The sequence below is a fragment of the Harpia harpyja genome, chromosome 22, assembly GCF_026419915.1.
Source record: "Harpia harpyja isolate bHarHar1 chromosome 22, bHarHar1 primary haplotype, whole genome shotgun sequence".
NCBI classification, from domain to species: domain Eukaryota; kingdom Metazoa; phylum Chordata; class Aves; order Accipitriformes; family Accipitridae; genus Harpia; species Harpia harpyja.
The window spans coordinates 17,089,716-17,233,894 of record NC_068961.1 but is presented as its reverse complement, the minus strand read 5'-3'; the positions used below and the strand labels follow the sequence as shown (position 1 = coordinate 17,233,894).

General features: G+C 42.2%; 3 protein-coding genes across 9 annotated transcripts; 2 read left to right on the top strand and 1 right to left on the bottom strand.

Moving 5' to 3' along the window:
• The first annotated feature begins 31,471 nt into the window (after nt 1–31,471).
• Nucleotides 31,472–75,359, top strand: FHL2 (four and a half LIM domains 2). Of its 5 annotated transcripts, none has more exons than XM_052773738.1 (6): nt 31,472–31,757; nt 59,673–59,847; nt 67,644–67,818; nt 70,904–71,073; nt 72,755–72,941; nt 74,482–75,359. In XM_052773738.1, the coding sequence occupies exons 2-6, from the start codon at nt 59,692–59,694 to the stop codon at nt 74,631–74,633; spliced, it is 840 nt and encodes a 279-aa protein (XP_052629698.1). In that variant the 5' UTR covers nt 31,472–31,757; nt 59,673–59,691; the 3' UTR covers nt 74,634–75,359. The 5 variants fall into 5 exon arrangements, with proteins under 5 accessions (XP_052629698.1, XP_052629696.1, XP_052629700.1 ...); XM_052773736.1 differs by having other exon boundaries at nt 31,473–31,757; nt 59,668–59,847; XM_052773740.1 differs by lacking the exon at nt 31,472–31,757 and adding an exon at nt 47,664–47,682 and having other exon boundaries at nt 59,668–59,847.
• C22H2orf49 (chromosome 22 C2orf49 homolog) lies at nt 75,216–89,827 on the bottom strand. Of its 2 annotated transcripts, none has more exons than XM_052773741.1 (4): nt 89,526–89,747; nt 87,620–87,786; nt 81,502–81,874; nt 75,216–78,546 (listed from the first exon to the last, which is right to left on the bottom strand). In XM_052773741.1, the coding sequence occupies exons 1-4, from the start codon at nt 89,661–89,663 to the stop codon at nt 78,490–78,492; spliced, it is 735 nt and encodes a 244-aa protein (XP_052629701.1). In that variant the 5' UTR covers nt 89,664–89,747; the 3' UTR covers nt 75,216–78,489. The 2 variants fall into 2 exon arrangements, with proteins under 2 accessions (XP_052629701.1, XP_052629702.1); XM_052773742.1 differs by lacking the exon at nt 75,216–78,546 and adding an exon at nt 78,562–80,923 and having other exon boundaries at nt 89,526–89,827.
• Nucleotides 89,828–89,908: 81 nt separating this feature from the next.
• On the top strand, nt 89,909–123,705 carry TGFBRAP1 (transforming growth factor beta receptor associated protein 1). Of its 2 annotated transcripts, none has more exons than XM_052773743.1 (12): nt 89,909–90,031; nt 92,865–93,566; nt 99,952–100,146; nt 101,111–101,265; nt 107,018–107,100; nt 109,336–109,677; nt 110,979–111,036; nt 112,388–112,531; nt 113,562–113,708; nt 115,307–115,466; nt 117,666–118,099; nt 118,976–123,705. In XM_052773743.1, exons 2-12 carry the CDS (start codon nt 92,882–92,884, stop codon nt 119,162–119,164), a joined length of 2,592 nt encoding a protein of 863 aa, XP_052629703.1. In that variant the 5' UTR covers nt 89,909–90,031; nt 92,865–92,881; the 3' UTR covers nt 119,165–123,705. The 2 variants fall into 2 exon arrangements, with proteins under 2 accessions (XP_052629703.1, XP_052629704.1); XM_052773744.1 differs by lacking the exon at nt 89,909–90,031 and adding an exon at nt 90,066–90,133.
• Nucleotides 123,706–144,179: the final 20,474 nt, after the last annotated feature.

The window sequence follows — 144,179 nt, the reverse complement described above, 5'->3', positions numbered from 1 at the left end:
CCCCTCTCCCGAACACTATCAGAGAGATAACAGCTCCGACAGCTGATAACCAGCTCCTCTGGGGCAGCTGGGACCGGTCGGGGCACCCAGCGGGGAGACACCCCCCACTCAATTTAGCTGGTCAACCACAGCATGGGTATGAACTTGGCAGAGGTATGACTTGGTCTACCCACCCTCCCTTTTCTCCTCCAGACATCAGCACGCTTGTTTGCCAGCAGCATCTGAGTGACAAAACTAGGTAAAACAGAAAATTATTGAGCAGGTGAGGGCCGAGAAAATCCAAGGATGAGATGGAGAAGCAGGCAAGAAAAGCCAGAGCTGAGCAGCCAGCAGAGAACTGGAAATAAAACCCCATAGGTCTCCTTGGGTTTGTACATATTTTCTACTTTTATATCCATGAAAGTGACTCACAACTCCCTCAGAACCCAGTTTCAGGATGACAAGGCAAAACCTGGCAGACAGCCTTCCCATGCTGCTCCTGCTCTTGCTCAGCACTATTTCTCTCCTCCCACATGGCACTTTTTGTTTAAAACACTAGAGCTCGTTCTGGGGAAAGTTTTGAAATGCCAACACGAAGGCAAAAATAGGAACTTACGTTCCAAATGCTTTTCCTATTTAATTTGGTAGAGCAGATCCTGATAGGTAAGGTTTTCAGGCTTCTGGAGTCTGCAAAACTCTGAAAGACTTTGAAGGGAGAGCAGCTTGTTAGGTACGTTGCTGCAGATGTCTTTCTGTTCTGGTCATACTGTGTAGACAGTGTGTGTGTATCACCCAACAACCAATGAACCCTCTTGGTAATTTCCATATACTTTGTTAGAAGGGTCGTGCTCTCAAATATATATATTTTTTTTTTCTACAAGAGTCATGAATATAAGCAGCTAGCTAGAGAAACAAAACCCTAGAAGCATGTAGGGTTGAGGTGGTCTCCTCATTAGACATCAGAGAATCCACACCAAATGCCCCAAACAAAGGAGGGGTTTCAGGTTGTATTATGCTTTATTTGATAATGCTGAATCTAACACAAAGCCATAAACAACTACTTTTCCATTTTGTATTTGTATAGAGCAGTAGGACCTTGCTCTTGTTTTTAATTGTTAAAAAGTCTCTGCTTCTAGTTGTATCTGGTGTACATGTTGCACGTATTCCGGCGTTTTTTCAGATTTATTATCTTACAGATAAGAAACCTCAACACATCCCTATTTTACTTTGTCTGTATTTTAAATTCTCATCATGGTCTGAAAGGTACTGAGGGTTTTGTCAGACAAATGTAAGGATTTGCTATTTGTCAGCTAAAAATTTGTTACCTCAGCTTCATGAAAGAAATGTTCTGGTTTGTATGAGTTTCTGGTCTCTGTCAGGGCTCCTAGGCACTATGGTAATACAGATAAATAATAACTGCATCTAGTGCCAAGTGGCACAGGTGCAAAAATAGTTTGTACCAGCTGAGTAGAAAACGGATGTTGCCCCCTTGCTTTGCAAGGAAAATTTTATTTTCTGAAAAAAGAACAGAAACCTCTAGGTTATCATTTGTTATTTAAAAAAAAAAACAAAACCAAAACACTACCAAGAACAAATGTATTTCAGAAATGCCTCTGCAGTGACTGTTGAGAGCTGTTTATTAGCTCTCTCACATCCCCGTCCTTTCCGTACACAGCTGGGCAAGCGGTGCCTGTAGCAGACCTTGCAACTCCGCTGCTGAGGAGTTGTGTTCCCCAGGGAAGCGGTGAGGCAGGGCAGGAATCAAGCTGAGGGAGGAGAACCACTGAACCACGGCTTTCCTAAGGTCCTAGGGTCAAGGTTTCAATTAATTGAAATTGTTTTCTCAATAAATTAAACATTCATTTCAGAAAGCAAATATTTAATTGGGGAAAAATAATGTTACATTGGTTTTCACCAAAAATAATTTTGAAGGAAAATTTTGGACTAACCTAATCAATAAGTAGAGTATATCTGTCCTGTAGGGATGGTCTGTGATTCCCAGTATCTGGCCAAAGGAAGCAAGAGTCTACACAACCACAAAATCTAAAACTGAGAAATCTATTGCTGCAAGACTGCATGCTTCTCCCAGTTCTTAGCTGTGGTAAAGGATTATCGTAGCGTGTTTCCGTCAGAAAGTCTGATGTCTTTAAGAGAAGAAGGCCAGCACGTGTTGCATTTTGATGGTGATGCCCATTTATCATTTCATTCAATGATTAAAAAATATTTGATTTTTTCCTTCAAGCTCCAGATCCTGAAGACACGAGACTGAGTAAGAATCTCAGATTTCGTTTTTTAAAACGACACCTTCAGGCCTTGTGATCGATAAAAACAGCCTGTACAAGTAACATCTAACCCTTCCCTTCCCACGCATATCCAACTTTTCCTTACACCACAAGCTCAAGTATCAGGAGGCCATTAACACAAGCCAGAGGCACTGGTTTTAATCTCCCGTTTGTTGAAATCTGCCTCATTGTTTGCCTTTTTCTTAACACTTGGCATTGGCAATGATTGATGCCGCCAACATTTTCCCTGCCAGGAGAGATGTTTCTTTCCCCTCCGGAGCGCCAGTGAAGCCCGCAGACACCTCCTGCTCCGGGGCTGCCTTTCCTCCCTCACCTACGGGGAGAGCAGCTAAGGAGGAGGATGGAAATCTCATGCCCTTTTCAGGAGCAGAGGGGCATTTCCAAGCGGGAAGGAAGGAAAAGCAGCAGTTCACAATTTTCTTGTGGGTCAAGAGCAACGCGGAAGGAGTCAAGGAGCTCCAAACGACCTTCCCCTTCCTTTTCCGCTCCTGCCGAAACGTAACGCGGAAGGTGCTGATAACCGCTCTTCTCCCCTCCGCAGGCACAGCACCATACCTCCACAAACTGCCCCAAGAAATGCTGCTTGGCAGAAAGCTGCAATCAGAGTAATTCGATTGACCTACAGCCTGCTCTAGGTTGATCCAAAAAATGAGGGCTACCAGGACGAGGCCAGCTGGGTTATCTCAGCAGTCTGTACCCAGGCTGTGGGTTCAGACACCTCGCTTACACTGACACAGTGACCTGGGTTAAGCTTAGCTCTATGTGGGGCAGATCTCCACCTGCTTTTTCTCAATTTTTTGCTCTCCCTGAGAGGTGGGGTGACCTGGAGAGGCATTTTGGGCTGGCCATTTGCATCTGCATGTTTGCCAGCTCCTTTTCACCTCCTGAACACCGCAGAGAATCTGGCCTATCATTTTTTGATTATTGTCCCAAGGATAGAAGAGTACCCTCTTCACTTGTCAGCAACCAATAGGTCACAAGTTGGCCGGTTTACCAAACATGAAAACAATTTGCCGACAGCAGGGACTTACACCCTAAAAGGAAAGAACACAATTTTAGCTGGCAGCCTGCTTGCCACCACGAACAAAGGAGAGATATAGGGTATCAGTAGCTGCTTTTAAGTTGTCCCAAGTGCTAACTTGTTTCTGATTTTTAGGCTGTCTGTCTTTTAAGCCTTGTTTGTCTATGGCTAACAACTGCTCAGTGAGCTAATACTTCTTAAGAGCTGCTATCAGTCACCCACACTGCCCGGTCTGGAAAACAGACGTCAAGTTTTTGGTAGCTCGATCTTTATCCCACTGCATTGGTGGGATCCTGCCACTGGTAGCGAAGGGTGGAGGATTAAAGCCAAGTTATTCTGCTGCCCATTGTCAGGCTTCAGCAGTCTTAAATGTGCTGAAAGAGCCTAGATTTATTTCATTTCAAGCGATTGTAGTGCCAGCTGCATCCTATGTGAATATAGAGACAAAAATTCCTATTTATCCCTAATGGTATCTTAGTATATTCTAATTGCGTATTCTTCCTTCCCTTGTATACAGCAGCTACAGAACTCAGAAAGAAATGCCAGCAGTAGATGAAGGGGGTTTGGAAGTTATAGAGAGGTGTGGAGGAGGAAAAAGAAGGCTTAGGACGGACAGGAGGGAACTGCACCCTCTTCCTCCCGCTGCTCGCTGCCGACACTCCCCAGCCTCCCGTCTCTGCAGCCTTTCCCGTGGATCCCCCGCTGCTTTGCGACACTCTACCACTAAAGAAAGAGATGCTTAAGATGGGGAGGGAACTTGTAAGGCACCGAAACGTTGCCTTCAGCTGTGATTCACGCTGGGAAGAGTCCTTGGCCCTCGCATTCGGCCCTATAGCGCATTTTGGCAGAGGAGCAGGGGTGGGGCTTGGCCGCCTGGAGTTCACGGAGTTATAACAGGAACACTTTGGATTCTTATTAAGGCAATGAGCTGAGTGTGGTTATTTAGGGTATTTGTGGGAAGATCCACCAGGCCTGATATGAGGACCTGCAAGTTAGGGAGTTCATTCAGCTGCCGTCACAGAGGTGGCTCGTGGGCTGTGTGATGCCCTGGGGTACCCCAGGCAGCCACAGCAGCACGGGTCACCTCCAGCCCCTGCTCATCCCTCCTGCCCCATGCAGGTGTCTCAGAGACCCCAGGGTATATCCAGTGGCACTAGACAGCTCCCTGTGGGCAACTGCCTGGAGCCCTCAAGGGCTGAGACTAATAGAGTCTCTTTTTCTAGGCATGAATAGGCTGCTCCAGAGGACAATTAAGCGTCTAGGGGAGGTCAGATGAATTGCCTCTAGAGGTTCACGTTTCACTTCTTCGGTCATACCCACAGACCTTAGACTTACAACTTTCTTGCATCTTGTATAAAGACAAATCCCACTTACGCTGCAGCAAAACGTGGTCTGGGCAAAGTAGGTTGCAGTCATTTTTTAGAACTTTCTTCCAGGATCAAGTCACAGATCGAAACTATTTACAAACCTCCATTTATCCTCTTTTTCCATTCACACATGACCTTTCTATTTTTGTACTTTTCTCTCAGGTCCGCTTTTTAACGACCGCCAAAAGGACAGCTACTGATACCATGCACTGTGCCACGGCTGCTTCCCGGCGCACCACGTTTAGCCCCCAGGTGTGATTTCCAGGAGGTGAAGAGAGAGAAAACGTTGGCGCACGCACGAGTGGGCGAGCATACGCTTTATAACAACGCTGAGATGCTGAAAAGCAGTAACTGCAATGTTGATCATATCAAGGCAGCGTTACCAGGAGACACCTCACAGCACGGCAGACACGCGCCGTTTGAGTCTCTTTGCCCTCTGGAAGGTAGTGGGTGTAAAGTTTTACTTCTCTCTCGCGCTCAGACATGAAGGACGAGCAGCCTAACAAGGTCACGTTTGTTAGAGGCATGCATATTTCCATCTGCTCAGGCGGATGGCAAACAAAGTGCCTGGCACAAAGCAAAACACTCTAAAAAGGGATTGTTTAAGAGGGAGTGTCTAGGCAAAGCTAGGAAGATGAGTGGTGGTTAGATACCATAGGTTGAAACAGGCACAGATACATTAAATCAAAGCCTGGTGTATTTATCAAGCAAACCAGCAAAAGCTACTTCTGATTTTCAAAATCCTTACGGCTGTATTGCTTTCCAGGGCACTATTAGCAAAGTGGCAGAGGAGGTGTGTGAGCCCTAGCAGTGGTGTATCCCCAAAGCTGAAAGTTCATTCCTTCATTTCTAATGCAGAATCTGCCCTGCGAAACGGTTCGTGGCTACCGCTGAGCCTTTGCTAGACTTGAGCGAGCACTGTTTCATCTGGTGAGTCTTAGATGAGAGATCCACAAAGGCATAATGCTAGTTTAGGTTGCAGCTTGAATTTCTTTCACGGTGGAAGAAGATAGAAAAAACCTCTCTGTCTTTGAGGTGAGAAGGCAGAGTCTGAGAAAACTCAACTCTGAACATTATTTATGCTAAATCCCTTTGAGATGAAAGCTATAGCTCCACTTGTTTCATATCCTGGACTCAAGGATCTTCAGAGATTGGAGGTTTCAAAACCTAGTGTCTTACAAAATCTGGTATCTTGAATCTACCATGATAATAGAAATGAAGATGTCCATTAGGTTCAATGTTAAAAACATTTTCTTTGCTTAAATATTATTTTGGGTAAACATATTAAACAGCTGGCTGTTTGTACATGCTTAGATAAGGCATGGGGATTGCAAAGGGGTAGAGAAGAGTGGTGTGTCTAAGGAATAAAATTATCCTTTAATATTTTTCTTTTCAGACTTCCAGGAACATTTAGTAATTAGTACGGAAAGGACATGAGAGTAGAGAATAAGGAAGGCATGGATGAAATTTTCCTTTGAGGCATCACTAGGATATGTTTTGTGACGATATGCAGTTAAAGGTAGATCTTATTGCATCCTGTTTTGGTTTTACTCAGGTTTAAGGCAATTGCACTATCCTCTGTTGGCTCCTGAGAAATGCAGCTCTTAATTGAATACACACCATCGTTTTGAATCAGCAGCTATATTTCCTTTCCATAGAATGCTTTCTGCAAACTTTGCAGATTTGGAATTTTCCAAGGATGCCTATATCAAAAATACACACTAAACTCAACTAACGCTTGCCAAGACTGCTGCCCGAACGGCGGACAACAAGAGATGTTGCTGCTTCTGGGGCCAAGATCCCTCTCCTCCCTGCCTGCCTCTGCGCTTGGGGCTGGAGACAAGGGGTGAGGATCAGAGGAACAGGCAGCTGGGCTGGAAGGTGCTCATGCGGGCACGGGCACGTGTCCAGCCTGTTCCCAATGGGTTCCTGCAGCCCAGGGACCGCTGGGAGCCATCACGGGTGCTGCAGGAGGGGTGAGGAGCAGCAGCTGTGGGGGAAGCCCCATGCCGGCCAAAATATGCATTTGGCTTCAGAGCCAAGAAGATTGTCCAGCACCTACTCGAATAATGCACTGTATCATCCTACCAAGGGTTTTCCTGGAAATCCTTTTCAGACTCCCAGATGACTCCCAGACAGCTTTAGTTGCCGTCATTGGTGTAGACTGACAGTAGGCAGGTTGCTAAAAATTGAACAGGGCATAAAATTTCAGCCATGCCAGAAGCGAGATGACATTCTCCAACATTAAGAGCAAATACTGTTTGACACATATAGCCAGAGAAATCAAGAGCTACTTAACTCGCTTTCTGCAGGTGCTAGGGTATGGCTATACAGTAAGAGCAAATTCTTAATGCCTGGGAATGGCTCCTAAAGCCAATGTTTATCTTTTACTTAGGTTAATTAATAGCTAATGACAGACACATGACGGTGGATAACCACTGCGCGCCTTAATCAATGTCAAAGCCTTACACAGCTCCTCCTGGTTTGTTTGGCTCGCTTGAAGAGGACTATCAGCAGCAATTCATCACCTCTGCAGGAGGGCTGATAGGCAGCAGAGAGCATTCTCAGAAACTCGGCTCCTGGGGAGGGACGGCAAAGTTCGGCTCTGCACAAGCAGCGGCGAGGTCAGCAGCAGTAGTCAGGAAGGATTTTCAGGGGCCAAAGTCCCCTGCTGTCATGCCGAGGGAGTCACCGTAAGGTACGGGAGAATAGCCCGGCAGAGCCTGTGTCCAGGATGAACTCAGTGAAACGGGACCACTTCGCTCTCCTTCTCTTTCACATGGAATTGCAGGCACTTTGGGAGGAGGTTCACCATTCTGGATTTCCCTTTAATTTCGTTCACGTTTAACAACCAAAGGTCTTGACTTCTTGACCCTCTGGAGGGCTTCCAAGGACTCAACCACGAGAATAAGTAATAGCCAGCTGTTCGGAGACCATGATGGTAACCAGAAGAATAGGCTGGGCCCAAAGTGGTACGCTTCCCTGGACTGAACTGGTCAGGACATGAAAGGGGATAGCAATCCCCTGATGCCAGAGGTCGGGAATGACAGATCCTGGTCTGCACAAAGCCGTTTCACAGTTTAATGGTAGCCCTCTATATTTGCTGATATATGAAAGCATGAGATATAGAAGGGGTAAATAAGGAGCGTTAGCATCCTTTACCTGGCTAACAGGGAAATTTTTAAGCAAGGATTCATGTTCATTAATAAGTCTCATAATTATTCTTCAGCATAAAATAAATTGATTTCAGGAACTTTTCCATGGTATATGAGACTGTGCTGAAATAATCTATGCTAACTGGAATCCCCTTAAAAGCAATAGCCACATTTATTTTTAAATAAATATTTTTAATTACTGCAGCAGTCAGGAGCTGGCCAGGTCAGTGGCTCGGTTGTGCTGGGTGCTGTGCAAAAACAAAGCAAAAAGGAGCACTCAAAATCTCAGCGCACAGTTAAACACCAGCCTGCTCCATGTTGTAAGCCGGGGATAACCATCCCTCTGTAGTGATCCTGTGGTTTGCATTCATTTAAATAATGTCTCCTGTTATGTGCCTCGGTTAAAATTATGAGGGAAAGACTTTAGAGGAAAGACTCCTGTATTCTTTACCGGAGTGTGTGGTTTCTTCGATCCATACACACCTCCTGACTCTATTCTGAAGAACAAATCAGAGCTTCATTTGAAGGCTTGTCCACCGACTGATTTATTTGTTAACTGAACAAGCACTCTCCCAAACTGTGCTCAAAATAGTATTGCTCCCCATGCACAGATTATTCCCAATACTTTGTTCCCCTTAATCATGAGACTGAACTCTTCTTGTTTCTTGAGTCTCTGAGGCAGATTGCATGCCCTCTTATCAAGAGAAAAAAGGTGAAATAAGAATCAAGTTACAACCCAAATGTAGCAGGAGGCTTCTGTTGAGCTCTCCTGTTTATTTTAGTCATTTGGCCACCTTCCCACACCAGATAATGCTGATCTGAGGTGTAAGCTGTGGGCTCTGTGTGGTGGTAGAGATACGCTGGACAAGAAACTCTTTTGGGGGAAAAGCCCACAGATATGAGTCACGCTCGAAATTCACTGGCCACCTCCGCTAACCTGCCATACTGGTTTTGATTCTGATCTCCTGGGAGTGGATGGTTGCAAGCACAGAGACTTAGCCCGAAACCTTCTGACCATGACAGCTTCCCATGGTGCGAGCAGCTTTCTGTGATGCCACAGATTGGCTTTCTGTGGCCACTCCACCTAGAAGACCCTCTGCCAACCTCCCCACCTTCGGCAGTAATTTCCAATGCCATGTTCCCACTTTACTTGCGCTCCTAGGTTTGCTTGTGGGGAGCACACGCTGAACCAAGCAGGGGAACCAGTTGGGTTATATTATTATTTTTTCAAGAGTATTTTTAGGTGGCTCAGTTCTCAGTACAGACTCAGGCAGAGCTGTATCAGCCCAGCTGAGCCAGCTGTGCTCTGTGTTGCGGTAGTGGGGCTGAGCGTTTTGGGGGCTCGGGCAGGAGGAGAGATGGAGTGGGTTTTGCTGACAGTGGCATGGTCATGGGGAGAGTTATCCGTGGAAACACGCACCACACTGAAAAGATCGGCTAGATTTGCCACTTGTGAATGTTGCTTTGTGAAGGGAAATGAACCTGTGAGTGAGCGATAGAACAGATTTAGGAGACTGGAAAAAGGCAAATTAATTACCTCAGGGAAACCTCCTCAAAGCTTTCATTTGGGGGAAGTCAAGATATACCAAATAGGGATGTCTAGGCTTGCACAAATAAGATATACAAGCCTTTGAGGTAGCAAGCCCTAGCAGTATGCCCTCATGCAAGGGGAAGGTGTGATGCTTGCATGAGCCTGCATCCTTGTACTTGCTTAATCCGGCCAGCTTCTTACACAGAGGCAGGGGAGGCTGTGATGTAGAGTACAGCTTCATCTAGAGCACATCCCTGGAGAAATTAAGCATTGGCAGTCCATCTAACCTTCAGGCTACCTTGTACCTGCACTGCTTATCTCCACGTGAGACATACTGAGCTGACAAATGCCACAATCATATCTTCACTGCATTTTTTTAATGACAGTTTAACCCATCCCTTTTTCCTTATTTAATAATCATGGAAAGTGATTGATCCCTCAGGCACACAGTCACTGGGAGTGCTTAAGGCTTCGTTTTGGGATGCAGAAGGTAGGGCAACTGAGGCAGCTAGAGAGTATGACAGATTACTGTAGACAGACTAGGTTACAGCTGCCACCTTAAGAGGCAGTGCCTGTTGGCCCAAAATAAGACAGATGTAGCCTGACAGGTTAGACTGGGTCTCAGGTAGCTTCCCACAAGCTCTTTCATTTGTCTGTGGTGGTGCAGTTGCTCTATCATCATAATTTACAAATGCCATATGTAACCTGCTATACATCTCGGGTCTCCTCATGCCCTTGCTCCCCATCATGTGCCTGTAGCTATAACTTCAGTTTTAAAGTGCTGAAGAGTTGTAACAGGCATTTCTGTGACACATACATGTGTCTGAAAGCCTGGGCCCCAAAGTTGTTTATTTATAGGCTACTAGACATGCTTGGCTCCTATTTCTGAAACAGGCACTCCCCCACCACATTTGTGACCATCGTGACCCATGCTCAGCTCCCGCAGCTTAGGTTTTCTGCTCTCTTTTGCCACCCCTTATTAGAAGTCCTAAGGTGGTGGAACCAAAAAGAGCTTCTCCAGAAGGGGAGAAACACAAGCAGAGGTTTAGCTCTCGTACAGGAGAGAGATTTGTAAGGGCAGGGACTCAGCCATCAACAGTAGGTAGGTGACCCCAATGCCCCGACTTAAGCCCTGGGAAAGGAGAGGCCTTTGCAGGCAGGAGCAGAGCTGTACAGTGCACAGCAAAGAAGTAGATCAAGGAGAGGCATGCAAGGCAGGCCCTGAGCAGAGGCTTTGGGGTTTTTTTGGATCACTGTTTTGGACTGATGATATGGCCACCATGTCTCCGGCTCAAAAGGGACTGAAAAACAATCCCAAACCAGCTCCAAACCTCCCTCAGGTACTCCAGTATTCTCAAGGAACTTCTGTGAAGTGAAGAAAAAAGCAAAAATAAAATACAGAGAGCTGAAAAAAAGAGCCCACATAATTCTCCGAATACGGGCTGCCTCACAGCTGAAATTCTCCAAGCCAACCCATGTTTCACTAGCAAACAAACAAGTGGAGAACATCGGCCTTTTTGCAAGAGTTTGGGTGAAAATTCTGCTACCTCTTCTCCCTCTGCCTAGCAGACCGGACAGTGTGATCATCCATGTGAACTTCACCCAGACCCGGCAGGGACGGCCCCAGCCGTAATGCCTGTTCCCCACTTGCACGCTGCCATGCCTTGATGGGGTTACAGAGGAGATGGGTGCAGGCAAGAGCCAGGTTTGCAACTTTTCTGTGTGCTTATAAAATGGTCTCACAGCTCCAGGGAGCTAGATATTGCAGGGCTAATGGCTGGTGAAAAATGCAGACTTTTTTCCCAGAATATGAAATCTTGTACAGTAACGTAAAAACACATTTTAAAATCACCTAAGCAAATAGGTGGAAGCGGTTTAATTTCTTTCAAAATAAAATGTACTGAAGGGTGCCAAGATTCCCCAGTAAAAGGCTAAAAACCCCAGCAGAGGCCCGAGGGTTGTTAAATCACCTTTAACCACGACACGTGCCCACGGGTGAGGGGAAGACACGGCGGTGCTGCTGTGACCGAGGAGGCAGGATCGTGCCCTCCCGAGCTGGGCTGAAGAGCTCCTGCTGGGAACATCACCTCGCCGCGGAGAGCTACGTCCCTCCGCTCTGAAAGGAGAAGGGCTGTGGCCAAACGTGAACATCTCAGTGGTACCCCCCAATTGCATCTTTCAGACTATCCCAAACTTGTACCTGAGAGTCCTCGTCAGGCTGAGTATTGATAACTCAAGGAGAGCAAATGTCCGAGCTGTGCTGGGAAGCGGCTTCCAAATTACGAAACCGATTTCCCTGGAACCAACTCTGAGCACGTTCTTAAGACCCCTGGGTCAGGAAAAGATTTAAACGTGTGCGAATGTCCATCCTGTCTGAGACACGCCACGAGCGTGTACGGTTCTCGGAACTGAGCACAGGTTTAGGTCTTTTCCTGGGGCTGTGGGGTCACAGGCTTGAAAACCAGAGTTAGGAGCTGATCCCAGAGGATTGGTGGGGTGGGCATGGATCCAGGTGCCAAGAATATAGTGGGATCCTTGTCCTACAAACCAAAGACATTTCCTCCCACCTCCCTCACCCCTCCGGGCTGACCCCTGGCACCTCTTGCCCACCGTGACAGTGGAAAGATGCAGGCGTAATCTCAGAGAGAGGGTGGAGGAGAAAAAAGACCCGTGACAGCAACGGCCTCCGTGGGGAAATGTCTGTCCCCGCTGCAGTCTGTCCATCTCATAGCTACATTGCTATTTATCAACCCCCCGTCGCATGTGGGTGCATAACGCAAAACCCCAGCTCCAGCTCAAGGGAGACGAGCTGAGGAAGAGGACGGCACGGGGACTCCCGCAGGCGACGCACCTGACTTCCACCCAGACCCGGCTTCGAGATCTGCCCTCCCCAAAGGCAGGGCTTTCTCCTGCCCCAAAGGTCGGGCTCAGGCCCCCCCGGCAGAAGGAGAACCCACGGGGGAGCAGCAGGGCACCTGGCTGGGGCTGGGTGAGCCTCACGTGGGGAAAGAGGCCACCGCGGTCTGCAGGGACAGCGGTGACGCCGATGCAGAAGGAGGGTGTCCTTGCAGGGAGCCGTGCCTGCCGGTCTGGTAAGCTTGTGGCAGTGTTTTTCTGTTAAATCCCGATTAACTCAGCCTGAAAGGCTCAGCTCAGGCAAGCGTGGGATATAGAAGGACTCCTGGAGGCAGCTCAGGTAAACTATATGCTTTACAACCTCTGCTTTTAGTGTCTGTTTTAAGAGTCTGTTAACTTAGCGTATAAATCACATCTTTTAATATAGGAAAGTGAGATAGGTCTGAATTAGAAAATGCCTGGAAATTCCGGTTTTGATTGCTATTCTTCCTCTGTACTTCAAATTAAGAGTGGGCTATTAATGGCAACACGGAAATTCCTGAGTAATGCAGTTTAAGCTGGATGCTTTAAAGCATTTAAACATAAAGGACCAGATTCTCCTTTATACAAAGGCCCTAAAGTGATAGAAAATAATATTTAAATCCTCTTTCAGACCTAAACATTTTCATTAAGAGTAATTTTTATAGTATGTGTCTAATCCAATCTAATCTTGCAAAAGATGGTTTAGTGCTTTTAGTACAAAGTATTTACATGATAACTGATAAAGTGAATACATCATTTTGCCAGCTATTGAAAAATACTTAATAATTCCAGTTGGAGCACTCAGCTGTAAGAGCTGCTTTCCATTTCAGTGAACTTTCTGCTACGGAGAGGAAAGAAATGATTCCTCCACATGGCTGAGCATCAGGTTTCTTTGAGCGTGAAAGCAGGCTTGTAAAGGGTCAGTGTTTATGGTTGCTTGTGTCCAGCAGGAGTGTTTTCTGACGTGTAAATAACCTGCCATCCACTAGCATGCTCTAAGCAGCTCTGCTTTAAAACCTTCTTCTGCAAGCCTGTGTCAGCCCAGCCCAGCCTGTGCATGGATCAGCTTCATTTAAGGAGGTGGTAGTGTAGTTTCTGGGGTGCTGTGTGAAAAACATTCAGTGGCAAAATAAAAAATGGAAAAAGGTATCTGTGGACCACAGGCGGGCTCTCCTGCCCTTCTCCCACTCTGAATTCAGCTCTGAAGACAATCTCTGCTAACTCAGAAGAACACCAGGGGTTGATTTCCAGCAGAAGGTTGACTTGGAGCAACTCTTTTTCTGAACCAGTCCTTACAGCTACTAGCTGGGGTTTTGTCTTGTTTTGTTTTAGCAGTGCTCACTGTTTAACCAAGTGAGGATGTCCTCATACTTTTGGGTAAGCTGAATAGTGCTCTGGGCTCCCCAGGCTGTACCTGGTGCCTGAGGTGACTCACTCAGATGTAGATATTTAAGCTGTAGCATCTACATGCCCTCCCTCCTGTATATGTGTACATCAGACTTTACGTCCCAGGAAATAAAATGACTGCATTGCACAACCAAACATACACCACGAAAAATCCACTTAGGTGCCTGGCAGCTTGGGAATAACCTCAAGCTGAAGCCGCAGACTCCCTCTGTATTTGAAATATTTAGGGCCAACACTGCTTTTACACTCACTCAGCAGAGAGGGGTGGGCAAAGGGCTGCCCTCAGCCCGTCACGTCGCTGACCGTTGCAATGCTTTCCACGTGTGGCAGCCCTGCTGCAGGACCCGGCTTCTCATACAGTCACCCTCTCCCCCTGTTCCCACAGCTCTGCCGCTGCTCTCGTGCCAGATCTAGCAACAAATCTGGACAAAAAAAAAAAAAAAACCAGACAAAATTTTGAAAAAAGCCACTTTATTTCAGCCTAGCTGGGGAGGTAGTTTGTGGATAAGAGTGAACAGCCAAGACCAGGCGGGGCAATAGTTGTCTTAGCCATCTGATAATAGTAAGCTAAAAGGTGCCTGGCAGATGACACATTAAAACTGGCCAGACTGTAATCTGGAGTGAAGGGAGAGGGAGGAGAAAAAGGCCAAAAGAAAAGGCAGGAAGGAGAGGACTTGTACCCATCTGGAGTTTCATCCTGGATGGAGCAGGATGGCTGAGATCCTCTTTCTTGGGCAGCTACATGTGTCCCTGGTCCGTGGCGGCTCTGTGGTAAAACACGACTTACCTGGGGAGCACAAGGAGAAACCCCCAAGTGTCCTGCACTCCAGTCACACCTGCACGACAAGCAGTACTTCTGCCATGTCACTACTCATCTATGAAAAAATAACTGAGAGGATGTTTTGGGGGACAGCTAATGTTACAGTACTTTTCTGAAAGGCAATCTACCCGCGGCAGCATTGCATAGTTGAACACCAGGCTCCCATAAATAATTAGTAATGCAAATCTTCGCCTTGCCTTTTATCTTTGTCACCGTGACTGGAATGCACCCCACTACCATCTGTGATTATAATTCATGCGTCACTAAAACCACAAGGTATGCTTTTTACATGCCTCATGTCCACCCCTCCACCAGCACTGTCCATAAATCTCCTTTTTTTCCTAAGATGCTAGGACCCACTGGCAAAATCTGAAGACTTGCCAAGTGTTTGCTTGAAATATTAATATATTGTTAAAAACCGGAGCTCTTCACGGAAGACATATCTGACATTTCCAAGGAGTGTCTGGTGAGCTAGAGTATCTGGAAAGTATCTGTTGTGAGCGTGATGGAAGAAGTGGTTCAGAATAATCTTTTGCAGCAGGAAGCAGTTTCAGCAAGGACCTTGCTTCACTAAAAAGAGAGATGCTGACAGAAGCTAACCTAAAACAGCTACAATATTTATTACCGTTGTTAGCAGTTTTGATAATAATAGCCATAGCAACAACAACAATAATGACAGCAATAATTAATCAATGCAGGATGGGCTGCTCGCAGAAGGCTCATTGCCCCACAGCCTTACCTGCTTGTTTACTGTGCTGTACAGTGCGGGATCCCTAAAAGTGACTGCATATTAAAGAAAAAAAAACCCAGGTCTGCATATTTTTAAGAACCACTACAAAGTCTGTGTAGGCTATGAAAACATGTACAGTCTAACTAGTGAAATAAGAATTGAAAAAAATAAAACCCCTCAGACAATCCAAACCAAGAGCCTTTCCTTGAGTATACAACAGTGATCCTAAACAAAGCCAGGGACACTGCTTAGGGCAAAGGCTTTTTGTGCCAAAGCACTATGGAGAAACAGACCGTTCCCTAAGGGATCAACACCATTTCCACAGGTATCTATCTCACTTGTCTGGGTACACCTACAGGCTGACAAAATGCTTTTATCCTGAAGATTGTTTAGGCACCCAAAAATTATTTGACATTATGAAATATTTATCTCAGTGTGGTCCTATGCTGCCAGCTTGTTGGGAAATCATAGTACCCCAGCGAGTAGGTTGCAAAATCTTTGCTTAGGAAATTAGTTTTTTTTTTCACCTCTGCCACAATGATGCAGGTGTAGTTAACCCATCCACAAAGAAATCACAATTACTTTGTCTGAAATGGCCAGCATTAACACTGTAGAGAGGAAAAGACAATGATTCTTCTACCCTACGATGCAGAGGTCACAACAGCCCAGACTCTGATAGCAGGGGAGGGAAGATGTAAGGTGACCGAGGACGAGTTCTAGATCAGACTCTCATGTTCTTGTGTGCTGTGGTGTGTGTGTATGAGCAGTTTTCATAATAACTGGTACGAAGAAGAGGAATTTTGACAGCTTTCATGGGAAAAAAAAAAAGTCTCTTCTTGCTTATCTTTGCATTTCTCCACCTGTGGTGCCACCACTGATCACCCTCTCTGAGCACCTACGGCACAGCTGGCCAGATGTGCTTCACTCCTTTGGCCTTTACCACACCATAGGGGTTGGGAGAAGATCCTTAGAAGAGTTTTATTCCAAATCAGTCAGGTATGCTATGGAAATGCACGTAGCAGGGTGTTCGTATTGCCTAACCTAACCCACCCAGGACACGTGCGCCCATACCTGAGCCGCCAGACTTCAGGAGTTTTTATTGATGGATTGAGCTGAAGGCTTGAGCCAGGCATGAGAAAAAAAGGCTGAAACACTTCAGGAGGGCTGCTGAATATCCCACAGGTGCTCTGGGTGTTTAAGAACAAGCTAACATTTTGTCAAGACATCCGTCAGAAATGGTATGTCTGTGGCAGATCTTGCCCAGGGGCAGAGGATTCAGCCCTGCTTTTCTGTGGCTTTGTGGTATTCAGTGAGTCCCATGGTCAGGAGGAGGAAAGCTGGAGGAAGCCCCAGAGACCCCAAATTTCTCAGGAAGTTGTAACAGCTTAGAAAAGAAAGTTAATGAAAAAAACAGCTTTGGAGAAACATGAAGAGTGTCAGAAATTTAAATTTTGAAACTTGCCCGAGGCATCACTTCTGGAAAAATCAAGCTACTACAACAAGTAGTGGCTTGATGTGGGATTTTCCTTACAACTATATGATGTTCATTTTCACTAGAAAATGGTGCTAAGTGAGGAGGGGAGTGTGTGTTTTTTGCTACAAAGTTCAATGCCTTTGTGAAAGAACCCGATAAGAGGCTTTGGCAAACCTTGTCCTGAGCTGTGCCTGGCACAAACTGTACCAAAGAGAGCTTATGTAGCCACCGGTAAATCACCTCCACCTCAGCTATTTGCAAAGTAAGGTCTGGGAAGCAGAGCTGGTCAAACTCATAGTAGTTCGAATGAATCAGAGGGTTTAAAACAGTTCTTGTCATCTGAGCCTCTACCGCTCTGTCTGTCTGCATGTGGGACAATTTTATGGCCAAATCCTCATCTGGCCTCTTTAATAGCCTTGGTACAAGGGCTTGCATCAGTAATCACTCAAGTCTGTAGAAGTTTATCTGCCTGTGGCACCAGCTGATGTCTCGTCTGTTAGGCTGCCAATAAAAATTTGCTACCTAAGGTTGTTTTCATATCAGAGAATAAAATTTAAAGGCTGACAGTTTAAAACACAGATGGCCTGGGCCAAATGGATGGTTTGGTGACTCTTTACAGAAATCACACAAAGTTTTTCAGCCCGACCCGAAGCAGATGGTGCATTATCCAGAGACCTATGGTGTTACCAGGTAAAGTGTCATACAGTTGCAGAGTCACCTCCACAGGGCTCCATGTGAAATTATGCACCCAAGGACCAGGAGAAGGACCACTCCTGTGATGTGCAACCCCATTGCTAATGGAAACTTCATTGCTAGAAGGGAGCAAGGCCCGTCCTCCTTTCTGAGAATTCTGAGAAAAGGTTCAACTACCGTATCGCCAGAGAGACCTGTTTGTGTGCTGGAGAAACAGGGAAAGGGAGAGGACTACTTACAGAGCACTAACATGCGGCACTTGTAGGACGTGTCTGTTTTCACCCTGAGGGTAAGGCAGGACACTCACACTTTTTACCACCCTGCGTTTGGGGCTTGATCCAGAGACCTTGAAAACTTTCCATTAACTTCAGTGGAGTTTGGATCATGCCTGAAAGCTACCCAACAGCCTGGAAGGGGGAAAAGATAAACTGACTTTTTCCCCTGGAAAGATCCAGGAAAATAGTTCAGGCAGAGAGAAGTAGGATATTGTGGTGTTTGGGGTTTTGTTGGGGGTTTTTTTTGTTGTTTGGTTGGGTTTTTCTTCCCCACAGCAGCTCATAATCTAATGCCTGGATTATTTTTAATGTTACATTCTTCTTCTTGTTGTGATTTCTAAGGAGAACAGCCCGCAGGGCCTTTGGCCACAGGGGCCGGCAGGCAGCTGAAACAGAGCAGCAGGAATTCCTGCAGAGAAACGCGGTCCACGACCCAGCTGGCAGCTGGGGCTCCCAAAGAGCTGGGGAAAGCCAGGGGGGGCACTGGGGCAAGATGAGGTTGCAGAACCGCTCTCGGATGTCCTTTCCCCAGAACCGTGCTGGGCAGATGCTGCTGGGGGGGCGCAGAAGGTGACCGGCAGCACCAGATAACGGGGGTGACCCCTGAGCCCATAGATTCGACAGCAGAGCTTACAAACCCATCGCCATCCTTGTGACTATCTCAGGGGCTCGTCAGCAAGCTCCGGGAAAAATAGGGGTTTGATGTGAGCCGTGTTCTTGTTTAGTCTGGGCCTGGTCCAAAGTCAGTCTTAATGCTCTGGTTTGTGTTCTGGCTGAACTAAGCTTTGCATTTCCATTTTTGAGAGATCCCAGAGAGCAGGCTCCTGGTGTGAAAGCCCTATCAGCCAGGCTGCTGATGTGAAACAAAAATCTCACATTTGTTTCCTTTCACATCCTTTTGGTTTAGGAGCACACAGACACATTTAACAGGAACACACACCCTAAAAATAACATCTTCAGAAGAGTTGGAAAATCAAGATTTTTACTTTTTAATGATTACATTAAGCAGCCCTGCTTTACGATCTGGCCTTGGAACTGACATTGCACAACCAATCAGCCTTACAGACAAAAACAGTTTTCACACCTTGCTACTTTTAAGATCAAATGCCTTTTAATGGCTTTTCTAGTAATTAGCTGCCATAACTTCCCAATCTCTTGGCAGATGCTCTTTTTAATGTATGTCAATAAAACCACCAAGCATCATGGACTTTTATTCAAAGTATGTCGATAAGGGATAAGCAAGCATAATGGCACTGCTTTCTCCCCACTAATGGCCACCTACAGCTGCATCCCTCCGAAAATCAGACTTGCCCAGGCAGGAGTTGCCAGGAGGGGCTGGCAACAGGGACACCCCTCAGTAGGGCTGAAGTGGCCAGGAGGACGGAGCAGGCGGCTATCGCTACAGCCCTGTCACAGGTTTCTGTGCTGCTTAAAGCAAAGTCCAAAGCCCAGAGGCATAGCCATCCATCTGGGATACGGGGGATTGATAAACCCGGTGGCTGTTTCAGAGACGGAGAGAGTTGTGCAGCTGCCGTGATGCTCCCTCACAGTTCTCCTCTTTCCCATGGGACAGCTCTTCAGTCTGAGCGGTGTGCCAATAAACATAATGTCAGTAAAGAAAAAAGCCATCTGAGTATAAATAAAAGGGGCCAAAGCCTCCTTAGCTGTGGTCAGTCTCTAAGCATCTCCGTGACCTAGATGTTGCCAACAGTAAGTCCAGCTCTTGCGCTCTCCCTCTTACAAATGGCTTTGCTCAAGCGGTATCAAGGGCTGGCTGGGCTAATACTAATAGTTGATATTAAGGGAATACACACAATCACATTAGGGGGTAACAAGAGATCCAGCACATGCCCTTGGATGCCCATTTTAAAATAAACATTTACAGTCTCAGTTCTGCAGCAGTCCACAATAGGACCAGCTTAATGCTATAATCTCAGGATTTGTCAGCTTGGATCGCACTGAACATTGGCCTTTCTAGTCTTACACTGCAAGCTGCCTCATTATTCCTAGCTAATGCAATTATTTGTGCTCATATTTTCCACACAGTCTCAATACAACACTCAGACATTTCAAACCGATAGTTTAATTAAATTATGGCAACCAAGGTTATTTCAGTTCCAGGAGTATCTGAGGCAGAGACGCTGAGGATAAATGTGGCACTTGTGCTTTCAGGGAAGGGGATAGACTCTGTTCTGTGTGAAGCTGAAGCTTTCAGAGGACTGAATTTCATTAGCATCTGAATCCTCTAGAAATCGTGCTCCTTTCACCCATTTCAAGTTGGACGCTCCAAGATGGAAACCATCAAGATCACTTGCAGAAACTTTCTTACACATGCAAGGAGAGCTGGAGATCCAGCTATTCCTCTGTGCTAAAGAAGCATTTTTACGTGGTTTAGACATCCTCTGTGCAGCCAGGCATGCCAAGACAGCACGGCTCCCTGTGAGAAGCTCTGCTTGGCCTTTACTTTTACTAGCCACCCAAAGAGCAACGTTAAGTTTCTATGTGTTAAGTTATGTGACTAAAGGGCAAGCAGTTGAGACCAGCAAGAATCAATGACGGATGGAGGCAGCCTAGTGACCTGAGCAGTGAAAACCCACTGAACCAGCAACTCCCTACAACCATCAAAGGAGAAGGATGAGACCATTACCAGTGTGAAACACCCCATGATGAGACAGCCATGCATGGGAAAGGGAGATACTGCCTACCAGGATGCAGGACTTGGCATGGTAGGCACAGGATTGTATGAAATTTCTTACAGGACATTTTCAGGAGACTGTGGGAATGTGTGGGTCTGAGTAAGGGATGCTTATGGGAAGGACCAGAGGTGGAAAAATGGAGGCATCAAGATGAATTGGGGGGTAACAAACATGAGGAAATAGAGGAGAAAATGAGATAAAAGGGCCCAGCTGGGTATAGACTTTCTTGACTGAGTCCTGCGCTTCATCCCCACCATCTATCCTGTATTCTCACTAAATCCTATTTCTAACTGGCTTCTGTGAGGGTGCACTCTCTGTCCTGAGTCAGTTTGTGTGAGTGCTACCACACTTCAGACCAGACTAGCAGGATTAGAGAGTACCAGCACCCAGAGGGGGATCACAAACCTCTGGGGCTCATAGGTCCAAGCGCCAGCAGCTGGAAGAGACCTGGAGCTAGGTGCCAACTAGAAGACACGGCGTCTATGACCAGCTCCTGAAGTGACCATACATCGTGTGTATATCCCAGTGGCGGACTTCAATCCTGATCCCCCAGAAAGGGGGAACAGGATGGGGCTGTCCGTGCTGCTCATGTTTGTGTGAGCGCTGGCTGTGCCGATAAAGGCACCGATTCCTCTTTGTGCTGATCCATGTGACCGGTGATGTGCATATTGTGTGTGCGTGTGTGTGTTTACCTATCGGGAATACATGCTCAGCCTCGCTACAGGCTGGACCGCTGAACCTGGAGCTGCAGCAGCCTCACCTACACCCCAAAGCTCACCAGATTCAGCCATCCCTAGCACCACAAACTTGCTGGAGACTCCATGTTGAGGCACTTTCCTAGATTTCCAGAGATAGACTCTGTCCCAAGAAGACTTCCTTTCCAAGCCTCGTTATCAACTTTCAAAATGTCCCGTGCAACTTGGGGAGAAACATCTGGCTACCTCTGGCTTTGTATCTTTTCTAGGAGAATGGTCCAACACCCCCTTCACGTGAATCAGTGCTTCTCTGGGAATGGAATGACGGTGGTTTGCCAGTTATCCTTAAATCACTCCTACCACCAGACAGGCTTGAAGACAAAGTAAGGAATGAATTTATTCAGGAATCCAAAGATCAGCACTACGATCTCCTTATTTAGAGGCAGCTGTGCAGAAATAAAAGAAAACTTACAGCTGCAGATAGATTATTCTAACTGTTCTCTGTTTTATTCAGTTAAAACACTCTCAGCATGCTTATATACCTTTCAGCTGGAAACTTGTCTTTAAGCAAGACCTGGTCCACAGCATGTATTTCATCGAAGGGATGTTGATTCAGGGATATGTATGTCCTTGCAAACCTCTTTTCTCCCCTGGGATGTTTCAGGTCCCCCTCACACCTCTGCCATTCGTGCCATCACCTGCCCTGAGAAGCGTTGGTGCCTGCTGGATAGGTGGGATCTTCTGCCCAGACAGGGAAAAAATATCACCATCCTGGTGCTTACCTTAATGCATGCTGACTGTGAAGGAAAGCTTCTCCTCAAAGGCAGAGCAAGATTCAAGCCTCCTTGCATTAATTCTTTATACACTCAAAACACCAGCTCATATATATGCATAAGCTAACAATCGTAGTAGATATAAACATATAAACAGTGCTAATGCATGTAGTTAATTAGATCTTGGCTGCATCGAGACAAGAATTAATGGTAACCAAATTATTTCAGGCTGACAATGACATGAACATGCTTGGTATGAACAATGCCCCTGCAATACCCCGTGAGGGCGTTTTCTTCCTTTGAAGGTATGGATGTACTGGATGAGAGATTTTTGGAAAACATTAAAACCAAAAGTCATTTATCATACTGCGTATTCTGTTAACACAGTTTTATTTTCCATCTGTTCTCCCAAATCCAGGATCCATGTTAGCCAATGCTTTGCATCAAGCAGTCCCTGTGTTTAGATCTCATGTGTGACACTAGTACCCATCCTTGCTTACAAAGTTTCACAACTGGCCGCTGATGGCAAAAGTCTTTATTTCTTTTGTAAGGGCTGTAGACATACCTGTCGCTGTCACATTAACATCAGGAGGAATGCTCTTGGGTTGTTTGACATTAACCTGATCTCACCCCTGTGAAGAATGATTTTGACCTACAGGTTATTTTGCTTTGCACAAGCACTGCTGGCTGGCCGGTGTTATGCAGGAGGGTTGTCCTTGATAAGATTCTGGCATTCAAATCTACCGAGCTACCATGAAAAAGCTGAGCAATTTGAGCTGCTAGCATGATACCATGTTTGAAAAGGAGCAGAAATGCTCTGTTACTGACAGTCACATTGAGAGATGACACAAACCATTTTCCATCATAGCAGCATAGGTCACACATTTGAAAGGCTCCTCTATTAAGTCCTTTAATGCAACTGGGTCAGAAAGGGGACTTTGGGAGATGTGTTCCTGGGATCCCCTGGGCCTCCTCTACCACACCTTCCTCCTCCTCCTGCCCCGAGCCACGGTGCTGCACTGCAGCACGTGTAATGGAGGTGGTGAAACCCTCTTTTATAGACAGGGAAGCGAGTTTACATCACGTTTGGTGGCACTATGACTGCGGAGGAGCTCCTCCTGGGCTGGCAGCCCTGGAAAGAAGCTGCAGCAGGGGTTGAGGAGTGAGGGGTTTCTCCCCTGGGGGTAATGAGAGGTCTCATGGGAAGGGCCCATCACAGAGGTCAGCTTTGGGTCCTTAATCATTTCAGGTCAGGTCTGGATGTCATAAATCAGGGCAAAGAATAGAGCAGCTGAGCTCGTTACGTGCCCAGGTGAGCTCCTACCAATGCTCTGCCATGGCGCTGCACAAGCCATCCTGGAAACATCTTGCAGCTTTGCAGAGAAGCAGACACCTCTGTGTTGGTTTGGTACCTAGCTGTAGAGTAAATGGAGATTCACGCCTCTTCTGCAGCACTCGGATTTTTCTTTTTTTTTAAGGTATAACCTCCCCTAACCTATTAGATTCTATTAATGAAATTCTTGTGTTTCTATACAATTCAATATTTGTTTTTCTAAAGATTTGATCTCTAGAAGTCCAAGTTGTCTCTGGAGCCCTTCCTGTACACAAGGATAGATCAGGACCAAAGCAGGATCAGAGCCAGAGAGCCCACAGGTCCGGGTTCTGGTGTTGTTTTAGGATTTGTTGTGGTGATGCACAGACTTGAATGCCCTAAAAGCATTTCAGCATGCAAGGCAGAGATAACAACTTCTCTTTCTTTCTACTTGTTGCTCTCCCTTTGTTCTAGACTCTTCAATGCCAGGAGGCATTTTTTTATATACTTTTTTAGTTTTGGCAACTATTGAACCTCTTCAGGCCCATGCTCAATTGCAAACCATGGGCGATGCCCGCAGCTCAGGCAGGGACGCAGAAAAATGCCTTCTTCTCAATAGGCTCTTGCAAAAGAGCTCATTCTTCCTAAAAGATAGAAAGAAGCACTGCTGTCTGCTGAGTGGGAGCCAAGCTTATTGCAATCACAGATCAAAGCGAGGTGTGAACGTCTCATCTCCATCTTGGCAGGGCGCCCTCCGGAACATTTAACGTTTGTGCCCAGAAATTCAATGGCAGATTTGTTTACAGAAGTGTTTTCCAAGAGATGCTCGGGCTACGCTCAGCAGCTGCCCTTATCGCTGGTGCTGGGCATAACCTTGCGTGTCTGGGTGATTTATCGATTTGAACTGCTTTCCACAAGACTCCAGCTTGCGAGGCAGGGCCGTGCTCCGGCACGGCAGAGGAGCCGTAAAACAACAACTGCAGCAGGTGGCTTCAGCTCTCATCTCGGTTTGGCGTGCCCTGCCAAAACGGTGCCAGACGCGCACGCTCGTGCGGGGCTTGACAGGTGAGGAATAGCGCGAGAACATTTGTCAGCTGCAAGCGAAGAGGAATAACGTGCCGTAGGGAGATAGAGTTAAGCGGGGAGATGTGGGGAATGCGGCGAAGGGGGAAAAGTGCAGATGTTCTGAGGAAACACCTGCTAAACCTTGAGGGGAAAGAAGGGGTGGCAAGGATGTTAAGGAGGCAGAGATTGAGAGGATTAGCTTGCGGGTTTCGTGGCTTGAGTGGAGAGGGGAGGTTGGCAGACCGCACTGCTGACACCGCAGGTTCCCCGGGGCAGAAAGGAAACAGGGGGGAGATTTAGCATGCCAGCCGTAAGAAAGAGATGGTGCAGTATGGAAAGAAACGCAAAGAAAATTATGGTAATGCTAAGGTGGTCTAGTATTACATTGGATGATGGTTTTTACGAGGCGTACAGGTGGCAATTAGGAAAAGATCAGCAAATTCTTTAGTCAGGACATGTGCAAAAACAGAATGCAGATTTTGCATGACGAAGACTCTAATCTCACTATCCTTCAGTTATATTGCGTGTAAGCGTATCTTTTTAAAGCATGAAAAAGGCACTGTGTATTTTTTCCCAACAATCTGAAAATCAGAGAGCTCTTTGTGTATTTTGATCAGTGTGTAACTAACAATTTAGCTAGTCTCAGCTGACAAGACACACATAGCAAAGACATGTCGCTTCCTTGTTCAGCATGCCTTGGTTTTGGTTTCTGCGCTCTGACAACTTAATGGCTAAACATGTCTGTCAAGACTTTCAAATTAATGCATGGCCATAGAATTGATTATTTGGTTTTGAATCATTTCTGAAAAATCTGAGCAGCTCTGATGACGACAGAAGTAGCACTGTCGTTTAACTGAGGTACCATAAAGAGCTGTCCTCCTGGTAAATGTCATGTTCTCTGTCAAACTTGGCCATAAAATTAGGGTGCCAGTTTTAATACACATAGCTTTTTTCAGCCACCAGCAAAATCCCTGTGAGCTCTCACAAAAAGGCATCACTGAAACAGATAAAGTATTAATACAATCAGGTGAAGGCTTTTTATGTTATGGATGAGAAAAGAGGCAAATCAGTGACTCATCGAAGAGAGAAAACAAGCGTTTGAGGCTCATCATAGTCACGTACAGGATCGGGGTGAGGGGAACAAGTAGGTGTCAGGTTTGACATTAATTTTGGCACTTGCGTCCAGGCTAATCTAGGCTCTACGGTGAAATTTTTCACATTGTGCTAAATGGCCTAAAAGGTCCATGGTAGCCCCAGGCTGCACTTCTATCAGCAAGGCAACAAACCGCTAGCAAAGATTGAGTTACCAGTTACGCAGCTGATTATGTCTCCAGGGGAAGGATATACACCGTAACACCAACAGCTGCTCTTTATAAACATAACTTTTTAATATTGCTGGGCTTGCTTCAAATTGCACACGATGGCCTTCAGCAGGCTAACCTGAGCCATCAGGCTTACACCCAGGCAATGCCAAAAAGGGGGGGCCACTGTCCTATTCCGCAGTGTGCAGAGATGATACAAGGCTTAAACATTTTATGCAAGATTTTAGATTTATCACCACTGCCAGCTGCATTATCCTAGTTTCTATTTCTGTGCTGTTTTGGGAAATGCCTTTGAAGGTAGTAGAATACCATACTTGTTTTACAACTGAAGTCCTACTTAATATGTCCTAAGAACAGCCTATTGACTGTTAAGTAGTGTGTGCGGACAGGACGATTTTGGGGTGCACCTCTGCTTGAGACCATGTGCCCCCCACCCAGCATGAACCCTGAAGCAGAAGATGTAGGGAAAGGGCTATCACAGCCACTCTTGGGGATTTTTGCTGGGAAATGTGCTCCTGCCAGCAGGATCCTTCTAATGGCTGTGGACGTCTGGGAAATTCTTAGTCTGCTAAGGGTTGGAGTTTTTTTTATGATCTCGGTGTATTTTTCAGATCTTGTTCTCAGCAATGATCTCTCTCATAGTCTCCCCTATAAGTGGGAAACCTGAGCCCCAGGGAGCTTAATTTGATTTTTTTAAAGTGCTTGGCACTTGCAGCTCCTCTGTCCTTCAGTGGGACTTGCATGCACTTGCCAGGTTTGATAATGTGGATGTGAGTGTCATGTCCAAGGTCACACAATGAATTAATGTCAGAGCTGGGATTATTACTGCTTATGGGTGGGCTGGCAATTACACCTATGCCTAAGGCAATCTACGGCTTCTGTTACAAAAGTCTGCTTTAGTCTCTTATGCATGCCAAAATAAAACTGCTTAGGCTGAAATTCCTTATCTATACAAGCACTTTTGTACCTGGGGGCACGCAAAGCAGACTGGGCTCTTGCTTGCTTAATTTTGCTAGTGGCAATTCCTGACTCTTGCTGCTGGGGTCGCAGCGCTGTACTTCTCTCAGATAACAGTTATCTCATAAGAAAATACCTCTTTTCTAAAAGGAGTCCTGAAAGTTTCTTTTGCACATGTACTCATACTCACTGGTGGACTTAGGTACAGTGGGGTAAAGTTATTAATTCAAACAGGCAGGTGAGTGTGCAAATAGGGCACCAAAATTTGGTGTTACTGGGATTGCTTCTCTCATCTGCGTTGAACTCAGGCAACCACTTGGATACCTTTGTCACTGCAACCCACAAACAGTTATATCTCAGCTTGTTGTTAAGTGAAGCCTGCTTAGCTTTATCAGGACTTAGTTTGGTGGATTATGAGGTTAGAATTAGTTTTGGACCGAAGAAGTCTTAGCACGATCCAAAAACAGCAGCTACAGCGGACTGAACGAGTATTTCAGCCAAAATGGGAAAGGGCAGAGGTGGGGCCACGAAACAGCTGCTAAGAGCAGTGGCCTTTTGTGAGCTGTAGCATTTGCTGGGCAGATAAATGAAGTGAAGAAGAAATGATTCCTGCTTTTCCAACCTTATTTGCACTCTGATAATATATCCAGAGCTCCCTCTGGCTAAAGAGGCACCATCCAGTCCTCTCATTACTCAGGGCGTTTGTCAGGGCTGTGTCACTAGATTTGCAAGGTGAACCCTCAGATATAGGGCCATTAAGTAGGGGCAGAAAGGCAGCAGTGCAGCCTGGGGACGGGATTCATCTCCTCCAGTGTGAGTGGGATGGAGAGGGGGAGAAAGGGGAAAGCTCCCTAGGTTTTCCATGCAAAGTTTGGCTTCAGAGGTTTTGGAGAGTTGGGTGTCTGAATTTTTAGACTAAGGCTCATCTGCATCATTTACCCCAACGTGGTATTGTTTGTGCTGGAAAGAATGTTCCTGCCTGTGCTCTGAGCCTCTGCCAGCCCCCAGGCCTGCGGGGTGGAAGCTGCAGAGACTGGGCATGGGATGGACCAAACACCCTGAGCATTTGGGTTCAGAAACAGCTGGAGAAATTCATGGAAAGAAAAGGAAAAAAAAAAAAAAATCCATCAAGGTCATTAAATATAGTTTGCTTCTGTCTCAGAGAGTCCCCAAACCAAAACCTATGGGAATTCAGGAAACTGTTCTGGGGAATATATATTCCCAAGCATGAACTACTGGCCATTGCTGGAGGCAAGAAAATGGGCTAGGCTAACCTACATCTGGCCCAACGCAGGCATTTTTGTGGCACACTACGCACAGCAAGGGCATCTCACGCCGAGCGAGGCGCATTTCTCATACCTTCAGTCACCAGAAGTTAGCTGTCTGGTGTGAGTCACCTCCTCTCCTCCAGGAGACAGTCGTCATCTCTCCTCCTCAGCAGTGGGAGATAGGCACCTCCACCCACCAAAGAAATCACGCAGATAACCGGCTTACACTAGATGCCAGCTTTTGATGGCAAAAAGTAGGTGAGGTGAACTGCTGATGACAGCGCCCATGGAAAACACAGAGGTCACGGGGCTGCGAGCATTTCAGCCTGCGCGTATCTTTGCGGCGATGACATCTTCTTGGGACCTCGGCTCAAAACACGGGGCGGGAGGGGAAGGCAGGTGGAGATGAAGCCCTTGGAAATCACACGTGCTTCGCTGCTTCGTGTGAAGGCACCTCCACCTCGCCTGTGCTCCTGGGCACGGTGGTGGCAGAGAGGACAACCACCCACTGAGAGGGACCTGGGGTTGGGATCCTCCGGGTGCTCCTCCATCCTCAGGGGCCTGGAGGTCACTGGCATCCCTGAGGCTGCCGGTGCCGGAGCCCAAAAGCTGCCTGCCGCGAGGATTTTCACAGGCGTGGGAAGGCCTGAAGATGTGCAATGCTCCTGACACCCCTTGTGCCTCCTGCAAAAGGCTGTGTGCCCGCAGGTTTGCATGGGGGTCAGTGTTTGTACGTGCTTTTCCTCCAGGTGCGGGGCGGCTGGGTTTGGGGTTTTATATGCACGTGTCTTATCTGGAAGGTACCGGTGTGACCTGTGGCTGCAAAGGGCCAGAAGAAGGAGGCAGGCTCATGGACTGCTAGCACAGCCGAATCCCCAGTTCATAACAGCAAAAGCTAATCCCATCTTCCTCACTGCTGGGGCCTGAGTGTAAAGTGTTTGCAAAATATTGACTACCAGCAAAATCTCCACAGGCTCCCTCTTCCCCTTTGGCTCTGCTGCTAAGTCTCTGGCAGTCAATATCATATGTACAGAACCTACCTCTAAATCCCCCAAATTAGATTAAAGGCTCAACAACATCATAACATGGTTTTAGTCCCTGTGCTACCTACCAGGAACACAAATGTCAGGACAGCAAGGTCAGATTCCCATGACTATCTGTCAGCAGAGCTCTTCCTTTAGAAAAGGTAGTACCAGTGCAAGCTGGTGAGATTTTTTGTTTGTTAAAGCTATCCTGAAGATTTACATCCTTCTTGGATGCCCACAGTCTGGCATCTTCTGTGACTTGCAGAGAATGACGGGGTGGATCCTGATCCGTGATAAAACTCCTAACCTTAGTGTAACGAATAGGTAACGGGACCTTGGTCTCGTTTCCACAGGGTGCTGTGCTTAAAACCTGCAGCATTTCCTTTGCGTTCCGAAAGCACAGAAAGCAGCCCTTCTAGCACATGCACCTCCCGTTGCCTTGGAGCAGAGAATTGGCTGAAATTCTTGCTTTGCTTCCTCCCTGTGCCTTAGCCACGGGAGCAGCAGGGCTGGCTCCGGTGCCGCAGACCCATGGCAAAAGGGCCTGCCATGCCCCCGCTGCTTTGGGCCAGAGCAGTTCAGCCCCTCTTTTTAAAGGGCTAAATTCCAATGCTGCTATAAAGCTGAGAAGCCCGGAGATGTCTCTGCTCCCAGGCAACACCCACAGGAATACTTCTCCTCCATCGTTAGCAGCCTGACTTGTCGCTGATGCTTTAGCCTTCTGATGGCATCCTTTTTCAAGGAGCCCTCCTTTCCCCAGTGAGCCTCATCGAAGAGTAAAGCAATACCCCAAATGAAACTGGGACAGTTTAGAGGGACAGCGGGGGGGGCAACCAGCTTTACAGGACATTTGCTTTTTTTCAGCGAGAAAAGCAGTACTGTTTGCATTAACAGATCTGTAATCCACCTTCCCAAGTAGTTAGGGGAGGCCACCTTTACCCCAAGCTGGTCCCCAGTTGCTCAATGTTTACACCAGATCCAAATGTGCTCTGTAATCGGGCTGACACCTGGGGATTAAACATGTCGTTCGTGCCCAGAACATCCTGGGCTGGGGACAACCATCTTTTATCCAGGTTGTTTCTACAACATCACCGGACCTTTGCATCATGCAAACAAAAAAAATGGCTAACATGAAAAGGTTGAGGCTTTCCAGAGCTGTCCAAACATAAGTCCTAACTACCACATTTTTGCTGCTTATACAGCTTTTCATAACTGTTTATTGTTCTGGGAAGTGAGAAAGAGCTGTTTACATGGTAGCTAAAGGAACATGTGGCAAAAGACCGCTAGCTCTAGGATGAACAATATTTTCATCAGGAATCTGTGGGATATTTCTCTTATCTCCCTAACTTAAGTCTCTAGGCCACGCTCCTCATCCACGGTGCTTGGAAGCTGGGCATTTCTGCGTGGACAAAAGGAGATGTGTGAAAGTCATTTGTTCCAAGAGACTTGACTCAGGCTGTCAAATCATGTTGCTTGGCAGGGGCCGAGGACGTGCTGTTACGAGCTTTTTTATGTTAGGATGAACCCTTCAGATGCCAACTTCTCATTGGCTTGGAGTTAAAACCGTAAAACCTGACTGGGCTCCATGTCAAACCATAAATCAGTTTGTCATGTCAGAAAACCTGGCACATGTTTGTGTTAGTATCCAGTCTCCAGGGCTTGACCCATGCTTGCTATCCAAACGAGCTGAGACAAGCTGGGAGGTGACGCTGTCTCCTAAAGACTATTGCTCGACCGGCACTCTGAAGAGAAGAGAGAGATTAAGGGAATGGGGGGTTCTTTAGGACCGTGGAAGTAATAAATAAACCCAGCAAAGAAATCAAATCCCTCAGCAAATACTCCTGCTTCGGTCAGCAGGAGGAACAACTGGCAATCTCAGTTCAACAGCACAGTACTTCTTCAGAGAAGTATGCTGCTGTGTAAAAGAGAGTCATTTGCCTGTACGTGGAGGCTGCCCACTGCTATTTCTTCACCTCCCTGTCATAAAGAGAGATTTTCCTTTTCCTCCTCTTAAAAAAAACACCTTAAAATAGTTCAACTTCATATCAAGGGCTGTGTCTCTGCCGCAGCTTTCTCTGCAGAAGTACATTGAAATGCAGAGCAGGACCCAGCACTGGCAAGGAGGTAGGCAGGTTGTAACCCCCCGCTCTGCGCTGAGCCTTGCTCGGGCACGTTTTCCTCCAAAGCCAGCAAGACACTGCCCACGGGAGCTGCTGGAAAAGCTTTTTTCCACCTCTAATCTCTCGCTCCTTCCATGTACGAGCATCCTCTTCACCCGGCGTCACACCGGGCGGCGAGCTCGCTCCTGAGCTACGGCCCCGCTGCCCACGCGGATTTATTTCGTGACCTCAGGCTAGTCTCTAAAGTCGCCGTGGTTTTTGCTGTGGAATGGGAGGACGGGCACTACCGTTCCCCACACGAGGAGGTGCGGGGGTAAAACAAGGCAGGACACGAGGCACGGGCTCCCCTGCAACAAGGCTGCACACCTGGGATGGACAGACAGGCAGGCGAAGGGCGGCTGGAGTTTGTTAGATCTGCAAAGCAGTCGGCATTTCCTAAGGTGTTTCTGTCAATCCCGGAGCCCTGACAGCTAATCTGATTGAGAAATTAGAGTTGCTCATAGCTCAGCCAAAATACCAAGCCCTGAAATATCGCCCGGCTCCTTGGGGTCCCTCGCAGGACCTCCCTGCAGCAGGTGAGTGTATTTTAAGACCAGGCACTCTCAAACGGAGCAGAGCGAAGGGCCGGGGCTGCTCAGGAGCTCGGCAGCCCTTTCTTCATACCGCTGTAGCTACGAAGCCTTAAAAGGCTGGTAGCGCAGAGGTGCTGCGGTCCTTATCTCCTGCGGATGGCTGGTACTTTGGAGAGACTATATTTATAGCTCATCCGAAGCACAAACGCCTAACAGCCTAATTACTAAACACAGAGTTTGGGCAATTCGATAAAGCAGCGAGTCCCCGTCCTCTCCCGTTCGCAGACTCACGAGCAGAGGCAGCACCGAGCTGCAGCAAGGTAAGGCAGTGCCTTGGTTTGGTTTTCACCGTCCTTTGGGCCTTTTTCTCCTTTTCGCTTTCCCTTTGCAATGATTTCTCAGGGCTCTGGGTAGATATCCTGAGGGGAGCGCTGCTTTCTTAGGGGAAGAGTGGATTTTAAGATGTTTGTTCCCTTCTTGCTGCCAGGGCACATACAGAGCGTGTCTCTTTGTATTTCCAGTCTGCTGTTGGGAACCAGGTGCTAACTAACAGCTGCTCTTTAGTTTCTGCACTAATAATACGCTGTCATGTTTTCATGTTCTCAAGGAACACAACCATGTCTAACTATAGACACTTTCCTGTTTGAATAGCAAACTGAATGACTTCAGCCAGAAAGCTTTTGATTAGGTTGTTTTTTTTTTTTCTCTATCAGCATTTTCTACTTTATGATGAATATTTGGGAAATGAATAGATAGTGAAAAAAAAAGAGGACAGAAGGAACATTTTACTTTTTTCTCCTCTTTCAGACCATTTCCTAATGGCCATGAAAGAAAGAAAGGCAAATTACAGGCGATGCTTGCTGATTTCGTGTTTAAACAATCACTTGTTATGGATTACAGCAGCTGTGTGAAAAGGGAAAAGAAAGTGAAGCACCGAAACATAACTGGGTGTCAAAGCAGGAATTCATCAGAACTAGCCTGTAAAATAGCATTAGCAATAACTGCCAAATGCCAATTATCAGGCTATTGTTACATTAAATTACTTTTAACCTCATCTCATGAGAGCATTAATTTTCAAATGAAGCCAATAAAAGAAGACCTCTTTGGAAAAATAAGATTGTTTGTGCATGTGTGTACATTTGTTTGGATGCATTTACACAGGCATTTTTAATATAAACATTCTTGTAACGAAAGGCTTTTTAATCCAAGGATCACAAAGTATGACACAAAGGTAAGAAATATTAATTTACTTTTAGCCCGAGAACTAAAGCTATTACATTTTTCGCCAGAGTTTGTTTACTATTCCATTATTTAGGAAATTAAATGAAAGAAGACTTTTCTTTTTTTTTTTTTCAAAATGCTGAGCAACCATTGCTCCACGGGCTTTGACAGGATCACAAATCCCTGGCACCCCTGGGGAGCAGGACTCCTTAGACCTAACCCAAAGCCAAGGCTTGTAGGAAAGGTCAACTCACTTCAAAGGGGTTGGGATTGGGCTCAGTCCCTAAGTGAGGTTTTCAGAGGCAAAAGGGTAGGTCTTTAGTTGGTCCAAAGCTGCTGGAGATCCACCGACTTTAGCTGAGAGGTGGGTGTTTACACCAGGTGCTGATCAGGCTGGTGGCCGTGGAGAAGTTGGGTCCTGTCCCCGGGCAGTCTCTCGGGCTCTATCATGGCAACGCGTGCGATATGCCCGGCGATGCTCCCATGGGAGATGCGGCCCTGGGGCCGTGCCCGGGCCATTACACACTCCTGGCCTCTGAAACCAAGTGGCCACATGCAAAACATGTCCTAGGGATGGGATTTTCTCCCAAGCCGTGCCCAGGTAGGAGAGCCCGAGCTGGAATCTGGACAACCGACCAGCGTGGTTGACTGGGTCTCAGTGCCTGGGAGCATCCTGCGGTCCTGTTTGATTTATGAGTACAGCCACGGCCTCTGAGGGTCACCCCATGTGTCCAACCTCACCCACTGCCATGGTGGACGTCCTCAGCTAACATATCTTGTCTGGCTGAGCGCTCCAGGCTTACGCTGGTGGGGGCTCTGCCCATCAGCGTAGATAGCGCTGAGACAGCACGCTTAGGAACAAGCTTGTTCCACCTTACCTGTGAAGAACAGCACATAACTTAAGTGGAAGAAAAAAGGCACGTAAAATGCCAAATTGTCTGCACACACACCTATCTTATCTCAAGGGTTACTGTCCCTGCATGGATGCCTTGGAAGGCTTAAAGTCTTCAGACACCGCAGCCGGCATCTCAGCATGTCTCTCTGCTCTCCAGCAGTAACAGTCCCGCCACTTGACCGTGGTCTGCTCTCTTCAGATCTGCACAGAGCTCCGATCTTCTGCTCCCCAGCACTGGGGAGATGAGTTTGGTAAGTTGGCTGGAGCCCAAAGGTAGCTCGTCCCACCAGAGAGCACAGCATTGACTCCTAGCAGGCCACCAGCGGGAGCTGGCTGCTGCCTTAGCCGGACCCACTGCCCCTTTTGGTCTGTTTTTTCCAAAATCTTGCTATTAAGCTAAACTGATGTGCCTCCGCAGTAAATTGTGCAATAAAGAAATCATGTACAAAACAAATATTTTTTTATAGAGTAGTCTCACTTCTCCCATACTAGAAATTTTCTCATGTCCTCAAATTCTTTGTCTATCATCCAAGCCTCAGGCTAAAACAATAAAAATAACAAAATCGTTCTGGCTGGGCACTTAGTGTTAAAGTATCGCCACTGGTGTATTGACAGTATCCCCTCTTAAAAACAAGAAGCAGAAGCAGCATTCCAATCATGTGCAGCAAAACATTAGGGTTTTTTTAAAAAAATATTTTGGCCAAAGATCTTTGGCTTAAAAAAAATGCAGGAACATACATACTAATGCAGGGATTTTTCACTAGATTTGAATTTAAAAGTGAAATAAAACAAAAAGACCCAAAGCCTGTTCCCCAAATGAACCCATTCTAAAGGCAGTCTTTCCAACAATAATGCTTTATTCTTACCTAGCATTTGAAAATATGATTAATGGATGAATAACTTTACTTTTTCCCTTCCAAACAGCAAGCCATCAGAACAAGGCAGACCTTTGATTGCAGCTGGCAAGAGGCTGGGAGGGGGCAGACTCATTCAAACACTTCTTTAATACAGAAAATGAAAAAGGCCATTTTAAAAGGAAGAAAACCAGAGAAGGAAGGGAATGTGAATACTGACTTGGGGGTGAAATCCTGGCCCCGCTGAAATCAATGGGATTTTTCTTAGAAACATCCACTGATAATTAGCAAAGCTCAGATCTCCTTTTCCTTCTAATTTTAGTAGTGCCAAACTTGTGTAGTTTTGCACCACCAAAGCGCATTTTCACATTTTCCCTTACCAGTTTTCCCTTTTTTGTAGCTGTGTATTGTCTAACCAGAGCACAGGCACCCTGACACAGTTGTTTTTCAGTGAGATGAATTATTACTGGCTGCAGTATTTTATCTTTGGCTTTATATCACAGTGAGTACAGTTTCATGCTGATAAGTCTCAGGCTGTTTCAACAATGTTCGTCATCTAACGTTGATTAGCTTTGAGAAGCATAGGTCATATTACACAGAGTCCTAGTTTTTCTGAAAGCAGTTGGAGCAATTCTGCCTGGTTTTGCTCAGCTCACTCTGACACAAACATGGAAGGAGCACTACCATACACCTTTTAAGGGAATCTATCAACTTCATAAAACTCAAAAAGTTTCTGCTGCAGGTTGATTTACTGGCTACCATTAACACATGCCACCAAGTAGTAAAACTGAAAGAGCTAGAAGAAAAAATATTTTCTCCCAATTTCACTTTATCTTTCCAGCAACATTTTGTGTGAAGCCAGTTGTGCAGGTTCTCTTTTATAATATTTTTTTTTCCTGCTGTCTCTGTGAAACTTCCATACCTCAACAAATGAGAGGAAAACTCTCCTTTAAAAAAGGAAAATAAGCACACTATCAAACCACATTGTCATGGGAGTAGAATGGGCACAGACATGGGAACAGAAATTGTTTCACACACTTCATAAACAAAGCCAGATCAGCATATTCCCCGTCAAGCTTAACGGATTTTCACCAAAGTCTCACTAGAAATTTGCATGCTTTCTGTTGGAGGGAAGTAGGTAACATTGACTAGTGCTCCTTTTTGGTAGTCTGCAGCTAGGGAAGCAAAGCCTGCCAAGCCTAGAGATTACCATACGAAAACAGGAATACCTACAATCCACAGATACCACCACACAGAAGCCCATTATTCTGTCATTTATCCCATTTTTTAAATGCTGAGTATCCTAATTTCCTATGCATGAAGTCCATTGACTGCAACGGTACAGAAGGCAGCAGGACACTCAAGGGCTTAGGACACCGATTATAATACAAAAAGAGAGACGTGCCAACGCTGTATATCATGGCACTCCTGGTACAGAACAATAAAAGAGAGGAAGCTATCAGAATAAACTCTATTTGTTGTAGTTTTCAACTTCTGGGTGTAAGCCCCAGCTCAGGAATTCGCATGAGCACAGGTTAAACACATTGTGTGTTACGTACTCGTATGGCCCGCATTTCATATCATCAAGTATTTCTTCTCTCGACATCCTTTTAGGGGAGAAAAGTAGCACTTTTTCCTAATTCAGAAAGAAGTAAGGGCCAGATCTGAGGGCAGACTCAAGTGCTGAAGTGCAGCGAGGATCAGCAGGCTGTAGGGCTCCAAGAAATAAGTCTTGGAGAGACCCTCCCCTCTCTTCCTTTCATCTGCCTTAAAAATCCTCTCGCCAACACGTGGGATGTTATGTCCAGGTCTGCTCAATTAAGCAAGGGGGGACCATTCTCTGGAGATTCATGAGTTGAACCAAGGCTATCCTGGTGCTGTAGGAACTCTTGAAAGTCTGCTTCAGGTGCAAAGTGGGACCCAGAGCACAGAAGGAGCATGTCCTGTGAATGGAAAGTGCTGCTGGTGGAAACAAGAACCTGTGTAGAAAGTGGAAATATTTTGTTAGGAATTTTTCCTTGCTTGGTGGGACTGTAACAGAGAGCAATAGTCTGCAGAAATGACTTTGCCTCTCAAAACAAAAGGGTGTGAAAGAGTTTATTCAGGAGTGAAGGGTTATGAAAGAGCATAGAAACTTAGGAGGAGGGACAGAACAATGATGGCTTTCTAGACCATCCATTCTCATCTGCAGGGAGAAAATGACACAAACCTATTTGAAAATTTGTAATGGCTATAGTCTTTTCAGCTAACATTATGTGAAAAACTTTCAATCCAATGCACCTTTTTGTGCAAAGTTGAAGGTCTCTGAAAAATTGGAGACTGCAATGGAAATGTTAACAGTCTTTTATAGAAATCCTGAATGGAAAGAAGAGGTTTTGCATGAGATTGGTACTTTCTTGATCTGATGCTATGAGTTAGACATGTATTCCTAATTATTTTTACTGAACTGCTTCTGAAAAGCATCAGCGTGACTGTGGTAACAATGACAATCAACCAGCTAGGACACTGGTTGCCGCTCATTTTAGACTGACCGTTTAAAATAAGAAGAAGAACAGAACTTTTCCTAATAGTGGAAGGTACTTATGTAAGTTTGTTTGTTAGGCAATCAATGGGAAAATATTCAATCATTATAAACAACCTATTATAAAAGACAATTGGAACGTCTTATCAGGATGGAGAAGGTCGTTCATTTGTAAACTGTTTCACCCTCCATCTCATCAAATTCAGCAAGAGTTTTACTCTGAGGCTTCCAAGACTGGCTGCAGAAACATGTCTGAGCTTCGTGGTAATAATATTCACAATTCTTTGTAGACCACAACCTTCAATAAAGCCATGGTGTTATTTGTAATGTCATCTTACTTAAGTCTTGCAGTTCAGTAACTTGCAGATTCATAACCTAAGGAGGATCTAGATTTATTAGCGCAATTAGTGTCTTAGGATACAGTTATTTGTTGCTGTGGAATACTGGTGGCTAAGCAGAGGGTATAATTACATGGCCTCGATTACACAAACATAATATATGATGTGCACCATAAAAAGACATATTGTTCTGCTTAAGATTTGCAGGCAGACACAAGTGAGAAAGACAGTGGTTGTAGATGTTGGCCCCCCAGCACACACTTGAAAAACAACCAGCAAAACTGTCTGTTTCAAGGATCTTGCATCCACGCTCCACCAGGTCTGAAGACCAAGGAACCACAGAACCATAAGCAGCAAAGCATTCAAGAAAGGACTAGAGTGGGCCACAAAGGCTTTCTCCTGAGCCTGAGGAACAAATGGTGCATGAGACAGAGGAACAGACTACGTGAACCAAACCATAGAAATCTCAGGAACAAGTTTTCTAAGGACATCCGTGTGGAAAATAGGTAGACCTGATCTACTGTCATGTTTCTCTGTTAGCTAGTTTTGTCTCAGAAACATTTTGATTTATAACAAGATACTGGTCCTGAGGCCAACTAGCATGGCACAGCTGGTGTCCATACAGTTGTACTGTCTTATCAGGAAAAAACGAGATGGACACATCCACCCTCCTGTTAGGAGCGGTCCTTCGGGCAGGCCAGCCCTTGGGCCATGCCAGAGACCCCTTGGGAGAGCAACGGGGGCTTTGGGCTCAACCAGACCAGGGGCTGCACTTACGGTTGAACAGTGTGGTCCATCCTCTGCTGTGCTTGGGTCAACACAAGCTGCTGCTGTAGATGCAGGCAGGGAAGGCAGCGGGGCCAGAGGAATGGGCAATACGGTCACCCTGAGAAGATCTCCCTGTCGTTGGCACAAGGAGATGGCAGTATGCAAGGAGAGTTTGTTCATCCATCCTTTTCTTCTCAGCAGCCCTTGCTTTGCTTCCAGTGGCAAAATGCGCACGCAGGGGTGGTGTGGGCAGGCCGCCCTCTCCCACCACCATGAGCAGGAGCACCCAGCTTGCGTGCTGGGGATCATTTGGGTCCATGCATGGTCTTCCCTTTGTCCTAGCCATTCCCAGCCCCCTTATCATTGCTTCCTATCGGAGTCTGCCACCCCACCCAGTTGCCTGCTTTTGGTAATGGTTTCCTCATTTGCTGAACGAGAGAGGCTGAGTTAGTAGAGACCTAGCACGTGAAAGGCACGGGCACATCCAGCTCATCGTGCCTGGAACGGGTTAGGGTTCGCTTACACAGGAGGTTGTGCCGGCTGCTGGGACAGGATTTGTGACCAGACTCTCAGCCTGGATTCCTGCCCAAGCACCTAGAGCCGTGCCTCCTTTCTGCATTTTCCCCCTGCCCTTACAAATGAAAATGTCACATAGATATGCAGCTTACTAAAGGAAATAGCAAACAGCTCCACATCCGAGGCATGCTCATGTAGAAAGCCGGCAGGCTCACGTAGAAGCAGCGTGAGCGTGGCTGTAGAAGAACTGTGGGCACCCAAGCAGAGCAGCCTGCCTTCCTCCCAAGTCTTCCTCTGCTCTATCCTGCAAGTGAAGTTTCTGCTGCCTGCCAGTGCTGTGTCTGCTGCTGGACAATCACAGCATGGTTTGGGCTGGAAAGGACCTTAAAGATCATCGAGTTCCAACCCCCCTGCCATGGGCAGGGACACCTTCCAGTAGACCAGGTTGCTCCAAGCCCCATCCAACCTGGCCTTGAACACCGCCAGGGATGGGGCATCCACAGCTTCTCTGGGCAACTTGTTCCAGTGCCTCACCTCCCTCACAGTGAAGAATTTCTTCCTAATATCTAACCTAAATCTACCCTCTTTCAGTTTAAAGCCATTACTCCTTGTCCTATCACTACATGCCCTTGTAAAAAGTCCCTCTCCAGCCTTCTTTAAGTACTGGCAGGCTGCTATAAGGTCTCCCTGGAGCCTTCTCTTCTCCAGGCTGAACAACCCCAACTCTCAGCTTCAGGAGAGGTGCTCCAGCCCTCTGATCATCTTCATGGCCCTCCTCTGGACTCACTCCAACAGCAAGCCAGCCTCTTCTCTGCATTTTTTTCTGGACAACCAAGTGTTAGGAACTCTTCCTTGCAAATGATGGGTCTGGATTCCTGGAAATCCTACTGGATATAAGGAAGAGCCAGCATCACTGTGGACCGGGTGCTCTTTGGGGAGCAGCCAGCCAGGCGGGCAGTGCTCAGTTGTGTAAGAAAGAAAGACATTTGTATTGTAGTAACCCAGCAAGGACTCGCTAGACTTTATGGTTAGCCATTAGAGATAAATGAAAGGACTAGCTCTGCTTCATAATGTGATTTCTGACTCCTCTCTAATGATTCAAAACAATTACTTATCTTCCAGCAGAAGACACATTATCTTCAAGACAAGCCATTGTTACAAGCCTCTATTTCGCTTTACTCACAACATTTGAATTTCATTTGCATTAAGACAGCAACTCCACTAGACAGCCATGTGAATATAAACTTGGCAGGGACAAACACAATCCATATGTCTATCAGGCTGACAATGGATGGTATATTTTTTCAGCTCTATGTGAAGTGTTAGACATGAAATTCACATCAGCAGCTAGAAGATTGCTTTAATCCTATTATTTAAAGGGCCTGAGCACTTACAGAGTTCAAAGTAAGCACAGACCTAAGAGGATCAATAGCAAGGACTCTACTTCAAAGTGCACAATGTAAGCTCATATTTTCAATCATAATATATGTCTGAGCCTACGTCTCAGACCCTCTCAGTTCATATGTAGTATATACAAACAGTGGTTGAGCAGAAAAATAACTGTTGCCATATAGAAGGATCTTTCTGCAAAACAGGACGTCCCCAGTCATATTCAGATTGGAGAGGGCGACTGTTTCTACTTACATCAAAGTATTAGGAGCCTGAAGTAATCTGGGAAGTGATCTGCAGCTGTATGCTTCTTTTGAATTCAAGGCAAGTTGAATGGTTTGGGGAACGATAGGGCCAACACATAAACAGGGTACAAAAGGAGTCCTCAGGGAAGAGATGGCTGTAACAGAAAAAACTAAATCAGATTTTTTTACTCCTGTGTTCACTGTGAGGAACTTGGAGAGCTTCCCACAGCAGAACAGTTCCTTATGGGGATCGTCAGAAGATCTATTTCAAGCTGAAGTGTCAGTAGAAGAGGTATGGAACAAATAAACAAAATGAATAGGAAGAAAATGTTAGAACCAGATGGTGTTCACCCAAGAAATCTAAAGGTTGAATTAACTGATATAATAATAGTGCATGGCCTCTTATTTAAAACAGACTTAGAACTGAGCACCTGAAAGTAGCTAATACAGTGCCAGCCTTTTTAAATGGTTCCAAGAGAAACTGGGGAAATTAGAGCCTGGTAAGTTTGATAAATTTAGTAGAAATTACTATGCAGGGTAGAGAAGATGGATAAATATGATACATTGGGAGAAATTCAATACAGCTCTGTAAAGGGAAATCATGCTCTACAAATCCATCAGGTTCCTGTAAGATGATAAGAAGCATGCAGATACAGGAGATCTTTGGTTGGCAGCATCTGCTTATTTGTACTTTTCCATGTATTCACCAAGGGTCCTCACCAAACACCCTTAAAAACCTGCAAGCAGCCACAGGATAAGAGGGAAGATCTTTGCATGGATTGCATAAAATTGGTTGAAAGACAACAGGCCGTTCTTGCAGTAAAAAGAGATTAATAGGAGATTAATAGCAGAAATTCTACTAAGACTGAGAAACAGAAGGATCTTAGGCAACAGGATGAGTAGACACTGGAAGAGCATCTTAAACTGAATGTAGATAAGCATAAAGCAGTGCACATGGGGAAAAATGTAACTTTAGCTGTAAAGTAATGGTTCTGAGCTGACCACCTGGGTGTGAAATTTGGGGGTTATACAGGTTTACAAAAAAACCCTCCTCAGTGCTCAAAAGCAGCCAAGAAGCGTGTTGAATGTTAAAGTTCTGGCCACTTCATCTGACAAAGTAAGGTGTCATATTGGAAAAAATTTGGAGAAGGATGATAAAAGACAGTACAGGGAGTAACTGTCATACAGAGTGACTAGGTCAGCTGGGTCAGTCCAGCCTAGGAGAAAGATGGCTGAGGGGAGATATGATAAAGATTGACAAAGATATGAGCAGCCTGTAAAGTGTGAATAAAGATCAGTTGCTCATTATCTCTGCAAGTGTAAAATCTAGGAGGCATCAGATGAAGCTAGTGGGTAACACGTTCAAAATGAACACAAGGAGAAGGTTCTTCAACAACATAGAGTAGAGCTACCTGTTGCAGGAAACTGTGAATTTCCCTTCGTGGGATCAGGAGGGAACCGTGCAAGTTCATGGAAGTGATATTCAGTATGGATACTGCCTCCAGGCTGAGAAATCCCAGGTTGAGCCAAAAGTTGTTGGAGGCTGGGAGAGTATTATGAGGAGGTATCATTACAGGCTATTTTCATTTTCTTCCCAAGACACTTCTTAGACCCCAAGAACAGGATAACGAGTTGGAGGAACCCTTCTGCTCAATGATTTTCACATTGCTGTGGCATGATCTGAATACCTACAAATTACAGGTTCTGCCTGACACTAGTCATCATTTACAAGCACTCATGCTAGACTGAAAACTCTAGTCTGAGTGTCTTTTTCTTTCTTTCTGCTGTCTGTGTTGGACTGACAAAACTTACGCTTTTTTGACTTTGGAGGTTGTGGAGTCCTAATGTTAATCCTTAAGGGTAGCTTAGACAGGAACAAGTTATATGTCGTCACTCCTGCCTTGGAAATGAGTTAGGTAAGTTCTTGAGGTGTCCGCCAACTGCTCGATTTTAAAAACCTTTCTTTCCTCAGAAGCTCCCTGGGCCCCTGGCTGGCTGATAAGGGGAAATAGCAGTTACAAACGTTGCTGTTGACTGTTTCTAGAGGGCCGTAAAACATGTCAGGGATGCAGGCAGAAAAAGCATTAAGGGGAGCAGAAGGAAATTATTCACACACAAGTAAGGTTTTGGAGAAGAAGCCATGAGCAGTGGAGGAGGGGAGGGGGAGGATTCTGGAAAGGGGACTTTGCCTAAAAACACTGGAGTGTGCTGGGAACACTGCAGGGAATACTAGGTACGTGAGCTATTTTGTACAGAATTGCGTGTCTCTTGTGCTACCAAAAACACAGAGCGGTTAGTTTTTTTGGAACAATCACAGTGTGCTTGTTTCATGTGTCTAAAACAGGGAACCATAAATCACGATTATACTAAAATGAATAAATCCTAAATTAAGGGGTAGTATTTGCCAGTTCAGAAGACCAGCAATTACTACAAACTCTGTAGTAATTTGACATCCCAGGTTCCACCCGCAGGGGTAGGAAACCCAAAAGCCTCTTCCCATCTGTCATACTCAGGGCCCCACATGGCAATCGAGCTGAATCCAGAGGAAAGGAAAGAAGCAAGAGCTCCTCCGCATAGGTCTCTGCACTATCCTCATTTAGAGTCACTGTTTCTAAAAACCACTCACCTCTTGTCAGAGGTTGTCTCTGGATCCCAAAGCACTTCCAAAGACGTGACACCAGGCTCCCTATCCCTGTTTACAGATGAACAAACTATGGAGCCGAGGGGGTTAGGGAATGCTTAGAGTCCAAAGAGGGGTGAGGATGGCACAGACGAAAAGGTTTCACTTCGGTTTCCTTAAAAGTAGAGGCACCATCTGTTCTCTAGTGGGAGGAAAGAAAGAGAAAGAATGGTTGGGAAAGTAGGGAAGGAGAAGACTATATTCAACAAGAATGGTTGCTTTCCACTCACTTCATTACAACTCGTCATGATTTCTTCTTCACTTGGTCAGCAGCCTGGTGAGGGCTCTCCAGGGTGGCTGGCCCACATGGCACAGACACCTGCTGCTTGGAGAAATGTTTGAGCGGCTTCCTTTATCCCTTGATGGCTTTTATGGCTCCTTTTAATCCATGAGGACCTGGGATGTCTCTTCTGACAATGCTGCTTGCCCAGTGAAGGACCTGCCAGTCCTGTAATGTGGTCCCTCAGATTTCCAAGCTGTTGAAAATTCAACCATCACCAAGAAGGATTTTCCTTAGTGGAGACCAGTTCCTGGCTTGCTCCTTGAAGCTTTCTCTGGTGTGTTCTGTCCCTTCCTTCCTCAAGCACCACTACTCTTCTCCCCTTTGATCCCCTCTATTCATGCCCCACCTTTCATTAGCGTCAAGAGCTGTTTGTCTCCATAGCTGAGAGAGAGGAAAGCAGCAGCAGCGGGGACGTAGCTGTCTTTCTGCCTGGGTCATCCACTGCAAACCATCTCTGCACCTCAACTGTCCATGGAGAAAGGGGCATAGGTGCAATTACATAGACCGTGGCAGACCAAATATTGACCGGTGTCTCACTGCCACATTCCCTTTGAGACATCTTTTTCAGGAGATAGATTTCTCTGAATGAAACTGGGGCTAACTGCATAGAAAAGGAGGTCCTGACTGACTTTAAACACTGAACAAAATCTTTTGTTCAAACTGACCATAAAGGTCTAAACTGCTTTCAGCTCCATCCCAGATCATGTTATCACAGAAACAGCCTTGAATTTGAGTCAGTATCATCTATCTTATCACATGGCTATATATTTATTATCCTTCTGAACATAACTTTTCCTATACAAAACCAGAAGTTCTTCAGTGCTACTAAGCCATGGCACCTTTCTCTAAATGCACTAGAGGAAATTGTTTAAGACTGTATGTGAAAACTATTCAAACACATTAAGAAAGCAAACATGGAAAAATTTTTTTTCCAGATGAGATTGGAGTTTCTAAAACACTAAGCTTTTCACATTGATTTAGACTAAACACCCTCCCAAAAATAAAAGAAGTCTTGCATCAACCCAAAGCAGACAGACTTTCATTTCATGTAAAGTTCCTTATCTGCCTTGGCTGCAGGGGTTTTAATGGATTGTCCAAAAGTATCCATCATTTCTTCATCAGAGTCTATGAAACTCTGATACTTCTTACTTGCTGAGTGTTTCTACTCAAGGGTCTAGTCACCTAAGGGAAGAAAGGAAGACCAGAATGTTGCATAAAGCCTTGTGACTGGGAGATGGAATGGGGAGAGAAAATACACACCAAAAATATCTGTTTACCCTTCGCATATTCCTCATAGGCTTGGGGAAAAACTACATATCTGAGAACATCTTATGAGAATGAAATTTCAGAAAAAAATAATATTACCTGGCTGTTATTTTAGGTTTAATGAACTAAAATGCAATGTCTGCATGAGTCTATACTACTTCCTAAGCAGTAGTGCCAAAAATAGAAGTTCTTCTAAATGCACCCTCTCGTGTTTAATGGAAGCTTGTATTATACAGGTTCCAGCATCAGAAAGGGATTTGCTGAATTCTGATAAAGTAACTTAACAGTTTCCAGGATAAAATAGTGGTGGAAGGAATCAGTCAGTAGCTTAGCCATTTTCAAACCTTAAAGTGTAGCTCTCCACCTCCCCTGCTCTCTTAGAAACATTAAATTTCTCTGTGACTCAAACTGGGGGAAAAGGAAATATTCTACTTCCAGCTGTCTCTTTCCAATATTTTTCTTTGTTCATTCTTTTCAGCCTGCAAAGGAGATAAGTGCTGAAATGGTAGTTATTCTGGCATCAACCCCGTAGCTGAAGTGAGATTTCTAAATGATTAGTAAAATCATTGAGAAGTCCTGCTATGAAAATGATACTTTTTCCATCTTGTTTCCCACATGTGAGGTATGGCCTTCCCCACATTAGAATTAAACCTGTTAAAGCACACAGGCCACTGAAGAACAAGCAATATGTGCTACATAAATGCTACATAGATGAGAAATATATGAGCCATAGGGTATGTTTCTAAATCGCAGGATGGCACTGAATGGTACTTGTACTTTCAACCTTAAATGTAGGCACCCTATTAGAAGCATTGCCCCCTGTTTTCATCACATTGTCTCCTCTGAAGCCTTGAAGATGGCTGATCTGTGCTGGGCTAATCAGAGAACAAATGAAGTTTAAAAAAAAAACAAACACCACCAACAACAAAAAACCAACAAAAAAAACCCCAAACGTGGGTCACTGAAACATTAAATTTGCCAGTGAAAAAAGCCCCTGCTCTTTCCTCCCCATCTCCCTTTCCTTAATTATCATTAAGAAAAATTGGTTTTCTTCCCCTCGGTGGATTTGATGCTGGTGGGAAAGAGAGTGTGGGGGGTTTTGCCAATTACTGATGAATATGTACTTATCAGACAAGAAGTTGAAGTGAGCAGGGGTAGACCCACTGAAGGAGGGTAAGAGGTCAGATGTTGCCCCTGCCATGCCTAGTAGTGTTTGATGGAGTGCATACACCACATCATGGGATGGGCAAGGAGCTCCTCCATCCCTTTCACAGCTCCATGCAGTCTTGATGTGGCTGCTGAGCATCAAGTCCCGGAGTAAGCACACAAATCATTGGGTTTAAAATTGGCAGAGGCTCTTCTGCCTTCGAAGAGTCAGAGATGTTAGATTAAATCAGACAAAACCGATCTTATCTTCCTAAAGTCAACCCATGACCTGCAACAGTTAAACTAAACCATTTCAGCTGGAGCCGGTATATATTTTAACTTGTAATTGTGGAAAACAGTTGTATTGTATTCCAGCAGGTCACATCAAAAAATGTCTGGCAGAGTTGCTGTAGTGGCTGTCAATGGACAGATAGGGAAATTAAAGTATCATGGAAATTGAAAAAATCGAATAACACATTTGGAATATTTAATTTGTTTTAGAAAGGTTTGGAAATAAACTGACTCAAATAGCCCAAATCTAATCACCTTCAGGGCCCATTTTTCTTCTTTACATGCACTTCTAAATCAGAGCTGAGGTAAGAACAGTAACTAAGATGGAAATTAATTATTATTGTTGTCACTGTGCAATAATTTAATCTAAAAGAAAGAAACATCATATTGTTATTCTTGTGCACTAACTAGTCCTTTGTAAATTTGCTAACAACCCACACAAGAGTTTGCCTGTCCTCAGCTCTGTATTTACAAACAGTGAAACTAAAGAACAGAGAGATGCAATGTCTTGTCCAAGGGCATCCAGCAAGCTGGTGATGGGGCTGGAAGCCCAACCAGCAGCTCTCCCAAGACATAGGTGGAGCTCCATGGTAGCTCAAGGGCTCACCGAAAATTGCTCACTGTCAGGTTTAACTCATCTTCCAGTGCCAGTGCAAATGCAAGGGAGGAGGCAGGGACACGTGGCTGGGGAGTGCAGCAGCTTTGATTTAAATAAGCTTTAATTGCCATGGAATCAAACTCCTTAATCCCATACATCCATGGTCAGTCCTCCAGGGCACAATGCCTGTGTTTTGAAAACGCAACTGCACAGGCTGCAGCGACAGACAGCTCGACCCATGGGCATTGCTGGTCACCAAAATAACTCACCTCTGTAAAGGAGGTTTTGCTCCTTATAGAAGAACTAGGAATGGCCCTTTCCCACCATTTTATTCTGTCTGTGCTTTTGTAGGTTTTGAATAGAGCTGAGACTGACATTTCATCCCCATTCCAAATCTGAGTACCATTTGGGTGCACAAGAGGACAGAAAGTACAGGTGAGGGTTCTGGCATAAGTTTGTTTTGCAGGAAAAACCCTTAGCCAACCCATATGCACGCCTGCATCACCGCCTGGTGTCCAATGCAAAAGGACATTGGACTACCGTGCATCATCTGGATGCAAAACAACAGCAACGCTGTCTCGGGCTAATGGGTTTTACATTTTTACCCTACTGCTTTCTCTTAAGGTTGAAAGCATTCAAATTAAAGCACGTCCCTTTGCCAAGCACCAGTCAGTACTGAAGTATTGCCCTGAATCGCCTCCCCACCCTACCCCTCAAATGGCAGAGAGCAGGCATCTCCCACGGTTTTGATTAACACAATGTGTTTCTGCTAGGATCGTTGATAGATGAAATTGGATTTTTTAGCAGAAAAATTAGTTCCTGGTTATAGGAGGATTTATGGTTCCCCCTCTTCTTAACACGTGCCCACTGGCAGGGCTTTCCACTGGGTCTGAGCATGTGCTGAGACAATCTGTTCCTTTGGCTTTCTCTTACACGAGGGGTTTTTTTGTTTGTTTCATTAATTATTTCCCCTGCTTTTCTTCTTTTTCCTCCTCACTATGGGGGAACTTGGAAAGAAAGAAGGGTGGAGAGCAACAAGAATGGGCTCTAAACACTTGTAAAGAAACGCCTGCACACTTGCTCCTCAGAAAAATGTGCACCTCTCCGCGAAGGAGAAGAGAGACAGCTTGTTTCACTCCGCTCTGGGCAAGGCACTAAGTCTCAGCAGGCAAAACAGCCAAAGCGAGTAAAGCCTCATACCAAATTTAACCAAACGCTTTATTCTCTCAGCCAGGTGAGCAGCCTTACAAATGTTTGGGCTGGAGTTGCTGTAAAACCTTTCCTTCTGTAAAGCACGATCCCTCGGACTTAGCAAAGCTACGTTATTAATAAGCGTCAGGGGTTTAGAGAAACAAAGGCTGGAGGAGGGGAGGGGGAGCCTTATTTTAGGAAGGGGGCCAAGAAAGACAAGATGTTTAGGAGGGGGAAGTATCGACACCCTTGGAATAGAAAAAGTGTCGAATGCCAGCTGCAGAGCGCCTAAAAGAATGAGTGTCTCCGATGCTTTTGTCTCCTTATATGGTAAAATGATAGAGAGGGGTTTCACTAGGCTGGGGAAGGCAGCAGCCTCCTTCCACACCACACTGACTGCAGAGCTGGAGTCGGAAGAGCCGCTCTTCGCCGGCAGTAGAAAGCCCCGGCTAGCCGTACAGCTCTCCTCTGCAGGCAGGCCGGTGTGCTCTTTGCACATTCGTTAATGGATGTGACCCCTGTCCCTGGTCCGGGAGGTGACATTAACTGCCCGCTACGGCTCTGTAAGTAAATATCCCTTTTTTTCCCCTCCCTCCCCACTACCCACGGAATAGATCTTTGAAGGCGTCGCTTTAAACAAAGGGTGCGGAGCGGAGGAGAGGGTTCTTTAATGCCCCAGTGGGTTGTCGGGTAAGGATGCGAGGAGAGAGATTGCCGGTCCCCCTTTCTCCTGAGCGCACAGCGAGGGGTGTGAAGAGGAGAAAAAGACAAATTTCTTATCGGAGCAATGACTGCTGCATGTCTATCCGTAAAGTGACACATCAGCGAGCTGATGAGGCGCTGGGTCATTTCATGTGTAACTATTTTTAATGACTGTATTGTGCTGCGTGTGTAATCCACCGGGGAGGTGATAAAAAGTAGAAGCTGGGGTCTTAGATTCCTTACACCTCCGTGCACACTCCTGCTGCCGAGCTCAACAAAGGAGCATTTTTGCACTGTAGCAAGAGCAGATGCACATGAAACAAAGGTAGCTTTTCCTCTTTGTGGGAAAACACTGTGGGCAGATTGTGTGCGGGAAAAATGGGGAGCCATCAGCATCGCGTTTCTTCCTTTTACGTGGAGAAAATAAATTAGAACGCAAATCCCAATTAATAGCTCTGAATTCCTTCTTTTCGTGCTTCTCTCTGCCGACGTGTGTGTGCAGCCACAATAACCCAGGTCCTTAATGTACGCTGTCTAACATGGATTTCTCTGTGTACATAATAAAGGAAATACTAACTTTCATTGTCTGCATTAATGGCTGTTCTAAACTTTCTACTTCCGTAAAGGGATACGGTTTTTATTTAGTTCCCCAGACATCTGCATATTTCAGCTTTGCTGTGTACAGAGACACACACATAGTCACAAGAAAGCAAACCTTATAAAATCTATATACCAGCAGCACTCGGTCGGTCTGTTATTGTTACCCCCTTGACTCCTATCTAGAGCCATATTAACTAAGATTGCTGATTGTTTGATCGACAATGAGATTGCCACAGTCAGTAGCTATAACATTTATTGTTGGCTATACATTTGTACTCTGTCTTAAATAGGAATTGCCCTAGAAGGGACCAACAGAAGGCTGTATGTTGTTAGATACTCACATGCATCTGAATGTGAAGGAATGCTATAACTACGGTTGCCATTTGGTTTCTGCTATGAACCCTATTTTCATCAGTTCATAAATTTATGGGACTCCCTGCTTTCTGGCTAAAATCTTCTGTGCCTTTTATCAGCCAGATGGTAAACTTTGAAAATGACTACTTCAGGCGTTTGGATTGGGAAGGCAGAAAAGTAGTCTCTTTTTTTTTAATTTTATAAAAATCTCTGTCTGTTTTCTGCCCCTGTACATATAACTGGGAAAGGATGCACTCTAAAGGCTGCTCTGTCAAAAGAGCCTGTGTATATTTTTGACCACATTTGGAGAAAATAAAAAAAAAAAGGATATGAGGTACTATATTTATTGAAAACTCAGTTCCTAACACTGCCATAGTGGCACTACTGTATCCAAAAAATCTGACCAGAGCACCACTAATACTACCTTTTACCCTAGCCATAACACAGATAATGATCTTTGGCTTCTGAGGCAAGATGTGGTTGAGGTGAGCGGGGCAGCTGAAAGGACACAAACCGCTATTGCCCAGAAATCGTATTTGTGAAAGTTACCTGGGGTTCCCACCTGACATCTCCACCTGACTAGCAGGCCTGAGGCTGGGAGATGGCCCAGTTCTTGAGGTCTTTTGGGAAAGTTTAGAAGATCCCAAGGTGGCAGAAGTGCTGGGGTAGAATATACTTATTTTTGGTTCTCACCATTCTGCCGAATGTGCTCCCATGGAATCAGCAGTGCTACACATGCAAGCACCAAGTAGTCACTTCCAGGTGGTTGGGATTTATAGCAAAATATTACTACTTTTTGTGAGATCACTGTTGTCACGCAGCAGTGGCTATACTGTGTCAGATATTGTTTGTATATGTAAAGTTGCTGCCACAAAGAGCATGTAATGGTGATTCCCAACTAAAGTACTCGGGTACAGATAAGGCCCTCTTTCCTACCTATGACTTTATGGTTTTTTAAGGGAGTTTAGGGAAGCCCTTTCCCTGAAATCACATCTCTCCTGTCCATACAGCCATGAGCGCTGCCAGCTGGCACACTTCACATTAGGAAAAAATCAGACAACTCCTTTGACCACACACAACACAGTCCTCCGGGATCCCATCATGCTTTAAACATCAGGAGCCAAAACCCCCCAAAAAGTTGATGACAAAGTACAGCTCCTGTAATTGTAAGGGCTGGCGACGGTTTCTGTTGCATTGTGCTGCAAATTCAAGCTTTCATCCCAAAAGAAAGGGATGAGGAGGGCTGTAAAGACCTATATTCACACGAGTGACTCCTGGCTCGGTTCTCCAGGGCGTTGAGCCCTGAGCCCCAGAGCCAACCAATGTCTTACCTGCTGTTGTCCTCACCTCCTTGCCTTGCCTCACAGGGGTCAGGACATTCAGAATTAAGGGACGATTGGACAAATGTTAACACCATCAGCCAGGAGTGGTTTCTTCTGCATGAAAATCAGGCTAAAAACTGAAGTAAAGCCTATTGCCGCTGGCCAGCACGCTGCCACTCTTCCAAAGACCTCGCAGACTCGTTACATGCAGGTCTGAGGCTCATTCATGTTTCTCTGACAGCTGAATCGGTTCCTGAGCATCTTCAGAGAAACTCTGGATGGTATAGTGTTGCAGGCAGCCACCTTCCCTCACTTGAGTACTGCTTCAGAGATTGGGGATCTCATAATTTGCATTTTTACACTGATTAATTCTAATTGTGTAATTTTAATGTTTCATTTACATATGCACAGTTATTTGTGATGCAGATTCACCCCAAGTGAGGGTGTGAAATGGCAGGGTAATGACAGGTTTCATGGAAATAAATCTCGGGTACATTGACAGCCGCTGAAGCATTAACATTTCAACAATACTAATTAGCTATAGAGAGAGAGACAGTTTGATTAAAAACCACTAGATGCTTCTTTTAAGGGTGAACATCAAAATACTCATGCCAGGTGAAAAAGTTACAGTCCTAATTTTGTTCCTTTTCACATACTCTTCTATATTATATAGGATAATTTTAACTAGGATGCTAAATGGCTACTGTACATACAGTAATATGCTGTAAGAAGAATGTAGGTGGGCGTAACACTGGCATAAGAATATTCATGTCTCCCTTTCACAGCCAATTTTCAATTTTAGAGTTGCAAATATATCAACCACAGCAGAGAAGGGCCTAAGGTTGCACTTTTGGTGGTGGGACGTAGTTCTAGACCCTTGGCAAACCCAGGCACAAGGGCTCAAAACCCACTGCTCTTTGCTTCATCTTGCATAATAAAAGTAGCGAGTTGCATAAAACCATAAGATACCTGTAAGCATTTACCTAGCTCTATTTTGTCATTGCTCTGAAGCACTCTTGAGATTTAGACGGAAAGTATCTTCGGAGACCAGGATCCCACCCCTGATGAATTCCCCCCCTCCATACTACCCCGGGCATCTCTCCATGCTGGACCCAACATCTTCCTTCTTCAGTTAGAAAGGATCTCGCCCACAAAAGGATTGCCTGTGTCCATGTCCCCAGGCTCTCTGTGTCTTCCAGTCCTTGCTCCTGGATCTCTCATGCACCACAGGTACTTTGACTCGACATTAATAGCCGATCTCTTTGCTCTCTGTGTCCAGTCTCCAGCCACAAACCCTAGCAAACAAATTGGACCAAACTGGTTTCACCCAGGTGTAACTAATCTATTTTGATAAGATGTGCCCAGCTGAACAGGTACCTCTAAGGTTTATGTAGCCGCCTTTGCCACGTTTTGGAAAGCCAACGGCACAGCAGCTGAGCAAGAAGTACGGATGCCTTACAGCCCTGGGGCAATCACTGCTACAGTATTTTTATACAGTAGCTGAAAGACGTACATTAACTGATCCTCCAAATCACCACGCATGCCAATTATCTTAGACGGAAAGGGGTTTCATGGTCTTGCCTCTTTAAACAGAACCAGACGGAGACGCCCAGAGGTGTTCTGCTAGGGGCCAGGACAAATAACAAAGCGTTCTTCCTCCATAGGGTCCTCCCAGTTTTGCTTTTGTTCTTTTTAGAAAGAAGGAAACGTAGAATATTTGGGACATGATTCTGATTTTGTGCCCTGGATTGTATTATGCAGGACTTCAAAAATACAGGAGAATTCAGAAATGTCACTGCATGGTAGCACGTGGCATTTTCTGGGTATTTTTATCTTTAGGTCTAATTTCTCTGGGATTAGCAGGGTTCCTGTCAATAAGAAAAAGCAATTCTTTTCTGGAAAAACAAACCTCCATTGAAGTTCAGTCTCTGCAGTCATTTAGCTTATACATTATTTCTGTAGGGTAGGGCCAGAGATAACAATCGGTTTGATTAATCTTATACTATTTTTCTCCTCTATTATTTTCTGTTATCTGCTTAAATGCTCTTATTAGAAATACGAATTTCTATGCTTAAGTAATATCAAGTATTTGATCTTTCTCTTTGAGTAAGCCTTTGCTTATTCTGCAACAGAAAGAAGGAAGACAGCAGTTTCAAAAGGCTTTAAAATAGAAAACAAGAGCAAGCCTTTCCGCTTGAACTGTGCTCTTCCTTGCTATGGTACATTTAGGACCGTGTTATTTCAACAGGCTCCTTTTGTAATTAATGGAAATGTATGCAGGAATGTTGGTAAGACCATACATCCTCCAGTCATTTCAATACCAGTCTCAGATAATCATAGTGTAAATTGGGGGGGGTACACTTTCAAAGTGTCAGTGCTCAGGTCTTCCGTGGCCTCTGTAGTTACTACCACTGGTGCTTGCTCTACCACCGCTGGAGTGGCTCTAAACTGGAGCAGAGCTTTATTGTCTGCCAAACACAACAAACCACACAGAAACCACAACTAGAGTGTTCCTTCTCCACTGCTGTAACTGGGATTACTTTAGCCAGGCACACGAGGAACCTTACCACACGAGAAACATTTTTTGGTTCTTTCTTCTGTGTTTTTTTTTTTTATTATTAATGTTATGTTAAGGAAAACAATCTTAAAAAGCAGACTATCCACTTTCCAATTCATGATAGGCTGACTGTGCAATCCAGACAGGAACCAGGTATGCTTTGGTTATCTGCACATGTTAATGCAGTCTGTCTGCTCAGAAAATTGCTCTAAAGTACTTAAAAAGAGACATCGGAATGTTATACCATAGGCAAAATAAGAAGTCAGCCATGTGCAAAGAAGCTGAGTTGCTGGAAAAACCTGTGATTCTGAAGAATGTTTTAAGGTAACTTTTAAAAGTCCATTAAAACCCAAACTTTTTAAAATAGCTTTTAATATTTAGCATGTATATAGAAAGGCCTGAGTGGGATATTTAGTGAGATGTTTCTTTATTTCGCTTTGATTTTTATTGGTTTTTATTATTACTATTATGTTCAGATATCAAACCAAGTTTTCCTGACTTTTGCCAGGGAGCTTCTAGGAGATCTATGAATATCTACTCTGAGTTTAAAACCTTCAGAAGCAGCAATGAACACCTCTGCAATTAGGTACTTCTAATATGCTAACCTTGATGTGGACATTGGTAAAGCAGCCTGGGCTTGTTGACAGGGCTGTTCTGGGAGAGCAATGACATACCATAAGGGCCTTGATTTCTTGCAGACAGGGCGCCAAATTCTTTTGATGAGCTTACTACAGGATTGCTCTTCCATAGCAAGAGCAAGAGGAAAAGGCTTCCGCTTTCTTCTCAACTTAAAACTTTAAAAGAGAAAGAGTTCAGCCACATCTGTCTCAGCATCCTTGTCTCATTTCCAAGCTTAGCATAAACCCCAGATCATGGGATACAGGGTAACCCAACGACTTGTTGCCTATAGTAATCATGCCTCCCCTTTTTAAGGACCTACACAAAGACGTTGGTATGAACAGTCATAGCAATAAGCTTCAGTGTCTCATACTTGCAAAAGTATTCTCCTTTTCCTCTCTTTACTCAAGAAACGCACCTTCACGCAGCGGTACCCCAGTAGCCACCGGCAGGGACAGAGGACCTGTGGAGGGGAAGAGTGGCTGGCTGGCCTTCCTGCAGGATGAGCTGTGCATCGCTTGTCTCAGCACCTGGTTAGCTTTTGCATTGGCCATCGTTAGCGTAAGGAAGTGCATGTCCCTCCGTGGCCCATGGAGGGACACTTGGCTGTTCTGCATCAGCTGGCTTGGCTCCCCATGGCCAGGAACCGGCTGTTGGAGGGTCAGGGATCCAAGCAACTCGAAGAGGCAACATCTGCCCTATGGCCAGCAAGACCTCCAAGCGCTCAACGTTCCCTTTGCTCTCCCTCCACTCTGTCATAACAGTGTATGAGGGCACTCATCCCATGAAGCAGAGCATAAGCTACACCTGGCCAGCCAAAGAAAGAGGGCTACCATCCCTTAATGTGGTTTAGTAAATCTAAACGCACAGGACTGCTCTGGGTGTCCACGGTGTGCATCTACACCAGCTAACTTCCACACACTGAAGTTCAGGTGGATTCTGACTGTATGTAACTTCCCCCTGTCCCCGTCTTGTCAGTGCTACTGGCAAATGGTCATTTCTTCTTTTCCTAAAGTAAATTAAAAAGAAATAAAATTAGCTTTCTTCCCTTCTCTCTTTGCATGGCATTATGGCCTGGTTTGGAAAAATGATTAGCTCTTAGAAGAGTGGCTTGCAGTTGCTGCAATGAGATGATAGATAATGAATGTGGCAATAGCTGCTAAGTTACAGGAAAATAATCACCTCTTGCCAGAAAGATCAACATAGTTTGAACTACTAGTTCATAGTTGCAAAGAATATCATAAATCTTTGCATTTAACCTTTGGAACATTAACATAAATTGTTTCCAAATGCTCTAGATCTGCATGGCTTGTGTCACTGGAGTTGTCAGGCACAAATCTTCCTTTCTCAGGGGGAGGAAAATAAACAGATAGAAAATTCTCCATGTGCACAGTTCTTCTGGAAAAAAAAGTCAGGTGGGAGAAACGTGTGTACACCTTGGAGGAAGATGGGTGTCTCCAAAGACCTTTTATTTCCTACAGAGGTGGCTAACAGAACATCCTGCTCCAGTGACACAGGGAGAGCCCCAGCCCAATTGACCCAACTGAGGTCAACAGCAAGTCCCTCTTCAGCATCTACAGGGGCTTAATTCTGTGTCTCCAGATACTGTTACAAGAGATCAGAGCTTCACTGAATAAACTACACAGCTTCTACATTTTTCAGACACTTTCCCTTGACTTCTTTCTCTCTCTTGTGCCTGTGTGTCTGTACCTCTCAGTGTTCAACACTCTGAAGAGGGGCTGACGCAAGAGATGCACAGAACATCTCTTTTTAGGCTTGCAGACATAGTTGGAAAAGCAGGCAAGGCCTGGGGGACCTAGTCCCCCTTTCCAGTAGTCAATAGTGTCATGGGATGGGGGAACACTGGGTGATTTCTTAATGACATTATGAGCCCTAATTTTTATGAGCCAATATGATAACTTTAACAATTACTGCTAGTAAAATGAGACTATTTGAGCAAACAGGGGAAGAAGAGGAAAGAAGCATAGTTTTTAAGTCAGCCTGCTAACTTTTTGGTAATTTTCATGCCAATTCTTACTTCCTGGAAGACACAATGTGGGTAGTGCTAACATTTGGCATAAGCTGTAACTTCTTTTCTGGGCTTGCAATGGAAAGTTCTTTTCCTTTTGGAGATGTACTTGTTATGTCTAATGTTGTAGGAGGGAGACTGTATGGCAGAAAAATCAATTTCTCCTTCATGATAATGTTGAGAGCAGTCTGAAAAAGCATAAGTATAAAATGACTACTGCAATAAAATCCAAAGACCTTGTTGTACCACAAAGAGGTGTAATAAAGATGAGCCTCTGGCTCACAAAGCTTTACGGTCGACAAGTATCAAACACAAGAGGAAGAAATAGATCAATGGCAAGGAGGTTGAATTGCAATTTGTGTCCATCCACACCTGTGAAGTCTTTTGGTTTTTTTCTTAAAGCCCAAAGCAGCGCATAAAGCCTGCACTAAGCTAAGCACGATTTTTTTTTATATGACAGGAACCAACAGACTGGCGATGTAAAGGACCATGTGTACAAAGTAACAGGCAAAAACATTACTTAGCATGATTTCACATTTCTTGTTTGTAAGACAACAGCGAAATGATTTGTTTGACATTCCTGCTAATTTTTTCAGTAGATATAAGCCCCGTGATTACATTTAATTCTCTCCAGAGAAGAAAAAACCCTGTCAAATATCCTCAAAATATCATATAGTAGATCATGAGATCCAATCCAAGGCCCAGATCTAAACAGCCTGGAATTTGGGATGCTTCACCCTGATTTCCAGCTTTCTGAATGAAACCATATGAACCTGAATTGCTAACTTTAAGAGATATCGGACCTGAACTTGGTCCCAGATCCAATAAAAGATTCACACAACTAAAGCCAAAATGCAGATCTTGGAGACTTTCCTTTCTTGTCTTTTGATTTCCCAGATCTCTGGAGTTGTGCCTCGAACCCCATCCACAGCTGCCCCTGCAGTGTCTTCATAGACCAGAGTTCAGCCCTAACTCTGCCTGGGACATAAAAATCAGGCCTGCCTCTCCCTCCTCGGGGTGAAGGGGACAATCCACTATGACAATCTCAGAGCACATTTAACAAAACCAGATCCCTTTCAGGATAGGGAGCCGAGTGCCACATTTTCTAAAATAGTGGCAGTGACTATTAAATAATTATTAAATTATTAAATAATTAAATAAATTATTAAACAAATCTATTAAATAATGCTTGCCTCTGCTTCTGTGAAAAGCACAGAAAATAATACAGCACTCAAGAAGAAACCTCCTGTGACCAAGAGACAGGAACATCCACCTCTAAGGGAATAGTCCTTCTTCCAGTCCCAAACCACTTCTATATTTTACATTTAGCAGCTTTGGATGAAGGTCAGAAATGGTATAAACCTGCAAAGGAATCACACTCTGTGGTTTTTTGCTTTTACACATCTTGACCGCAGAGAAATTTTTCACTTCTTGGTATCACACATCTACTTTTAATTCAGGGTTAGAAAGAACTAATTCTGAAGAAAGGTGAAAAATGCAAGTTCGTAAATGGTTCCTGCTCACACTTTAACTTAGTCATAATGCACATTAAATGTGCAACCAAATCGTATAATTTGGAAAAAATATCTAATAAAGTCTGGTAAAAAGTACAGATTTCTGTCCTAAATACAAAGCTATCACTCCCTCTCACTCGGTCATACATACACACACCAGTTTATACTGGTCTGACTCCATTCATTTTACTGAAACTACTCCTAGAAGGAAATTAAGTCCTGTCTAGTTCTATCATGGGAAAGTACAAATGCGTTATGTAGGCTGGGGGTGTAAACAGGCTCAAACAGAGGGGAAAATAAATCCACCATCACCTTTTAAATGTTGTGGTAAAGACTGAACCTCTGCTTCAAGAGGAGACTAACTTGCTGGAAGCAGTTATTAAGGAAAGGCCACTCCGTACCAGCCCTGTTCTCCTGCCTTACGCTTCCATTGCCACTGCTGCTGCAGACGGGCTGGAGGGAAACTTTGGGTCATCATCACGCTTCTCTCTCCAGCATAAGTCTTCCTACTTTCCATCTTTTTGTTATCAGTCCCTATGATCCTCTCTACTCCTTAAGGACCAAAAGCACCTAACATACTCCTAGCAGTCCTTTGGGATAAGAAAATCAATCAGTTCCTAGAGCATCTGTAGGGTCAAAGCAGCAGGACTGCTACTCCTTCTGGGTTGTCAGTAGCACAGATGACCAGCTGTCAGGATTTTTCTTCCAAGAACATTTTGGGGTTTGGTAGTTTGTCTCTCTTTCTTCTTTAGTAGTTACTGGGAGTTCAAAAGACTTCCTAGCAGCTGAGCCATCACTTACGTACTCGCCTCTTAGTCTGTGCTATTCACCACACAATTCAGCAGTTGACCGAGCATTAAAAACAACAACAACAAAAAAGCTTTCTAGCTATCAAAACAAACTTTTTCCGTTCACATTCAAACTGCCCTAAAACCTTAATCAAACCCCAGCTATGGGGTATAAAAGATAATAATAAAACCTGAAAACCCTGGAGGAGAACTCAGGATTTCAGAATACCCAAAGGGTAGCTCCCACCGCCAGAAGGAGAGGACAAACTCTGGAATCGAGCAACCGCTGCCAAGAACACTAAGTAACAACTTTTTGTTTAAAACCGAGAGCTCAAGTTGGCAAAAGGACTGCAGCTACTATAAATGTCACTTGTGTGTGAAAGACAGAGGTAGCCACTTAAGCCATTAGTAGCCAAAACATTTAAGGCTTTATAGATTAAATGTGGCTTAAAGAGGAGATGCGGCCTGGCAGGCAGTGCAGATCATGCAGTCCAGGTGGAATGTGCTTTCTGCCTGGGAAATTCCCTTTCCTAAGCAGGCAGCTATGCTCTGCTCCAGCTGTAACCTCCAAATAGATTTCAGGTGCAACACACACTACAAGCCTCAGGTTAAGAAAGAAGCAGATGACTCTAATGAAACTCAAAATAAATTGTCCCAGGTAATAATGAACATTCATGAAAGTAATCAAAGGCATTTGTGTCATCGTTGCTTGTGTGTGCATCCAGAAAATGCTGGAGACATAACAAGACCTGAGGAGCAAACAGCAGTTGTCCCTAATTCAGACAAGCTGATGCATCATTTGCAGTTTCTTCTACTTGCTTTTCCCCTTCTGCAATCATTGTTTGAAATTTGCCTGAACCAGGGCAGCCATTTGTGTCCCAGTATGCTACAGCTGTTGGATAACTCCTTCAACTGCAGGAGAGAAGAATCACATATACGATCACCGACCCCACATCTCCTGCTGTTAACAGTGCCCACAGGCCCACGCATGAGCAGAGACGGAGGGTTGGTGTCTCACTGCAGGGCAATGATTGCCAGACATTGGCTCACTGAGAATGTGGAGAAGGAAGGAGCAGAAGCACATAACAGTGATGGCCGGTAGCCTGCACATGACTAAAGTCTACCAGCAATGCAATCCTTCATCTTTCTTTATGGAGGAGATATTGCTCCTTCTGAAGATCAGCTGGCTCATCCTCTTAATGTACTTGGCTCCCTCCACCCCTACAGCGAGAGCTTCTTGCTTTGGACCTGTTGGTCAAATCCCATTCACAAATCCCATGTGAATTCTTCAAACTCAGGATTTACTCCTCTCTCTCATCTCTAACACTAGCTCTGGTCAAAGGCGGGTCAGTGGATGGCTAAAGTAGATGGGCCGTTGTCATTACACAGCACTACAAAATTCATAGTTCAGTTTCTTCCTGTTGTGTTCATTTATCTGACTGGAAGTTGAATTAAAATTGAGGTACAATGTGATAAACCTTTCTTGGGGGATTGGGTCAAGTACAGCTCAGTCTGACATGTGCCTATTTCTGTCTTCGTGGCAGGATAGCTGGACTCCAGATACCAACATGACTGAACGCTTTGACTGCCACTACTGCAAAGAGTCCCTCTTTGGTAAGAAGTACATCCTGAGGGAGGACAGCCCCTACTGCGTGAAATGCTATGAAAACCTTTATTCCAATACCTGCGAGGAATGCAAGAAACCTATTGGCGCTGACTGCAAGGTATGCCAGATTTGTGTCGTTACAGAAATCTTGATGGGGTAGCCTGGATCCGTAGCTCTGAGACATGGTGCTACCACCTGGAAGAATCCGGCTTAACAGCTACCTAAGGGGTTCTTTTGGTGGGAGAGCATGCTTTCTGGACCCCTGTATCTGCTTTTCCCACTTCACTTGGCAAACCCTTCTTTACCAGGCGTGTTAACAGAACTGGAAGAACGCCCCTTTCTTCCCCTAAGGCACAGGATGATCTGATGTTAGAAAGTATCGCTAACTCATTAGGAGAGTCCAACTGTCCTTGGGGCCAGCTGGGATCTGGAAAAGTGGCAGAAGCTGATTTTGGCTACTTTGGGGTCAGAGGGAGGTAAGCCACTGCTTGGTCTTGCAGTGACCACAACTCGGTTGTCATCAAGAGATAAGACATGCTCAAGAGAAGCTGCCAACTCACTGACCGCAAAAGTCTGGCTAATGCTGACCCAAGTAATAAGTCAGTTAGAACACAGAATAATTAGCCTTTTAAATACAGAATGATGATAGTGGAGTCTAACTAAAGGTTGCAGAGGAAAGAGCAGAGGCCTTGCTTGCTTGAGCTGTGCACTGCTGCACCACATGGAAACACCTACGTGATACAAATAAGGTGTGACCACCTGCATTTCTTTTAAATTAACCCAAACAACTGCAGTTCATGCTAGTTTTACTCTGGCTGAATGAAGACAGATGATATTTGAGCCATCCAGTGAAGTGTCTGTTGGACTGCTACAGACAGACTTCATCCAATATACATCCTCCTTGCACAAAATTGACCTGTTCAAAGTTAGCCAAGACATTCACTGACGGAGCGAGTTTGCACTAGAACAGCAATTTGAATTGCACAGCCACAGAATTCTTGACTGGTATGAGGAGGTCTGCTGTTTTATTTCCTACATTGCTGATCCATACCTCTAGAAGCACCAGTTAGTCTCTATTACTCATGCTACCGGTCTACCACTAGTTCAGAGATACAAAAATACATGCTTACTCAGATTGAGAAAAATAAATGTCTCACATCTTCCAAATTGATCTATCCCACTCTATTGGCAAATCAGTAGGGAAGCCCCTTTCAGAAGCCTTAAAAAGGTGAGAATGTTTCACCATCATGACAGGGAACTGGCAATAATCTGTAAGAGGGTGTAAAACTGCCAGCTTTCCTACAGCTCATAAATATTCAGATTAGAGAAGAGATACAGCTGGCCTGACCTGAAAAAGCAAAATGTTTCTCCCCCATTCCAGAATGTGCTTTTGTTTTAAGGTCTCTTTCTAATCCCCTGAGAAGATATTTCCATGTGTTGATATTCAAGAATTTAAAAACTTGGACCGGCTTCAACAAATCTCGGACAAAGTATTCAGGAATTAATCAGGCTGAACTTTTCAACCCAGATTTATGGATTTAGGGAGCGTGGGTGTTATCCGATATACTGCTCTTCTGTACTTTTAAGCAAGACACACCCTGATAGCAGATAGAAAAAAAAGCCCCTAATTGTCTGCAATATAAGAATATTTTCTATATGTAGAGAACCAGAACTGTATGTGGAAAACACAACTATAAGATAGTAAATAAAGATTTCTTAAAGAGATATAAAGTGTACCAGAAACAAATGTGTCCTTTTCAGTTTCTGTGGCTGCTTTTTGTGCCTGTGCATGCTTTATGCTGCAGCTTTTGAACCTGTTGACCAATTTTAACCAAATTCAGACAGATGGATAAAAGTTGCAAACTTAAACTCCTACAAGTTTTCTGAAAAAAACATGTGATTGGGTAGAAAAAGAGATCCTATTAATGTTCCTACTGAGAGGAAAACTAGAGTAGTTTTTCAACAACAGTAATAGATGCTAGAGAGTACATTTGAGAGCGCCCTTGTAAGTGCCTCAGCCACAAGATAAGTTTCAGTCAAAGCTTGTGCATTGTATTACTGAGCATAATTCAGCCATGAAACACAAAAAAATCATGCTTCTGCTCCTCATTAAACTGTATGTATACATAGGTATATAAACATAATATACCCATGTATACATACAGACATATATGTATGTATTTATAGATATATATATCTTTTTGCACATTGCATTTGCATTTTCCCCTCAGCAAAGAAGATAAACTGTACTGTGTTTGGGAATAAAACCAGTGTGTTTACTGCATGTACAAAATGGACTCCATATTTATTTGTATGTTCTGACATAGCTTTTATACAGCTGTAAAATTTGGAACTAAAACCTAATGATGGAGTGACAGCGTTAGCAGAAAGGGTCACATGCAGGCTTCTGCATCTGGCACCCGTCCTCACATCGATATTACAGCCTGAAAAGTTCCGTGTAGCTCTCACCTCAAATTCTCCCTTGCAAGTCCCTTCTTGGCCACTGCTGTTTCTCTGCCCTGAGAAGAGCTGAACTGAGAACCCAGCTGCCGTTGAGATGCTCTTAATTTCCCTCCTACCCAATTAAAAGCAACCCCCCTATATAGCTGAAAGGGTTCCACCAAAGAGAGGTGCTGACAAGAGGACAGCCAGCTCGCCGTCCCTGACACTGCCGTAGTGTATCAGCGTTGGTACGTGGAATCAGCTCACCGAGTTGAACTTCAGCCTGCTCGGACGCTGGTAACGCTCCAGCTTTGACAGCACTGGGCTCTCAGAGGGTCAAACCGATGTCGGGCATTCGCCTTGAGTTTTAGCGATGGCACAGAAAGCCCACAAGACAACGGAGAAGCTTTCTTTGAATTCAAATCAGGGCAGAATTTGCTTCACTGTCTTTCTGTGGTAATTTATGGGTAACTGTGAATGTAACTGAGTAATAACTAATTTGTTTTTTCTTTTAAATGCTTTTTTTTTCCCCTCCAAAAAAACCCTGAATGATAACATGTGTCTGAATGGCACCTTTGGACTTAGGCCATTTCACTAACTGTAAACAATTCTAGCTGATGTTTATGAAACTTTCACAGCCAGAGTAAAAGCTTTGTATACTGAGTGGTAGGAGGCACTGGCAGGCAGTAGAAAAACACAATGCCATTTCTCTTGCAGCTATTACACGTTATCCATATACCAACAGGTTCTAGCAGAAATTTACTCTTTCTAAAAAGAATTGGCATTTCATCACCTACATCCCTGGCGAAAGCTCACCACACCTACAGTTTCACGCTTCTTTCTGGAAATCCATCCATTATGTTCTCATTTGCTTAACTGCTGAAGCGTGACTTTTGGTTGATGTTGGCTTTTTTTAATAGTTTCCTTGCAGGCCCTATGGCACAGAAACCATCACAAATACAGGAAATACCTACAGTAATCCAGTGTTTAATGCAGTCCACAAGTTGGCCTTGGTAGGCAGGAGGGGGTGAAAATTCTCTGCAAAATGGGAGAATGAAATTAAAGTGGATTGTGAGATAAAGCTACTGTGCCAGCACACAGGCCACAAAGGAATCAAAAGGGTCAGTCTTACACATAAAATAAACAGAAAATAAAGCCTCTAGTAATGTGGATCAGGAAAGGGAGAAAATATTGTTTTTCTAATTTTTAATGTTTAAACCCTGTCCTGAGTTGCAACACTTTTTCAGTGCATTACTGAATATCAGACTAGTTGCTGTGAAGTGGAATGGTAAAAGAGGCAGATCCCTTCATCTCTTCTCATATCCCTAAGGGGCTGGGTTCAGCACAATTCGCTTGTTTTTACCTTTTCTAAAGATGCTTTTGACAAGTATGTGCCAGTCTAACATACTTAAGTGTTTTGCTACGGGGTGCATGTGGCTAAAATCTGTACAGCATTTTGTTGGCGTACCCCATTTCCTCTGCTCAACCTTCTGAAAAGACCACTGGGGCAAAACAAAAAAGTCTGCGGTCTTCATTCATGAACAAACATATACGGTTACTCTTCTGGTAATAAGCTTTCTAATCTCCTTCTTCCTGTTGAAAGCCAGTTCAGGAGAAAAGGTAATACATAATGGCTTAAGTTTACTTAGACCTATAAAGCCAGAGTATAAGACAATATAGTTGCAGGATATGAGGAGTTTATGCTTAACCCAGTTACCTGGTAACTCCAGTCCTGGGGCTCTTCTAGTTTAAAAAAAATGAACAAACTTTTCTAGTTTAAAAAAAAGTCACCTGCAGTCCCATCCTAGAGGCCAAATAAACCATGCTGGATCAAAACTACACAGAACTACGGAGGAGCTATAAAACGTGATCTTGCCAACGTTGAAAACAGTTATCTAGACAAAGTTTTCTTTGGGGGTGACATCATGAAAATCAGTGAAAATAAAATTGCTTGAAAAGCACATAATGGCTTTTCAAAACCAAAAGTTTCAAACCTATTTTGCAGGGGATGACTCTCAAAAGTTTTGGATAGAAATAGGATCTGCATTAGCTTTTGCTTGCAACATATTCTTACAGTCATCTGAGTGTGTACAAAGGACCTCCGCTTGGCTGACTCTCTGCTGTCTGTTTGAGAAAGATCCATCATTCGTTTGGTTGACCCAAGGAACGCTGAAATTTTCAGCTGAGAGTAATTCTCAGATCAGGCTGAGAAAAGCACCCATTCAAATTTGGGTAGTTTCAGAGATTGCTAATTTGGTTATTTTTTATCTTCCAGTGAAACCAGATAAGAGTAGGATTATTTTCCGCGTTCAGAATAAATGTAACTGAATGAAGTGTTAAACATTTCTCCCTGCAAATTCTGCTGCAGGATTTATCGCAGCTCTGCAGAGACAGGCATTGCCCTCCCCCCCTTCCCTTTTCACTCGTAGCACATCTGGAACTGGTCTGGTGGTCTCTGCACTCAGCTGCAAAACACTCTTTCAGGACAGACCATGTCCAAGAGCATCTGTGTGCACGCATCTCTATATATGTAAAAAACATTCCACTTCTCAAATATTAATCTATCATAATTCTTCAGTCTTGTCTGTGCTTTATCTAACAAGTCTTTTATCTGTGCTTATGTGTATTTTATCTAACAAGAGCACGTGGCTGACAGTTTTCACGGGCAGATGCACAGATCAATGGCAAAAAGAGTCACTCTATATTTCTTTTAGGCAACATAGTAGGCTGCATTAAAAGCTACAGTTAAAATATGTAGCACCAGGAACTCATTTCCCTCGAGCTGCATAAAGCAGCTGAGAAGTCATGGTCATCAATATTTTAAGGATACACTCCAGTTCTGAGTCCACAATATTATTTTCTTTATTAGTTCTTCCTGGAAATCCGTGCAATAAACAGGAATTAGTTGTTCATCTCTTGTACCTTCTGCTGGAACAGATTTATTTAGGTTACAATTGGCTAGCATAACCTGGAGGTCACATGCCTAGAGTAAACCTAATGCTCTTTCAGCTTAACTGGGGACCAGCCTGACAGTCAGACAAGCTTGAAGTTAGTTTTGTATGTGCAACTTCTCCAGTGTAGAATCCGTCCCAGATCAATACATCCACAGCTTACGTACAAGCCAAAGGCTCCAGTTGGATATGCAACACACTGGAGTAGACCAAACCTCATTTTCAGAGACTTTATTACACTGACCTAAGAACAACCATGATGCAGAAACGGTTTCATCAGTACCTTGGACTTCCTTGCTTCAGATGTGGCAGATTCAGAGAGCGAAAGCAATATCCATTTTATCGGTCTAATATTCTGCTGCAGGCATGTCAAAGCCAGACATCTTAGACTCCCTCTATGTTCGATGACAGTATCTGTTATAATCATCCAAGGTAGCTAAAGATTGTGCAAGTCAGTCTGTATCTTGGGTACTTTGCATTGTAGTTGCGCTTCATCGCTTTGCCATGATGAAATATCTGCTATTTTCACCTACCCAGCTACCGTCTATAGAAGCTGCCATCATAACTGACTCAAGGATCAAACCTTTCACCATTGACACTTAATCCTTGTCTTCATTACTCCTCTTCTATAAGGCACACACCTTCTCCAGGGTATAATTTTATTGATAAAATAAGGCAGAACAAAAGTAGATACCAGCACATGAATTTTGGAGATAAAAAATAGCTTGCAGAATATGGCAAAAAGAGGAGAAAGGCAGCAAGTGGGAAAAAAAAAATTGTACAACCTGTTACAACAGAAAGAAAACCAGATCTGTTCTCATTCTACTTTCTAGCAGGCAAATTTCACATTTTGGAAAACTGTTGGCTGTACGCTGTATTTTTTCTGTTGAAAATATTATTTCCCTCTGACATCAGATTTAGGTTATTCAACTTCATTTAAAGAGAAAAAAATGTAATTTCCAAAGAAGACTTTTTTCATTTTGCTATTAGAAAAGATTAAAATTTTAGTCAGAAATTTGTGTTGTTTCAAAAGGAGTTAGCTGAAATGAATAGGTGAGCTGAATAAACGGCTGTCTGAAAGCTGTGAAGTAGAGGTCTTAGATATTCTATCACAGAGTGCAATCTCAGAAATGAAAGATACATTGGGTACCAATTGTTACTCACAATAATTTAAGAAATTTAGGTAAGTAGCGCAGATATCCAAGCAAAAATTCTTCATTGCATGGTCAAATTCTGACTGGAGTTACTATAGTTTACAAGTTACCCCATATCAGCTGAGCTAGGTGAAACTGTTTCAGTGTTCCTGTTAGCTGTTTATGAGAACAAGGCTCCTGCAGCCGTAACGTGTGGTTATTTTAGATTAACCTAAATCCACGGTAGCTTTTGTTAGCTCTGGGCTAAGATTGCACATTCGGAGTTACCTGTGACTGTACTGACTGACACAGAGCAGCTTAGGGCAGATTCTGTTTGAACACTTTGTGATGCTTCTATTTACACAACTAAAAAATCTGATCTTCTACAGCCCATTCTTTTCCTTCAGTTAACCAGATTAATTCAGTGCTTGTATTTAATACATAGTGGATCTTGAGGTACAACCTGAGAAGTTATTTCTGTGGAATTTTTATACTCCCCACTCATGACAATACTAGCCCCTCACACTCCCACCTCAAACCAAAGCCTATATATTTTGGGATAGACACCCTTTCTTGTAACGATCTAAGCTCCATTTTGTTTGAAGTCCAAAGACACTGTTCAAGTGTGACACGATTAGGCCACCTTAATTTAAATTTTAAAAGGCACAATCCATCCCTTTAGGTCACAATTTTTAGAAGGACTGTTGGTTTTTTTTAAATAATAAAAGTACCACTGCAGAGAGTATTTTAAATACTTAGGTGTCCATGCTGATCCCTTGGCCAGAGTGTCCTGGATCACTGGCTGCAGGTACAATGTGATCTCTCATCTTTTGGTCTGATCCACATTTGAAAAATAGGTAAATCAAAATACAAGAGTCGGTAAAAATTAGTTGCAGTGAAAAAAAAAGAAACAGAGATCAGACCAACTCCACCCTTGGTGTAAATCTGTTGAACTGAATAAATACCAGAAAGCAATTGGGAAAAGGATTTCTGTCCAGCAATGAATGGCTATGAAATGACCTAGAAATCAGCAATAGCTAAGACAAATAGGGGAAGTCTATTACACCTATAAGGTTAACAAGTTTTAATCTGACTCAAAAATGGGGCTTTATTCTCAAAGGAAATACCTAAATGAAACCAGTTGTTCCTCTGCACATACAAAAAATGAAGGTTACCTCGAATTGAAAAAGGGTCAATAGTTGTCATGAGCTGTTCTTGGTTATCATAGCAAAATAAGTTCACCTTCATCAGAACATTTTGTTTTCTTGAGCTGTGTGATTAGCCTTAGTTCCTGGCTGTGGTTCAGATTTGGACATGTTTGCGTTCTCTGAGCTTCCAGTTGTGCAAACTATTCATTCCGCTTACTCTGTGGTTTTGGATTTCTACAGGATCTGTCTTACAAGGAGCGCCACTGGCACGAAACCTGCTTCCACTGCTTCCAGTGCAAGAATTCACTGGTGGACAAACCTTTTGCTGCAAAAGAGGAACATCTACTTTGTACTGATTGCTACTCCAACGAATACTCTTCCAAATGTAATGAGTGCAAGAAGACTATTATGCCAGGTTAGGATGCTCACTGTTTGGACCAAGAAAATATTAGGCTAAATATCAATCCCAAATTCAGCAACATTTGTGACAAATGTTTCTCCTTGACTATCTCTGCTAAGTCATGGTGAACTTTGTAAAATACAGTTGATGGTGCATTCCAAGTCATTTCCATGACCAGAACGCCTTATTTTCATAATGGATCATGACAGAACTGTGATTCGCATGAAGCAGATTACTCTTGAAAATTAGTATTTATCTCGTTTAGCATTTTTATTAATGGCATTTGTAATTTTCTACAGCAGTATTCATTAAAAGGCTTTTGATAGCTGGACAACTAAAATTGTTCTGTCCAATCCCAACTTCGTACTCTGTCTTGATTGGCTTCCACTGCTTGAAGATCAGAAGCAGCTTGCAAATTTAATAGCTTACTTAATTTATAAATTAGCTTTTTATGTAATTACTCTAAATTTAGCTTCTCCCATAAAAATGAAAAATTGGTCAAACTGCCTCTAAGGTCTTTCTTGAGCACAAAGATAAGAAGAAACAGGAAAGAGCTATTTTCTTTTTCAACATGAAACATGAGGTTATAGTAATAGATTGCTAAAACCTCATCTGCTCATGTCAATACTATAGCATTCTGTGATGATTTGAGGGCTTAAAGTGGAAGGAATATCAGTCCAGAAATAAAATATTAAAAGGCACGAAGAAAAGGCATGAAGAATCCACGTACATGCTCCGTAACGATTACTAGTTACTTTTTCCAGTAAAATTTTTCTTTGGCTGGTTCTGACATTGGTCATCTTAGACAAAAGCTGAAAACCACAATGTTGTGCACCTAAGGTGTAAAAATGAGGGCTTGATGATGAAATAGGATGGATAAATAGAAACAACAATGTTATTTAAAAGCAGATGGCCCTATCCATTCATGATCTCCTTCTGTTATTCCATGTGCACCTGTTTTTGCCAATACAGCACTAACAACTGACATGTTTGGGAATAGTCAGTGCTAGTTTTAAAGCTGGAACTACACATATGTATATATTTTTAAGATTGTTCATCAAATTTACCCCCATGATCAGTGAACTTATTTACCGAATGGATCTCTTTTTGCCTATTATGCCAGCTATAGATTGATAGGTAGTAATGGAGGCTGGATTCAGCAACGCAGAGTATCCCTTCTCTTATAATCCGAAACAAAAGAAATCAATTTTTATGAAGCTTTACAACCAACCGCTGGTGTTTAGCTGCTTACTCAAGATAGCTGTGTCGGAGAGCAGTACACCCAGCATGTATCTTCTACTTGCACAGCACACCATGTTAGTACAGGAGCTACGCCAGAGCACTGTGATCACCAACTGAAGCATAATTCATTTTGAAAGAACCAGCAAGTGGTTGGATACCCTTTATGGAGACTGTTAATGCTACACTTGCCCTTTGCTTTGCTCCACTAAATGTACAATGTAGATTTAATAAAGCATTATCATGACATGCCCATTAAATACCAAAGTAATTACAAGCTTGATCTTTCAGTCCTTCTGCAAACTAAACTCCCACTGACTTCAGTCCAGCAGCTAACAGGGCTCCCCCTGTCTTGAGTTTGTGGCAACACAATTCCATAGAGAGAACAGCTAAAAATGTGAAAATAAAGTTCTAAACTATTAAAAAAAAAAAAAAATTATCCACATCTCCTTTTTCCAGAACATCATTCCTTCAAGGACTGATTTATTTGCTCCTTTGTATGATATAGAAAGTTACCAGCACAGAGAGGGAATAATTCTTAAAAGGTGTCCATTAATAAAATGGATTAGAAATATTCAAGCATGTAAGCATCAGGCAGAAAGATAATTAACCGCTCGCTCACTACACTCCCGCAAGTCAATTCTTTAAAAAAAAAAAAAAAAAAAAAAAAATCCTGAAGTATGCCTCTGGGCAGAATTTAATGAGACCAAAAAAGAAAAAGAAAAATATGCAAGTAGTAAAGAGGAATTAACACTTGAGAAGGGAAAAATGATAAAACTTCACCCTGCAGTAATGGGGGTGGAGAGAGTTGGCATCAAAGGAGTTAGTGTGGTTGTTCATCATTAGCCAAGACGATCAGCTTCTCAGTCTGCCAAGCACTTGACATCATGTTTGTTGCTACAGGCTTCCAGAGTAATGCAGAACTGTAGGAGCCTCATTTGTTTGTTTTCCCTTCTGGACAGTATCAAATACACTGACTCAAACTGGTGCATAGAAATTATATAGTGTGCAAAGAAATTTGTCCACATAATAGGACATCTCCAATGTCCTGGAAGGGCTAAGAGTCCACCTGTCATAGAGTGGACTGAATTTGCAAAGTACAGTATCTGTATCCTAAAACTTCATTCGAGACAAGTACATTCAGCTCCTAACTACCATCCCACTTTTCTGCTTTTCAGTAAAGGATTGTTTTCTTCCTTTCACATTGCAACTACGGTTTAAATACAAGTGAAGACAGAGAGAAAGCTTCCTTTCTTACTGAAAGTTTCAAGAGACAGAAAAACATTTAGGATAGGTGTTGCAGAACTGGAAACCATTGCAAATTTATAGAGGACTTCAATGAGGACAGGAACAAGGTCCCAGAGCAGATATGAAATAATCCTTTGTCTCAGAGAGTGACTGTACTTTATTGGGAAAGGGAGGCAAGAAGCTTGCCAGGAATTAACCTTGCAGCTTTCTGAAAAAGAAACAAAAGCGACTTGGAATGAACGAAGTCAAACTTAAATGAGGAACGGCCTTACCTTCACTCAGCACTAACAGCAGCTTTTATTGGTGTCTCGCCAATCCCCCAGAACCTTCCTGTGCATTAGAATTCATTATTAACTCTACTAATACCACAAAAGGGTGTCCTAAGCCTTCATTATTAGCAATAAATGTTTCTCTTCTTTATAGGAGCAGAAGAACCACTCACTCTCCAAAAACTTAAAATGGTACCCAATACCATGCAAAGCTGGTAGGAACATGAAATAGCCTCTAGGCTCAGAGCTTATTGACTGACAGGCAGCTGTCAGGCAAACGAGAGCTACAAATAGCATCCGTCTCAGCCAGAAGTTGTTCAGTTGATGCTCTCGCCTCATTACAGGTACTCGGAAGATGGAATACAAGGGCAACAGCTGGCACGAGACCTGCTTTATCTGCTACCGCTGCCAACAGCCTATTGGGACAAAGAGTTTCATCCCCAAGGACAATCAAAACTTTTGCGTACCCTGCTATGAAAAGCAGTTTGCCATGCAGTGCGTCCAGTGCAAGAAGGTAGTGCTCTTATTTTACTTACCTAAAACCTAAGGGATTGAAGCCCATCCCATTTTATGTCCAAGTAGGTAGAACATCTCATTTTTCTATGTGGGTTAAAAGATTCACAATCAACTGATTTTAAGAGATGATATAATTTCAGTTCCCATCCTGCACCAGGCACAGCATTTACTACAGTGAGAAGTCTCTTACTCAGGGTTAAAGATCCCTTTGTATTGAAAGCATACAGAGAACATGTTTTAAAACAAAACAAAAACTCTGCAGTGGAATAACCTCATTCCAATATAACCCATTGTATACCATATACCTAAACATTTCAACTGGAAGGAAGATGAGCTAACACTGATCATTTTTTAATATTCTAATGAAGACAGAGAGATAAGCTTTATATAGAGCAAATGCTGTTCCTGAAATAAGCAGTAGTAAACTCAGTATGCTCAGGAGTACGATTTTCTAGGCAAAGGACCTTTTATTTGTGAATTTCTTAAATTCTGTACTCAGACATTGGTAAGAATTTTAGAATTCTTTCCTAAAAAGAATCGTCTCACCACTTATGGAACTAACGAATCCCAGTTTCCTATGGATATGCACAGGCAAAGACAATCAAAACTATGGCTATATCCCCAGTAAATTCCCTTTCCCACCGCCACTCTTCCCTCTTCATCTCCCTTTACCCTCTGCATACTTCCAGCCACCACCTGTGCCCAGATTTTTTTCCATGTGTGCTGCCTGCTCTTTTGCCCTTCAAGTCAAGCAAAGCTGCAGTCTGGTCAGACATACTAGCTGGCCAGAAACGACTGCATCTGCTGCTGCACAGGCAAAACAAAACAGGTAAAGGCTAAATTTTTCTTTCAGCCTTTGACCTGAAGTATATCTAATTACCTTTACCACCTCCTATCCATCCAGCCATCAATTTTCTGAACCTTCTAGGAGTTTTGTACCTTAAAAACTGTCTAGTGTCCAATTTCATCAACATTTAAGAACAGGCTCAGAAATACTTGGGAAAGAGGCAAACACACAGACGAACACACATATTAGGTAGCGTGATCATATACAAGCCTGATTCCCAGGGAATCTCCCTTTAGGGAAGACAGGAAGAAAAATTAAACCATCCAATTTTACAGCCTTCATAGGAATACTCAAAGGATCACAAAAAGTTCAGTTTGTCTAACATCAGGGGAGCTGTTTTTGTAGGCAACAACTTGTTATAAGAGAAAAACCCCAGACAAAGTCAGAGAAGCAGAAAGCTTCAGCTAAAATTTGAAATAAAACAGTCTTTGCCAAGGAAAGTAACAGGGAAATTCAAACACAGAAGGTGGTTCCTTCACCACGAAGAATAGGACAGGTGAAGGAACAGAGATGAGATGAATCCTAGCACATACATATGAAAAGTGACAAGGCTAGCTTTAAAATCAAAGAGGACAATTAAGAGTGAGATTATACAACATATGGAGAATAAAGTACTTTTAGTACAGGGCTTCTTTGTATAAATTAGGAAATTATAATAAATCACTTGCGTGATTTTCTCAAGGTCAACTCCAGCCAAAATGATGATTTTGCTGCTGTTAAGCCTTCTTTCCCTCCTCCCACCCACAAAAACCTCATCACCCTCTCTACCAAATCAAGATACAAACCTGCCACCTTCAAGAAAACACTTTCTGTCTTACTTTCCATAAAACAGGCTATCACTACAGGAGGCGTTACTTACCGGGAGCAGCCATGGCACAAGGAGTGCTTCGTTTGTACTGGATGCAAGAAGCAGTTGTCTGGACAGCGCTTTACCTCCAGGGATGAGTTCGCATATTGCCTGAGCTGCTTCTGCAACCTCTACGCCAAAAAGTGTGCTGGATGCACAAACCCAATCAGTGGTAGGTCTCTCATGGCCAGTGCCTTTAAATTTGGGGTTGTTTTTTTTTCAATTAATTACTTCTAATATTAAAAATGGTTCAATAATTTATTCTGAATAACTTAAGAGACTCAAGACACTATACAGTTCAAGATGTGTGAAATACTTATGATGCCTTTCAAGTGCCTAACAAAAAGAAATGGGAGAGGTCCTCAAACTGAAGTTTCTTCCTTTTCACCTGATTTTCACAGAACATGGTGGACACACAGCAACAGAGCTACACATGTAGTGGGATATGCATGTTCTGTACATCATTCCACTTGCATTCATTAGAGGGATCACTGACATCAGCAACAGCAGTCCCTTCACCAGCAGAAAGTGTTTAACTGGCTTATACCTCATGCTGTAGCACAGTGCATTTCTTCCCTCACTTTTCAGGACAACAACTGAGAAATCACAAGGCTTTTAGATACTGCATTCCAGTTTAAAAGTACTTAAAGGAGCAACTGCTTAGAGCTTTACTATGAAACACTTAGCACAAAAATATAACTTCCTCTATGAAGTAATCAGCATTTAACAGCATGATCCATACAGTCCAAGACTGCAAATCTGAGTTTTATCTGGACCATTTTGTCTCTTGTTATTGCTCTGCCCTTGTGCCTGTCCCTCACTAACACATGCTCAATTGCATAGCTCCTAGAAGTCGGTGCATAACACCACAGGTACTGTTTTCTGTTCATGTGAAAGAGGCACTTCTCTTCTGAATATTGCAGTCCTTTCTATCATATGTTGGGTTTTTTTCTCAAAATGTTGCTACTAAAGGCAAAAAAAACAAAAACCCCAAACCCCTCTCATCAGATAAGAGATATGCCCAACTAAATCTTTTCACTGACTTCCAGCTAGTCATTCCAATGCATCATATTCAAATTGCTTATAATTTCTGAGGTTAAGCAAGCGGTAATTACTATTAAGAGACATTTGTCCCTTTTCTCTTTTTTTCCTGCACAACTTCAATACCCTTTACGATAACCTCCATAGCCTCAAACTCTTGAATGCTTTTTGCAGTTTGCTAACCTGCTTCTTCTCTTGAGGCACTCTTCCTTCAAAGCTATGAATCGTCATGACACAACCTGTCAGACTTCTTTTTTAATGATCTAAATGCATTTTAACAAAACAAAATTAACTTACTCAGATGCCATACAACACTCTGTAAAAAAAACTATCAGACTTCTGTTCAAGGGCAGTTGTTTTCCTTTTCTTCTGCTGTATATCCTAGTGCCATCCCTTGAAAGTTCATTTCTGCCATTATCACCAGTGATAAGTCTAGTTCACTAACTTAACTGAAAGCAAAAGAACTATTTGACGATGAAAATATTACTTACTACAGAATAAGGGTGGCAAAACTAGCACAGCAACAAACAGATTTGTCAAAATGTCATTTTTTCACACTGCTATACGTCGGATCTCCATAGCAATCCATGAAGGGAGTGTGAAATAGCATCACTTGATAGCTGATGTGCTATTCTTTTCTTGTAACCAGAATGCTTTTGGTTTTCAAACAGGACTTGGAGGAACCAAGTACATCTCCTTTGAAGAACGGCAGTGGCATAATGATTGCTTTAACTGCAAGAAGTGCTCTCTCTCATTAGTGGGTCGTGGCTTCCTCACGGAAAGGGATGACATCCTTTGCCCTGAATGTGGGAAGGATATTTAAAGCTCAAAATAAGAGGCGGGGAGAGGGGAGGAAAGCTGTGCTTGCAACATATAGTCTGAAATACACAGATGTTCAGAACTAGCTTTGCCACTCTGTGTTTCGCTGTACTATTAACATTACTTAACCTTTTTCTTCAAACTCTCCCAATCTGGAGGGAAAACAACTTCAAAATCTCTAGTAGCAGTGTTGGTGTTTAAGATTTCTACAGCTAACCAAAACTAATGCAAAACCTGGGATGTAAAACCATTTGGGTGTTATTGACATAACATAATCTTTTTTTCTTTTTTCTTTTCCTTCCACTAAATATTCCAGTTACAAGCAAGTGATATAGTTCAAGGACTACAATGGCCACGCACAATACATTCATAGATGGACATTCAGGGTGAAACCCTCAGCCCACTGAAATCAATGGCAAACACCACTGAATTTCAATAAGGCTGTAGTCTCACCTGTGTCCTTGAGCTATGTGACTAGTGTGTGCTGCCAAGTGTGTAGAAAGACTGCAAACGTATCAGGTGTTTCAATGTACAAGGATTTGTGTCATGCTGTAAAGAGATAATGATAAAACAGTTGAAGTGGGAGTGCTTCGTAACAGGTACATATTTTATTGCATGACTAGCTGATCATTGTGTGAAGTACAAGTTCTGATTGACAGTGTCAGTATTACAGTTAGTCGACATTACACTGCACATTGTATTTTTCAAAATAAAATCATTTAAAACAAAATTGTGATTGTGGTTTACTTGTGTTTACATATTAGATATGAGTAAATAAAATGCTTTCACAGTCTGCAGAAACACAACACAACAGCCGTACAAACACAACCCTGTTTGCACCCAGTCATTTGAAACCGCGGAGTTTAGACAATCCTCAGATGGGCCCTGCTGATACTACATAGACTTCTGCTAACTGAAATCAGTGGGAAAATTTATCAGCAAAACTGAACAACTGTGTGAAAACACTGAATTGACTGCAGCTGATAAAAATGTGTTCATAGGCTCTAAACTCAAAACCAAAATATTGTTGTTCTCAGCAAGCAAGGAGGTCAAGACAACTCAAAAGACATTTATCTTTGAAAAAGTCAGAAGTCTAACTTCTATACTAGGGCATACTTTAATTTTGTTCTGTATTGCAATACGTAATACCCTTTGCTCTAGCATCATTTCTGCTACATGTTCGCTGCAAAGGCAACTGTCAGCAACAGCATGCTGGCAGGACAATAAAATCAAGAGGAAACAATCCAAAGGAAGATAACTCTTTTCCCAAAGCAAACTTCAAGAAATATGGCCATGTTATGCAATATACAATCCTGGTACACCTTCCAGATGGAATTCATTTGTAACCAGCAAAACGAGGAAAGTAGTATGTCACACTTCCAACAGGAATCTTCACATGTGGAAAGAAGAATTAGGAATATACTTACTCTGTGTGCAACTGGGTAGGGAAAGTTTGCTCCTAGTTCCTGCCACCACTTGTGAATTTGCCTCTTTTTGTACCACGTGTAAAGTGCTCACAGGTCATTCCTCTCATTAATTCAACAAGCTAAACAGATGCATCAGATCAATTTGGTTTACTGTACACCATTTGAAGAACTTGGCTGGCTGACATTTTTGACGTGTGCACCGTGCTAACCTGATCTCACTGAATGACTACATTCCATCCTTTGGTGACTTCATTCTACAATGAAGGCTGTAGTAAAGAATAGCCATAAAAATCCCTCTTATATCCACACCTCTCAAAGGAGGGCAAGCACCTCACTTACTCTCTCCTCTGGGGTCTGGCAATCCCCCCCAGCACACTGCAGCTCTGCTCTAGTACTTTGCTGAGAGAAGAAGGATTACTATTAGCCAAGGGGGTAGTGGAAGGTAGTAAGAACAGCATGGCTTACACCTTGCCGCCCAAGCACTACAACAGACGGCAAAACGGTCCCAGCTTTGGGGAAAGGTAGGTGGAACATGACAAGGCTGGAAAGCATACCGGCCTGAAAACAAGACAATACCATGCAATAGCAGCATCATGCTATTATTCCAGTACAGTTCTGCATATCACTTAACACACACGTGCTCCTAGCAACTGAACTACAACAAAACATAGCCTAGACTCTAAACCACTGCCAAGAAGCCACCCACAAAACACAAATCCTACCAAACTGTTACACTAGTACAAAGACCAGCACTTCACATGATACCAACTCCTGCTAAAAGTAGCTACTACTCCTCCAAAGTAGGTACCAAGCCTTTTACCCTGTAAGCTTTTTCTTAAGTTCTAATCACTTCAAGTCCCCTGAAATATAACGGTATAAAATGAACAAGCTCAATTACACCACAAAAACAAGTCAGCACTACTTTGTTTGCTTTTAATTGAATTTATTTAAATAGGATAAGGCTACTTAAAAGACAACTCTTTACATACAAAATGTACATTACGTTAAAGTTTGCTGTACTCAAGTACAAAAACTGCACAAGTGTTTAGTAAAAGGGAAACAGCACACAGTATTTCAAAACACACATTCTTGCCATTTTACAGCATTCGAGAAGTGCCTTTTATGTCATAACAGTGAATGGAGAACTTCCGTCAGTAATGAATTAAGCTACAGTTTTTGGTTTCAATATTAACCAATGTTAAAAATGTAAACAAGCTTTTGGATCACTACTGACAGTTTATTTTAGTGGGTTAACTAAGTGGATTCAGAAGTTGATTCTTTTTTTGTTTCACTAAGTCTGGGAGCGTTATTATTATTTACCATCCATATCTAAAATGGATCTAAATTGGCTTCACCCTGAGCCACTGAGAATTAATCAAAATGTTTCCATCAGCTTAACTGGATTTCTGCCTTATAAGGCACTACCAATAATCCAGAAGAAACACCAAGTTTCACAGAAAACCAACATCCATGTTAAATCATCAAAGGAAGGGAAAACAGGTTTGGGGGTTTTTTGTTTGTTTTTTGTTTGTTTGTTTGTTTTAAAGAGTGCAACTATACATGCTAATGATCAAGGTACTTCTTTGTCTTCCTATCCCTGTCCCTCTCCAAGTCGAGAAAGCACTGGCCTGCATTCCACAGGTTCTCCCTGTATTTTATAAGCATGACAGGAAAACAAGCAAATTTGCTACACTGGCACATTTTTACACTTATGCATGTATAAAATATGCCTGTGTATTTAAGAGAACATGGCACTAATCCATTCACTACTTCCTCTCAAAAATTTGTATCAAACAGTCGAATAACATACTTCCATCTGTGCATTTGTTATTTCATATGTCAATAAGAGAAACTTCAATTTGAAGTAATGCTGTTAAAATAGTTCATCTCTTATTATCAACCTAACTTGCACTGTAAATTCTACACTCCTGTGCAGCGAAAAGGAAAGAATTTTGTCTCGGACTATCTTATCAGCAGAACGGTCAGTTTTCTCATCTAAATGAGTTATCTTCTTAAAGGCAAGAAGGGATCACTCTGAATCTCAATAGCTATTTTAACTATTTAACCAGAAGTGGAACAAAACTGAATCTTACCGAAACAAAAAAAATATATATTTATATGTGTGAATCATAGTGACATGCAGGAGATGAACTATAATAATCTCGAAAACTAAAGTGGGGGGTTTAGTATATTGTAATATTACCAGCTTTTAAAGAAGTAATGAACTACCTGGTGTACAAGAGTAGACACTCTTAAGGTGACTGGTGATAATGACTCCAGCTTTACAACAGGGAACTTTTAAACTTGTTAAAACTTCACAGCAATCTGAATCCCTGTAAGGTTTAAAAAGAATTGTACTTAAACTGTTTAAATATGACTTATCTGTTTGAAAATATGGAAGTAACATATATGTTTCAAGCACCATTAGCTACTTCATGGCCATGTAACATGCTGGATTTTCTTCTTTGCTTCCGTAGGCTTTAGGTCATTCTGGAATACAAGAAAATATATAAGTATTCTTAGATATACTATGCAAGTAGAAGTTAATTATTAACTTGCCATATTCAAATCTAGTACTGACTGTTGCTGTACTCAGCAATATGCTACTACAACAGCTTTCTATTGCCATCTTGTGGAGAAAGTTAAGTATCACAGAACTTCTCCAGAGAAGATAAAAATAAAGCCAATGAATTTAACTACCTGCGAATCATATGTCTTTTGGGTTTTCTTAATCCTATAATTGGTTATGCAAAAATATCTTTCAGTTATGCAGCTTAGAAAGAGGTACCTATTGGAGTTTCAAAACATACTTCTAAAGTTACTTCAGACTGCTGCCTTAAAATACTTGTTGAAACAGGATTGTATAAGAAAAAAACCCATACAACTAAGAAACCAATTTCCTTTTGTCTGATAGTAAAAACGTTAGAAAAAGAAAAGGAAAAGCTGGTCTTCCTTTGTAATGACCTGTATAAAAAAAAGTGAAACAACTGCCAAAGCATCAGATGAACTCATCTTTCAAGCTCCGCCCCAAGAAACCAGAAAAAAAATCAAGCAAGCCCATTGTAAAACAATGGGAGATTAAGTGGTGAAATAATTTCCTTTCATCATCTAAAAAAAAAAAAAAAACAACAAAAAACTGAGAAATTAGAGCTTTAATAGTTCACACAAGCAGAGTAAAGACAGGTATATGAGTTTTCAAGAACTTTCTGCAACACACTGTATTGGGGAGCACAATCTAAAGATCTCTCTTCTCAAGAATTTCAGTGTTAGTTTACTTACAGCAATCCTGTGGATTGCAACCGCTGAAAGGTTTAAGGGAATTAGACCCAAAGATCAGAGGCATAGTTCTGTGCTGTTCTGCACAAGAACTTCAGTTTTTCTTGAAACTCGGTCACTTGCTTGAGAAGGCATTTATCATTACTGTCATTATACTAAAAATATATCAGGCTTTACACACTACAGCCATCTGCTAAGTGTACTGATTCCTCCTGGCTGCATCACTTATTATTCAATACCATGTTCTTTAATTTCAGGCAGTAAAGTAACATCCATACAATATACTTGCCTAACTTCAAACGTGCCTGACCAATGACCAAGGCATGACTGAACTTATCAGTACTACTTGAACAACATAAACTGTGGCTAAGGCAGAAAGTCAACTGTCGGAGGTCATAGCTTCTGAGTGTCAGTTACACAGTGTCACTTAAAAGTGTTCACCATTGTGTCTACACAACATTTAAATTAAATATAAAGAATCTGTGAGGTGTATGCTAAAGTTTCAAAAGCTCTGTAAGTTCAGATCTGACCAACACTTGGAAGAGTTCTAAATACTAAAATAAGTTAGTAATACTGATAGTAGGAAACACAACTCTCCAGTGTAAATTTGATTCAGGGTCTCTGCCATGATTCTTGTAAAAGTTGCCAAAGCTGTCCTTCAGAACAGCTATGTGTTTAGGTGCTCATGTTTAACAGAAGTCTGATGGAACCTACCAATCCATGCAGCAAGGGTATTACTTGCATTCTTTCATGAAAGGATTTTTAAAAAAAAGAGATTAATGGAAAGCATTTTATGAGGCATTACTGAGAAAACAGAAGTTAGGTTTGGTGTCCTGGGAAAATTTTAAATCAATGTAATTGCACACTGCATATCTAAGGCTCCCCCTGCAGTTCAACTGAGAACAGATATTTCTATTCCTTTGAAGCCCAGACTTATTCCAGATATTCCCATATTTCAGTAGAAACGTGAAAATTCCTTCATTTGTATCATGATGGAATATACCAATACAAGACCTATCCCTACTTCACAGCATGTTTGAAAGAGGAGATGGCCCATTGCTCCTTGCTCACTGACAAGCCCCTAAAGACTAATCACACCTTTGTCAAAAATAAGCACTGTTCGATCTTTCTCCCCAACTGGCAGCTACATTCAGCACCATTACCTACACTTTCAAAGACAGGCCCTGCTGAATTCATATATCCTGCATTAGCTCTTCTCTCATCACGTCAGCTCATCAGTCTCATTCTGCCCCCATCTGTAATGTAGTTCTCTTCTCTACAGAAAATTTGTTTGTAGCTGAACCTAACTTGCAGAAAGAAGGTAACTATTTACCTTTATGGTTAACACCTCAGCCATCAGTCTTCTACCTGAGAACAGCACCCTTCTGTTCAAGATCTCAGCATGTCTTTCCCATCATCTTATAGAAGCCCAGGCACCGGAGTAAGATCACCATGGCTCAAAATGAGCACTCGACCTCTGGCCTCTCCCTTCAACTAGTACAGTTTGTTGTTATGGTTTCTCATTCAGACCCACAATCTAGGCAGCTCTCCAGATTTTCACATCCAGTTCCTTCCTCTAGCTTGCCAATTCCTATGTGAGATTTAAAACAGATGGCGTTCTTCCTCTAAGGATATATTCTACAGCTCTCAGCATCTCACTTCAGTTCCTGTAACATCTCTTCCTTCACTTTGACAAATGAAAGCTTGTCCTACTCAACCATTCAAGTGTGATTGTTACAAATGTTACCATTCCATTTTTTTTTCCTTCCCTACTACAGAAAACAGACCACTCGTCCTCCCTTTAAGGCTGTTCGTGTTGTTCTGTAATACCTGTTCTCTCTCTCAGACCTACCAGTAGGATTATTTTGTTTGTTTGAGACTGCTACCAGCACCACCGTAAGTATCACCTACTTACTCATTTTAAAATTACATGCATGCTTTCTACAAAGCTGCCTCTCTCACACAAGTTTCCCATGGACAAGTACAAAGTACTTCATTTCCTTCCTTCTAATCTTTCCCAAACCAGCTTCTCTTTTGCCTGTTTCTAAATAAAGACTCTACTATTACTCCAAAATAAAATAATCCTGAAAACTCTTAGTAAGTGTCTACCTTTGGCTCCTGCATTTCAATTAAAAAAAAGCTGCAAAACAAGATACTGAATGTACATACCGGCAAATCAGATTCTTCTTTTGGAACAGCTCTCTTTAACTTCACAACAGTAGTTCCTGCTACTGGAGACAAAGGGTACACCTTCAGACTAGCCAACACACTGCTGTTAGTCTTTGAAACATTGTTCTGCTTAGCCTCATTATTCCTCATTCCCAGTTTAGTGTCCTCTGATAAACTGGAGGCTGAAACATATGTTGAGGCATTTGAAGGAACTGATAATCTTCTAACAGTGTTGGTGGTGCTTCCAGCTGGAGGAGGTTTTAGGCGATCAGCAGCTCCATTCTCTGTCTTCTTCACCTTTATGCTTGTACTCGTTGAATTGCCATCAAACACAATTAGTGGCCTTTTCCTTAAACCTTCCACTGTTGTAACACTGAAAATACAAATTGTAAAATTCTCAGGAACACAAGCTAGGTGATCCAAAAATAGCATATCCAAGACATGAGTAGTGAAAATGAATTTAATCCTGCCTGAAGTAAAAATATATCCCAAAATACTAACCTTAAAGTCTTAGCTGCTCCAAACTTTGGCAACAGAAATTGCTTCCAAAATATAAAGGGGTGAAGGGGGCAGGGTGTTGTCTGAGGAACAGTGCTCCTCAGCAAAGAGGGTTGTGTGAGGAACTTTCTAGGCAGACAGTTACAGTTGTACAACCAAAGACTGTATGCTTGTAGCCTTGTAGCTATTCCAGGGTAACTAGAGATAATAGCTGTTAAACATTTCAAAAGGTGACTATTTGAGAAAGCCTGTGCCACCTTACCTACAAGAACAGCATCTAGTAATCTGATGCTTCTAAATCTCCCTGTTTCCACTCTTATTCAAAATCCTAACGTTAAGATAGTCTAAAAGACTGTTAGTCAAGGAATAAAAACGTTAAGCAGAAAAAGCATACCTGTTTTTGAAATAAGTTGGTTTTGAACAGGAACCCTAAGCTGATTTAATGACTTTTTGTTTTGTTCTTAATAGTTTGTGTCTTTAAGCCTATGTGTAGTCAGAGCTGACCAATTTAGTAACAACTGATTCATAAAAAAGGAATGCTATCAAGCTAATATCAAAACAGTAGTATCAGAAAACATCCTGACTGCCAAAAAATAAAGCACAAAGTTATCATAGCTCACTCTACATGAATTTAGAGTTTCAAAAAAGCATTGCTCAAGAATGACAAAGAGAAAGTGTTTGGAAAGCACAGATTTAACAAATAAAAAAACCAAACCACCATTAAGTTATATAATATTCCTGTTCAGAAACTTGAGTTTTCAGTACACACTGTTTAATCATCTCATATTAAACAGAGGAATAAAAGTTGAACTATAGTGTTTTCAACAACAAAATGTATTCATTAATTTGTAATTAATGAATTTGACAATATTGATGTTAGGTATCTCAACAGATTTCAAAATAAGCTGCAAGCAGAGACTCGATTCATTTGACTTGGAACAACATTAGATTAGTAGCTGCTGATAAACCTCACATATTAAGAAATTACACATTGCTTGCACAATTTCTGTCAAGACCAGGGGTTACCTTAAAAAGAATGGAAGGAGTCACAATTTAAGAGCTCGTAGAGCAAGAGAAAGCTCAGCTCTTACTCAGATTTGCTTCTACATTACTATCTGTTCACAACAACATATGTCACATAATCCTCCTCTTTTTCTATTCATTGGTTCCCAGAACTGATAGAGACAAAGAGAGACCTTCAATTCATTTCGCACTTGTTTGTCAAGAGATCAGACACAACTCTTTGATTTGTATCTACAGTAGATGCAGTTTCTAGGAGAGCTTCTACAAAATTAAATTAGCTTCCAAGACTAGGAGTGTTCAGCCAGGCATGTTGTTTCAGTTAAATACTACTGAAACAATAGTGTTTAACACATCTGTTAGATTAAGTAGTATAATTTCACTTGAAAAGCCTAAAAAAGCTGACACACACTTCAAAAATAAAACATGATACTTTTTGCTCACTTTGGCTTTGTCCAAGAATTTATTCAGCGTTCCTGAGAAAGAACACATTGCCCATAGCCTTTTTGGAAAGCTAATTTACAAACTATGTGAAAGAAAAGGTTTTATACCTTTTTTCCATCACCTTCCTTAACATAATAAGTCTGCTTTTCCTATGGAGTGTTTTTTTGGTCAGTTTTTGGGTTTTGGTTTTTCGGTTTTGGGGTGTTTTTTTTTTGTTTTTTGTTTTTTGGGTTTTTTTAATTCAGCTTGGTGAAGACTGGCAAGTCAGGAACTAACTGCAATTCTAGGAGGACTGTTATCTATTCTAAACTGAATTTTAGAATTGTAGCACTTGTACAAATGACCACATGCTACAATACAGATAACATTCCCAGAGAATCACTTTGGGAAAGTTCCAAAATGCTGTACCATCAAGAACTGTCACATGTAATGTTTAGATACATGGCTCACAGAAGAATACAGAACCTTGGGTGTGACATTCACTTTCTTTATATAAAGTACAGGGAGCTTAAAAGCTTCAGAGTTGGACTCATGTTAGCCCACACTCTTCTGAGGGAGGACACTGACACTAGCTAACAGCTGAAAAGCACCATTTGGGGATCATGTCCCCTCCTGCAGCGCACTTTCTGTGAAACCTGAATTTCAATGTGCGTCTCCTACATCCTAGAGAAATGTTCTAGCCACACTTTGGGCCAGGCTGGACAGAGGGCATGCTGTAATCCTGCTGTTTACTTTGTAGCGCATGGTAAAGAATACAAGATTTACTAGAGGAAGCAAAAGCTTCTCTACCTGAGCAATCTGGGTTTCCACTGTTTCACATGATTACTCAGGTAGTCAGGATGGACTCTGAGCAACTCCTGATTATGAGGGCAATTTAATGAAAAACATTCCTATTCTTGTCTAGCTTAGCCTGGTACTTAAGGCAGCACCCTAAAACCAGAGAGAAGTGTAGGTTTTAGCTCCCACCTCCTGATTATCCTAAATATTCACCTGTTACCAAAACAGGCAGGTGATCACCTCTTCTGTGAATGTCTGAAACTGGTCAGAAGTACCATGTTTTACACTGAACTCAGTATTATCAGTGCATTAGCAGTTCTCAGAGGATGCCGAAGCAGCTTCTCAGGTGACTAAGGAGAAATGATGAGCTCTACCAAGGCCACAGCACTCCTGGAAACTGAGAGTTTGCAGGCGAGAGTCTTCAGACTCGATGGCACTTCAGAAACTACAGACATATTTTGAGATTCATATCATCCTCTTTCTTCCAGCAGGCAAGATGATCTTATAGATCTACAAAATTAACTGTCCCTGAACACAAATACTTTCTGAAATGTTTGAAGTTGGATAGACTGCATTTGTTTTTATTTGGATGACTGTCTGCAAGCTCAAATATTCAGTAATAAGATGTATAAACCATCATCTCTGACCTCAGATATTTGATTGCATTGAGGTATAACATGTTACTGCAGCTCAGCCAATATATGGCAAGTCTTTTAGGACATGCCATCAATCCCCAGCAGTAAAACTAAACACGATATTCAACACTGACTTTTAAAATTTCAGTGTGTTTCTATCTCCTATCTGTAACTACTAGAGGCCTGCCAACACACACTGAGCTGTGCTGATCAAGTCTCCAAGCCTCATATTAATTCCAGCGCACATTGTAAAGCTGTGCTTTCCACAGAAGAACGCATCAGAAAGCTCCTGTTGTTCACAAGATCCATCAGTTTATCTGACTTCTAAACCAAACTAACAGCACACTTAGTTCCCATCTCTGACTTGCATATAACTTACCGCCTCACAATACCTAGGAATTTTGTTTTGGTTTTAAGAACAAGAATGGCAAGTTCTACTTCCTCCTCTGCACAATGACATTGTGCTAGTTCTGCTTAAGTGGTGCACACAACTATGAGGAGTGTAATATTTTAACATCCCAAAAGATGATTGAACTTCCTTGATTCTTTCTGTCAATATACTAAAAGTGAAGTTTTCTCTACAACTTTTACTTGCTGAAAGTCTATTTCTCCCATTTCCCTGGGGTTAGTAACACTAGCAGTAAAAGATTAACTTTTCTAGACAGTATTTTGCCAGCATATTTATTAAGTATGAAAGATGTAATACAAGCAAAACCACTAACTGCTGGAAAATCTTAAAACTGCCTAACAGAGCAAAAGACTAAGCCCAGTATGCTAGATGTTAAGTGCTAAGAGCAACTGGTAAAGAAAAGCAGACTGGTAGATTAAACATATCTCCTTTTACTTATTATTTTCCCAGCAATACTACATAGGTTTAACCATTACTGAATTTTAGCGTACCAAACTAAGAGCCCCTAAACGTATTCTACATATAAACTCTTGATGAAGCCATTCTCCCATTTAAAAATTAACATTGTCTCCTTGAAAACACATCCAGCCTGCTATCTTTATTTCCATGATAAAAAATTCTTTTGCACCTATTTCAGCGCACCAACAGTGTCTTATTATTCAAACACTAACCTCGTGCTTTCATCCTCAAGTTGCAAGTTGTAAACAAACCGAGGTACTATTACCTTTTATGCACATGGAAAAAAGAAAAAAAAACCTGATGTAACAGGACAACTCAGTGTCCTAGCCACTGCTAATGTTTTTAAAAATTAACAACAGAAAAAATAGAATAAATCACTTGACAGAATTTGTTTAGCTCTTCCCAGTTAGAAACCTTAGTAAAGCTAAAACAGACTCATGAAATCAACGAGCTGTAACACTGCAAAACTATAATGAGAATTTCCATCCACCTTTCCTTAGGATTTACTGCTGAAGCTAAATCAGAACGCCACCCATCATGCACATCAGACCTCAAAATCAAAGTCTTGGGCAGGGGGAAGGTCGGGAGGAAAAGAGATTCAATAAAATAAACTTTTGAGGAAGATTTTGTTTTCTAATCAAATACAAACAGAAAGATTTTTAAAAGGCAGAATGTTTCTTTCAGAAAGCAGATATTAGTTTTGAATTGGACACACAAAACTGCTGCAGCATACACCCCTGCCTCTAGAGCAGACCACTCCCGTCCAAGGACCAAGCATAATTAAACATGCTTTTGGTACTTTTCTTAAGCACTGTAAATATGATTATTAAACAATTATATGGTGAAACAAAAAATAATTAAACTTTCTTCATTATAAAGTACCATGAAATCTACCAGTAACCCTGTATCAATACAGGCTGGGGGATGAAGGGATTGAGAGCAGCCCTGCAGAGAGGATTTGGGTGTACTGGTGGATGAAAAGCTGGACATGCACCAGCAATGTGCGCTCACAGCCCAGAAAGCCAACCGTATCCTGGGCTGCAGCAAAAGCAGCGTGGCCAGCAGGTCAAGGGAGGGGATTCTGCCCCTCTGCTCAACTCTAGTGAGACCCCACCTGCAGTTCTGCATCCAGCACTGGGGTCCTCAGCACAGGACAGACATGGACCTGCTGGAGCAGGTCCAGAGGAGGGCCATGAAATGGTCAGAGGGATGGAACACCTCTCCTATTATGAGGAAAGGCTGAGAGAGTTGGCATTGTTCAGTCTGGAGAAGAGAAGGCTCCGGAGAGACCTTATTGCACCCTTTCAGTACTTAAAGAGGACTCATAAGAAAGATGGGGACAGAGTTTTTAGTAGGGTCTGTAGCAACAGGAGAAGAGGTAATGGTTTTAAACTAAAAGAGGGTAGATTCAGACTAGACACAAGGAAGAAATTTTTTACGATGAGGATGGTGAAACCCTGGCCCAGGTTGCCCAGAGAGGTGGTAGATGCCCCATCCCTGGAAACATTCAAGGTCAGGCTGGACGGGGCTCTGAGCAACCTGATGGAGTTGAAGATGTCCCTGCTCATTGCAGGGGGGTTGGACTGGATGACCTTTAACGGTCCCTTCCAACCCAAACCATTCTATGATTCTCTGAAAAGAAGCACTATAAGCTAGATACCATTAATAATCTTTTTTTGTTATCCAAATGTTATCTTCCCCTTTTTCCTATCATTGCAGTAGTAGAATCTAACACTTCTGACACAGGAGACCTGACATGGCATTCTCTGTAAACTGTGACAACATCCAAAAGCTGTACAAGTTTCAGGCAAACAAAGATTAAACTAAACGCATTGTCCTAAATTCTCCAAGTCTAGCCCAATAAAAGCTAAGTTACCTTTTATTCTCACTTTTCAACTCATTTTGCTGTCTTTTCTTTTCCATCATTTTCCCCCATCTACTTTTTGGTAAGTCACGCTGAGGCAGGGGAATGGCATGCTGAATATAGAGATTAGTGAGACCATCTTTGTCCATCTTTACATCATTTTCGACTAGTATATTTTTCTGTGGGGAACAGAAAAAAAAGTTGTTAAGACAAACTCAAAGCACAAGCATCTTAGTGGCATAATTTCTTTTTTCAAAAGCCACTTTAAGGTAGTGTGTTGGGCATAAATGCCGGGTTTTAGAAGCGAGGGGGCTGCAGGGGTGAGCGGTGTGGAGGTCACAAACTGCCCCGTGCCAATGACAGCCTGGTCTCCTGCCTTCCTACTGCCAACTTCCCTTGTTTTCTGTGTGGATTACACTCGGTCCCTCCCTTCAGTGAGGCAACAGGAAATGCAGGATGTTTGGGTCAGTGCATAGTGGTTTCTTTTTCCACTACCTGCAAGTGCACCTCTTAACATATCGCCTCATGTGCCTCCCCCTGTGCATCTTCTTGTGTCTCCTGCCCCTGATGGCTGCTGCTCTTTGTTAAGTGCACTTGAACACAGGTGCCATGAGCTCCTCTGCTTGAAACTCTGGTGGGTGATGGGCTGTCTTCATCAGTGTCAGAGACAGCTGGATCCAGCTGCGACCAGTACTGGGCAGTTCATCACCTTTGCCCACACAGGTCAACCCTGCAGCCCCTCCCTGTCCAAAACCCTGCAATTTTTCAAACAGAAATAGCAGCAAAAACAAGGAAAAAGTTATGATAGGCATACTGTTGATAACTGATGTTTTCGTGCACTCTTAAACACACTTCCCTGAATCCAACTACAATGCCAGAGCTCTTCTTCACACTTTTAAAAAACAGGCAACTAGAACACAACGCAGTTCAAACTTACAGATGTAGAGCCGTGCTTCCTTCCCCAGTTCCCCAAAAATAAGTTGCAAGGGGAGATTTCTAGTAACTGTCAGTTATAGCAAAACAACAGGCTTTTTTCTAATCGTGTAAAGGGTTGCGAAAACAAAACTTCTTGGTACCTCCTGCCAAATTTATTAAAAGAGAAAAAAACCCACTAACTACAAACTAGAGGTCACTGAAAGCAGGTCAAGTCTCTGCCAAAGCTGGTTTTGGCAACACTTCACGACTTCTGATGTGGGCCTAAAACCCGTACATTTTTGTCCACGTAAACTACATGGACAAGAGCACACAAAAATTCAGCGAGCTCATACAAAAACCTAGAACTTTGATCACTTTTGTTTCATGCACCTAAACTTTTCAGGCAAGGTGGTAGCAAGCATTCCAAATCACACCACCTGAAGCTTCATACGGTCCAAAACTCTTTATAACTCACTTCCAAACCCCCCTTTTTTTTTCAATTATGCATACTTGAGCATTAGCTTGACTGATTACGTAGGACGCATTTCCTTAATCGACTGGGGATGAACGTGACACCTGTAACAAAGTAAAGATGATCTTTCCACAGGTAATTTTACTGTACTCAAACGCTGTCTCACAGCCGTGCTGATTTGGGTAGATTATTCTTCAGCAGCTACAGCGTTCGAAAACAGCCCCTTTGCAAACACGAAGACACCTCTCACGCTACGGGCCTCCTCTAAACAAACACCTATGGAGAATCGACCTGCGTTTTGGTTTTTGTGGTTTTTTTTCCTGAACGCTCTCTTGCGCGCTCGTTAAGGCCTGGAAACGGCGGGAGGACCGGGAGAAAACCTCCCGCGTAGGTGACGGGGGGAGGCAGGATCTTCCCTGCGGAGTAAAGCGGAGAAACAAACGGGGCGGCTCTAACGCGGAGGGGAGACACGACAACGAGCTAGGCCCACCATCAGCCCCCCCCCGGGGCCGGGCCGGTTCCCGGGCTCACCTGCTCCAGGGTGAGGAGCAGGAACTCCTCCGAGAGCAGCTCCGGGTGCAGCAGCAGCAGCTCCGAGTCCGGACGCCCCGACTCCCGCTCCTCCTTACCGCCACCGCCGCCCACCCGCTCCGTTCCCTGCGCCGCCATCTTCTTTCCCCCCCCCCTCCCCTCCCCTCCCCACCGGCCACCTTTCCGCTTTCCCACAATGCCGCAGGAGGCGGCGACTCGCGCGGGAAGTGACGCCAGGCGTGGTGACGTCAGCGGCGGCGAGGGGCGGGGCCCTTTTACCCGGTGTTCCCGCCAGTAAGTGGGTGGGATGGAACAGCCATCGAGCCGGTTGCCCCCTCCCTCCCCACGTGACCGGAAGGGCCTGCGCCACACCGGAAGCGGCGCGGCCGTCCTTCCGTCTTGGAGAGCGCGGCCTGAGGCGGCGCCGGGCCCCGGCCGCCGGCCCCGTCAGCGCTCCAAGGCCGCCTCGAAGCGGCGGGCCCGGACTCCCGGTGTGGCCGTGGCAGGTGCTGGGGGAAAGGCCTGAGCGGGTGGGGAGGTTCCGTCGCCTTTGCGCCTGGGGTGGGGACCGGTCGCTGCCGGGCCTGGTTTACGCCGCCCGGTGCGGGGTGTGGGGGTGTGTGTGGGGGGGAGGTTCATCCCCGTCCTGCCGGGGGCTGGAGCGGGCCGGCACCACCCGTCTGTGGAATGGTATCCGAGAGTTAATTAGAGCGTGGACGCGGTTAATTGGACGGGGTGGAGGAGCGTGTCTGCGTGAGCGAGCAGTGCGGAGGGGAGGGTGCTGGTTTGCAGGGCAGCAGCAGCAGCAAACAAAACGTGAATACAAAGCGAGGTGTTACCTAACAAAAGTGGGGGAGAGCTGCCTTCCACTTTTTACTGGAAACGAGTGCCTGCGGGTTTATCGGTGCGCTTAAGATAATGAAACGTAGCAGGCTGATGATTTGCTTGCTTACTGATTATTTTTTGACAGCAGACATCCCCATTATCTTGCTTTCCAGAGTTCTGAACATCTGAAAAGTAGCACACTACTGACTTCCTTTGGTAACTCTGGGGTGGCCTCTTGCACTTTAAAGGAACAGCATGTTCCACAAAACATGTTTCTTCGTGGTGTGCGCAGGCCCCGAAGCTCTTATTAATGAGAACAAAATAACTGTTAAAACAAATCACATGCAGATTATGTGTGTTGACGTTGGTTGTTCTTAAAAGCTTTTCTCACAGCTTTTTTCTAGCATGAATGTTTTAATTTCTTTGCTACCAGACTTATGTAGTACTGTGTGATTTTTTTGTTCTTTCTGCTTGGGGATGGTGTATCTATTTTGATTTTCTTTTACACTTTTACTCATCATTTGCTTTCATTTAGTAAGTGTTTTGGAGGTTTTTAGTACATGGTTAGAGCAAAATTCTGTAGTTCTCCCAATGCCATGCATTAACATTTTTACCCTGGGCTACAGGAATGTTAAGTTGTTCACAGCTTCAGGAGCGAAAGCTGCCTAACCTCTCCAGACAATAGTTTATCACTTCAGGATACACCCAGGCTCTTAAAAATGGTTGGGGTTTTTTTGGCAGTCAACCTTTGGGCAGCCCTCTTTAACTTAATACACGGTGTTTACTTTGATAATGTTGGAGGATAACATGGCTGTCTTGCCAGAGACTTGCATTATCACTTCACCTTAGGCTATTTCTCTAGTACTTCCTGGGTTTGGTTGGTTGGGTTTTTTTGTTGTTGAAGGTCAGAACACTAATTTACACCCCAGGTGACAATGCAATTTGATAATATAATGGAAGCCCAAACTAAAATCTTTTTAACTTCTGAAAAAAACCAGGAAGTTCTTGGATAAAAGTTCACTACTGTCTCTTGGTAACATGGTTTGCTTCTGGCTATATTCTTGGTTCTGTCGAAGTTTACTTAATGGTTACTTCTGAGTTGTCTACCTTACCTTTTTTCCACTCAGTTTTGGAAATTTTTGCCATGGTTTTCAATGTTCTCTTGCAAAAGCAAAGGGAGTTTTTAGATGTAATAATTTGAAACTAAATTCATTTTGACTATGTTTAGTTTCAGGATTGTTCACAAGAGCATTTTGTTGATGTTGATTTCTCTGTTGGTCCACAGAAATTTCATTTGATGCTTTATATCTCCATTGTACGTGTGGACTAGCAGTAATTGTTATTTCTTAAATCTGTTCAAGATGTTTAGTGTTACGTCTTCCCCTGTGCTGGCTAAGTGGTCCTTACAGACCAGTCATGACAAATTAAAAGGTGATTAAACAAGGTCAGCAATTTCTCATTTGCTGTTCTTTGGGGTGTTGAGCACAGCTGTCTGCTGGTTTCTTATAAAAACAATGCAAGTCTGGAGTACAGTAAAATTACACAGATTGTTTTTAAAAATACTATTAATTGCTTTATAAATTGCATCTGTCCCGTGACAGTGCTTGATTGCAAAAGGGTAGGTATGGTTTGTAGAATGAACATTAGAAGTGCTGCTTAGCACTTAAAGACAGACTTCTGGAATAGTTGTGATAGTAGAGAACAGAAACTCTTAATTTCTGTGGTACTGCATCTTGAGCTTAATGAATGCTTTATGGACCATGCTTCCAAATTTGCTGTGTGAATGTGCTTTATAACTGCTGGTGCATATAGTCTGATACAGAGAATGTGTAAGTAGCACTGAATAAAACAGACACTCTGCAGATACTAAAAAAGAACCAACAAACCAACCAGCAACTTTTATTATGAGTTGGATGATACCTTGCATAAATTATTATTTAAACAGCTTGGAAGTTACATATTTCTGATTGCTGAAGAGTAAGGAATGTACAATATGTGTTAAAATGGAATATGCCTATGATATTTCACCAGGAGACTGTACTAATAGGCCCAAATTTAGTGTAAAGCAATGTGAGATGTTAACTTGTAGCACTAAATGCCTTGTGCCTTCCCTAGAAGTCTGAGAGCTGAAGCTTGTATCTTTTCATGTACAGGTGATAGAAACCTTTATGTGAGAGGTTTATAAATCACTAAGTACTGGCAGGAACAACTTGTAGTGCCAGAGTGTCTGAGAGCACCAATAATATGCTGGTTGCTCGTGGAGAAAGCATCACTTCAAAATAGCTGGGTGCCGTTGTGAATCTGCTTCAGAATAAACTTGAAGTGGAAGCATAGAATTCGATTCATTTCTGTGGTTATTAATGTGCTCATTCTGGCTTGTGTAATCAGGTTGGAAATAGACTATAGACTATTGAAAAACGCAACAATGAATTTTTTGTACTGGTGAATGTTAAATTTGATATTTGAGTATGCGTGTGGAAGTAAATAGTGGGTTTTTTTTTTCTCTTTGATCAGATCACCCAGAAGACACAATGAGTGTCAAAGCTTTCAAGCTCGTTTCTGCTGTTGAGCGGGAGATGTTAATGGGAGACAAGAATTACATCAACATCGAATGCATTGAGTGTTGTGGAAAGAACCTCTATATTGGAACCAATGACTGCTTTATCTATCACTTTCTGTTGGATGAAAAGGTATCAGCAGCTGGAAAAATAACTTTTGCTGCCACCAAGCAACTGCATAAATACCTGGGCTTGAAGAAGCCTGTGAGTGAGTTGAAAGCGGCCTCTGCCCTCACCAGGCTTCTTGTGCTTTGCGACAACACAATAACACTAGTTAACATGATGAACTTGGAACCTGTCCCCACTGGCGCTAGAATCAAAGGAGCTGTGACATTTGCATTAAATGAAAACCCTGTGAGTGGGGATCCTTTTTGTGTCGAAGTCTGCATTATCTCAGTCAAGCGGCGGACCATTCAAATGTTCATGGTGTTTGAAGACAGAGTCCAGATAGTGAAGGAAGTGTTTACTCCAGAGCAACCCTGTGCCGTGGCTGTAGATGGTTATTACTTATGTCTTGCACTTACTACACAGTATATCATTTTGAATTATAATACTGGTGTCTCCCAGGATCTATTTCCTTATTGCAGTGATGAGAAACGGCCAATTGTGAAAAGGATAGGCAGACAAGAGTTTCTGTTGGCTGGCCCCGGAGGCCTAGGTGAGACTAAGGATTGTAATTTTTTTAACTTCTGTCTTTAATTTCTCTCCATTTGGGAAGCAAAGCTTAACTAATATGTGTTGTGCACAATAATGATAATTTTCTTCACAGGGCTATACTGGAATGTTGAGATAAAAAGGTAGATGGTAAATTTTTGGTACTAAGCATTATTATAACTCCCCTACTTTTTTTAATGCACAAAAATCTGATTATTTGTAATTTAATCATGTCTGTAGAAAGTTTCATTTCTGTATAGAGAGCTAACAGCAGTAGTGTCTTGCAGCCCAGAGTAAAAAAGTTGGTTGGTACCAAGTGAAACTTCGGAGACTGACAGCCTCTCTGTAGTGACTAGCTGGACTGGGTTTGAGGAGCCTGATGTTGCTGTAGAATGGTTAAATTAGTGTAGACGAGTTATTTTTTCCTCAGTTGCTATTGAGAGGCGTTCATACAAAGTCCATTTTATAGACTGTAACAGGTTCACAAATAGGTATGTTGTACTACAGTGCTAATAATAAATGTTAGTGGCAGTAAGCTGTATCCTAACTCCTGTAGAATTAAACTCTGTCCTAACTGTAGATGATGTCAGATACTACCCAGTTTTTATGCTCCCATTTGCTTAATTTTTTTAATAGTATTTTTCAGCTCCGTATTACAGAAAATGATAGTTTACATATTGCAAAACCAAAGTTAGATTATGTGAAATAATGCTGTTGTCTAATAGATGATTGTAAGGACTACTGCTGCTGTAATCTGTCTAAATCAACAATATGCTGTGAGGTCAGTAATCTTGAGCTTTTTTTGGAAAAGCTGCAATATCCCAGAGCTGACAGACCACAGGCAGAATGCTTTCATGCTGTTTGCCATATGACTCTCCATTTAGGAGATGCAGTTTGTGTATCTTCCCTGACACATTAGGAATAGCATGACATGAAGATCACAGCTATTTAGGCCCTTAATTCAGGGATCTGCATCGGTTTGGGCTTTTTAATATCAATTCCAAAGAAGAGCAAGGGTGCAATCAGTTGTTTATATTCAAGTTTTGTCTTGTGACCAGAATGTGAGATGTGCATCAACTCACCAGTTTTTCTTGAAAGAAGTACAGACTCATTAGAATATCAGTTTATGCAAATTAAAGATGTTCCAAGATGAACTTGTTTTTTTCAGACATAGGGCTTTTCTAAGTCACGTTGGTTGCCTGCTTCTTATTAAAACTGTTAGTTGCTTTAAATGTGGACATGTATTTGTGGACATTAACCATTTTAGTAGTGCTGTGAAAGTTAAAATTTGTGAATTGACTCTCTGAAAGTATTCCCTTTTGACATGTTTCTAAGGAGATCCCATTCTTACTTTAATCTTTATTTATCTTTTTAGGAATGTCAAACCAGATTCTGTTCAAATGGTTCATTTCTTTTATGATTTAAGAAGAATAGATACACTTTCAAAAGCATAATTGTATTTAGTCAGAAAGCAGGATTTTATTTAGTCTGTCTTTTGCTTTTATCTGGTGTCCTGGAAGAGAGCTATACAATAAGACCTTTACTCATAAAATCCAACATCCTTGTGTAAGTAGATTGTCCTGGGGTTAGTATATCAGGTATGTGATATCTTAAGCAAATGCACTTCTGCAACTCTAAACATGCTATAAACTTCCCTTTTCTTCATAATACAGGCAAAGTCTATCTTCTACTAGCTCAGAAACGTTACAAAGACTGCTTGCTATGGATTGCATGGTCTTTCCTTGCCTAATTCAGCTTGTGGGGGTTTTTTATTATCTGTCCTCTATTCACTCCCCACTGTTGTTTTGACTAGTATTATCCATCTTGCTGTTCTTCCTTGGTGAAATTCATAGTGTCTTTAACACTTGTCTCTTCGAAGTTGTGAAGATGGTTGAGCACCTTTATAATATATAAGCATTGTGTATCTTGGCATTTGAGGTAGGCCTCTGCTATAAAGTGAATGGACTTGAAAAGGCTTGATGTAAATCTTCAGTTCTAATTTTAGTTTGCTTTTGTATGTCTTACTGGTAAAGACATGTTCGTTTGGCACTTGCTAGAGCATCTGTGCTAAATTCAGCCTCTTACTGAGGTGGATGTATTCTGCATTAATGTATTTGGCTTTATAGTGTTTGAAGTGACATTGATTTAGATTAATTTGCTTTTGAGTTAAGACTGGAATTTAGAATGACAGAAAGCAACTGCTTAAAATGGTAATCATAAAGTAAAACATCTTTGAGTTTCTTGGGTATGTAACCTGTTTCCTTACCTGGACTCTTTGCATTTAAAACTGATTGTTAGAGTTGTTCATAGTTGATCCATAGATTAGCCATTCAGTACTTTGTTGGCTCTACTTGCAGTTAGTGTATAGCTCATTCTTTCAAAGGGAGGAAGAACTTCATTTTTGATGCATCTTCATTCTGTGCAGTAATTAGTTCATTCAGAATTGAAAATCAGTTCTTTCTGATTGTGTGTGAAACTATGCTTACCAAAATTCAGCTTTTCATTTCATGAAGCTCTTGTTGCATGTTTCTAATCAGATTTCCTGCCATACAGAGGCTTTAAGTTTTCAAAATTTCAGCGCGCAGTTCTTGCATATTGGCACAGGGCACTCTTCTGAGCAACTGCCCCAAAACATCAGAAGCCTCGACTCAGACCAAGCTCCCAAGGGAGGGTGCAGCTCTTCAGGTCTTGAGCTGAAGGGAGTGCCTGGTGCCTCTTCCTGAGATCGGGGCAAGGGGAAATTTTGTCCTCACCTGCAGGAGATGTGTGCTTGGTTGAGGATTTCTGTTGCCAAGTAAAGGAGATGCAGGAGATCAGCAGAGTGCATGGCATCAGAGATGACAAAAAGGAAATTGAATCTTCTCCAGGACCCAGGCATGAGCTTGTACCCCCAACTGTGCTGAGGGAAGGGCAGGCTGAGTCTCTGCTTGTTCTGTGATGGCAAAGCCTGGAAACTTGTGACTTCTCGTGAAAGGAAGAACTCTCCTTCTCTGCCTGCAGATCTGCATCTATAGAGTATGTTCAGTGCTCTGGTAGCAGATGAGCAGCAGGAAGCTCTGTCCAGCAGATCATCTGAGCCTGTACAATGCAGTAGCACAACCAGTGAGTAATAGTAGTGGGAGACTTCCTCATAGTGGAGATGGAGGTTTTCTCATCAGCCCTGCTGGTGAGGGAGAACAGCTTGAGGAGGAGTGGGTGGATCATGCAGGTCACCAACTGATTGCACAGCTCGTGGTGATGGGGGATTTGGCTTTTATGACTATGGATCTCTTTTTAAGGATTTAAGGGAGGCACTTGAACCACTTCAGGACAGCAGACTTTGGTTTGCTCAGGGACCTGCTTAGAAGAATCCCATGGGATATGGTCTTGGAGAGAAGCACTACCTCACTAAGTGAGTGGGGAGGCTGAGAAAGCTGGGACTGTCCAGTCTGAAGAAGAAAATGCTTTCAGAGATCTTGCCAACGTGGGGGGGAGGGGGAGATGTGCATGGGTAAAGAAGACAGAGCCAGACTCTGCTCAGTGGTATTGTATCCAGTGAAAGGATGAGAGGATTTCAGTCGGTACAAACTGAAATACAGGAAATTTTACATAAACATAAGAAAACAAATTCATTATTGTGATGGTGCTCAAACCAGGAAACGGGTCTTGGAGAGGATGTGGAGTCTCTGTTCTTAGAGACACTCAAAACTTGACTGGGCAAAGTCTTGAGCAACCTGTTCTAGCTGACCCTGATTTGAGCAGGGAAGTTGGACTAGACAGTCTCCAGAGGTCCCTTCCTGATTCAACTATTGCATTACTTTAATGAGTAAAAAAATACAAATTTTAAATACCTAATTTTAGTTTATTCCTTTTGCTTTTCCAGAATAAACTCTTCAGTGGTGCGTGGTTTGAACAGTTGTATAGAGATTGAGTAGACTACAAATGGAATTGGAGAACTGAGCCTTATAACTTATAAAAAGTGTACAGGTACTAAGCAGAATGATTCACAGAAGGTTATGCAGTGCCTTTTCTCATAGCTGATGAAACTGCATGGAGCAGGATAGTCAGCAGTAACCAGCATGTTCCCTTCTTGTTTTCACCCACTCATAGTGTTCCTCGTAAGTTTTCATATTCCTTTTTAAACAAGTAATAATAATAAAGAAGTTTTATTTCAATTTTTAGAGATACTTTCACTAAGAAGCTTTTCGTTTTAAAACAAATAAACAAAATCTACAGTCTATTGCACGAAGTCCTGAGTAACCTGATCTAAGTTGGTCCTGCTGAATGTCATTCAGAAAACCCTTCTGACTTCAATTATTCTATGATTCTATAAATTTCTAGATCTCTTGGTGCTGAAAACAGTGTAGCTGTGTTTTGGGTAACTCTTGTAACCTTTGGATAGCATATGCATTTTTAATATGGAATTGATTACTGGCTTCATCTAAGTTTCATCAAACACATTCCTGTACTATAAAAAGGCCATGGTTTCTGATTGTAGTTGTCATGTTTATTGTTATCCTTAGGTGAGAGCTGGATGAAGACAGAAAATGCATCATTCTACGACAGAAGCCCTAGCTATTGAGGGCAGAGGGATGTAGAGAGATGTTGACTTGGAAAAGTACTGTGCATTGCTCTGCATACCCTTTCACTTCCATGAAGGATTTTTAAAAATTACCTGAAAAAGAGCTCTGTCATTTAAAAAAAAAAGTTTTTAAAATCAGGATTTTATAACATTGTTTTGAGAATGTCAGAGAAATAGAAGGTTCTAGGAATTAATATTTCAAATATAATTAGCCCTGAGTTTACTACTGGTTAGTATGTATTTAACTCAAGTTTTCTCCCACTTTTTGAAATGGTATTATAGCACAGAGTAACAACTGGAAGGCATTAAAAATGGGTAATGCAGTCTGCCTGGCATAAAATTCCACTTCTGATCCGTAAGAATATCAATATCTGTAGAGTAAATAGGGAATTATATATTATGGCAAAAAAAAGTATTTTCTGTAAGGTGCTCTGATTGAAAAGCTGATCATTGTAGTGAAAAAGCAAATAGCATCACTTGCTAATAGTCAGATGTGAAATTTTAATTTTGTGTTGCACCCTTAGTCAAAGGAAAGGGCTGATCATTTCAAAGCTGCTGTAAAGGATCCAGAAACTTAGTCTCTACACCGTAGTTCCATAAAAATCTACAACCTTCTGGTTTCTTTTTTTTTTTTTTTTTTTTTTAATTCCAAGATGGTCCTCCTACCCAGCTACCCTTGCCTCATTATCCTCTGTTTGGAAGAGATTTTGTAAATTGAATAACATAATCTTTTAATCTTTTCTGTCCTTTACAGCTCAGACTTATTCTACCAGCTGTCAAGTGGCTCATTCCTGCCAAAGAACAATTTTCATAGGCATGTCTTTTTAACGGCATGAGAATACTGGTTTTAAGGGGTATGAATTCATGTTTAGAACAGAAGTTTACATTGTGCTTCGGTATGGCTCAGCTGGCAAAGGATTACTGAACTAGGTCTGAAAACTTTGACTGGAGTTTTTCTTCAGTTAATGTCTCAGGAAGAATTGGGGAATACCAGGTAGCATAGATAGAACCGGTGGTGTGTCGTCCAAAAGCAAGTCAAATTCCTATTAAGCTCGGAGAAGGAAGAAGGACAGAATAGACAGGAGGAAAGATAGTGGCAAAGAAAACACAAATTAACTGAAGATTTAATATGGTTATTTTGAAGACAGCACAGGAGGTATCATTGGGATATTAAAAAAGTCTTTGTGCTTGGCTTTTGGGAAAATACGCTTTATACGCAGCCTCTGCATTTTTTCAAATGATTGAAAACACAGATGCCTCACAGGACGTGACTCATGCCAAGGAGCTGGACCCTTGTTCTGTGAAAATTTTGCTGTAGCAAAAGTGAAAAAGTATAAGTAAATGATTGTTGACTAAAATGCTCTTTAGACATTTGACACTACAAGGAACAAATATGCCTCTGTTGCCAGATAGGTCAGGCAGTGCAGGTCTGTGGCTCCTGCTAAGGCAGTATTGTTTGAATGCTGGGTCTCACTAAAAATTAGTGTTGGGAAATGAATTCAGACTATGTGGCATAATTCTTGTAAAAAAATCTGAAACTTACTAAACTTGAATAATTCTTGCTAGTTTCTTTCAGTATTCCTCCCTTCAGTTTTTGGTATTGTCTGTTTCTGTGGTGAAGGAGAAGGAAAAAAAAAATTTGAACTGAACTAACCAACAGGTCTATAACGTCCAGGGAGATGTGATGCACTGTCATCATGTTGCCTGATACTGGATCTCTTGTTCTGGGACTTTTTATTTCTGTGCCTTGGTACCCATGCTTCATATTGGGAAAACAACAGTCTTCAACTAGCACGAGCCTCAAGGCTTTGTTTTTCCCTTTTTGTAGGCATGTTTGCAACTGTAGATGGCATTTCACAGCGTGCCCCTGTGCACTGGTCAGAAAACGTGATTGGAGCAGCTTTGTGCTTTCCTTACGTCGTTGCTCTCGATGATGAGTTCATTACAGTGCACAGCATGCTGGACCAGCAGCAAAAGCAAACCCTGCCTTTTAAAGAAGGTCACATTCTACAGGACTTTGAAGGTATTAAAAAGAACACTTTTTTGCATCAGTAATTCTGGAACAACTGCCACTGTGGGCCCAGTCACTTCAGTATGTTTTTTAAACACAATATCTAGCAAGCACGTTAACTGTTGAAACTATTATTGCAAATGCCTTCCCAATTAGGTTATGATAGGTAAACTTTAGTCATCCAACATTCCATGCTTCTAACAAAATGTATGCTCGATAAATGTGCTCTAATTGTCAAGTTAATTGTTGGGTATGAGTCTGTGGGGTTAGAGCTTTTTCTTGTAATTTGATTATTGCTTGCAAAGGAGCAATGTTAATTTAATGCTACTAGTCAATAATTGCAAGCTACAGGTATTTGTCCATTGGCTATCCTGACAAAGTTCTAACATCTTAAAAATCGTTCTTTTGTATTCCTTTCTAAAAGGTTTTAAATGGGGTATTTCATAAAGAATTGTTAAACAAAAAATACAAAAATTTTTTTTATCTGCTCTTCAATTAAGAGCTCTTAAGTGTGGAATACATTGCGTTGCTATTTTCTTCCAGGAGAGCTACAAACTCGAGCACTATGAACTGTGTATTACTTACTACCTTTGATGTGCAACTTACAATTTTCTAATGTAAGCCTGTGGAAATATCTGGCAGTTAAAAGTTCCTGTTCTCTGGAATCTGGGCAATAGTTTCAGTGATGGCCTTTACAGCTTAGCTCATCCTGAGAGATTATAGCCAGTTTAATTTACTCAGAGTGGAACAAAATCTGCTGTAAATAAATAAATTTACCATTATCTCTGTATTTCCAAGGTGCAGTTTACAGGTAAACTATACTATCTAGTAAATACAGTAACAACAAAGACGAGTTTTGGAACTCTTAACACTGTTTAGGTTCTCGTATCTTAAATAGCAAATCTTAAAGCTTATTTCTGAAATGTGTTTTTTCTGTAGAGAATGTAAACTGAATATGTCTGTCTGCTCTGTCCAGGGAAGGTGATTGTTGCTACTAATAAGGGTGTGTATATCTTGGTGCCGCTACCTTTGGAAAAACAGATTCAGGATCTTCTAGCTAGCCACAGAGTGGAAGAAGCCCTTGTTCTAGCAAAAGGAGCTCGAAGGAATATTCCAAAAGAGAAATTTCAGGTCTGTCCTTCCTTTAATTTTCGTGAAAACATAAATTTCACAGTGGGGCCATATATGCCAGTGGTCACATGACTAGAAAGGGTGGGGGAGGAATTTGCATTGAAAAGAAGTCTAATACCTTTTATGGTTTCACCCTGAAGAAATAGCTGTGCTGATGAATTGGCTCGTGCATGATTGGCTGTGACATTGGCAGGGTTGAATGCTGCTGTTCTGCTGAGGTTTTGGTGTTGGTTTCTTTTCAAGTGTGTAAACAAAGCTGAAAAACTAGTGATAGAAAGTCCACTGTGATGCTTCCTTAGAACTAAGTTGTTATTATTTGCTATTGCTGTTTAAAAAGTATACTTTATTTCAGATCAGAATTTTTAGATTTTACTTTTTTTACCAGAGATTCTCACCATATCCTAAACTCCACAGCAGTACAGCTTCAGAGTTAAGTGATGGGAAATCTTAAAGCAAATACATCCTACTTCCAAACTCATACAAGTAGTACTTGTACTGGTGTGTAACTGAATATTTCAGCTTTTTGTGTGGCAAAGTATCCTAGTAACTCTTTGATTAGAGTGTTGATTAAAGATTTGTATTAATTTTCTTGTACCTCTGGTTTATATTACAATACATACTCTACTGTATTTGTTCCTATTTGTCATCTAGAGACTGAAACTTGGAAAAAGTAGCATGAAATCTCTACTCACCAAGTAGGTGAATGAATATTTGACTTGGTTTCTTTCCTTTTGTAAAAGCAAAATTTGATCTGTAACCTGCAGAAAATCCGGTTTCGTTTTTTTAATACACTTCGGAGCATTTTGTTGCCATTAAAGTATTATCTGTTGCATTACTTTTGGTTTGTTTAGGAAGATGTAAAGTTTGCAACTTGACTATGGAAATTACAGAATTGCAGTGGTTCAAAATGATTCAGTCTCTCAGGATTTTATTTTTTTTTAATTTCAATAAGTTTCTAATTCCTTGTCATTTAAATAAAAGGCCCTTGAAAAACAGTCATTAAATTAAATGAAATTTGTGTCAGCTTTCATTTTGATCCTTAACTCCTCCGTTGAATGAACAGCTGGGAGGCTGCTGTAAGTAAAAAGCTTGGTGAGAAAAGTGTTTCCATCCTTTTGCTAAGGTACAACTATCTGGAAGTACTTGAAGCTGAAAAGTATTTAGGCAAATACAGAGTTCAGTTTCCAGCATGTTTGGCTTTGCATCTTCACTTCCAACTTTTCCTTCGCAATCTGTTTAAAGAGGCAAACTAAAATCCTGCTGTGAGGACAGGATGCATGATCTAATCAATGTCTTTCAAGTATGATGACCTCTAATTCTCCAATTATTTCTTTCCAGTTTATGCTGATTTAGTGTGGGAGATGTCTTTTTGTGTTTTACCACAGGATGAACTGCAATTCATTATTTAAAATACATCATGTAGAATCTCATTCCTCCTAAGTTTTCTTGCATTTAGGATTTTTCTGTATTTAGGATAAGTTAATTTCTGTTCACACGTATCTTATGTGCACAATGTCTGTGTACCTGAAATTACTGCTTCCACGAATATTGTAAGTTCTTTTTAACTTAACGTACTTCTAAGGGTGTTCAGTTACTTTGAGTCAAAGCTACAGCTGAAAAACAGAAAACCTATTATTTGCAAGCGAAATGGCCTGGTTTAGTTCTGGGCTGTATTTGGAAATAGATATGAACCAGCTTAAATTGATGGAGTCTCCCATTGACTCGTATTAAAATTACTCAACTTGGCTCAGTTGTTGAGATGTTAGTCCAGTTTTTCAGAGCTTATCTGTAGTTGGAAATGTAACATGTTGAGCTTGCTTTCTAATGTGCTTCTAATATTCAATGTTGTCATTACAGGTTTGTTACAAGCACATCAGACTTTCTTTTTCTGTAGTCTCGCATAATATAAATCTGATGGAGTTCAGCCAAATTACATGCCTTACGTATGTCTCTTGCAACATTTCTTTTGCATACTTTAACTGATCACATAGTCATTTCTTTCTAACTCCTGTGTAAGAGAGATCTTCAGGTAGTAGATTTTAGATAGATAGATAATGGGTATCTTCTAATAGATGTCTTTGGATATCTATTTTGCAAGCTTTACTGATTCCTGAGTAGCTGACACTTTCAAGGCCTTGTTTTGCCATTTTATACAAGCTGTGGGAAGGAATGCATAGGTTTGGCATGAAGGCACTTGGTCCAGCCACTATAATTTATCCATACAGAAGAGTGATAGTAATTGTCTGGTACATGTAGTATAAGTGCGCCCTTCTCCACAGACTGCTTTAATTTCTGGAGTTTGCAGTGGCTGTTGCCATCTTACATGTGACTTGAACTCAGTCACGGCATTGTAGGACAGTTCTTGACAACATGGGGTTTTTCCCTACAGTTCAATACTGCATTGTCATTGCATGCATACACAGCTGCATGCTTGCCCTTTTTATATCAGCAGTATTATACCAGCATAAATATATATATGTATATATATGCTGGTAATGCAGAATGATAGTGGGATTGAAACAGTAAAGTACTGTACTCTCAGAATTATTGGTACAGCCAATATTTAGTTATTGGAAAGAAGCAGGTCATGCATTAGTAGCTTTAAGCTGTTATTTAACCCATGGTCCCTCCAGACTGCAAATTTATCTCTGCCATATTAGATGAAAATTCCTTTGTCTTTGAGTGTTAAGGATTACTGCTAGGTAAAAAACGCTAAGCAAAAGTGTTGCAAGGAGGTGGCTTTGCTGGATATCATTTTTGGTGGAAGAATACAAAGGCCTTTCTACCATGCTACCATGAAATGACTGAATACTACTTATTAATTTTTCAGGACAGCTGAAGTTTGCAGAAATCATGGTTGATGGTAGTGAAGACCTTGGTTAGATTGACACACATCTTGCATAGGTATCTCTCTTTTTTCTTTTTTTTTTTTTTTTTTCCTCATTTCTTTTTAGTTTCAAAAAACATATTAACTGCACCCAAATCTGGCCAAAAGCTGAAGTGACTTTCTAGAAAAAATATTTTTGGCAATCTAGTTGGTAATTCTGACCATTTTAGAAAGGGTTTTTCTAGCAGTTGGGAGAATTAAGGCTTCACTATAGCTATCGCAGCTTCAGCAGTCATCTTTCTGTTTTCTAGCGCTTTTTCAGATATGAATTAATACAAATCTTATTTTGTGTTTTTGTAGCTAGTTTTCTAATGTGAATTCAGTCAACTATAGAATTTGCCTAAAGCACTTCAAGTCCTATGGTGGTTCTTCAAAAATGATAGGGGAATAAAGAGTGTGTTGAATTTTGACTGGGTGTAACTTAGTACCTTTTTAAAAGAAGCCTATTGCAGTATCTGGCAGATGGGTCTGGAAGAACTCAAAATGTTTTTTTTCTGTCATAAACAAAAGTTAACTGTATGTGGTTGGCGCATAGGTCTAGCCTGTTTTTAAAAACCTGTGAGAAGGAGAGAATATTCTCGCTTCCACAGACAGTCTGGTCTGTTGCTTCCCTAATCTTTATCACAGGTCATCTTAATGTCTAGTTTTTATCTTGTTGGCTAAAAATCAACCTGGATATTCCCTATCCCATCACTGCATCTTTAAAAAGTTGGGAAAGCGTCTGTCTGTAGACATTCTACAGCTTTTTTTGTTGCATGGCTTTAAGGGACAAGTGAAGATATGTCAACATTTAAATGAACATGAATACCACTTAATCAGTTCAAATTCAAAACTGATTCCTTGGCCTATACTTACACTATCAACAAGCTCTTATCAACTTCTAGTTGAAAAGACTGCTGTACAGAGTAAGGTCTACAACTAAAGCACTATTTTCAGTGTCTTAGATCAATTCAAACTTAATTCCAATATCCTAATTCACTAAATATGTAAATATTAGTGGTCACTCCATTGCAAAGATTGAAAACAGACTTTAAAAAAAAAACCAACCTACTTCTGATACTAGTTAGCAGAGTGAGAAATGTTTGTACTTCAACCTTGCCTGGAAAGTCTGAGGCCAGGTTTTGAAGTTTTTCTGGTGCTATAGGATGCAGATAGTTGCAGATTGAAATCCTTTACCAGCATCCTTAAGAATGTGACCAGATGGGTATTCATCGGTTCACAGATTACCGCTTAGTGATGTAATAACACAGTCTTAATTCCAAAATATTTTTGATATTTTGTGAATTAATCACCTGAGGAAGTTTTACTTTATTACTGTAATTAAATTCCCTTTTAGCTTTAGTTAACTGTATTTTGAATTAGTACACTTGTATGTAAAGCATAGTAACATTAATTAATATAAAAATGTCATGAAGTATTGTTTATATTGTTATGTTTGTCTGAAAAGGTGTGCCAGATAGCATTTCCCTCCATTTCCCCTTCTCTCCCCCACACTGGGGAGGCAAGAAAAGTTCCACAACCTTACAGATCAATAGGTTTTAATGGCTTGTTAATGATCAAGATTAAGGATTTCCTTAAGATAATCCATTAGTAAAGCATGCACAGACTAAATGGATTTAAGCCAAGCTTTTCTCTTGGTAAATCCACAGTCTTTAATCGAGGTGAAAAATCACCAGTTAGAATATCAGTCTACCCGACTGGAGGCCTGACATTCTTTAGCAATTCCTGCCTGGAATACTGGGTATTTTCATTGAAAATGGGGAGTCTGTTATTAATAACAGCATTCATGTACACTGTTAAACATTAGAAAACTGTATATTCATGAGAAAGTTAAAGGGAAAAACTGAGGGCATGTGGATGTAGCTAGGTGTATTTGCAAAATACCAGTGCTGTCAGAAACAGTGGATGCTTTGCAGAGCATAGTTTAGCTTGCTTGCTTTTAGTAATTCTCTTTTGCCATTGGAAATACACTGGGCACAAGGGTTTCATTTTATCTCATGGTAACTAATTGACCATTCAGATTAAATAAATACCTAGCATTTAAAGAAGTTTTGTGTTCTTTTTCTAGTGAACTTGTAAACTTTTTTCTGTCTAGGCATGACCTTAACAGTAAAACTTCATAACACATAGCTTTTTGTATGGTTTACTTGTGCTTCTCTTTTTAACCATATTTTTATGTACATTGCATAATGTACTGCATATTGGATAAGTTGAACTGCTTTGGAATTACTTAAAAAAAAAAAAAGGCAAACAAAAAACCCCCAAACAAACAAAAAAACCCAAACCAAACAAAACCAACCAAAAACACCCAAACTGGCAGAAAGTCAGAAATATGGTCATCAGCTGGGGATGAGACTATGAGAATCACCAGCAAGGTTCCTGCAGAAGTGAGATGAGGTGGGGAGAAAGTTGGCTGTGTGTGGTCAAGTAGGACCACCCTTGAGTTTAAATCTTTTTTTGTGCCTGCTGAATCATGGGGAACTTCAGTGATGACCATTGGCTTTTACATTTGCAAACACCACAAGCAAACACTTGAGGCGAGTCAGACTGATGTCAGATAAGTCATTATTTGAATAAGAAAACTCGCTATTTGTTGACTTTGCTTTTAGTAAGTATTTGTGAACAGTGTTCTGTTCACACACTTTTCTGTAAGAAGCTGAGTCTGGACAGCAGATTCAGTATATTCAGGTACATACAATTTAAAATGTAGAGGATCAAGGCTTTATTTTGCATGTAACATAACAGGTCTGGTTGAAGATCATGTGTTCAGTGTTTTTGGCAGGTAGTTACTGCAGTAGTGACTAGCACTATGTAAATAACTCCTTACAAATATAATAAACCTTTTTCCCCCCTTCTCTTTCATAGGTAATGTACAAACGAATCCTGCAGCAAGCAGGTTTTATACAGTTTGCACAGCTTCAGTTCTTTGAAGCAAAAGAACTCTTCAGGTAATTGTGTGACAAAAACTTCATTAATTTATCTTCTTTAAATAAGGAGTTAGTGTTCTTGGTTTTAAAAACTTAGTTGCTTGAATGTGTTTTGATGCAGATGTGAGTTCACTGTGATAAAATGGTTTTGTTGGGTGTAAAAACAGAGTAACATTGAAACAACTTTATAACTGAAGAGTTAATGCAACTGATTTTTTGGCATGCTAACATACAGTAGCATTAAGGCTGTAATCCTGTAATCTGAGTGTTGTACATGTGGAGATTTTTTTACTTTATGCCCGTGAAGGTCAAGGCTTTATTATTGAGCCTGTGTTGTGATTTGAACCATCAGGTCATGCTACTGACAGAACTTGCTACTTCTTAGTTATTCTGCCTCTTAAAAAAAAGTCCTCATCTACTTGTGAGTTCCATCATAATGTAGATCTCAGAATTTCAAAACCAAATATCAAGTCTGAAAAGAGGGATTAAAAGGCAATTTCAACTACAGAAATCTGCAAAGTAGACATGAACACTTTAACTCTACTCTTGGTTAGAGGCTGGCCTTTCTAGTGTAGAGGCAGTAGGAGCTCTTTGTATAAATCAGAAAAACTTGCTATTCAAACCTCTTATCACAGGAAAGCTTCCCATGTTCAGATTTTTCTCTGTTGTGGTCCTCTATTGTTCGTTTTGGCTGTTCCCATGCTTTGCAGTCACTAGGTTCTGGAACAGGATACTTGCTGCTTTTAAATTTTCTGTTGCTGCTGTCTCCCAGAATTTCATTCTTCTTGTATAGATTTTTGTAGCCAAAGGACAGTATTTACTTTTTAAAAAGTTATAAATAGGTGTCGCCATTGTGATGCTTCCTACTAGTTCATACTTTTTGGATGGTTTTGGAACTGTCTTTGGCAAGAAGTGAACAGCTCAGGGCATGCCCCATGCTTTAGTTACTTCACAACAGTAGGGAAGGGATGACCCTGCTTGTGAGCATCTTTCACGTTTTATTGCCTGCAGAAATCTGCTTTGTCATCTACTTCCATGGTTATAACTTGTTTCTTTTTGGAATTTGTTCCAATCAAGGTTGTGAAGGGAAAGGCTTTTTGAGGTTGCTGGTCACCGGATAGATAAGAACTATTTTTTAGAAGTTTTATTTGCAACAAAATAGTAACTAACCAGGGTTTCTTTTAGAGAACTGTCAGTTCATTATTTTGTTTTAGCAACAGTATCTCTTGCATTTCAGGAATGCTAATCTTTAAAGATGAATTTTGAATAATGACTTTGACAGTGAAATAAAATATAAATTCTGATTTCTTGCTGTTCTTCTAAAGCAAGGCCTGGGAGGAGGAGTCATTCTAGCCGTGAAAATTGGGGAGTTGTTTGCCAGTTGTTTTTTCATGTGAAAAAACGTCTTGTTTTATTCTTCTGTCATAACATGCATTCTTCAGACGCTTGAGGAATTTCTTCAATCTAGGCTGGAAGAAAAATGTTTTCTGTAGCATATCTCTGTTACAACTTGCTCCTGGATAAAGTATAGATGCTCTTCACATGCGAAGTGGAAAAACCACTGCATAGTATCTGACATAGATGTACACCCAAGACCTATGCCTGTACAAAAGGCTGCTACTTATTGGTTGGATGGATGCATAATCGGTATCCATGGTTCGTTTTCAGAACCTCCTTAAGAAGTGAGCTGAAGGAGGAATCTGGTGCATTTCAGGGTTGGGGAAAACATTTTCACCATCCAAACACATGTTCTGAAAGCTTTAGTTTTCTACAGGAAGTTGCTGTTTTCTACAGAATTACACTGGAACAGTCTTTGTGGCTTGCCTAAAAGGGTTCACTCTCTCCATTTTTCTTGCCTCCGTCAGAAGACTAGTTCCCATAATGTATGGATGAAGTCTAGGACAGTCCTAGGAATGGCATTAAGGCTGTTCACCTGGTTTTTGTATATGCCACAGAGCAGCTGTGGGATGTCAAAAGCAAAAGGCTGGCCAGTCTCTGAGTTCTCAGAGCTTTCAATATCTAGAGGAAGGAAAAGAATGATAAACAAGTTTAGACAGAAAGAGCAAAAAAAATTCCAGATTTGTTCTGAATATATTTTCTCCAGCATAGAAGGCAGTAACTTTCAGAAACTGACAACCTGTTAGTGTCCTGACCCTAGGCATATGCGAGCACACATTCCCAGTATGTTATTTTTTTTGTGCCTATGTATACTTTTTCTCTCTTTTTGCTTCATCTAGTTTGACACTGTAATTGCAGAAGCGGCCAGCTTGATGTCCGGGAGCTCATCTCTCTCTACCCCTTCCTGTTGCCTACTTCCTCTTCATTTATACGGTCTCATCCCCCTCTGCATGAGTACGCGGACCTAAATCAGCTGACCCAAGGCGACCAGGAGAAGATGACAAAATGCAAACGGTTCCTCATGAGTTACTTGAATGAAGTCCGCAGCACTGAGGTTGCAAATGGCTACAAGGAAGATATTGACACAGCTTTACTCAAGCTATATGCAGAGGCAAATCATGAAAGCCTGCTGGATCTGCTAGTTTCAGAGAACTTTTGTCTTTTAACAGATAGTGCTGCCTGGCTGGAAAAACACAAAAAGTGAGTGGATTTTTGAGTATTGCACCTTTGAGACCAGAGGGAAAATTGTCTTAAACACTATTGGCTTCTAGAGCAACGTGTTCAGATCCTTGAAGTTTCTGTGCTTTCAGGTCCAAACGACAACTTGGCCTGACTTGTCAGCATTTAAAAATGTTGGTGAAAAAGTATTAATTGACACTCTGAGGTAAAGGGAATGTGTTCTGTCTTGTGCTGGTAAATACAGAGTTCTCCCTGAAAGTTTCTGTGTCCAACACAAAAATAAAGGATTGGTACAAATGGGGGAAGTGATTTGTTTACCCTTGTGACAATGTGAGAGTTGAATGGACGCAGTAGTGGTGCTTGGACAGAATGAAAATATGCCTTAAAGCATGCACTACCTTAGGCAGAAGCTATTAACCAGCTATTGGCTTTAAAATTTTAGTTGCTTATTCAGGGAAAGAGATCTTGCTTTTGAATTGCATACTTTCTGTGCTCCCACTGATTCACCAAAAGGAGGTTGCTTAAGATGACTGCAGATGACTTCAAATTGGAAATGCCAGCAGGTGGAGAATTGACTGTCATTAAGCAGGAAACACTAGATAGTAAATGTGTAAAATACAAACTCCAGTCGTAGGTAGTGTCTCTGTCATGGATTTCATTTCTTTAATCTTTAAACTGTGTGGTGCAGTAGTAGCAACTACAGTAGTGAGGAGGAGTCTTTAATTGTGGTTAGAATTAGGGTAGTTTAATTTATTTCCTCTTGGTAAGTATAGTTTGCATGGCAAACATGAATGGAATCGTTCCATGAACAGCCAGTACAGAACTTTAGCTTTGTTTTTATTACAGTACACAAAAAACCTCTGTAATGGCACTGTACAAACCCCTTCCTTGCCTGACTTGATTTCATGTTGCAGTAAAGAAAAAAATAGTTCTGATAGTAAAAGTTTTAAGTAAAACCATCATAAAAATTTGATTTAATGATGCTTGATTAACTATTGGAGGAATATTTATTATTTGGAGCTCTGTGTTAAGTCTGTATATAAAATTCAAAGAACGGCATTGGGATCATCTCTAATTTGACATATACTTTGTTTAAGTTGGAGCTAGTAACTAGAAATTGCCTTAGCCAGGAGAGACAGACACATTTCTAGGACAGAACTTCTCTTCTTTGATTCTGAAAAAGAGCCTACAGACAGTTGTTCAAGTGTAGACATGGCTGTGTACATGTCACTGTAAGCAATTATATTCTGTGCTAATCAAACCATAATGAAATTGGTAGGAAAGATCTAGCAATTTTAATATTATTTTCTCTTTCTGTACAGGTATTTTGCCCTTGGTCTCCTGTATCACTACAATGGTCAGGATGCTGCAGCACTTCAGGTTAGAATAAAGCTTTTAGTGTCATCTGTAAACCATTCCAAATACCAGTTTACCTCTGAGATAAAAATCTGAGGTGCTGATTTATCTGTTTGGAAAGTAGTAATGTGTATATATGAGAAACTTATGCTACTATTTCCTTGAATAAATTAATATGCTAGATGTGAAAAACCTGAAGAGCTTACTGAAGATGACAGCTATGTAGATGCTTGTATGCTATTTTTTAAGCAAAACTGTGCATACCAGAACATACGTTTGTACTCTTAAAAAATGGACAGAAGCACTAAAATAATCAAGAGATCACTTAAAAAGGTGCTTGAGGGACTTCAGGAACATATCCTGTACTGATTAGTCTGCATACGCAGCAAAGCAGTATTGTAATCTCATGGCAGACACTGACAGCAACTGGGAGTTTATTTCCTTTTCTGATGATGGACAGTGAACACATTCTGCAAGATCTGTGGGTTTCAGCTGGGTTAGTAATCCGTTTGGGGACCCTCCCCCTTCTGATGTCACTAAGACTATCAGTGGTCTGTAGACTGCAGACTAAGTAATTTTGTTATACCTGTCTGCAAAACTTCATCTAGAAAAATTAATATGTTCTTGATCAATAAATAGCATGTATGTCTTGGACCATATCCAATACCTTAAGTAGTTTGCCTTACTGTGTGGCGTTTTAAGTACATTAATCACAGTAACACTGTCAAATGCATTCAAGTCGGTTACGTAAATAGTGATTTCCTGAGCAGAAAACCAGTAAGAACAACAAAAACAGTATGTACTTTTGTCATGTGCAAGATATTTTTCTTTATGTTTCCGGGAACAAGGCTTATTGCTAAACTGGTCTGCTAGATGTGGCATCTTTTAATTCCAATTATAACATATATAAAAATGATATCACATGGTACTTAAAGTTCTTCAATCAAAATGAAAGAAGAGAAAAAAAATCAGTTTTTCTTCTAAATTGTTTGTATCATTTGCTTTTAATCTTGCTTACACAGAACACATGAAAAGTATACCATGAATTGGAGAGAAAGACTTTATCAAAAGCTTTCTTTGTGATTAGTGTACCTCCTCTTGAATTATTTGGCCAACCACTCTCAGAATGAGAATCCACATGATATGGTGTCTGAATTAGTTGAATATGGCAGGTACAAGAAAAGCCTGTGATGGAAAGGAGGCATAAATTTAGTGACCAGTGAGGTCCCTTGCAGTTGGGTGTTCCTAGGAGCTCTTTCTAACTCCACAAGTACCAACAGCTAATACTAAGTGTTGTAGTAGCTCACATAAATTTTGAGTTGGAAGAACTAGTACATGTTTTAAGCACTTTAATCTGTGTGTGTTTTTGTTGCAGTTATGGGTGAAAATAGTTGATGGAGACATTCAAGATTCTACACGTTCGGATCTCTATGAATATATAGTAGACTTCCTTACATTCTGCTCAGACCAAGATCTAGTGTGGAAATACTCTGACTGGGTTTTACAAAAAAGTGAAGAGGTTTGTGATTGGTGTACTTTTCACAGAACATCAGTATTTCCCTGCAGTGGTGTTTGAGTATTCATTAACATTGTTCCATCTTGATAGCTAATTGGACCATTTTTGCAGAATCTTTAAGGCCAGTTAAATAGTGATCAACAGAAGAAAACTTCCAGGTTTCTCAATTCTTCTAAGTCCTTCTGTTAATAAGTGCTAGTGATAATTGCCTCTTTTTCTTCTGAAAACAAAGTTTAGGTCATTCTGTACAATGAAAGATAGAGCATGTCTTCTCTTTTTCTTCATATTAAGCAATATAATTTTCAGACCTTAAAAAAAAAAAAAAAATCACCTAACAGGTTAACTGTTGCTGCTGTTTCTTTTTTAAGAGGTGATAACTGTGTACACTAGGATGTGGAAGAAATAGCCTTCATTCAAGACAAAACCTCATTGCTACAAGAATTGACTTAATCCACCAAAATTAAAAAAAAATAATTTTGTAACATCCATTAGTGTGGTGTGCTGTTAAATGGGATGCTTGATGCTGTATCAGACAGTCTGTGTTGTTGGAACTGGGTAGTGCCTAATTTGTATTAATTTATGGCTCAGTTATTACATGCAATGACAGATTTCTAAACTTTCATTTTGGTCATTATAGAAGTCTCTTACTCTGTGTATATCATCACATTTGATAAGGCTGTAAACGTTCTGGTCTCTAACTTGCACTTTCTTGCTGCAAAGCCTGAAGTCTCTTGTTCCGCTGTTGTGCCAATCAGTTCAATATTTTTTGTGGCTGGTGGAGGTTGTGCCCAACACAAGATTTATAGGCTGGACAATGTATAGGCTACAAATTGAGGTAATGGAGGTAGGAGTGAGTGAGATCACAATAAGCACCAAGTAGTGTAATGTTGGTGGCGTCAAGCAGGGTTTTGTGTTGTTTATCTTCCTGAATAATGTACTAACTAATCTGATAGTGCTATTAATTAAGTATTTAAAATAAGAAGGTAATGAAATGGTTGCCACTGAGTTCCTAAATGCAATTAACTCTCTCTAGGTTGGCGTACAGATTTTCACTAAAAGGTCTTTGGAAGAACAGGAGAAAAACAACATTAATCCAGATGATATCGTCAGTTGCCTTAACAAATATCCTAAAGCACGTGTTAAATATCTAGAACATGTAGTATTGGAAAGAAAAATAGAGGTGAGTGCTACAAGAATACTAAAAGTAGGTATAGGATTCAGAATGCAGACTATGATGGACAGCTCTGAAAAAAGCCAAAGTCTAGAAGAAATAAGCATAATTTGAAGGCTTTCAGATGTACTCAGAGTAGGGAGGGAGCGGTTTTAAGATTTAAGTAGAAGATGAGGAGCAGATATCTGCATTATTTTTAACTTTTCAACTCGTATGATGGCAAGACAGTTGCTTACCTCCCCACAGAGATTTGGGGTTTTTTACATCTGATTACTGCATACTTTTCTGTTTCATAGTTGAGGCTCAAACCTCTGTCTCATAAGATCATAGAAGAATGGTTAAGCAACTGCTAATCCTATTGCACTGTTGCAACAATATACTAAAATTCCGAATTCAGTGTTTTACAAGTAGGTATGTTTTATTCTGTCCTTCTGGAGAGATTGAGCAATTAATGATAGAATTAAACCATGCATCTCTCACTGTAGAATACCAAACCACACTCTGTATGTTGAATGTTCAAAAGATGTGTTCACAAGTCTAAGTGACAGTGTATTCTACCTTTGGGTTTTTAAGCACAATACAGAAGCAGCCAAACGTTATGGTACTTGGATATGAGACATTTTAAGCACAGGAGAAGTTACTTTAACCTGCAAATAAAGCAAGGAAATTAATGTTGAAAGAACTCAGCAGAACTGATGACCATTTCACTAATTTACATTCTTCAAATACACATGCTAGATCAATGGTTTCCCTCTGTCACTATTGCAGATACGTCAAGGTGTGTGACACCATGATGGATGAATGTACTAGTTTCTGATGTCATGAATGTTTTCAAACAAACTTTTTGAGTTAAACATAGTGCCTTGTAGAATATTTGTAACAAAAATAATTTATAATTAAGTCTACTCTAACTGCTAGTAAAGGCTGGGTTATAAATTGATTTGGTCTTTAGGAGGTACTAGATTATTGTGAATGCTTTAGTGAGAATGTTTCAAACATTCAAATCATCAGCTTGTTTTGATGAATATTGGATAGTGGGTAACACAAAAAGCACTGTGCCTTCAGAGTGCTTGTCTACCTCTGGTGGCTTTCTCAAATTTTATTGCAGAAATAGAAAAGTTCAAAGAATGTACCTGAATATGAGGAATAATGAATTAGATCAAAATTATTCATTTTACAAGGGAAACAAAAGGAGAAGACACAGTGGAGATCATACTTGTACTCAAAGGAGAGACATCTGCTTTACTGCATTGACTTTCATTAGGTGAACTTTTGAAAGGAAATCATTTTTGCACAAGAAAAGCTATTTATAGAGCTTGTTTGTTTAAGGTGAAGAGAGGTTTAGGAATAAGATGCTTCATATCTACATTTTAGAAATATCTGTATTAATGAAATAGAGAATCCCATGCTATAGGTATAATGTATTTTGTGAAGCTGGTCTGAATAAGTTGTCTATCTGCATGAACAAAGACTTCCTGATTAATTTGAACTAAATAAATGAATTAAAAGACAGTTCTATGTAATTATGTAAATATTCATCACTGTTACTGGTGGGGCGAAGGGGTTGTCTTTGTAAACTGAGCTAACATTGCTCTTTTTATCTGTAGAAAGAAAAGTACCATACTCATCTAGCTGTCTTGTACTTGGAGGCAATACTTCAGCTAAAATCTGTGACCACAGATAATTGTACAGAAACAACTGAACTGCTGTTTAAACTACGCAGTCTTCTTCAGAAATCTGATCTGTATAGAATTCACTTTATTTTGGGTAAGATGCATGCTGTCTATTATAAATGTGTCCTGGTTTTGGCTAGGATAGAGTTCATTTTCTTCCTAGTAACTGGTACAGTGTATTTTGGATTTAGTGTGAGAATAATGTTGATAACACACTGATGTTCTAGTTGTTGCTAAGTAGCGCTTATCCTAAGTTAAGGATTTTTCAGTTTTCCGTGCTCTGCGAGCAAGGGTGCACAAAGAAGCTGGGAGGGAGCTTGGCCAGGACAGCTGACCCAAACTAGCCAAAGGGATATTCCATACCATAGAACGTAATGCTCAGTATGTAAATTGGAGGGAGTTGGCCGGCGGGGGGGGATGGATTGCTGCTCGGTCAGCGGGTGGTGAGCAACTGCATTGTGCATCCCTTGTCTTTTCTTGGGTCCAATTTCTCTCTCTTTGTGATGTTCCTTTTCATTACAATTATTATTATTGTTATTATTATATTATATTATTTTATTTTAGTTATTAAGCTGTTCTTATCTCAACCCCTGAGTTTTACTTTTTTCCCTGATTCACCTCCCCATCCCACTGGAGGGGGGAGGACTGAGTGAGCGGCTGCGTGGTGCTTAGTTGCTGGCTAGGGTTAAACCACGACAAAATGCAATATGTTAGTTCCAGCAGGAAACAAAATAAAGTCCTCATAAGGATAGAAAACTAAAAGATCTGAGGTTTCTAGGTGTATTTGGTTGATGGGCTTACCATCTGTGTTTCTGACAGACGCAAGTTAATTTAGAAAGCGTGTCTGTTAGTGTTGTCTTTGATCTCCCATAGCTCATGAGGTACAATGGTATGTTTGCCGCTGCACCAAAGGCAGAATACCATAACTAGCTAGAAAAAATATCTTCGTACAATTATCTTCTTAATTTATAGTCAGTTTCTTTTTAATGATGAGCATGTAACTTGTGACAATCTTTTGCAAATGGAAGACTTACAGGTTTATTTGTGAAGCAGTCTGTTTCTCAGTGAACTGCAGCGAAGCTTTGAGGAATCTGATTACCGAGGACTTGTTTATTGTCCATAACCCACTCTCACCCTGAAAGGTGGGGTTCATGCTAAAGAAAAATATGAGCATCTTTTTGAGTGAAGAGTGCAGCATACCTCTTAGTGTTGGTATGAGGCAAGCAACAGTTGAGCAAAATGTTTTCCTTGGCCAATGCTTATAGTGGCTAATTTTTATTGTTTCGTCCACCAGAACAATGGGGTGACTTGTTATTGTACTGAAAGATGTGAAATGTTTTTCTGAAATTCAGTGGAAAAATCCAGTGGAAGTGGAAATAAAAATAGCTGAGTAGCAACTAAAATAACTTTCCAATGTTTAATGTCCCCTTGCCTTTCCAGTCAGCAAAGTGTTATATGACAGATGAAGTTCAAGTATAACACAGTCATTGAAACTCTTGCTTTTTCATCCTTTAATTTTTAACCAAATTTTTAAGGGCAAGAGTTACAAGATGGATTATTTTCTTGAAATCCATGTACTCCAAAACACAGGATTTCTTACATAACAATTCTTACCTTACATGAAGGTAAGGTCAATGCATGCTAGTGTGTTCCACCTTGATGACCAAAATATTTGGGGGAGAAAAACATTGTATTTCCATACCTTATGCAGAGGCCTATGCCAAATCTTTATCACCTTTACAATAAAAAGAGGATTTTCTACTTTTATCTTGAAATGCCAGATGAACTTGCCATTCCCCCTGCCTGTCGCTGACATTTTAACTTTAAATTGTCAGACTGGATTAAGGGTTTGTAGTGTCCTTTTCTTAAAGGGAAGTACTATGTGATCTTTATTGTCTTTTATGGACTTTAAACTATTCTGTAATTTTCTGTAATATTGGGAGAAGCAGAGGTTAAAAATATTGCAGCTTCATCTTACAGTTTATCATACATGGTAGCAGTGTGCACAGAAATGTGCAAGACTGACATGCTAGAATTCAAAAGATGTTGGTGACCCTGGTTTTATCACCTGTTATTTAGTCATTTCTTTTTCCCGTATTTTGTGGTGCTCTTTTGTTAGAGATATGTTTCTAGGCATTCTTGTACATACAAACATCTGTCCTCTGTCATAGCTGCCAGCACCCCTGCAAAAATAGCAGGAGTTGAGCTTTGTGGGCTTGTTTGCATTGACTCTGGGAGAGGGAGTAGTCGTCTTCACCACTGAGCAAATATTGCCTTGTTTCTCATTTAACAGAGAAAATCCAGGGCACAGACCTTCATATGGAAAGTGCAATTTTATATGGAAAACTAGAAGAACATGAGAAGGCTTTGCATATCCTTGTCCACGAGTTAAAGGACTTCCATGCTGCTGAAGAATACTGTATATGGAACTCTGAGAACAGAGACACGCAGTACAGACGGAGGCTTTTCCATATGCTGCTGTCAGTGTATCTAAATCCAGGCACTTCGGATTGTGCGCTAGTCATGGCTGCTGTGGATCTCTTGAACAACCACACTGCTGAATTTGATGCGGCTCTAGTTCTGCAGGTGGTGCCTGACAGCTGGTCAGTGCAGCTCCTCTCCCCGTTCCTGGCTGGAGCAGTGAGGCAAAGCATTCATACAAAAAGAATGACTCAGACTGCACTTGGGTTAGCGCAAGCTGAAAACTTAATCTACAAACATGAGAAGGTAGGTTGTTGGTTTTTTTTAGAGGCACTTTGAAGCTTTACAATTAAGTCCTTTGATACGTAATAATCAGAAGCAGTTTGAAGAATTAGGACAAAGTTGTCTTCCTGTCCTTGGCAATTTTACTTGCTGCATTTATTAGTTTTTTGCCATGACTACTAGATTCAAACTTAATTTTATGCTTTCTCTGTAAAACAAGAGGGAAGGTGGGGGCCTTGAAATGGGAACAACTTTGATGAACTTCTGGGCTGAAGGAAAGTGAATCTGGGATTTACAGATCAACGAAGTTATTGCAGAAACTTAACAAATGTGAGTTAGCATTTGTTCACTAGGATTGAGACCTGTCAGAATTTGCAAAAAAGTTTACCTGGCGCTTAGTATTAATTGAAGCTTGTTAATAGCTTTTGTTAGTGGTAAATTTACTTGTGAAGCTTTCTTCTATTCCTAGCTAGAGCTGTGTTGCTTAAAGCTCCCAGCAGATTCTTAAATCTGTTTGGTTCTAACAATGGTATATCCAGCAGAATCTGTCTGGAATAAAAATGGATCAGTGCTCAGTTTGCTGTAGAGTTGTCCTGTGACCTTGTTTGGGAAACTGCATCGGGTTTTCTATTGCATTAAATGTGTGAGTGCTTTCCTTTATGAAACAAAAAAAGAAGAAAAAAAAAGAAGGAAAAAAAAAAAGCTGTACATAAGAGGAGGCATGAAAATGAATGAGTATGAATGTGGAAATTGAATTCAAGTTAAATAGTTCAAGCTATCTTTTCCTACTAGCTCTCTCATTGGCCAGGTTTGTCCATTTGGTACAGTTGAAATTATTTGCCTCATAATTTCCCTTCCTTTCTTGCTAGGTTCATGTTTGGATTTTTTCCCTCTCTTTAGGTTAAACAAAAAGGAACCCCAATTCTTCTTTCGGACAAAAAGGTCTGTCAGGTGTGCCAAAATCCTTTCTGCGAGCCTGTATTTGTAAGATACCCAAATGGGGGTATGGTCCACACGCACTGTGCTGCAAAGAAACATCTGAATTCAAACATGACTCATCACTCTTCCAGCTCCAGCAATCAGACTTGAAATATGTTCCGGTCCCACAGGTTCCCATGACTTATACCCCATTGAAAGTGGGCTGGAAAAAAGAACAAAGTGCAGCTACTTTAGGTATAAATCAAGATGAACAGCTAGTCTTTGGGTTAATGGGAAGACTTCCAGTAAATATGAAATATTGCCACTTATCTTTTTGATTTCTAATGAATGTAGATAGAAAAGAAAATTCACTACCAGAAATGGAGAGGTGCAAATATAGGCTCTTTTGTATATAGTAATAAAAGGTTAAAGAAAATGAGCCTTTTCTTCACAGTAAGGATGAATGTTATGGAGACAAGGCAAACAGTTATTTTAAGAAATGTCGCTTTGCACTGAATGTGGTGTTGATAAATTTGTAGAGGTGGAGATGGCATCTATTGCAGTTGGAATTCTTGGAACGTTACGTGACAAGACTGGCATCATGCAGCTTACTATCAAGACAAAAATGTGCGGTGGTTATAATGTTTGCTGCAGCATGTCCTCTTTTTGGGCTGGATTCTCTTCCCCAGGATCACATTATGAACTTGATTTTCGCTCTACAAATTGTTGGCTTTTGATGCACTTTTTAGTCCTTTCGGCCCCCCCGCCGCTATATAGAATTTAAATATAAACACTGGTCCGTTAGGTTTCTACTCCTACAGTTACTGTAATAAACTGAGTGGAAACTGATAGCCTCAGTCACACAGCTGTACTTGGAAGAAAAAAAAAAAAAATGAAGTCAGATATATCTGGTCAGACTGTAGTCACTTTTATATGGGGGAAGAGACCTTAACTTTAATATTGATTTATTTATTAATATGCAAATGTACTGTACATACAGTTGAATAAATTGATATTATATCATTCTAGACTTTCTTTGGAGGATAAAGGTGTAGCTGATACATAAGTGTACAGGTTATGTGCTAAATGTTTGCTATAACATACCTTAGGCAGATTGGAACTCCACAAGAATAGATTTTAGTACTTGTGGATAACTTTGTGCAATCAAGATCATGGAAAGAAGGTATAATTGGGAAGAAATCTACAAAGATGCACTACAGGGGTACTGGATTGTTACATTCTAGACAACATTCTGTAAACTAAAGTGTTTCGAATAACAACAAAAACCCTTAGCTGGCCTGATAAGTATTCACATTGCTATTTAACCATTTTAAAGTAATCAGTTTAAAAGAAGCAGCTTCCCACAAGAGAGGTTCAAAAATGATGACTTTAAATAAAAATTAAGTATTTCAAAGTCAGAGTATTTCTTTTAATTCTGTAAAGCTCTAATAAATGCCAAGCTTACTGGCCAGCATGCAACTGAGTTAGTATGGCTGCACTGTTTCAGCATTCCAAATCAGAGTGAAGACTTTCAGCAAAATGAGGTATATCTGCATGGTATCTTCTAGATGCAATCTCAGCAGAGGTCTCCTGATACAGAAAGGTTGGCTTATGAAACAGCCTTGTAAGCATAGTGCTGCCTCCAGGAAAGGTCAACCAGACTACATCCAGGGGAAAAAAATACCCATTTCTTTGTCTTCGAAGCAAAAGACCTTTGGATCTTTCTCTTCCCTGAGATAGAAATTAGAAAAGTGTAGCTGTTGTGTTGCGTTTTAGAAAATAAATAAAATCCAAGTAAGGAATTTTGTAGCACTTTCTACTGAGACGTGTAAGCCGTGTTTAGTGAAAGGCACCTTCAAAAAAGACAAATGTGGGCATTTCCGACTTAATTCTGCCATGAGTGATTCTCCTGTGGCACTGGTATGAGTAGATTCTTCTGTATCTTGTATTCTTGGTTTTTGAACATTGTGTGTACAACCGGCAGTGATGACATAGACAAATTTGTGGTCCCCTGTCCTCAAAATTCTTGCTGATAGAGACAAAGTGATTTTACAAAGATCTGATAAGCCTTTTGTGTACAGTAGCATGCGATTCATAAGAAATACTTTCTTTTGCTGCAAGCATCCTCAGTATGCTCTTTGTTCCTACCTAATAAGGAGGTACTAAAACAAAGACCAGTCTCCATGATTAAGACTAATTCTAGCCACCAGGTAGTGATGACCTTAGTCTTGTCAACTAATGTTGCAATGGAATGGAGATCATATCATTCCAGACCACAAGAAAGTTCTTAATTGTTATTGCATGAAAAGGTATGTCTGTAAAAGATTCAACAATTGTTTATTAATATTTGATATTTTTTCAGATTTGTACTTTGGCTAAAACGCAGCAGTAACAATAATTGTACATACAGAACAAATACAGAAATCGGAGTAATGCAAGGTAGCATATTTGGAAGCATAGGTGACCAAAAGGGTGATTAATGTTTAAGTTGGGGGATCTAATTCTTTTAGCTCCCCAGAAATGTGGACTGGAAAAATATTTGATTCATACATTGTTACCTGTTTCTTTGTTAAATTTTTATACTAGAACTCATTTGGATGAATTAATATGGAAGTCCCATGGTAACAAAAAGAAAAAGCACAAAAACTAATGTGAGGCTGAGGTAGAGCAAGAGCTCAGCAGGGAGGTGGCAGGTGGAGGATGCTCTTCCAGTGTGCCTGCAGCGTTTGAGCAATTGGGATAACACTCGACCAGAGGAGATGACAACCTACGTCCAAGTGGTGCGTGAAATTCTGTACTTTATCACCAGGAAGTTTACGAAGAGTCTGCATTCAAATTTCCTTAGGTAGGACAACTACAACACCCCTTGGGTAAGAGAACTTCACGTTGGAGAACCTGAGTTCATTCCTCCTTTTCCTTTGGCACTGTCAGTTTGCTCATTTTTGGTTTATGTACCTGAAGTCCTGGGACAGCATCGCTACTGTGGTAAGTTCTTCTGCAGCAGCAAGGAGGGAATGAATGGTAATCTGGTTATTAATTGCTGCTGGATATGTGAAGGAGGAGAGGCAGGAAAGAGGAATATTTCTTTGACCATCCTTCTAGTTTGGAAATTAAATGGGTTCTGGGAGTTTAAGCTTGATGCAATCCTTTTCTCTCCAGTTTGGGAATGTGGTGTCTTAGACCTGCCCTTGGAGAGAGGAGATTCTGTCAGAATATTTCTTCTTAATTTAGCTCTTGCTAAATTATTTGTGTTTGTAACTCATCTCTCTCACCTTTTTGTTCCAGTGATTCTTCTTCAACTTTGTTTGTGTGAAAACCAAAACAATAGCGCAGATTTTTTTTTTTTTATGTGAGAGTGCGTCTGTGATTCAGGACATAATAAATGAGATTAGGCTCTCACACAGATGCTTTTGCAGATAGAGGCACATTTGCTTAACATGTAGCTTCTAATTACAGAAATATTGCAGCTCTGACTTTTTTTAGCCATCTTCCGTTACAGTCGCTGATACATACAAAAAGCACTCGTTAAACCCTTTCTATTCTTTCGTATCTGCATGCTTCCTCACATAAGAATTACCTGATGCGTATATGTCATCCTGTGCAGTTTTTCCCCTCTCTAAGTCAAAAAGAGAGGAAAAATACTAATGAGAAAAAATTGCCCAGAATCTGGCACTCTGCTTGAAATAGGATTAATGGCTGTACATCTATGAAAAAGAATTCTGTTAGATCTTAATTTCTGCCACTTAAAGGGATAAGTTATCACACTGATAATATTACAAGAATACTGATCTCAAAATCTGGAGAAAATAAGCAATTAGTATTTGTTACACAGAGTGTACCACAGGTACTTGTGAACTGACTTCTTCAGGCAGCCCGTACTTCGGTGGCTCAGGTGGGCACAGGAGTCTGGATTACAATGAGAACTTCTCTCTTTGCTCCCCCTGCTCCCAATCTCCAACCTTTGTTACCTGATTGTCACTCTTCTAGCACTTAATTGACATGGGTGTAAATCTTGAGAGCTCTGGGTGGACTCCTGAGCACATCTCTCTTTGTTCAATAAAATGTCACTTTATTATATCAACCATGTGAAACTGTAATAATGTCAGCTGTGGAAAGGTGGTGGTAGGGATGAAGTAAGCATATCTTTTCCAAGACGTTTATTACGTGTGTGAACACACAAGCAGTATCTTGACTCTGAATCTTTATAACAACGTCTGTTCTTTGCAGGACTGCTATCCTGAATGGCATTAAAAAATACTCTGTTTATACAGTTGTATCAAGAAGTAACTTTATTTTATTACTCTTCCCAGTTTGCTGCAGTCTCTATTCAGCATAGCTCCAAGTCTTTTATTAACATCCTGCTGTTTATAATAAGCAGCAACTCATACGTTTTCGTTGTTAGCTCTCCTCCTATTGCCTATATTTACTAATTAATTTTTCTCTTGCTGTACAACACTTTGGGGCTTATGCCTTGGGAACACTGATAATTAAATGTGCTGCTACTTTTAAAGGGAAAAGAAGTTGTTAATGACATTCTGTAATGTCTGATTGATTACAAAACCGAAGTTCCCCTGCAGTAGATTTGTTCAGATGGAAATCTGTACTGTTAATGCTTTCTGACTTAATGGTTATGTTGGTGAACATATACAGCAGTATGTGGAATGTACAGATGTGTAAATATGTTGATTTTTAATAAAAAAATCTTTTAATTATGTTTCTGTCATTGATTCCTAGATATATAAACCCTGGGATGTGAATGGCCAAGTGAAGGAGAAAGATTGTTCAGTGGTAAATAGAGGATTCATCTGGGTGACTGACAGAGGTGGTCAGATGAAAAGGCTGAATTAAGCAAGTGCAGGGTGTTAATGGAGATCAACAGCCATTCTTAAACTAGTGAATTTTTATTTTGGGAAGAAGTTTTACTTTGTTTTTACCTCTTCTTTGACTGAATCTGGGTTTTTACAGATTCAGGTGAACGTGGCTGCTGCCGTTCCAGATTAACGTGCCTTTGTGTAGCTGAAGCAATCCTTTCTGTGATTAAAGCCGACGGTTACATGGGAGTCTGGTCAGTGATGGGTGCATGGACATCCTGGAGCAATACAAACAGAAGTACTAAAACATTTTAAAGGGGAAGACCTCAAAACAGAGCCAGTGTTGATCTGGGAGCATAGGCTGGTAGTTGAGAGGAGTAAAAGCAGATGCTGTTTGCAGAGGCACCTCTGGGACCAGGTAGAAGGTTAACTTAATCTGCAGCTTCTCTACTGGGGCACTCCTTAGTAAAAACAAATTTAGGGAAAACAAAGATGCAGGTGCTACCAAGGCTGGATGGTATTTATTTTTATTACTGGAAATCCCTAATTCAAACTTAGGAGGCCAAAAGCAAAGTCACTGCCGGAGCCTAGCCCGTGTCCCCAGGAAAAGGGGGTTATTACATCCCTGCAATGTAGAAACGAGGGTGGTGCTTATATACTCTACAGCAGGGAGCTGGTGTTCCTCATCTTCCTCCTCGCTGTTCAGGAGTAATGGCCCTGGCTCAAAGCAAACTTCAGGGCCAAGGGGCCAGGTGTCCCCTTCTTCCCGCTTCAGCAGAAGGGGCCAGGACCACCACAGCGGCACTATAGGACCTGCTGATGAGGAAACCTCAGGAAGGGAGGGTGGTCAGGGCTGGTAAGGAGGCTGTGGTAAGCCGAGGAAACCGGTGTGATCTCCAAGGGGAGGCAGTGAGGGAGGAATGCGAAGGACAAGTACAGAAAAGGGAGGAATCTGTGTTTAGGACATGCGGGTGTGACCTGATTCAGCTTGTTTCCAGCCCCGCTCTGCATGCGCTTGGGTCTTCTCTCCCTGCCCGTGATACAGGGCAAATCCTGTACATGACCAAAACGTACTGAGGATGCTGGCTAGAAAGTGTAGGCAAGTGGTGGCCTTTGGGTAGCAAGAAATGGGAAAACTGGATGAAATGTCTCTCAGCCCTGAAAAACCATCACTGGAAGGAATTTAAGAGAATGTGGCAGTAACCAGGCAGGGGGAGACGTTGTCATTGCTAGCTTTATGTATTGGCATAGGCCTGTGCGTCACGAAGGGGTGGTATGTCCTTTGCCTGCTACATGCCTCTCTCTTTCTTTCTCACATGCGTTTGTGGATGTGATGGTTGTCCTGGCAAACTATAAAATGGGCAGACCTCACTGAAACCGTAGTTTAACTAACTTACTGGTATGAATTAATCCATCACCTCAGAATTTTATTGCTCTTGTGCTAAAAATCACTTGGTCCTTTGTGTATGCTGTTTGCTCATCAGGACTTGCTGCTTGTTTCAAGTTTGTGCAAACAACATTTTCACCTCTCTTTTTGTTGCTGCATTTTTTTAGCCAAAAGTAAGTTTATATAAAGAAATAATACCATAAAGAGGGTTGAGCAGTAGCCACGTGCTATTCGGTCAACTTGGGTTTAGTTGCAAGTGTGGCTTTGACAGTATTGCACTGCTGTGGTTTTATTTGATGTCTCAAAACCAAACAACAAATGGGAACGTGCTTGTTCTCCAGTTTGCTTTGTGCATTAAAAACTCATGGGTTGGTCAGAAAGAAAGTTGCAGAAGCAAAATCTGTGCAGTTTGGCTAGTTCTACCTTGATTTTTCAGCTACCTCTCTGAAACCGCTGCTTAGACGGTTGAGTGGTTCTTATCATCAGAAGCATAGGTTGTGTTATTTTTCTTCGTTCAGGTGCTTTGGGAAGAATCCTGGCTGTCTTATGCCTGAACTCCGTTTAAACCTCTTGAAGCATCTTGGTGCTCAGGCAGTAGAGGACAGGGTAAGCCCTCAAGCCAGGCAGCATCGGCGCTAGCATCGCTGCAGGCATCTACTGGAGGCCGAAGGCAGGTTGTGCACTGCATAGCTGGGGAGCTGGCAAGGTCAAAATCCAACAAAAACAGAGTGGGAACTGTAGTGAAGGGCTGTTGTTTTGAAGTTCAGGTCTGTTCACTTGGCAAGGTTTCTGCAGCCCTGTCAGGTCAAGATTGTTCCTTCGGCTGAAGCAAAGGCTGTGGGCATGTTGGTGGGTGCTCAGGACGCTCTTACAGAGGGTGTTTGGGATGAAAAGGTTGAAATGTTGGAGTGCAGCATGATACGGAAAGGAATGAAAAATGTTACCGCAACAATCATCACTTCATTAGCTCAGCCAGCAGGAAATACACCCTGGAGAGCTCTGGTTTGCATTTGCCAACCATCCATCCAGTCAGTGGGGGAAAGGCAATACAGAAATCATCAAAAAAAAAAAAAAAAAAAAAAAGGCAGTTGTGGCTTTGGCACAGTGGGATTTCAGCTGGTTTTGCCTCTAGACGGTGGTTAGAAAATGGTCCACGCTAGTCGTCCAGATGGCAACTCCTTCCAAGACAAATAATCAATAGAGCATAGCTGAGTTTTGGCAGAAATGAGCCCCAAAGGTCCAGTTCATTGCAACAACCACAGCTGCAGGACAGCATAGGGTCGAAGAGGCCAGGGTTGCCAACAGAAAGCTGATGATGGCTAAAAGGTGCATCTGTCTTGGAGGAAATGTGTGTGGGGGGGGGTCCAGATATTACAGAAGGACTGAATAAAGAGGGAAATTTTAGAAAATAACAAGGTACGGATGACAGCTTCAAGAGTGTCTGCTTGGTGCTTCTCTGACCTGGAGAAGTATATTCAAATAAAATGCATGTTCTTCATATCTGTTTGAAAGTCACAGACTGCATGCAAAGATGATTCAATCCCTTGAGTCCTTGTAGTGTACAAGGTTACTCTGCAGTGTTACACCAGAAAGCTGCCAGAGTTTGACAGAAGTGTGGGTTTTTCTGCTTGAACCACAAGCAGTTGAAGATGGGGAGGGAGGAGCACAGGATGGATTTATATCTGCTTTTTTTAAAAAATGTTATGCGCTGGGGATTTATATTTGCAAAGCAGAAAGAAGGTTTTCATTTCTGTACTTGTTTGATCCATCTTTAGGGTTTAACTTGTCATATCTTATTTCAAAGCATCTCTGTGGCCTATTGTGACACGCTGTTTTGTCAAGCAGAAGGTTTAGTGTTCCTCCTTCAAAACCTTCCCGAAAGCCCTTGTCCTGGATAGCAGCCACGTCGTAGTACATCCCCCCCAGACACTCCAGTCAGCATGCCAGGAGTACTTCTGACAGCAGTTGCTCATTCTGTAATGCTGAATGGCCATTGAAATGTGATGGTCAAAATTAAAAACTACACACTAAAGAAATCTCAATCCCAGAGGAGGGAGGAAGTCTCTTGTTAAGCTGCTATTAATTATTGATACCTTGATACCCTACACTTTCGGTTTTCCCATCGGCCTGATATCAAGTCACTTACTTACCAGTCTGCATAGTGTTTCGTACAAATACTCGCTTGTGCCGATAACTTTCCTCCCCGTGGAAGGAAAAATGGAAAGACGTTCTTGATTGAAGCCATGCCGTGACAGGATTTGAAGGCAGCCAAAAAGAAGATCTGCCAGGGCCTTTTTTCAAAGCGAATACCCTGAAAAGCACCAAGAGGGCTCTGAAAGCAAGAGCCAGGCTTCAGGAAGTCGTGAGCTAGAACAATTTTAAAATGGAAAAAGCTCATGGGTTGGGTAGGGAGAAAGTTTGAAAGGTTTGCAAGCAAATCCCCCACCTTGTGTCTTGTCAGGTCGGGTTTTGACATCGTGTTAGGCTTCAGAACAGACTTCGGTGGCTTCTTAAATTGCAAAGCCCCCTCCACCCAGCCCCTTCTCGCTCCCTTGGGGATAAGCCCCACTGCTCCTGGTCTCTGCTGTTCCCACAGGCTCCCGTCGGTCCCTGGCTCGCTTGCTCCCCTTGCTTGGCCGCGTCTTGTTCTCCGAGCCAAGCTCTTCCTCGGCTGAAGAGCTGCGTGGCTCTTGGGACGGCGCAGGCTGCGTCCTGCCCGCAGGGCATCCTCCGCCCAGGTTTGGCCACTTTTCCCCTCCAGGCTTGTATCAAAACTTTGCGTACTTTGATATTGAGCTTTAGTAAAACGGTAGAAAATAAAAATAAAGTAAAAATAAACTGGTGTTCCTGACCGTATTAAACAATATCGCATTAAATAAAGAGCAAAGCTGTGCTCTAAACCAGGAATTCAAGGTCTCGTAACTTGACAGCAATATCTATTTCTTTTTATGTTGAAACATTTTCATACACCCACTGTTTTAATGAAGTCTCTATGGTGAAATGTATGTTAAAACTAACAATGGTTGTACTAGGGGAACAATGGCTATTAAGTCAACTTACTGGTTTAATACCAAAAGGAGTCTGAAGACATTTATAAACAGTCCTGCCAAATTCTGTCCAGCTCAATCTGCAGAAGTCTGAGGAAGCCAAGGGGACAGCCCTACTGCATGGGGACTTACATCATACAATAAATAGCAAGTGCTGATTTCATGTAAAAAAAAAAAAGTTTCAGACAAGGACTCCTGAATCAAAAATTGTGAACCCTGAAGCCATCCTTGTCTTCTGAACTGAAGGAAATGGAGTTGAACCTGCTATAAGTTTTGCTTCATTTTCCTCTCTAGTAGCAAGATTTGGGCTGAGGGGAATGAGGTGAGGACTGACAGTGCTTAATTGCTGAACTTTTTTTACAGGGATATTACTTGTGAAATGATACCTTCAACTTCATTTTCATTCCTCCTCATCTCCAAAACCCCAAACCAATGACACCTCCCCACCAGAGCACTGTGGATATTTGGCAAATGCGCAGGGAGCTGGGCTGTTCCTCGTTTCTTATGTCCAAGCCCCTCTGGATGTAGCCTGAGACCCTGGCAGCGGGGTGACAGAATAGCCAGTAACGTTTGGTAACAGAGATGATAACTACATCTGAACTTTCTCATTTCTTTCATGCCACCAACATAACATCAAAATGCTAAAGCTCCCCAGCCTGTCTGGGCAGTTCATTTCATAGCATTTTCCTAAAGAAAAGCTTTTTTTTTTTAGCCTAATATTTTGAGGGTGAAGTTCACGCTAGTTTTGGGCAACAAATTTTGTGATCTGTGGGTTTCTCAGCCCATTTGGGCTGACCTCCATCTCTGGCAGAGGTAAGCAGAGGGAGGTGGAGGAAAAGCTAAGCGCTATCCATATTTTTCCATCATGTCTTAATCTTACCTAGATACTTTAGTTCTGATATAACATGGCACCTAAGTGTTGTGTGCTCCCTGCAGCGTAGGGTAAGACCCATCACAGAAAACTCAGAAAATGTCTTATTCAGGTAGTCCCAGCAATGGAAATCCTAAAAAAACCCAGCAACTTTGATATGCTCATTTTATGCATCATTACCTGGTGTTGCTTTACACAGCTGTCCTCCTGCTGTCGGAGCACTGGGAACACTCTGGCATACAAAAAGCCGTTTTTCCTGTTCTTTGTAACATTTGAGGGGAGGAAAACCATAACCCAGGTAGAAAAGGACCTCGTTTCTCCTTGAATACTGGCATGCTCTACCAGCAAAGTGATGGTGGCGGTGCTAAAACTGTGCTCCTGCTGACAGTACTTTCCAGTAGGTAATACAATTACGCTGTAACGAAAGCAGGCGGCATCAGTCCAAGTGTAAGTCCTCGCCGGTACAACTTTGCCTGCTCCAGGACCCCGGTGCTGCAGAGAGAGAGGACCAGCACCGGCACCGGCACCGCGGTGGGCACGCTAAGTCGGGGGCAAGAGTTCCGCGTCCTCGGCTGCGCAGCAAAGCGTGCCGTTTACGAGGCTGTCCTTCGCGTGGCCTTTTCTGACGGAGGTTTTTTCTTTCACCCAAGTCCAACAGCTGGTGGGAGGCAGGGTACCCGAGGGGAGACCCATACAACAAATACGACGCTCTTAATGCTCACAGAGAGAAGCATGGAAGACCAATACAAACTTGAGAGTCTCACGTGCCCTACAGCAGAACAATAACAATAGTATATATAAAAAAAAAGAAAAAAAAAGATTGACTCGCAGCATGCAGCCTACTTGGCGATGCCCCCAGACAACTTGCACTTGACCTGTTTCCTCCATCGAATTACCCAGCCTGGCCTCAGGAGCAACACGTTTCTGCTGGTTCTGATGGAACCAGTGAAGGTCACTGAACAAATCCACACAATCTAAAAAAGACTGGCAGCTTTATATCTCTCACAGCACAAAGAGGTGCGTACCACAGGAAGGCAGCGTTTATTCAGGTCCATGCTTGTCACTCTATGTGCTTTCTTGCAAAAAAATTTTAAAACCTGTGTATGTGCCTTCCAAAAGATGGGTACGTTTTTCCTCTAGTGTAATCACAGAGAATAAATTTCCAGCCTTAGCTAGTGCTGGAAAAAGCACTAACACTGTGGAGTTAAGCGACCAAGAAGCCCCTCTTCTTCCTCACCCTAGTTCACCTTTGGGGGATTTCTATTACGTTTGTTGTCTCCCATTACAGTATTTTGAAGTGTGTGGTCTGTTCATGCAAGCTCCGTTCCTGCACACCCATCACATAAAGCTGATTAATTCACCCTTTGTGAAATTATGCACACTGCATCAATATGATATCTAGTGTTTCACCCCTTAAATAGTGGTTTTAAAAAGGTCACATTACATTCTCCCATTAATAGTACTTTAGAAACACTGAAAAACACCCACACCCACAGAAATGTCAGGCATCTCATCTAAGTGGCCTGAGCTCAGAAACCCGAGTTTAAAAACAAACTCATACCTGAACAATTTCAGTGTTTTAAGTAGTTATATTTATTATTTAAGGTGCGGCACAATTCAGTCCTGCTGCTCTCTCCTCCTCTGGAAAGGGCCGGGGACTATAAAGAACTCAAGACATTTCTTCGTACAACTGTAGCGGCACTATCTGAGTGATATGTCAAAGTTCTACCAGGCAGATTCATTAGAAAGGTGACTTATTTACAACTTCAAATATATACAAAAAGGACAATAACAAGCCTACTTAATGATCGTGAAACAGACTTAATGCCATTTAATTACTGCACCTGTACCAAAAGGCAGAAGGAAAAATATAATTAAACTTCAGCATTAGAAAGAGGGGGAAAAACACTCTAATAATAGCTACTTCACCAATAAACATAAAGGTTATAAGTGGAAGCCCCAGAATTTCAAAGTCAAAATAAATTTGTAAAAGTGAAAAGGTTAGAGGCAGAAAAAATAATAATCAGGCAGCAAAAGGTAAATAATCCATTAATCATGCACATCTGCTGAAGCGACTGAGCAGGCAGGATGCTCGTCTGGCTGCGGAGCACCGAAGGCGATAGCCGGCAGCACCCAGCACAACCAGTCCGGCCCCGTGGGCACCAGTAACACCTTTGCCTACAGCAGCCTGGTCCATCGCCTGCTGCCAGAAAAGACCACTGAAACAGAGTAATTAGAAACGGGCACTAGACACCGTTCCTATAGGAAATGCTGTGCTTGACGGGGAGAAGCATATGGTAAGAGACAAAACTCAGCAGGTTACGGCTAGACTGACGCCCGTGGAAATTCAAGCGTGAGTGCAATGGTGAAAACTAAGGCAAAGGAGTGTTAGCCAGCCTCGTAAATGCTGACACGGCAGCTTCACTTCATCACTGACCTTTTTCTGCTTCCTTCGTGCAAAAACAGTTGGCAGCGCCCTGACATGCATGAAAAAGGCGGCTGTTGTCTTTACATTGAGGTTAGCAGTTTAAGGCAGCTGGCTGCATTTACTTTGGATAAGTTTGGGGTTTAGGTCTGTACAGCCTATTAATGACCAAAATGCTTTTAGTTCCTCAGAATGTGGCTGAGGCTTGACCTGCCGTGGGCGTGCAGTTTTAGCCAGCCAATGTGTCATCCCGACTCGCCGAGATGTGGGTTCACCACGTGCGAGCCCCTCGGCTTTGTGGAGATGGTGGCAGTTCCTATGAGCTTCCACACAGGTAAGGACAAGGCTTTAAAACCTTATGAACCCAACACACGCCACAGCAAAATCAAACTGGGGCAGCAGTCCTTACAGGACAGTTTTAATACCTTGAAAATGCACAGTACCCACCACATATAATGGCTATTGCATCTCTGCAGTAATTGAAGAAAGAAAGAAAACATCAGTGGACCTGGAGCTGTGTGGACACATATTTAGCTAACGGTCGCAAGAGCATTCCAGATGCCTTTAGAAGACCTTGAACAGAATAAACAAGACGACAAAAAAAGAAAGATGCCAATTAGAAGAACACAGGTGCACATTCCAAGATAAAGGGAACTTGGCACAAAGAACTGCAATTCGGCAGTTTATCTTGACCAATTAGACTGAGACAAGTTTCGCATGTTTTGGTTAATATAACCAATTGTGTCCTATGTTTATGCGCGTGTACAGTGTTAGTATAACCAATTATATCTTATGTTTACGCGCGTGTACAGTGTTGATATAACCAATTATATCTTATGTTTATGCGCGTGTACAGTGTTGATATAACCAATCATATTTTATGTTTGTGCGCGTGTACAGTGCCTTTGCAGAATATGTGACTATAAGTATGTGTGTGTTTTAGCAATAAAGGGTCGTCTGCTGTCTGCTCTCAAGATTACAGGCGTCCGTCTACTTCAATCTCCTCAGAGCTGTAGCACTTTGCTGGCAGAGGAGTTGAGGCCACACAATTTTAGCCAGTTGGCTAAAACTGGAGAAGCCAAAATCCATCCCTGGCTACCACTGAAGCCTACTTTGATTCACATGAGAAGGTATGTTTCCCTGTACTGTCTTCAGACCACTTTTCCCCTGATAAAAACTCACATTAGGACAGTTTCCCCGCTGTTCTTTGATGGTTACTTATAAGCTGAATGAGCAGATTTTTTCTGTCTTGGAACAGGTGATATACATGTCTCTAGCCTGGATTAAACAAACTGTGTCTGTCCCAGATTTTCACACCTTTCACACTCTTTGTTAGAAACCTCTGCTGTCACAACTATTCAGCCAAAGTAGTCCACTTAGTTTATTTTAAAAAGCTAATTGCACTGGCACATTAGTCCTTTTAATTTTCTTTTTTAAAATTTTGAGTTTAGTATATCAACATCATAAGTGTGGAAATAGCCAAAATTAAAAGAGATTTAGCAAACTTCCAATACACCCAGGAAAGGCAGAAAACATCTATGACAAGACATAAGCAAGGAACTTTCAAACCAGAAGGACTCTGGGAAGAGCATTACATTGATTCAGATCCCAGAGAGGTAAACTTAGGGAAATACGTTCTAGTAAGTAACTATACATAGCTACTCAGCACTGCAAAATTCCCTATTTTCAGTGAGTGTAAGGTTAAGGAGTGGATCACATGGCAAGGCTCAGAGAGTCTGATTTCACACAAGGGAAGCTTTAGTGGCTTCTGAGGTCTCCTTCAAACTTTTGGGCTTTTCACAGTTTAAAAGACATGAAAAGGTTAAAAAAAATTACCGATCTTCTGAGGAAACCTGTTTCAGAGGATGAGGCACAGCACGGAAACTTTTTTTCTGCCGGGTACATGGAGTTGAGCATTGCAAGAACCTGTGGAGGCAGGAAAGGGTTGGCTTTTGACGCAAATTTAGCAACTCCTCCCCTGTCAGCTCGTATGGAAAAGTGCCAACGGGCAAACATTTTCCCATCCGTGGAGTAAACAGGCTTCAGCGCAGCATCGTCTGGCCCCACACGGCACAGGGAGCGATGGGCAGGATAAAAGAAGCTCTCTGACACCTCGCTGCCTGCATCTGGGCATCGCTGCATCCCTGAGCGATAACCTCCAGGGTTTTCCGTCTGTCGAGGCAGTCTGTTGAAATGCGAGGTGTCTATCGAAACGAGCCATTTTATTTTATGTTGCTCTGAAGGTGTGTGCTCCACTGCGGGTGTACCTTTTGGTCACCTCTTCCTTGGTGTCTCTCCTGAAGCGGTCCTGAGGATGTGAAGGAACGTTTGTTCCCTGGTCATTTAAATAGCACGCAGTGTCTTGGCTCAAGGTACGCGCTCGCCGTGATGCTCGGTTTGGTTTGTGCTCATGCGCTTTGCCTGGCAGCCTAACCCACGGCGAAATATCTTGTTCTGGGAAGGTTTGCTAAGTCATCTGGGTTGCTTTTTGATGCCAGAGGTGACGAGATACCACCAGCAGCAGGGGTCTACTGATGTAATAAGGCAGGAAAAAATGTTACCAAAAAAAAAAAAAAAAGGGTGATATTGAACAAGGAGTGAAATCAGGTCAATCCCGTAAGATCTTGTTGGCTAGCTCTTAGAGAATACTGCCTTTGGATGAATTAGAGCACGTTTACAAAAAAAATTCCTCATGCCTATTTTTGGTCTAAACTCATAATGAGAGGGCTGATCCCTTTATAGGATCTCAATGCTGAGATGCACAGAGAACCCTGATTTAGCAAAGCACTTACACACAAAAGCAGTGTGATATTACAGTGCTTTGATAACAGTCATGGAGACTTCGCCCTAAGGGAGGTAAAGATCTGGATTTGGGAAAGGAAAGTCTTTGTCATAAGAGCAGTCAGTGTTTTTTCCTGCAGAGAGCAGTCCCTTCAAGTATTTTGAGCAATGCAAGACAAAACATTTTTTACCTCAAAATTCTCTGGGCTCCTGAAACATGAAAAATGTGAAGCTGATTTTCAAGCTAGTTCTTGTGCTCAAAAGACGCGTAGGGAGCCATCGAGAACGATTTGAGGGAACATTTCCAGCTTTAGACTACAAAGTAAACAAAGAGAAAATTGGGTTTGTTTCTGGGGGAAGGAGGAGTTTAGTAATTCACCCTTAACTCTGACATCACAGAGAGGCATTCCTGAAAAGAAGCATTACTCCACTGCAAGAACACCTAATGGGCTACCTGAAGGCCCATAAAAGTATCTTTAAAAGAACTTTAAACTTTTTGGTGCTAGGACTAAGAAGTCTGCAAGTGTGTCAAAGTAATTGATGACGGTTAATTTAGATCCTCCTTACTAGTGCACAGACATAGTTGTTCTCAGTCTAGCTTCTGGATAGTCTCCCTACCGATCCTTAAGGCAGATCAGATTGTTGAAATTGAAAGCTGCAAAGCTTCATTTCTATCTTACATATTAAACAATAATATGTAACCAGGAAGTACCTGAATTTACCAACATTTCAGGTTCAGTTGCAAGCAAGTCTTACTTAAACAGCCATCTTAATTTAGATGGCTTTACAAAAAAGATTTAGAAGAAAAAAAAATCATTTAGATGATTTAGAAAAAAGAAGTCTGCCCAATTTAAAGAGTTGGTATAGAAACTGTAATAATGAACTGGTTAAAAAAAATCCCACGCCTGCTACCTTGAAAGCAAAGCCTGTCCAATTGCTTTTTCTTGGTATTAGCACTGCTGTACTAAGCTAGATCTCTTTTCCAGAGAGGTGAAGCTATAGGGGGTTATCATTAATCAAAAGCAAAAAAGATTTTGAATTGAAGATTCAGAATTAAAAGTATCCAAATCTATTTGAAAGACAACTGGAGCACACAGACCTGAGAAGCAGTTATGCTAAAAATGCCAGTGCTACAAAGCCACAGGTGAACATTTAGCATTACACTCTGCCGTAGGGTGGCAAAGTCACTACAGTGACTATGAAAAAAAAAGGCCGATTAATTGCAACAGCCACGGTTTCCCTGCAGGGTTCAGAAACCAACTTCACAAACTGGTCCCGTGCTGGAAGGCAGCAAAGCGGGACAGCATGGGTTTGATGTGCGTGTGTTCCCCTTCTCAACAAACTAAACAGAAAAAGATGTGGTGAACTAGTTTACCAGAAATCTGCTTTTCACTGAAAAAACTCATTCAAAGAACTGGGAGTTCAGCGTAACCAAAGTAATGTGGAGGCTTGTTTGTCGTCTTAGAATTTTTTTTTCCCATTTTTATGACCACATGTCACAAGCAGTTTACATCATTAATGTCACTATAGCAGAAACTTGTTTCCATGGTGCTTTACTAGTACTCAGCCACTGCAATTTTATATTTAACGATAATTCCTAAGCCTACTCCTCTACCTGTGTGAATGCATAGCAGGTCTCTTCTGGTAGCTTTGGTAACCTCTTCTAGCTCCATTAACTTTTCCTGCTTTTCTATCGCTTCCCCCCAAGTCCTTTGCCTCTGATGCAAATAATTCCCAGTGGAAGACGGCCTATGTTCAAAACTGGCTTTTCATCCCTGAATGAGGGCCCATGCAAATTAGATGTTCAGCTAAGTAAAATCCAACTTGCTAAACACCAGTAAAATTATGTCATGGAAACAGACCCCCATAACCTGCCTTTGCTTTTACCTACCACTTGTCAGACATGATCACAACAATAGCAAATTAACTTTAGGGAAAAAAAAAAAAAGCCCTGACAGGGCAAAGATGCTCGGGCAATATTCAAATGAACCACTTAACCTTTTGGTACTAAAAGCTTCCTGCAATAATGAAACATTAGTCATTAACTCAATGTGCTTTGTTAAATATTAGACAAGAGTGCACATTCAATTTAGCACTCACGTATACTTAGCGACAAAGAGCCACCTGTGTTGACTACAATCTCCAGGATGGGAAGTGTGCTGTGAATGGCACTCCAGCCTGGAAAGGCTCTGGTGTATGGGGGAGAAAATACACAACAGCCAGTACGTCATGGGAAAAGGTGACCCAGAAAGGAGAATTATCCTGTTTATAAGGTTATTTCTGCACTGAAAGGGTTGTCAAGCATTGGAACAGGCTGCCTGGGGAAATGGTGGAGTCACCATCCCTGGAGGTATTTAAAACACATGTAGATGTGGTGCTTAGGGACATGGTTTAGTGGTGGACTTGGCAGTGTTGGGTTTGCAGTTGGACTCGATGATCTTAAATGTCTTTTCCAACCTAAACGATTCTATGATTCTGCCTCCTCAGTGCTATCCATCCTGTGCAAGCACAGAGGAGAACCGAGGTAAAAGAGCTCCACTGAGCTAGTGGGCAGACAAGGAAAACTCTGCCCAAAGTCGGGTATTGCTCATGCTGTCTGCATGTTTTCATGAACGTGTTGCAGCATCTCACTCCTTAAACTGACAGTTACAATTCACTAGGCCACTGGACGGCACAAGCGTCGTGACAGCAGCAGTGCTTGTCTAAGCCCCTGAAGCATTGACTCAGGGGCGTTGGGGAAAAGGTGAAGAGAACGATGACTTTAAAATATTTGCCCAATTAAGCATGTGGACACAAAGGCTGCATGAATAGGACCTATATGTAAAGTGTGCTGAGTTCCTTCCCGAGTAAAGGAAAAAAAGGAAGACTAGATTTATTGTCTGTCAAAAATTCATTTTCGTCTTCTTGGGTTCAATCCAGAAAATTGCTGTGTGCTCCCCCTCTCCCCTGGCCTTTGCTAACCCTTACCGGCTCCCCGTTCACCTTGACTGAAGTGCAGGTGCTGGTTGGTAGCTAATGTCAGTGGGGCTCTGTCTATTCTCCAACATTTGATATGAGGGATAAAACATCCTGACAGACTCCACTGCTCACCTGACAAGCATGGATGTTAGCCCAGAGCACGTTCGTAGATCCTCAAACAAAGGTTCTTCAAAATATCTAAGTCCGAATTTCATTTACTGTATGATAAATAAAAATTTCAAGATGAGCTTCTGAGCTGTAAAACACTCCATTTCTTTGCTTTAAACATGCGTATTAATATACCCATAAATTCATGTTAAAATAAGAAACATTCTTTGGGTAGCATCCCATGTATTTCAATTGCCTGAGATTGTTCTTGTTCCACAAGAACTCAGAAAATGCTTTAGACAGCTCCTGACCAAGACACAGTACAAGTGTCGTCTTGTTTAGCTTTAATGATATTGCTCTGGGCAAGGTCAGCCATTTCATATTGTTCTGTCAAGAAAAGAAAACGTATAAGCAATAAGATCTGAAAGGTTTCAGGCCTGCTGGGAATCCTCCCTGTAAGGATCACTACAGCAGAAAGTCTCAACAGGAACAGCAACAAAAATATGTGGCGAGAGGAACAAGCTTCTACAGCATAAATTTATATTTTCAATTATTTCCAAGTCCTTTAGACTCAGAGAAATGCTTTTACAATTTCTACTGAGCCCTATAGAGGGCTTCTCATCAGCACTTGAAAATTCAAGGGATCCTTTAGCTTTACAAGTTCCTTATTTGCGACATATATCCAAGCTCGTAACAGAGTAGTTCATACTCGGACAACAACCCAATTAAGTTTCTGGAAGCAAACTGAGTTTTACAACCAGAATCCCTCTACTGTGGGCCATGATTTCTGTATATTTTGAGTTTCTGTGTGAGCTAGTCACTCCCTTCTTTCCAAGGACAGAGACAATCTCTACTAAATCTTGGAAAGTCTACGGAAACTTTGCAGATGTGAATCATAGGAGTCTTCAGCGGGTGTCTTTTATTTCTGCTGGAAGATGCCAGACAGAAACACACGCACATCAAAAACAACTGAAAACCAGCAAGAGACGATTTGCTACAATTTGTCCTGTATCTCTTACTACAAAAATTTTTTTCAACTACTTCTCTACAATATCAGCTGCTTAAAGTCACCCTTGCCAGCCACAGCGAAGAGCTGAGAATACATTAAATGCCAAAACATAAAGCTGAACAGTTCTTGTCACAGTATATTATGATATGATGATAGTGCTTTTTCTGAATTGTTCCATTAGAAAAGCTATTCTAAGGGGAAAAAACCTGGTTAGCAGTCAAAATATTAGGAAGAATTCTTAGTAAATGCCTCCTTTAAAAGTCTACTAGAATAGCTATGGAGATTGCACATGTATGGAATAAAAAAATAACCCAAACAGTTTTATTCTAATATCTGTCTTTAGCTGGGTTTAACTGAAAGATTCAATCTACATTAGTAATGTATAGTCCAACAGAGCAAGGGGGGAAAAAGGTACATTTTTTAGAAGTATTCATGGTTTTGGCCAATAATAAATAGTTCTGTTAAAGGTAACTAGCAAAATGAACCCATAACTGAGGATACATGCTTGTACTGAGAAATAAGAGCAGGCACTAACCTGATCGATGAGAAGCTGTGGAAACATCAATCCGACTTCAGCCGTAGCAGTTGCATGGTGTGGAAACAGGACTTCTGACCTCAAACAAATTTTAATCCTACAGGTCGCACTCCGGGCAAGGAATGAGCAGAGTGGGTTTTAAGAATTCCCACCACCTCGTGCCCACAGGTTATTTGGGTTACGGAGACTGGTTTTACAGCTGCACAAGTCTCCATGCTCTATTACCGTAGCGCATGGCACCGAGTTCAGAATCCCAAATATTGAAGCTCTTACGTGTAGATGTGCTGCAGAGACTGATGCCAGGGAATCTACAGACAACGTCCCTCTACATCGTTACCAACGATTTAATCCCTTGGCGAGCTCTCGGGGGGCACTGCCAGGCTAAAGGTTCAGGTCTGGTCGGGAGCTTCAGGGGTGTGAAATACTGAGATTGGGAAACGAAACACGGCACTGTCACGGCAGAGCACTCTTACCAACGCTGCTCGGGGACGTTGCGGGTTAGCAAATGCAGCTGGCGTCCTACCATCGACACTCTGCCGAAGTATGTTAGTTCAAGCAAGGGGAATGAGCACCCTCCCTCCCATTCTCCTTTAGAGGCTTCAAAATCCAGTTTTTAAGGCCACTGGCAGCTGCATAGTTACTTTTCTCACCGTCTTGCAGCGCATCATTTCTGTTATTAATTCATTTTCATACATAATACTCGCAGAAGGGCCTCCCTTTATCTCCCCTTACTTAACCCACAGCTCTGTACTGGTTCCCTGTCCCACCACACTTGCCACGTGGACTGCACTAGCGCTCCGGAGAACCAGTTTGGGCACTGAGCTGAATTTCCACGGGGACTCTCCGTCCAGCACTTCCCGGCTCCTTTTCTGAAATTCCTGTTAAAAACCGCAGGCTGGCATTAGATTATGGCAATTATTACCAACCGATGCTTTAAATGTTGATGCTCTAATTGCATCACCGTTGCAGTGGGGGAATGGCACACTGCAAAGGAACCGGGAGAGCTGGGCGAGGAGACCAAGACCAGCCTTTCTCTTCAGAAGTATACAGGCTGTGTATTCGTTACCGGTGAATTTTAGCTCCTGTGGCTCTTCTTCTCTCAGCGTGGTCTCAGTCACGGAGTGACGGGACTGCTGATGGAGCAGGAGCACTGCTCCCACTGAGCGTGAGTGGGAGAGTGGCCCGAAGCGAGGACAAGTGAAACGTTATATCCCAAACTGGGGTCACGCTTGGATACCTGAACTCACTCAATAGTAAATACCTCAAGGACCTGGTCCAAGATACTAGATTTGAGGTGTTTTTTCAAGAGGCTGTAGAAGCCTCTCCGCACGGTTGGGAGCTTCAGCAGCTTTGGAAATCGGGACCGGCACTGCCGGTTGCCTTTAGGGGTACAGGCAGTGCCGTAGCCAGAACGTCGCTGCAGCTCAGGCGTGCTGAACGCCGGCGTGCAAAATTCCCTGCAGTAAACTCGATGGGGTCCAGAGGAGGATTTTGAGCAAGGTTTTTCCACGGCTTTGGTATGAGTTTGTTGCTCATTTCGGAGGTGGTATCCAGCACCAGCTGCCCTGCCCTCCACCAGCACCTCCGGCAGACCTGGCCGGGGGCAGATCCCGGGGAGCACCGGTGACCTGCTCCGTGGCCGTGGGGTTCGGTGGGTGCCTTCCACAACACTCCGCTGGAGGAAAGCAAGCTTGCCTGTGTACGTAACCTATGTATGTGCATACGGACATATACCTGCACGGGACGTTTGGAAAGGCTTTTGCACCTAACTCGGGACGCTCCTGCCAGTCTTCAAATCAAAAAAGTTGTTCTACTCCTTAAAGCAGTGGGTTTCAAGTTTGGCTTAAATATGCGTTATACATTTTATCAGTCAGGTACCATACATGCGTATGATTTTGTATTTCCTTTCTTATATATATGTATACATATAAACCTATATATAACTATATAATTGTCATTCTTAATGACTAATTTCTATAGAGCAGTGAAATAGGCATCACGTGGTCGTCTCATATAATTATAACAAAGTTCTTCCAGATTTTGGAGGGGAGAGGGGGGGAAAGGAGAGGGAAGGAAGAGAGAAACTGCATGTGAACATTTTTGTTTGGGGGGATTGAAGGCATTTAAGGGACCTTTACAAAAATCACGTTTAAGAGACCTCTCGTTCATCTTGTGAATAGTACAACAACAGCTTGCAGGAAATGATAATTATCTCCTACTACCACTTGCTGGTACCCTATAAAATATTCTTTTAAAATATCTAATGCGTTGAGGTGTGTCAAGTAGCTTTTTCACCACATGATGTGTGATAAACAGGATATCTCTCGTAATCAGAAATCTAAAGCATGCGGAATGTAAAGATTAAAAGAGCAGTGTTTTTCTTTAAATGAATGTAATCAATGCGCTTATTAGTTTGCTGCGGCAGAAGGAGGGAGTGGGTGGGTGTTTCAGAGTTGGCACGTCTATTTGGCAACAGTGAATAGCCTGAGTGTTTATAGAGAGAGCTCTGTGGAATCCCTAGATTCTGCAGATTTCCTTACCAATTTTGTCTCGGATAATTAAGGATTTTAAATAATAAAAGAAAAAGTTAAAGAGGAAGTACAAGCTCCAGCTGGATCAAATAAAAAATAAATAAAAAAAAAATTAAAAAGAAGGGTTTTTAAATTCTCAATATTGCCTTAAAACTAAAAATCAGCACTAAAGCACAATTTGGCTCTTAAAAGTAACTATGGAAAACTGGCACCTGCTTCCTCAACAGATCTACTCCCTGGATGTATCCAGAGATATATCTTCTTAAACTAGTGATTAAAAAAAGTTTCTACAGCTGTTGGACCTGCAAGACACAACCCGTAAATGGGACAGGACTGAGCTGGAGTCTTTCTGGTCCCTACCTGGCCGAACCGCGTCACCGCGCTGACCGAAGTCCCCAGCCACAGGTTCGCCTAAAAGCTGTTGCCAGCCATGGTGATACGCAAGCAACAACCCCGCTGTCTTCAAATCCCGCTCTCTCCTTCAAGGAAGGCTAAGATGTTACAGCAGCCCTTCTTGTCTAAAATGAAAAACGTATTCAGGTTTGCACAAACGCAGCCTCGTCGCTCTTTGGTCGTGCCTGGGTACGACCATGGCAGAGCTCCGGCTGGGACAAAGCCTGGTGAGCAGGACAGCCTCGGCTTAGGCACAGCGAGCGCGTCGCCTGGGGGAGGAAAATTCTGGGTGCGACAAACTGGCCGTCAGGAGGAGGGGAAGGAGGCGGCGAAGACACAGAGAAAGAATATCACTCGTTTTTAGGAAGGGTGGGTGCCGCCCCAAAGCAGTGGTCATTCGTCGTACCTCTCCAGCACTGCTAATGGCAGCGGAACCAAAAGGTCTGACCTGCTCTCCTGCCCCATCTTTTCTCCTTTCCGTGGCCCAGCGCAGCCTCTCATCCTAGAAACATAATTCTGTTTCATCTACAATTCCAACAAGCCATAAGGCCAGGTCTGACCACCAGCTAAAAGTTGTGTAGCTGTATTAGGTTCAAGAAGTCCCCAAAGCCTGTTGAACGGAGCCCTTGGAGGGCTGGCGGCCAGCTCGGAGCAGATGAGGAGGCAGCGCTGGTCTTCTCCGAGAGCAGCATCTCCGCTGCTATCGGACACGAGGACTTGGCTCAGGACACAGCACGAGGGCAGCAGCACAAGCTGCGGGCTGCCCGTGACCGGACAGACAAGGTCAGGGTGCCAGGCATTAGCACTCTCTTACTTGGATTCTCTACTGAAAGCTTGGACGCTGTCAGAAAGACCAAGAGCTAAGCAGGCATCTAGTGCCATTGCCAGTGTTTGAGTGCCACCAAATTCCTGCAGCTCGTGGGCAGGTGGTAAGCAATTTCTCTGTAATCACATATGAGCTCTGGAAAGGAGCAGGAGCTGAACTATTTCCCATCCCCTAGCCCAGCACCGTAAGAACTTCTTAATTGCAACATTATTCTGAATTGCTCCAGTCTTGCTCCAGTCTTTATAGCTATATGACTTCCCTAAGTCATAACTATAGCATAGTTATCAAATTAGCTCAAGAAATAGATTTCTTTTTTATATCAGAAAGAATAAACTATCTTCCCTAGTTCTAATACATATAATCTATGTGCACAATACCTGCATGCATATGTGTGTGTGCATACATATGCATTTGTGTGTGTGCATATATAATGCATATAATACACTGACCAAATACTACTTTATTATTAAGTGGCAATGTCTGGTTGACCTGATTCTGTTTCCTACTTTTACCATGACTAAAAGAGACTGATACTCTTGGGCAATGTATTTTGCCAGTTATATGAAATTAAAAGCTAAGTAAAACCAGCAGCAATTCAGAATGGGGAAAAATCTGCATATCGTAGAGATGTTATATCTGGGTTTGTCCAGTCAGCGGCTAAAGGAATTAGAAAAAATAGCATTCAGGAAAAAAATGTTTTTAAAATGTATACCTACTAGGTGCACTTTGCCCTTTTTTTTTTTTTTTTTTTAAATTTAATAGTCAGAAAGTTACACTGAGCCACTAAACCACAGAACACCACCATGCGCTATGTACAATCATAATTCCCATATCACAGCTCTGCCAGACCCCCGTTCAGAAGGCTCCTTCTTCCCTGGGAAGCCAGCTGCTCCTCAGACACTGGCACCCTCCTCCTACCCCTCCAAAAAAGAAAGTTTATGTGCTTTTATACTTTCTCCAGGAACCACTTTCCTACACTTGTATCGGACCCAATGTCCGACACCAGTTTAAAGTAATTTTTGCTTTACGGCCATTGCACTGAGACCTCTCCCCTCTTAGAGGTGTCCCATGAAGCCCGTAAGATTTCCACTGACTTCGGCTCAGGTCCTGAGGGTATCACACAGCAGGACGTGACCCTTAGGCGAGACCAGAACAAATGTCAGCTGGAAGAGTCAGGCTGAGGAAAACAGCGTTTGCTCGTTCTCAGCTGTGAGCTACAGTCGAAACCCCATCCTGAATCCTTTCTCGATACACACGGTATCTGAATAGAACCTTTTAAATTGTATCCCTCAAAGCGCTTTCCCAACTATTCAGCTTTGGCAGTGACCATTTTCTCATGCGATGTTGATTACCCCTACCATTTCCGTGACCATCTATTATAAATAACGGCCGTGCACAGAACTGCGTAGGTGAAGCACATTAACGTCGATACCAGTCTGCGATGGGGGCATGCTAAGCTGCTTCTATGGGAAGGTTCCTCCCCCTCCTATTTTGATTTTTCTGC

Bases quoted from the DNA above. Each gene is read 5' to 3' on its own strand.
- FHL2 (XM_052773738.1), top strand. From the start codon at position 59,692: ATGACTGAACGCTTTGACTGCCACTACTGCAAAGAGTCCCTCTTTGGT. The intron at 59,848-67,643 runs GTATGCCAGATT...GGATTTCTACAG, and splicing joins CTATTGGCGCTGACTGCAAG to GATCTGTCTTACAAGGAGCG. The intron at 67,819-70,903 runs GTTAGGATGCTC...GCCTCATTACAG, and splicing joins CAAGAAGACTATTATGCCAG to GTACTCGGAAGATGGAATAC.
- C22H2orf49 (XM_052773741.1), bottom strand. From the start codon at position 89,663: ATGGCGGCGCAGGGAACGGAGCGGGTGGGCGGCGGTGGCGGTAAGGAG. The intron at 81,875-87,619 runs GTAACTTAGCTT...TTGTATTTTCAG, and splicing joins TTGAAAAGTGAGAATAAAAG to TGTTACAACAGTGGAAGGTT. The intron at 78,547-81,501 runs GTATGTACATTC...CTTGTATTCCAG, and splicing joins AAGAAGAATCTGATTTGCCG to AATGACCTAAAGCCTACGGA.
- TGFBRAP1 (XM_052773743.1), top strand. From the start codon at position 92,882: ATGAGTGTCAAAGCTTTCAAGCTCGTTTCTGCTGTTGAGCGGGAGATG. The intron at 100,147-101,110 runs GTATTAAAAAGA...TGCTCTGTCCAG, and splicing joins CATTCTACAGGACTTTGAAG to GGAAGGTGATTGTTGCTACT. The intron at 115,467-117,665 runs GTAAGATGCATG...CTCATTTAACAG, and splicing joins TAGAATTCACTTTATTTTGG to AGAAAATCCAGGGCACAGAC.